Source organism: Embiotoca jacksoni, unplaced genomic scaffold (genome assembly GCF_022577435.1).
Source record: "Embiotoca jacksoni isolate LCO1_2020_lvr unplaced genomic scaffold, fEmbJac1.0.p SCAF_28, whole genome shotgun sequence".
NCBI classification, from domain to species: domain Eukaryota; kingdom Metazoa; phylum Chordata; class Actinopteri; family Embiotocidae; genus Embiotoca; species Embiotoca jacksoni.
Window position 1 is genome coordinate 5,233,881 of NW_027185379.1, and position 128,790 is coordinate 5,362,670.

Sequence of the window (128,790 nt, forward strand, 5' to 3'; positions counted from 1 at the left end):
AGCTGTTGATGAACTTTGGGATATAATTTTACAAAAAAACAAACAAAAAAAAAAGAGTCTGCATTATCTCCTAATTGTCTTATTATTTAAACAAGTGGTCTCCAATATCTTTGCCTTGCAACCATCCAATATCCAAGGAAAAAAAATAAAATTGAGAAAAGTCAGATTTAAACTTGTGTACAATAACTTTTGATGTTTATTCATTACTACCCCATTAATATCATGACCGCATACAATTATCTGCACCTCAAATAGCTACAACAAAACTTTTCCTCTTACAGTATTTTGACCTCAGTTTGTGGCTGTAGTTTCACCAAATTGGTGTGACACATAAAACAGAGAAAAGTATGCATCAGACTCCTTTGATATTAAATCCTTTTTTTTTTTATTCATGGTATCACTCAACAATCCAAAATACAGGGCTCCTAAAAAAAAACCAGCCATCAGTTTAATACCATGTATATTTTACATGAATGTGGTCATGGTCAAATGAAATTACTGTATGTTTGTCTAAAAAAATCTCTAGTTATACACTCTGCAGTATATCTATACTTTCCTAACCTCTGTCTTTGTTTATTTTTGAAAAGACACTGTGGTAGGGGCGCTATAGCACAGGTCGGACACATCTAAACTCCGTCCGTGTCTGTTTGGACTTTCTTGGCATCGGCTGAATTAAAAAAAATGAAATGTACTTATTGTTAGGTTTTTAAATGTCACCCATCAGCATTCATGATTTATGGCATCGTTAGGAAATGAGCACTAATGGTCGACGACTGTGTGGTCTATTTCTTTTTCGGTGTATCCAAAGGAAACGCACACAGGTCTTTATCTGCTTCGACGTAATTTAAAAAGAGATCAAACGAGCAAGCAACTACTTGTGCTTGTGCTTCTGCCTGCTCATCATGAATGCTTTCTCGCGGTTCATGATGAGCGACTGTTAGATGGCAGGAAGATCCAGCTTCACCTCCACTTGAGTCAAATACACATATTTTATAAAAACCACAGAAGTACCGTAAATGATCCTGCACTGTTTTTTTTGCTCCCATTTCAAATTGGTCGTGGACAACATTGTGTTTAATGCACCAGTTCTCACACAGTCCCGTGTCTCCTCAGCCTCGAATGGCTTCATAAGAACGGAGGGAGGAGTGTACTGTGTCTACACAGACTATTCAGATCTGTCCATGTTCAGGGTCAGAAAATCCCAACTGGAGAAAACCGATCGAGATTTAATGTTCCATAAAAAAAAATAAAAAACCACTGCTCCCGTGCAAATATTAAACATGGCAACAAATAGCAAACTCGTGTGCTTTGACAATAGGTAGAAATGCTTGTTTCCCAAATTCATATTTTTTGATGGACAAAATACAGTTTGACATTCTTGGGAATTCAATAATTGCATTCGTGCCGACAGCTAAAAGGAGGTGATATCTACAGCAAACATCTTACTGCTCTGTCCAACAATAACAAAATCCCCATCGCAGCACCTCCACAGCTCCGTCGCTCATTAACGTGTCCTAGAAAAATGAACGGTAGATTCGGTTGCTTCTGAACACAGCTGGCCAGCTGTTTTCTTTCTGCAGACTAATGTAGGATAACTGCTGCTGCCCTTATATTCATCTTACTAGTCTAAGAGTGTCTTTTTGTTTAATTTTCAGCAAGGAAGCAAATAAAAGTATTTCCCAAGATGTCAACATAGTTCAGCATCATGCAAGCAATCATTTTTTTTTTAGGGTTAAATGACAAGTTCATTACCACTACTCGTGTGTCTGTAAGCTAAATATGAGGCTAGCTAAAAAAAAACACAGCGTATCGAGCACTAAACATTGAAAACGGGGATCACACCAACCTGGTTTTATCCAAAGTTAACATAATCGATCCTACCAGCTCCTCTAAATTCTCATATTTAGCTGATAGACACGAGAGAGTTATTAGTACTTCCATTTAATTATCAGCAAGGACAGATGTATTTTAAAAACAACAATCTATTGACGATACAACTTTAATATTAAAGAAATAGTTTGACATTTTGGGAGTTTCCTGAAAAGATGATTACCTGGTAATGATTTTCATTCCCAAATATACAGCTGGCTGGTACCGATTAGCTCAGCTAGCGGAAAAAATTTAGAAACGGGTGTAAACACTTAACAATTTAAAAAAAAAAATCTGTACAAAAGGGAAGTGTAAAGAAGTTGTGATTTTACAGGAGTATTTTTCAAAATGCCTGTTGGACAAAGCCAGGTTAGCTCGTTCCCTGTTTTTAGCACTTATGCTAAGCTAGGCTAACCAGCTGTTGTCTGTAGCTTCATATTTACTGTACATACACGAGTGATATCAATCTTCTCAACAAACTCTCGACAAAAAAAAGACATAAAGCGTATTTCCCAACATGTTGATCCATTAATTTAACCACGCTAACTGTAGTAAAATCTTGAGAACTTTCTCCAGCTTTATTAAACAACATAACGTGACTGCGCGGGACTTTTCCCAGTGAAAAGTTAGATTTCTGACTTTGAAACATTTGTGGAAAAAGCAGCACCTGAAAAAGGCCTCACGCTGTCCCACCAAAACTCTTTATTTTGGGGAGTTTTCTCTTTGGCAGTGAGACGCAATCAGGCAACCTGTCGTCACAAGGAATGATATCAGTTATAAAAAGACAATACGCGTCAACTCCCACCCTAAAATAGAAAACATAGGATAGATCGGTAAACCTTCCTTGCTCAATCAGTGAGAAACTTTTTGCTGTCGTTATGCATCCCGTTCTGTCCCGCGTAGCTTTGTCTCCAGGGGAAGAAGTCAGCACGCAGCAAGCGGTAGAAATAAATCAGGATCATAATATTCATCACCATCATACTGAAGAGAAGGTATCCGCCGTGGTCCATCCAGGAGTAGTTGTGGAAGATGTAAGAGGTGATGTAGAAGTGGGCGCCCAAACGAAACGCGATGTAGGTGAAGAGGTTGGCGAACTTGTTGATTTTGAACATGGAGGAGGACTGAACGCCAGCCAGCTTCATCATCAGCCTCAGGTGGAGGGTAACACTGTTGACCTCCACAAAGAGGGCGATTACAGCGCCGGCCACATACAGCTGAGTGTAGAGGGCGTACAGGAAATTCCAAATCACCTAGGAGGGCGAGACAGACACAGAGACAGGTTGGAGGTGTTTTCACCGTCATCCCCTGTGTCCTGTGTCCTGTGTCCTGTGTTCTTTGTCTCTATTTTAATTTGGTTTGATTTTAGTGTTTGCGCTGGGACTTTACCAAAGGTGGAGTCAGATATTCTCATCCAACACACTTTTTGTCAAATTTAGCTAAAATATCCTCACGTTTCAGCTACAGTCTGAAACATGCAACTCAGACCAAGATACGCAACGCTGTTCTTGGCAATCAGCAACACGGGGCGCTCCTGCTCGTGCACAGAATAGGAAGAAGCTACAACCCCGTTTCCAAAAAAAACGCTGGGACGCTGTGCAAAATGTAAATAAAAACAAAATGCAATGATTTGTAAATGATTGAAAATAGACCAAAGACAACATATCAAATGTTAAAATAGAGAATTTTTTGTTTTGTTTTATGAAAAAAATATGCTTATCTTGAATTTGATGCCAGCAATAAGTCTCAAAAAAATACTCGTGCATTTCTGTATTCAATCTATGTATATCTATTGTTGTCAGACTGACTGGAAAAACAGGATTTTTCCAACCTTAAGGCAACTTTCAGGGGAAAAGGAAGGATGTTTAAAGGGTTAACAGTGGACAATAACTTTTTCTTCGTCTGTTTCCCCCCCCCCCCCACACACCTTGACATTCACCTCCTTGTGTTGATTGGCCGAGCTTCACATAGTGACTCACATCTTAGCCGAGCCAGAAATGCAAACTTAATCAAGGTAAAAAGAAAGCATGAACACAGACATGCCGTCTTACCAGTACATGATGGATTAAGAATTCCCACGATCCTCTTGCGTGTCCCGTCAGGATAATATCACCTGCATCGTGCACAAAGTAGCCTGGGAGGAAAAGAAATACAAAACACTGTTTTTGCAACTGGTATGTGTCCTGTAGGGTACAAACTAATATTAGTTTAAAATACTAGGGATTTTTGCAATTTTTTTTGGAAAGTTATATTAATACTTTGATGACCAACTTAATCAGTAAGTTAATGCTAATGTTACAGCTACTAAGCTAAGTGCCTGACCCACCAATGGGGAAAGGCAACTAGCCGTTTCTTATAATTTTTTTTGTTTACATAAAAAAAAAAAAACAGCGAGTGCCAATGTTGTCTAGATTGTGGCGGCTGGGTTACATGAAGTTCAAGGGATGTTTGCTCACATTTAGGCGGGAGGAAGGCACCTCGATGCGTTCACCACCCAGCCACTGTTGCACAGACTTTGGTTACTAAAGACATCACCGGCGTAAGATGACAGCGTCCATTTCCGTCATATTTCGGCTTAACTTTTGTACAGTGGGATGTAGTGGTGACTATTTCAACAGCGTATGATTTCTTTCTGTCACTATTAAGTGTTCACATGGTGCAGCTCTAAATTTTTTCCATTCGTTGAGGTCGTAACAAACCTTACTGTAATCAGCACACATCTGTTAGCCAGCTCCTTCGCACACTGCTGACCAACATAAATCAAACAATCTGCATGTAATATTTCCTGAGGCGATGAAGTTAAACTGGTGTTGTAAGTCAGACAAGTGTGACGTGACAAATCAGAAAAATGTGTTGTTTCTAGCCACAGTAAATGGGCCATTTTAATGTTTACCCTAGCTCCTCCACACAAATGGTTGTAAAATCCAGTAATAAAATCATTAACACTTTAAGAAAGAACAAGTGAATAAAAATAATCTCTTTGTTCCCGTCACTAAGAGCTTAGTTTTGTTCAAAGTAGCTTCGAATCCACGGGTGAGTTTTTATAAAAAGATCTGCAAACATTTACTTTTTGTTTTCTCATATTTGCATCAGTCGGGTGTTACCCCATGACTATTCAAACAATACTTAATTGCTTTGTTTATTTTCTGTTTTGCATGAACTACCTCTAACTATTTGAAGAATGTACCAAAAACATTTCCCTTCTACAACCTTAGAACAGGGCAACTTGACTTCAGTAGCAAGTAAGTCCAATAGGAAATCACAGGCTTGTGGGCCACACAGAATACTTACAGTATGAAGCTCTTACAGTAAAATGCTAATATATAGATTAGTACATTGAATAAACTACTCGCAGTTATTCATTTTTTTCACTCTAGTATCATTGTACTCGATCCTTGACAGCAGCCAGTATGAGGGTGAATCAAAAAGCTCAGAGACTACTCCTGTTGCACGTGAATGGTGAATAGCACCAGGACGTGCACGGAGCAGGGGAACGCTATAACGTTCATGAATAATTATTCCAAGTTACGTAGCATGATCATCATCAGCACCTGAGTTACGTGTGTTTTTGTGAGTACCGGCCCAGGTGCGCCTTCTATTTTTTAACGTGTCTGAAACTTGAGCAGAGAGCGCACATCAAAATTTGTGACAAATTGTTGGGGAACAGAAGGAAGTCGCAGGGAGCCAAATCTGATGAGTAGGAGGCTGGAGAGTGACGATGGTGTTCTTGAGGGTGAGAAACGTGTTTCCAGCGTGCTGTAAGCAGGCATTTTGTCATGTGAGAGAACCAAAGTGCCATTGTACCACAGTTCAGATCATTTGCCCTGAATGTTTTCCATCAGACGCCTCAGAACGTCACAGTAGAACTCGGTTCTGCTGAACTTTGACAGTCTGACCCTGGGAGGCGAATTCATGGTGTGCAACCCTGCGAATGTCAAAGAATACCCCACATGGTTGCACTCCTGACCTGATGCACTTTTTCTGGTTTTGGACAGTTAGGTTCTGCCCCCCTTAAATGCAAATGCTACTTAAAATAGCTCTTCAGTCTCATTGCTGCATTTCACGGATCCCGTTGGCAGATTTCATGAGTTTGACATAAACTTTGTTGTGCGCCATTTGGTCCAGTCCATGGCAAAATCATAGGCATGCCGGGCCAGTGCTCATAAATGCGCATAATTTAGTCGCTTTAGTTACTTGCTTGCTTGCCTGTCAGCCCAGAGTGCAGCGTCAAGCTTGACTGAGCGAATGGCAGGTGAATAATCCTGCTGCAGTCCATCACAGCACACGCTTTCTCTAACACACGTGGAATCCCTCTAATCCTCCCCGTCCATACGCTTTCCTGTCTCCAAAGATGCACCCTCCTTTTTACTTTCATCCTTATATGTCTGTGGTTCAGTCTGATTTGCAGGCAGCCTCTTGTGGGCCATAGACAAATACTAAAATTGCCATATCAGGCATGCGGGCCGCCAGTTAATTAGGTCTGCTTTAGGTTTTTCCAGAGACATGAATAATCAGCGTTTGTTGAACTGACAGCTGATTTAAATGTCTCTCCTCATCATTATATTCAGAGGACGCCAACTAAACAAGTCTCAACATTACCACAGCTATTAAACTGTGCCGGCCTCATTCAGCGGGAAGTATTCCACTGACTAAAGAGTCCTTTTGTATCTCGTTATTACTGTCACACTGTGGCTAGTGAGACACACAGCCAGCCCCTGTGTTAAAGAACATGACTTCCAGTATGTGTGGCCTCAGTAGACCTGATAGCTGTTTACAGTTGTTATGGCAGATCTCCTCAGATTTGTGTCCTCATAGTAACACAAAGACGCACATAAGAGGAGACCACATATAGTAGAGTTCAACCAGACCATGGTTCCCATGGTGATTGAGAGGAGCCGCCCATTCGTCTGTTCTGAGAATCAGGTGGGAGGGGAGGATCTTTTTGTCATTTCTCCAGCAACTGGAAAAGTGGCTGTTTTACACCCCCAAGATAATAGGAGGAGGAGGTTCAGTCGAATTAAACAGCGGAAGAAACCATGTTTGTCAACCAAAACCTCTCCCACGTTTCTCACTCATGCAGTAAACTGGCGCAACAACGACTAATCAGTGAATATAATGAAAATTTGAATTACTTTGATAATCTAATAATTGAATACGGTTATTATGCTTTTAAACAAAAATGCAAAAATATTTACTAGTTTTAGCTTCTTGAATGTGTTGTTTTGCTTTTCCTTTGATATATTTAAATGAATGTGGAAATTTACCGACATTTTATATAAAAATAACAATTATTTATCAAGAAAATACAGAAACTGGCAGGTTAAATGAGATTGAAAACAACATAGCAAACATCAAATCCACTTGTGAGACAAATTTACAAAAATGTAAACTTCTATGTGAACCAAAACCCAACACTTCAGTTGTTTTCTTTTCCATCATGCGTTTACTGACCTGTGGAGACGCAGACGAGCAGGTAGGACAGAGGGGTGTGGAACGAGTGGATGTTGCGCAACGTCTCTGGCCAAACCACCACACTGGAGAGGGACACATGTTATGGATAGATGGCTCTGTATTCGCCTCACTCAGACATACATGGGCTCACACCTGGAGAGAAAATCCTGACTAAGCAAAGACATTAATAGCAGCTTTTATAACTTTTTTTTTTTTTTTAACCTCACCAACATATATCAGTACTTGGTTTAATTTTGATGCAATTTAATATCTAGATTATTTGTCTGTACATCTAAAAAAAATATTATTTGTACTATTTTTCTGCTTTTGTTGCTGTTTGGTCAAATGGGCCTTGTATGTGACTTGTAAAGCAGCCTACTAAAACGTCTTATTGTTTTAAAAGCCAAAACTTTCATCTTTCTCCTCAACAGGAGCTCTGAATGTTTTCTAATGTCGACTGACACATATTTAATGCAACAACAGCAAAGACAAAGAGTGCAGACGGCTTCAGAGTTTCACCTCGGTCCCACTTAATGTTAAACAGATAAGTCATGAGCACGGTCCCGCCCCGAAAAACATAGTTTCCCCAACTGCTTTCACAAGAGTTAAACGAACAGGTTTTTCCAGCTGATGTAGCTGCAGACTCTCGCCTCAGTGACCAAGACTGCTATGCCAGGTGGTAAAGAATTGTTTCCCTGTAAACTTCGGAGTTGTATATGGATTCAGCGGCACAAACACGAGAGCTTTGTGTGGTTCATGCTTGTCCAGCGGCATTTTCCTCCCCCACTTCAAAATGCCATTGTCTCCCCCGTCCCCCACCCTGTCTGAACATGCCCTTCTTCTCCTGGCTGCCACAGGCCGTTACTGCCGCACACACACATCATGCGGACTGTGAATAGACAATGGTGTCCCAGTGTGCATGGACGGGGACAGAGAGATGGACATTCAGATGTTTGCGTTGGATGGAGACTTACCAGGTCAGGGCCCAAGCTCCCGTCAGCAGGGAATGCACGAGAGACACCGAGAGGTTCCTCCACTTCCAGGAGCGGAAATCATCATGCTTCACTACTTTTGGCACGGGCAGCCTTTGTAGCAATTGGTGGGCCACCCTGAAAAGGAGGGAAAACACCAGCACTGATGGGCCTGGGTGACTCTTCAGCACAGGAACCAGGGCCTCCATCATCCCCCACCCCGGAGCTCTCTCTGCCTCTGGGTTCTTGTGGGTCCTGTGCCCCTCGTTCACGCCCGTCAGCGCTTCCTCGGCCCGGTGATGGACTGATGTGCTCGGTATGTGATGGACGTGTTCTCCAAGCCAAGGGTCTGCAGAGAGAGGTGACGCTGCTGAAGCTGATTGTCTTAACTTTTTTTTTTTTTTTTTTTTTTTTTTTTTTTTAAATCTCCTGCTGACCGTCTGACGCTGAAGCCTTTTTCTTCTCCCGTTTTTTAGCGTCCTGAGCCTGAAGAGGGGAGTTTGGAGGGGATTCCCGTCACAGCTCCTTCCAGTGAGACGTTGTTTATCTTCGCGCAGCGCTTCGGACGTTATGTGCGCCGCTCTCAGCCCGCCTGTCTGTGCAGAGTGACGGGGGCGTGCTGGCGAGGGAGCGAGATGGGAGGTGCCGCTGCGCCCTTAAACCTCTGAAACAAGGAGGGGCAGAGCCTACGTGCGATCATGGAACAAAATCACAGTTGCTGAAAATCGATTTGGGGGTAAGTTATAGGCCTAGAAATTGGTCACAGCAGCAAAGGAGCGTCTTGAGTACAGATTCCTTGATATGTAACTCGGTGTGTGTGTAACAGCCTCTGCATTTGTTTTATGAATAATAACAGTAAAACAGGTTTGTCTTTAGTGATTATCCTATAACCAAAGCAATACGTGTTTAACTAGAAGGTGGCATAGGACAAATATTAATAATCTGTTGAACACAAATATGATAAATCTTCACTTCAGCCAAATGCCACAAAGTTAAAATACTCCCTCATAAACATAAGTTTAAGTCATGTTACGTTACGTTGTGTTGACGACAAATCTCCAGCTGTAAAAAAAAATGGTTGTAAACATGATTTAGCCAATTAGTAAATTGGAAAACTATTTTTCTTTGATTTCTATGTGATTCTGAGAACACAAATCTATCTCTAATAAAAGAGGGGAATCACTCAGGGTAAGGCTCTTACATTTGTTTTGCACTTGTAGTGTCCCACCTGGGTCCATTTTAGGCTTTCTTTTGTTTTCTATTTGCAGGCTATTGCTGATCCCAGTTCAAAAACACAGTTTAAATTCCTGCTTAAAGAAACTCCAGAACATCAGAAGCAGCTCTGACAGCCACAGCAGAGTAACCTGGTTCTTAAATATTCTGTTCATTTTCTCAATTAATATATATATATGTATATTTAATTCATTCGTAGGCTACATGAGTTATATCATTAACACGAATTACTCACGTGACCACATGCATTTATTTCTGGGCAAATAAAGCTCACCTGGAGGTGAAAAGTAGAATTAGCAGCATCAACTTCAATACATCTCACTATTGAGAGGCCGTGTGTGAATTGGCAGCAGTGTCCACAATATGAGCTGTTATTGTAAATATACAGATGTGATTGATTATATGACCAAACACATCTTTGACGTCATTGCGGCGTGTAATTCCTGTACGTTAAACAGGAATGTCCGCCCATACGTTTTTTCGTAAACACAGCGTAGCTCTGCTTCCCCACAGCTGGCCTCTCAGCAGTGGGCTGTGGGAAAAGGAAGCGAGCAGCAGCAGCTAAGACCCTTCACACTAACACACATTAACCCCCCTGAAATATGAACCCACACATGAGGAGTTTACCTTTGTTTCCCTATGAAGAGCTTTTCAGTTCACTCACAGCTGAAGTATTTGAATGATCAACTTTACATTTCTTTCCATCTTAGTCTTTATTTGTAGATATGTCCTATGCAATCAAATATCCTTCGCTTATATGTTCCTTTCTCTTTTTTATGCGCTATAACTAAAACCAGATATTTTCCTAAATGAACATGTATACAGCTGAAATTTAGCTCCTCGGTAACTTTTATAACATCTGTGTTTGGTCATACAGTATATCAGCTCATTATTTCATATGTTGAATTAATCCTGCAGCACTGGTTATGATCATGGACATGTCAAAACCTTCTTTACCTGTTTTTTCTGTTTCCTTTCAGCTCTGTTCTGTCTCTGCTGTCAAATTAAGGAAAGTATTGCTTAAAAAGAAGCTAATAAAACATGACTCTGCCCCCCAGTCTTCAGAAAAACAACATCATACAAAGCATACCAGGATACAGTATGAAAACAAACCATGAGATGGCAGCAAAACATCATGAGTGGAACAAAAATCTCACACTAACAGGATCTGTTTATCAGCACAGAGGCTCACAGTTCTTCATTAGAATCCCTGGGGGGGTCCTCCCTCCAAAAACAACCTCCAGGCAGACCCACCTCTCTCTGGGGGAAGTGGTTGTTGAGACGTCCTAGAAAATTCATCGTCATTAATAAAGCTGCAGTGGCTTTCAATAATTGATTCCAAAAAAATCACAGCTTTCCAGTGAAATGAGTAATCTGTGATGTTCGATCAATCAAACACTCCCTTTACTGCAAATGTATGAATTCTCAAAACAAGATGAATCATATAATTATTGTGCTTAATTATCCACACAGAACAGGCTCCATGTGACAAAACCCCCTACAGCCAGAGTAATGTAACTGCATACCTCGTCTTCTGGTTCCTTGTCAGCTCACTGTTATTTTTATATAGTGACAGATTGAAAGCCTTTTGCTCTTGTACATAATTTTTGTAATCTAAGGAACCTGTATTTCTTCACAGCTTGATTATTTTTTAATAGAAATGACTTCTGACATCAGATAAAAAGGTTTCACACAGGAGCCGCTGCTTCTGTTGAGGTCTTGAGAAGGTCTCACAGTATCATGCGATCTGTTTGAGATGGAAATCTTTGTGTCTGGCTCAGAGCTGAACCAGTATTGATCTCGGGAGGGATTTTTCTTTCATCCCCTCAGGGCTCTTGAGAGACTGCTCCTGTGGAGACTCTGTGAGCAGCCAATAGAGAGAAAATCTAGAGGTTAATTGATTTCCAGCGAGTCCATCGTAAATGGCCAGACAGAAATAGGCCTGTCTTGATCGGGGAGAGATTCAGTTTCGCTGTCGGGCAAGAAAATGGTACTGAAGGTTCTGGAAAAGTGGGTTCATGGTAATTTATACAATACTTTATTGATTTTCTAATGTCCATACTGAGTTTATGATGTTTTATCTGTGCAGGGGCTGTAGTGAAAATTCTAACCATTGTTCAGGGAAACAAGAGGACGTATAGCCTTTGAAACAGTCAAGCTGAGGAAAAAGTGTCCATTCATTTCAAAATATCTTGGTCTGCACATCCTTTTGCTTTAATGATAGCAGAACTGGAGCTGCATGGACTCCACTGGTTTGTTCAAACCTGATAACCCATGTTATCTCCGCATTATCTAACAATAATCCAAAGAGCTTGTTCTGATTTCTTAGTGTTCAAATGTCAGTAGGCTTTTTCACAGGAGATACTTTGACTTCCATGGAGGTCCATGAACTTCTTAGTCCTTACTTCACTTCAGCCCTTACCTGTCTCAGTGTCACGTGTAAAAAGAGCTCTCTGAAAGATAAAGCTGTGCTCTGTCATAAAACAACTTCTCTCCCCCACGACTTCCTGTGGTGTCTTGAGTAATCTCCAGAGATGAATGGCAGATAAAGGTCCTCAGGCGCAGGTTCAGTTCATACCTGGGCTTTTAGCCTCAGTTTCACTGTCGTGCGCGGTGCATTCCTGGACGCTGAGTGTCAGATCTGGTGCTGACAGAGGGCTAAATATGTCACTGAGCTGGTCTGAGGAGTGACATATACACTGCAAGGCTCCTTTAGGTGCTTCTTTGTTGAGATATTATATCCCTGAGGAAGAGCAAAGTATTGTTTGTCAGACCAGCTAATCACCTATCTTCTCTCCACCTCGGTTCATTTAAAAAACTTAAAATTGTAGGGAAAGGTTCAATTACATCCAGATGATTGTTTGTGGTGAGATATTTCAGATTGACGATGAGTGGAGGTATGTACTTCAGCACAACACAGAGCAGGCTTTGTCACAGCACAAGGCATTTATTACCCCCATCATGGTGGCAGAGAGGGGGGGGGGGGTAGTGCTCATGCAGCCCCCTTCCTGCTTATCTCAGACAAGGGGAAGGAGCTTTATAATCACCAGGTGTCTGGATGTAAGACTGTAAATCCAATCTCAAGACGCTGCACTAATCACATCTGTCTCAGTAGTTCTCTCTCAACTTTTCAGTCTCCATTTCACTTTTTACTTCAGTTCACTGGTTTTCTGGCACAACAGCACCCTCGGATATTTCACAGGAGACATTTTTGACATGTCATCTCACAGACATAGTGAAACCGATGCAGTAATTTGGTTTATAACCTAAAATTGAGTCACTTTTCAGAAAGAAGGCCACTTTGGTTGAATGTGAATACAAAATAGCAGACTTCAAACCTGACTGAAACAGAAACACTGAAACAGCAGAAATTACAAAATTAAGCGAAAATAAAGCCAGATACTCACTTTTGTTCATTGCTGATGTCTTTGATAATGTTATCAAAGACTTTAGACTCAAAATGACTGACTTTACAAATATTACATTTACAGATGCAAAAATATTGTGATTTACAAGTCAGGCCATTACAACTAAATGAAGAGAACACAGTGTTCTTTCAGGAAATGCAGTCTCACAAGATTCCCATCATTTTTCATATTCTGTATTATAAAAAGTGCAATATTGACTCAACATACAGTATTATTTGTGCAATATTGCAACTATGAAACATTTTTGTATATTTCATACTTTACTAATATTGCATTTATTTATAATGCAAGATGCACACAATTTTACATGTTGTTTTTTTTAAAATGTATTCTTCCATATTGTTGATATATATTGTAGCAGAAATGTTTTCCCTTCGGGTTTCAATGATTTTTCTTTTTCTTTAAAAAAAAAAAAAAATTTTTGTCTGTTTTGTCCCTCGTTGTTTGCCGTACTGCTGGGACGGGTTGCCTGGAGACGGCGGAAACGTTTGGGCGCAGCAGCGATGGAGAAGTATGAGAAAATCAAAGTTGTTGGAAGAGGCGCTTTCGGGTAAATTCTGGGTTTGCTTACACTTTTTAAATTGTTTGGTTTCACAGCCATCTATCTGTTTGAAAATACGGCGCAGTCAGGAGTGAACTAAAATAACCCAAACTCCGGTAATCCTTCGTTTTTGTCCTCTAAATGTAACGGGACGCGTCTAACGAGCAGAAGAAGAAGACATGTCTGGTATTAAAAAAAAAAACACGTTAAAAGCATCCTGAGGCGACTTAAGTGATAAAATCTTAAGGTCAGGGCCGCTTATGGTTTTCCAGTTTCCAAACAAACCGTGTATTTTACAGTTTGTGTGTTACATTTTTAGCTTAGCTAATATTAATGAAATACTGTTATTTAATTTAAGAACATATTTTAAAAGAGTGTAATGTCATTGTATGAATTTGTCAAGAATTCAAAACTTACCGGTTCCAACTGATCAGCTCAGTGGTGGAAGAAGAACTGAGATTTACTTTACATTTACTGCATGAAGTAAAAAATAAATAAATAAAAATGACCTAAAATGTATGTAAAAGTACTGTTAAATATAGTAAAAGTCCTCATCGACAAAAGAACGGTTTCATATTTTGTATTATTGAACAGTGGAGGTTTTCAGATCCAAAACATGTCTTTACAAGTTATAATCCTGTTTTTCTTTTCTTCACGCCATCTCCTCCTCAAACCAGACGCAGTGCTTGACTGTCAGTATCACAGTTCGTGGCAAAGTGCTTTAAAGCGTTACATCACTACATCTAAAATGCCACCAAACCATCTTCGTTTTCTTTATTCGAGACAACGTCTCATTTTTTCTTCACTTTCCTCGCCTGTCAGGATCGTCCACCTGTGCCGCAGGCGCAGCGACGGGGCCTTCGTCATCCTGAAGGAGATCCCCGTGGAGCAGATGTCCCGAGACGAACGTCTGTCAGCCCAGAACGAATGCCAGGTGCTGAAACTGCTCAACCACCCAAATATCATAGAGTACTACGAGAACTTCCTGGAAGACAAGGCCTTGATGATAGCGATGGAATATGCGCCAGGTAGGCTCCCTGTAATATCTCATTGCATAATCCGCTTCTGTTCATTTTACAGCAATTAACTTTTCCCATGGTTTAGTGCTGTAGGGCTCCACAGCTTTTCCAGTTCCATGCGAGGCCTCATAAGAACATTTGATATCTAAATGTATGCAGCTTCTGACTCACATTCAGCACCTTGAAATCATCAGACTACATGTTTTTTTTGCGGTTCATATTTTCAGGTTCAACGCTCCTAAAGCTCTGAACTGTCTTCCTACATTACAGTTTCTCATCCTTTGTTTCGACTGAGTTGTGTCACTTGCAGTTGGAAATGCTCCAAATTACTACCAGTGATATATTGATCATGGTTTTATGTACGTACATGTATCTCATGATCAAACCTCATATCCTTTGGTGTTTTTATTCCTTTTCTTTCCTCGTAACTTCATTTTATTCACTTGTAATTTGCCATTTTATGTTGTTATCATCATCCTACTATTGTTGTAGAAGTCTGTTCGAGTTATTTTATCTTCCTTTTTATTTTTGTTGTTGTCTGTGATTTAATGTTCTTTGTAGCTAAGATAAATTAAAGTTTAGCAACAAATGGACACTACTGTTAAAATAATGGACGTTTTTGTATCACAAGCCCCGCTTTGTTAAAAATGGTTTCCTGACATTATTAGTTTCAGTTTAAGTTCAGACCTTGAAGCAGTAAATATTAGCTTATTATTCGCTTGGGATCCAAAAAGTCTGAGCCTCTCTCCTTTATTACAACAGATAAAAAGATAAACTAGATGACTATTTTATGGATTTCAATCCCCCCTCGTGTTGATATTAAGAATTTACTTGTGCAGCGACAGCACCCGCTGTGTTCCTTAAACCTGTTGAATCCATCATTGGCTTTGATATCATTATCATGCAGCTATCTATTTATGAACAGAAATCATCTTTACTTCTTATTCTCTGTTTTGTTTGTGCAGGTGGAACCCTGGCGGACTACATACAGAAGCGCTGTAACTCGCTGCTGGACGAGGACACCATCCTTCACTTCTTTGTACAGATCCTGCTCGCTCTGTACCACGTGCACAACAAACTGATCCTGCACCGGGACCTCAAGACGCAGAATATTCTCCTCGACAAGCACCAGATGATCGTCAAAATCGGCGACTTCGGCATTTCCAAAATCCTCGTCAGCAAGAGCAAAGCGTACACGGTGAGCAGACTGGCCTTTGTTTTGGAACTGTAAATATTCAACAACATACATAACCTGATATATCAGATCATAACATGTGCTATAATGAATGAATTGCTCCTTTCTTCAACTGTGCAGGTGGTTGGAACCCCTTGCTACATCTCGCCCGAGCTGTGCGAAGGAAAGCCGTACAACCAGAAGAGTGACATCTGGGCTTTGGGCTGTGTGCTGTATGAGCTGGCGAGCCTCAAGAGAGCCTTCGAGGCTGCTGTACTAAAAAGCATTTTCCTTACACTAAACTGTTTTATTTTGTATGTGTTAGTGTGTTAGTTTTTCATTATTCATACTGAATACATTATACATCTCTTGCAAGTGTACAAAGGCAGTGAGACCATCCTAACAACTCCACTATGCACATCACAGGAGATTCTTTCAGTTTTGTCAGAATATTTCACGAGAAGACCCCGGGTTGTTAAATATTAAAGAATGACGCAGATTGCTAGATCTTTTGATTTTCACACGAATCAACAATTCATCCAAGTCTTTTTTGTTACACTCAAATCTATCTTCACGACCAGTTTCAAGGCGGTTTACTAATGTGAAAACCTTACTCCTTTGGACGGGATTCATCACATCTACTGTTTAATACATTTTAGAGTTTTTCTCTTAATTTTGCTTGCAGAATCTACCCGCCCTCGTTCTGAAGATCATGAGCGGTACCTTCGCTCCGATCTCAGACCGGTACAGCCCAGAACTCCGACAGCTCATCCTTAACATGCTCAATCTGGATCCATCCAAACGGCCTCAGCTCAATGAAATTATGGCTCTTCCTATATGCATCAGGCCCCTGCTTAATCTCTACACGGATATAGGCAATGTAAAAATGCGCAGGTGGGGCCCTAATACACAATTAATGACAAAACAGATTTGTTATAGATCGTTTTTAAATCGATTTGTGATAAAAAATGTATTTGAGTTTTTTCTTCACCTGTATTCTACACAAAAATCTCAACTGACTATTTTCCAGGATCGAGAAACCTCTGTCTACTGTGCAAACTGGTCCTCAAGGTAGAGGAAGGGTTCTTACCAGCAGATCCAGAGGTGACACACACAGTATGAATATTTGACAACAGATCCAGCTGCACAGCACTGACCATAGTTCTAGAATTATAAAACTGGTTGTTGTTTCTCGGGCTGAAACAGATGGATCAGTCGGTTTGGGATCTGGAAAGTTGCATTCCCTCCCGCTGTCCTCGGTGTATACGTGGGGAAGTGGCATCTCGACGCCTCTCCGCCTGCCAATGCTCAACACTGAAGTGCTTCAGGTGTCTCTGGGCCGCACTCAGAAGATGGGAGTCACCAAGTCAGGCCGTCTGATCACATGGGAGGTCTGTGTAAATCCTTACATTTTGATAATTTCCTGAATTAATGCATCATAAAGGAAAAATCCTCCCCGTAACACTGATCGACAGTCGTGGAGCAGCTTTGATCTGCTCTGCACTCCATGGGCCTCGTTGATGTTTCCATTGGTAACAATGCAGATACAGCTGAGGGATTTTTAATGTCACGGTGCTTCTGCAACACCCACAAGGCTGCATATTTTGTAGCTCGTGAAAACAACATTGTTAAATTTAACATTTGACTTGTGGATTCAAAGAGCTGCATTACAGATAAAAGTGTAGTGTTGAAGAGACATAAATAGCAGGAGTTGCTTCAGTAGTTTATGGTGCGAACGGCCACCGCTAATTTAATGAGAGCAACATGTTTTTGTCCATTTTCTAAATTCTAGCAAAAATGTATAAAATGACTGAATACGGCAGACCGGTAAAAAATGGAAACTTAATGATAAAATAACACCTCGACAGGACTGCAAATCACAGCTTGATGTGGTCCAACGGTGCATCAGACGGGGTATTTTTCATTTAACATGATGGTTTCCAGGAAAGAGTTGCACTCACTCTGTCGCCCCCATTAAGAGACTCTCTGCTGACCTCAGTCTAATAATCAGTTATTGTGACAGGCTCCGTCAGTGGGGTCCGGAGAGGCCAGTCTTCCCGGTGTGGTGGAACAGATGCAGCCTCAGTTCATTTCTCGCTTCCTCGAGGGTCAGTCCGGAGTCACCATCAAGTCCGTGTCCTGCGGCGATCTCTTTACCACCTGCATGACAGGTTGGTGAGCTGTCACGGCAAGTCGGTCTACTAAGGAGCTTTCTGTAAAAGAAAATCGGTGTTTATTCTCTGCTTTTAGTCCCCACTTACTGCAAAACATGGCTGCAAAGCACTGAGGCAGCATTTGAGCGTACATATGAAAGTGCGGACACAGACAGTTCTTTTTCCTGATAGGGGGAAGCCACTTAAATAAAACACTCCATGCTTGCTTTGCAGTTTGAAAGTGCTGTATTTACTGAGCTTCAAACTGTGATGTGAGTATTTTAGGAGGCTGTAGTCAGTCCGTCCAGCATTGCAAAGCAGATAACGCAGGATTAAAGACCCTTCCTCTCAGCTCAGTGGCCTCGCTTTCATCACCTTTCACTGTAGTGATGCAGATTAGCGTTTCATAGAGGGGGATTAGAGGCTTTCTGTTGGTCTACATAAGAATACACCTACACTCATCAACTACGAGTACCGTTAATCCCCTCTTTTTATTTTCAATTTGCAGACAGGGGCATTATCATGACGTTTGGAAGTGGGAGCAACGGCTGTCTGGGACATGGTAACTTCAATGATGTAACGCAGGTACGCGTTCACAAGAGTACATTTGTATGTCAAACTGTGCTGCAAATTTATCAGATAAACCTCACCGTAACTAATGTAACAGTTAATGGCGTGTCCAATGTTTTGTTCACCTTCTTTATATCAGTGAGGGTAGACTAGATATTAGAAACAGAGAGGGGATGACATAATTGAAGGGAACCAGGGATGTTGTAGTTTTATATTTTCCACTAGGCTGCCGTGCCCTTGCAGGTCTTGATCAAAATCTGTAATTACTTTAATGAGATTTATTTCTCTGTTTTTGTTCTCAGCCCAAGATCGTGGAGGCACTTCTCGGCTATGAGCTGGTTCAGGTGTCCTGCGGTGCTTCCCACGTCCTGGCTGTGACCAATGAAAGAGAAGTGTTTGCATGGGGAAGAGGAGACAACGGTATAGTAAATTAAATGTTTTCGAAAACTCACTCGGGCTGTCGCTTCTCTTCTTTTAGGTGTTTGTCTATGTGTCGCTGATTTATGGCAGCAGCTCACGGCGTGATTGTTGTGTGTCTGTCTGGAAGGTCGCCTCGGGCTCGGCACTCAGGACACCCTCAACTGTCCACAGCAGGCGTGTTTACCTGAGGAATTTGAGGCCCAGAGGGTGGAGTGTGGAGTGGACTGCTCCATGATTATCAGCACCCAGTGCAGCATTGTGGCATGTGGAAGCAACAGGTAATTACAGACATGAGTCGATGACGAGCAGTGAAACAGACCTTATTCCACATTTAATGAGGAGACTTTGCCACTGTGTGTTTTCCACTGAGGATGACGGCTTCAGTCATGTGCGTGGGCTTGTGATAGATTAAAGGTTCAGATAGGTACCTTACCTTACAACCTGTGAGATGGCATTCTCCTAACATGACAGTCACTTTGGTCGCACTCGGTCTGTCTCTCACAGCAGACTTAGATCTGTGTGAAAGTATGCGGGGGTTAGAACAGTGATGTTAAAGTTTGGCATTGAAAATAAGATTTGGCATTAAAAAAAAAAACCTGAAACAGAAAATGGACTCACTGGCATTGACAAAAGAGAAGAGGTTTGATCAGATCTACATCCTCTCTGAAAGACAAACAAAGTGTTTGTTATTTTCATTTGAACTAAATTGTTTTTATTTTTCAGGGAAAGTGTTTTTCAATGCCGATGCTTCTTTCAGTGCCAATACATCTTTTTTTCAATGCAAGTGTTTCAATGCGAAGTCTTGTTTTTAAAGCCAAACTTTAATGACACTGTTCTAGCCCCATACATGTGGAAGTAACAGCAGTAAATACAGATGTTCAGGTCTGAGAGGAAAAAGCACACCTGTGTCTTAAAGATATGGAAGCAGAAATAGAATCTTGTGACAAACTTAAATGTATGTATGTTTACAGAGAGATTTAAAAGATTTGGATGAAAGCTGTAATACTGTGTCTGTTTGGATGTTGTTGTTTTTTTGTTGTTGTTTCAGGTTCAACAAGCTTGGCCTGGATAAGATTTCAGCTGGAGAGGAACCAAATCCTGTTAGTCAAGTGGAAGAAGTTAATTCTTACGCTCCGGTCCAATCAGCTCCACTCAACAGTGAGAAGATTGTTCACATTGACATCGGGACGGCCCATTCTGTCGCTGTCACAGGTGAAGCAATTCACATTATTATTCTGTAAAATCACACTTTTGAAGCAGACTCATTTGTACCCATACGTCACTTTCTGAATGCCTCCATAATGGTGTGTTAAGTTTTGCGCTGACAAAATTTGCCATATAAGTGGGCAAAAAAATCTTGCACAATGTCCATCACCTGTACTCACTTTATTAGGTGTGTTTAGTCCTCAAATCTTCATCAGGCAACATCTTTGTCGCAAGGTTTTTATGTTACTAACACTTTATGGTGTGCAACAACATTCTCTTATCAGAACCAGGCTTATTATGTTTCATATTTATTTGTGAAGGCACACGTAGGCAACATAAACCACAACATTCATAGCTTCAGCTAATTTGAAATTCCTTTCCTTACATGGGCCTTAAAAATACATAAAACAACTCGCAAAACAAGAGGCAGTAAATATATCAAACAAAGCAATACATGTGTGCCTTCAAAACACAGGACTCAAGAAGAAAATACAGACGGAAAGATACAAGGAAAAAATTCATAGAGAAACACCATAAAACAAGAGGACCAGATCACTTATGACTGACCCCTCTTCAAAAGTTGTTTTAGTTTGAGTTTAAAATGATACAAATCAAGATCTAATTTGAGTTTTGTAAGAAAATAATTCCACATTTTGATCCCCCGAAAAGAAAAAGGTGTTCGTCCAAATGAGGATTTACGTGAGGGCACTTGATAATTCCCATTGGATGCTCCACGTGTCACTGAGCCCGAAGCTCTGAGTGAAACCACAAGGTCACTGAGCACCTGGGGGAGCCTGATTATATAAGCGTTTCCAGATGAGATTATGATGAGCAAATTTGATCAAATGATCAAAACTTAATATGTTTATATAATGAGGCTGCTCGTGCTAAAAAAAAACCGGTCAAATAAACTGCGTTTTAAAACTGAAACAGCGAGCGCCACCGCTTGTGTAGTTCTCATACATGGACTTGGTTTGTGTCTCCCACGTTGTCGTTGTCCAGAAAGGGGTCAGTGTTTCACCTTCGGCAGCAACCAGCACGGTCAGATGGGCTGCAGTTCCCGTCGCAGCAGCCGCGTGCCGTACATGGTGCCGGGCCTTCAGGGTATCACCATGGCTGCCTGCGGCGACGCCTTCACTTTAGCTATTGGATCTGGTGAGTAAAAGGGAATTACGACACATCTTGATCCTCTCTGATTTTAAAGGCCTCATACACTCGCACAGGTGTGATCACATAATTCTGGCTGCTGAGGTTTCTGCTGAAGTTGAAGATTGGCTGGTGGGCATGTGAGTCTCTTGACTTAAAGGAAATAATAAGAAGGAAAAAAATTCTACGCACACACAGACATAGACGCACACACACAAACACACACACACGCACACACACACACGTTAAGCTGCAGTCAGAACAAAATCTTGACAAGAAATACATGAACAGTTACACGTTATAGTTTTTTGAATAATTGTTCAGCTAAAAACAAGTAAAGATTATAAACAATGAACTTTCCCTGAATAAGGTGTGAATAACCCCTTCTCTCTTATAGCGTCTCAACATTGGAGTGCGTTTTCATTTCACGTGTCAAATTGTGGTCAGCTTGACCAACTCTGTGAAGCAAAGGCAGTCGTAGGTGATTCTTCCCATTTCACTCATAAAGGAATTAAAGGCAAAATAAAAGAAGTCTGATCAGCAGATGAGGTGGACTCACCATAGGAGTAAAGGGTCTGTTTTGTCATTAAAAACGGGTAATGCTTGAAAACAGGGACTCTTTCTTGTTGGTGTATGGAAGAAAATGCAGAAACTGAACAGTAGGCAGATTACAAATATTTCATACATGAGCCGTATTGTGTTTCAATCATACCTGGAGGACAAATGATAAGCACACTAGAAGTGGATGATGTGAGTTTAGCGCCTCCGGATTACAATATATATATATTAGAGGTGTCTCATTCAGAAACAGTCGTAGCTGTGAGCAACCCGCAGAAATGTAACTACAACTGAAAAACAGTCTGTGCAGATTTATTTCATGTCAAGCTTAAAGTTGGCAACCCCACATGGACCGTATGGTACTCTTCAGAAAATGCGTAGCAGTAACATTAACTCTACGGGGGCTTCAGATAATGGGATAAATGTTCAAATCCATTGGTGTGGTCCTTTAAATATGCATGTCAGCAGACAGGTGGCAGAAGTGCGTGTACCGTCCGTAAGCGTGTGTGTTTTTTTGTTCATAAAGCTAACGGTGGTAAAATGTTATATTGTGCCAGTGATTGGCTCCCTGGGGAGAAGCCAGCAGTGTCAGCTCTGCCTGTAGGTTTCCTTTGTTGAAGACGGGCTTTGTTCGGCTCTGACTTCCTACAGATGGACCCATTATGATGCCACAGCGGGAGAGACGGAGCTGTCAAGTTAGAGCTTTGCGTGGATTAATTCGTCCTGGGGGTCTCGCTCTGAATTCGGTGACCAGCTCCTTCTTGTCCTGTGTTCCGCAGAAGGGGAGGTGTACACGTGGGGAAAGGGCGCCCGCGGCCGCCTCGGAAGAAAAGAGGAGGATTCTGGGATACCGAGGGCAGTGCAGCTCGACGAGAGCCACCCGTTCGCGGTGACATCGGTGGCTTGTTGTCATGGCAACACTCTGCTGGCAGTGAAACGTAATACTTCGCTCATTACCCTCTGTTAACAAACACTGTTGGATGTTGGGATGTGGTGAAATCTAACTGATCCCCAGATTAAAAGACGATGAGCCTCTTCTGATAACGTCGGCAAAAATTCACATAGCATGTGTACAATATGTCAGAGGACTCATTTGTGAGTTTGGAGGCTCAGCAGCAGCCAAAAACATGAAGTATTTACATCTTTAGACATCACAGGTGGTTTGTTTGCATGAAGAAACTAGTTCCTTTTAGCTACACTGAAGCAGAATGTTACTGCCTGCACTCCGAAAGTCATATTTCAGTTCAGCTTTCATACAAACCTGAATGATGTGTACACGGAGCTCTGACTGAGAGGAACCAAAAATATCTGAGCAAACAGCTTCTAATGAAAACTAAAAAACGGCAGAGGTGGGATTACACTGGAAATTTAAAATAGCTGCAGAATTAAAGAAGATTAAACTGCATCACAATTTAATAAGTAACCGAGATGTTGGTAATCCTTGCCACTGGCCGCAGGGCTGCTTTTTAAATGTTTCCTCTGACCTGAACCGTGTGACAATTACTCTACATGGAGACCAACCCCAGTGTGAGAAAAAAATAACACTTACATGAGCACTTAAGTGAGCATGTTTGGTTTTTATATAATTAGTATAGAAGGAGACGGTGTCATCGTCCCACCTCAACCCCCCGAGACAGACATGAAATATTTTACAAATGGAACAGTTGTCGCATCTCATCTCACTGTGCAGATAGAGAGACAAAAAAACAACAACCTCACATCCCATATCAGTCAGCAAGCTTGTAAACATGCATGTAAAAATGCAGGTTTAACTTTTAAGAGAAAAAGTGTTGTGTTCAGTTTGGATGCACACAGAGCGTTTTGGTGAGAAACACTGAATGTAAACAGAAACTTTGTTCACAAAAAAAACAAAAACCAGAGCATCTTAAAAAGCAAAGCAGCATTTAAACAGTCACCGAGGAGCCAAAATCTTCACCACACCTGTTTGAAGAATGAAAACCTATTTTCATTCACAAGACAATAAATGAAAAAAATAAACATGACGGTTAAAACGCGCGTCAGATGTAACCGTCGGGACGGTTGTTCAAAACACACGCACATCTTTCTTGTTTGATTGGTGAGACCAAAAACCTATTTGTGATTTTATGATACCAAAGATGCACAATGCTTTTAAACTCGCCTTTAAAATTCAGTTTGATTTCATCAGACAAAGCACAATGTTTTTATTGGAAAATAGAAAACGAAAAGATTGGAACCTCTTTTTGCCGTTCGTTTGCCTTCATCAGGTAGCTTCAGTGTGAATACAGACAAGATCATCTGTCCAGTTGCAGTATGCGGTGTCCATCAGCCCTCTAACAGTGCAGCAGCTGTAACTGTGCAGGCAATTGACTGGTAGTAAAGCCTGTGTTGATATTTAATTACCCATCAGACTCTATCGGCCTCATTATTGATGCATTGTTTTATCGGCCAACAACAGTTTGTACAACAGAGGAGTGTTGTGCTGAGGGTGAGATTAACTGGTTGACTAATCTGTTGAGTCATCATTTTGTCCAATACATTTCAGGAAATAGTGAGCGTTTCAAGTCGATGTGGAATCTTTAGATTCCTTCTCTCCAAAACCGAAAGGTGCTCAGTTTACTGTCACGTACTGTATCAACAGGAAAAGATGGAAGCGGTAAAACGGTGGCCAGCTAATCGATTCCTCCACCCCTAATTTCATCTCTGCTGACGTCTCCCTCTTGTGCGTTATCTGTTCTTGTTTCAGCTTTGCTCGAGGAGCCCATCCCGAGATGATTTCATCCTGAAAAAGAACCCCTCAGCCTCCATCGTGAAGCCCGGCGGTGGCCTGAGGAGGACGACTGCTTCCTCTCAGAGAAAGAGAAAGATGTCCTTTCATGCTGCAGCTGCAGCCTCAGATTCTCTCTTCTTCTCTATCTGGTCTCTATTTTTCTGTCAGGAACGTTTGCCTCATTCGATGGCTTGTTGACATGGAGCAAAAAGGTCACGACCTGTCTGTGGCAGCAGGTGTATCTCGCAACAGGTTGCTCAAAGGAATGTTGCAACACTGATACTGAAGCTGGATTACCGGAAGTCATTAGGCGGCTCTCATGCGGTGAGCTATTGTCTCTCGTCTCATGTGCAACGTCCGCACGATAAACCATGAAAGATCTGTAAACGTCAAACTGGTTTGAGCCCTCTTAGGCAAACTGGTGAATGAGACGAAAAGAATGAAGCCACTTGAGCCTTCATCAGTCAAGCGAAGTGAACACATTCATCTTGATCACATTGTCAGTGTTCACTTCATGCATCTTGGATTAGTCATCCAATGCAGCAGGGTTCAAACCAGATAACGACGGGCCGGTAAAGGTCAAACTGGGTCTGTAATCACTCCTTAATGAACCGACTCTCTGCTCTCAGTATAATAATAGACACTCTGCAGTGAGCACATTGTCATCATGCTGCTTTATTACTGATGGTTGTAGAACACAGTGCACATGCAGTCGACAGCTCTGCTTGGTAGGAATCTTTGATGGACTGAACAGCATTTGATTCTAATAATAAACTTTATTTTTACATGAAATTCAGCTCCATGTGCTTCACAGGGGAAGGTTGAAACAAAGTCATCAATAATAAAGAAAAAAAAAACATCCTTGGAGAGAAACATGAATGTTTTATAGAAGTAGAAAGACGAATTATCAAATAAAAACACTAGCGATTCAAAGATCAGTTTGATTATCATAAACATACGTCTTGAGCTGTTTCTTGTTACTCTTCTAATTTGCAGTGGGAGTGTCTTTCAAACCTTTGGTGCATAAAAAACAGAAGGCTGCTTCACACTGAAATAAATATAGTGCATTAAACGGGGAGTGATCTCAGACACAGCCTTTGTATTTTTAATAAGATTCCTGTAGTAACTCACTGAAATGTGTTTTAAATTACATGACCAAAGACAAAAACTGTCAAAGCGTCCGGGAGAGAGGAAGAAGTACTCAGATCTTTTATTTAGCACCTTCAAGTTCTCAGCTGTGTTATGAAAAAAGTAAAAGATCTCCATTTATATTTATACTAAAGTAAAATATATCCATGATATATTTAAAGTGCCTTCTACACAGGATGAGGAATCCTTGATTATGTTATTCAGTATAAAATCTCTGCATGGGACTGATTTGAAGTCCTCATTATTAAGAATAAATGCACAGATCATCATGTGTTAGGTCTGTTTTATCATCTCTGCGTGTAAATGCATTATGCTGCTGCTGCCAAATAAATGTAGTAAAGAAAACATTTCCCTCTGAAATGTGGAAAAGTGGAGGACAATTACAAAGTACAAAAATGGAAATAAGGCTTGTGTCAAGTACAAGTACCAAGAAAAAAACATTTTCCACCACTGAAAGAATAAAATATTTTAAGTATTAGTGTATTTTTTATATTTATATTTAATTACTTCCAATAACATGACATTTTCTTGTGTTTAAGCTTTTATTATTACAAAAAACACTCAAAAAGATAGATTGGTTTTGACATGTGCAGTAAAATAAACATACAAACAGGCAGTTTGTGAGAAACCCTGAGCTAAACCTCAATAAAGAGAGAAAATGTTATCCGTTTTGCGAAAAAAAAATTAAATATACAAGTTAAATAATGTGTCAAATGTTTATCATGATCATAAAATGAAACTAGTTATCTGTCATCTTCTCAGTGATCTGAAAATGACTAACTGCCCATCTCAGTTACAGTCTGATCATTTCTTTATCCCCCTTCATCCTCACATTATTATGTCATTTCTTCTCTAACATTATCCGATTTTTAGCAGCTGGTGTCATTATTGTAAGTTATTAACAATCGTCAAGAGATGTTTCATTAATATGCATTTTAATTTCAGAGGTGTCATTTCAGACAGCGTTTCTGGAGTGGGGACATGGCTCTGCTTCCATTGTTGTCCTGTGCGATGATGTAATGATGATGTAATCCGGTGGCAATACAGCAGGTGAAAAATGATCCAGATGTGTGCACATGCGCTTTATTGCCACCGTTTGAAACGACGTCCAGTTGTTTAAAATTTGTTTTCGTGTATAACAGTGTGAGACAGGTTTTATTTATTTTACTGTGTAAATGCAGCATTTGAACATGAAACACTGAGAATAATGTGGATATCCGTGTGTTGCTCCACCACCAGAGGGCATCTGTCACCTCTGACTGCACTGAGGGTTTCTCTATTAGATCCATTTCTATTTATTTGACTTCAATCTTTTCAACAAAACCCTTCCTCGCCCGTGCATTCACTAGAAGGGACTTATATATATATATATATATATATATATATATATATATATATATATGTTTAATATTTCTTATTCCACCCCACTTCATGTGCACGTGTAAAGGACTTTTAGATGGCAAATAAATAGTACAAATCAAAAGTGGGCCACGCAAAAACAACGTGTCTCATTAGAGGCCACTGCATCCGGACAAAAGCCCAATTAAAGATCTATAAATGGAGATCAGAGAGATAAAATGGTGTGAACAGAGCGCTTCAGCTTCTTGACTCCTCCTGTGTGGAGGAGGAGGAGAAGGAGGAGGAGGAGGAGGCGGGACTCGGTGCACCTAAACAGACGGAGGGTTTTGCATTGTGCTCAGTGTGTCAGTCCTGCATCACCGGAGGAGCCACGGAGCGGCCGCTGCCGGAAGAAAATAAACCGTGCGGAAGGAGGATCGTGTGTGCAGCCTCTCCTGGACTGTGCAGCCTCTTTGTTGGCATCGGTGGCCGGAAGAGCTGCGGAGGACTCGCCTCCTGGAAAAAAAAATTAATAAAATAAAAGCCCGATCGGTCGGTGGCGGAAGGGACGTGATATGAACCCCTCACCTGCTTAAACGACAGCCCAGTTCGCAGGGGTGGGTGGGGGGAGGGCACCGAGAGGACATCTGTACCTTTAACCTGCATCCGAAGGCCCGAGAGAAGCGACAGAGCCCGCAGCCATGCCCGGGTTTGATTACAAGTTTTTGGAAAAGCCAAAGAGACGGTTCCAGTGTCCGCTCTGCAGCAAGGCGATGCGGGAGCCGGTCCAAGTGTCCACCTGTGGACACCGCTTCTGTGACACCTGTCTGCAAGAATTTCTAAGGTACGGTGTGTGTGTGTGTGTGTGTGTGTGTGTGTGCGCGCGCGCGTGTGTGTGTGTGTGCGCGCAGAGATCCAGCTCTCTGCCGGCGATACCGGACACTACAGCCCTGCCTGCTCCAGTTTCGGTCGAGCAACAGTAAACAGAGGATGTGTAGGTGTGTCCTCCTCACCTTTCCTCAGCAGGGCTGTGCATTCATTTGAGTCGCTGCTGCACAGAGCAACAGCAACATGTGAGGCCTGGTAAACAGTGCCTCATTTAAACCCCCTCCCTTCAGCTTCAGGTGTGTTTTCTTCCTCCATGTGCTGTCGTTGGCCACAAAGGTATCCTCTCATTGGTGCAAATTACGATTTAGTGTATGCTTATTGCAGCCTGTGTGTTTTTATTCGTGCACTGTGCAGGTTAGAGTGAGTATCTTTGATGTTGTGGTGATAGTGTCCTGCAGAGGGACCCTACTGCCCCCCATCCCTCCCTCCCTCCCCCATCCCTTCTCTCCCTCCCTCCCATCCTGTCTGCCTTTCTGCCTTTCTGCCCTGGGGTGGCTGAGTCTGCAGGGTCATGTGTGTGTGTGTGTGTGTGTGTGTGTGTGTGTGTGTGTGTGTGTGTGCGCGCGCGCGCGCGTGCGCTTGTGCAATGAGGAGTCTGCTTGAGTCCAGGATTAGACAGAGTCCTTTTATTGGTATCAGCCAGAGAGGGGGCCTTTCACTCAGAGGTCAGCAGTAGGACAGACCTCCTCACCTCCTAATCTGCTCAACATTGAATTCTGTGTTCGTACAAAGACGGTCTTTCTTTTATTGTTTTAAAGATGACACTAATTATCACACACCACTCAGAGGATGTCAAATCTCTGACAAAGTACCTGCAGATCACACACCTGCACCGGGAGCTTCTCCTCCAGGCTGCTACCTGCAGATCACCTTGTGAACTTCTGTAGACAGAGCACATGTGAGTGCTGATTCATGTCTTTGTGTGATGTTCATGTGCAGTAAATCACTCTGTTCTCTGTGGACTGAAGAGCTTCTCTCAGCCTGTGAGGAGGTGGATGTTCTCATATCTGCATTCGTATTTTGATGTTGCCTTCTAAAATACGCATTTATTTCGTTTTAAAGAAAGTTTTCTTCACATTGAGGCCAGATTGAGAAAATCAGGTTGTGTGCTTTTTAAACTTGTGGCTGCAAATAATGATTATTTTTATTAATCAATTATTTGTTTGGTCTATTCAAATGTCAGAAAATGGTCAAAACTATCACCAAGTGTTTCCTAGAGATAAAAGTGCAGCCTAAATGTCTTGTTTGTCTCCCAACAGTCCACAACCAAAATATTTTCAGTTTAATATCATGAACGACTAAATGAAAAATAAAAAAATTCACATTTAAGAAAACGGAATTAGAGAATTTTTACAGGTTTGCAATTAGTTCAGAAAGGACTCAACATATTCCAGCTGCTCTTTTCATTTAGTTTGATTTAAATTTTCTAGCTTCGTCTCAAAAGCCTGTTTAATCAGTGTTTATCCTGATTTCTTCAAAGCAGTACATATTTCTGTGTGATTTGTAACAGTTAGTAATGACTTTACTGTGACTTTATTGTGGAAGTTGTTTACTTGGCTGCTGTTCTGTGTCCCACACTGAGCAGAATACATTGGGGTTTTAGCCTGAAAAACTCCAAACTCACCAGAAAAAAACAACACAAATTTGAGAAGAAACTTTGAGTTGAGGAAAGCTTTTATTAAAGGGAAACTCTCAATTTTCAGGTTGGACATTATTTCCCCATGATTTTGGGTCTAAGTGACCAATGGGGGCAACAACTTTAGAAACCGGTCCAGTATTGAATGAGAGCGCTTCAACTGGGAGCTGCAATACAAACTGCAATGTAATACTTTGGGGTGATTTCCCCGTCAGTGCACATCCACTAAAACTGCTCGGGATTCATAATACAATGGTCTGATGACATTAAGGAAACGATTACCACTGGACCAGTTTAAAAATGGTTTTCCCCATCAGTCACTTAAAACCAAAATAATTGTAAAATAACGTGAAAAATGCTGAAGTTCCTCTATCCTCCTATTTCTGACATTTGTGGGCCAAATAATCCAGCGAAAATAATCAATAGTTGCATCTCTCAGCTATGTAGAAATAAAAACTGCATTCATAAGTTGTGAATGAAAGTGGATCTATGGCAAGATAACCGGAGAACGACAAAACATGCACTTGTTTTTGTGGCAAACAAAGAAGTCGACTGGCTGCAGTTTGTAAAGGCTCAGAGCCCTTCAATATAGTTACCTGTCAAGTTTTTATTATCAAATTTCAGTTTTATGAGACATAAAAATGATGCGGTTTCTTGGTTTGTCACCTTTTTTTTTAATAGAAACCTCAGTTTGACCGATGTGCTGTTTTATTTCAGTTGGAAAATCTGTCTATTAAACTGAAACCAGAGCTGAAGAAGATCTTGAAATATCTTCAGTTTTACTTGATGAAACATGACAACAGCCTGAGGGAAACTTAAACACACTGTAACCTCTTTGAAACTTGGCTCTCAGGAAGGAGGAAGATCTTCTTTAATGCTTCTTTTCTTGGTGTCCTGGACTTGGTGTCAGAAAAAGTCTGGTGTTTGTCGGCAGAGAGGTGGACTGATGCTGTGAATACATGATGAACGGTTTGTCGTGAGTTCCTGGTCTGCAGTGGTTTGAGTCATCAGGAAGCCTCCTCTGGTTCACTAAACAGCAGCAAATTGCATCTGGTTGAAAAGCAGAAACTGCGGTGAACAAAGAGAGCGAGGGAGGAACTGTGTTCCACGATGATCAATAAGTTTGGCCCGACGCTTTGTTTGCCTCGTCCCCCCCGCCTCCGTGTTCCTCCTCCAGTTTACGCTCTTTCTTTTTTTTTTTTTTATGACTCCCACGGATTAAATTTAACTAAAGTTTCTCAACTTATAAAAGTTTTTATTTGAGTAACTTTGTTCTTGTGTGTCGTCGGGATGTCAGCCGATGTGATGGTTGGTCCACGTCTCTTTTACATGCCCTGAAGAAACCTGGATCAGACCGTGTTGTTCTTCAGCTGCTCTCTGATGATTCACCCTGTAGTTTAATGATTTACAGGTCAGTTATTGGCAGCTAATAACAACAGCAACATTCAGGTTGTGAAAACTCATTACATTTTGTGACAAGTTATCAACCCCTACAAATCTTTATTAATGATTTATCAACATCTATAACTGCAGACTACACGATTAAAACATTAATAAATGACTTATTAACATTTTTAACTCTAAACTACAGTATTTAAACCATTTATTAAGGCCTTATTAACATGCATAGACACAGACCACATAGTTTAAACCATTTATTAATGACCTATTAACATCTATAACTGCAGATTACATGATTAAAACTGATTATTCATGAATTATAACCCATAACTGCAGACATAAGCACTGAATGATTGAATAACAGTTAAAACTGTGAGCCAGTTTCCTCCCCCTGACAACTTACCAGTTGTTCTTACATATGCAGCCTTAATAAGTGAAATATTAACTTGTAATAAGGTCCTGTTATGATCCTTTCATACAAAGATTGAGACTGACATTTCAGAAAGGCTCTCAATAAGCAACATTCAGATTTAGTGAAAGCTCTGTTCATCTCGGCTTGTTTCTTTAAACCAGACTTCCTGCTGCGCTTCGCAGGTAGAACAAACCCGAAATAAAGCTTCCTCCTTCCAGCAGCTCGTCCGAACGCCGACGTTCACAAACAGTCGGCGGGCTGCGTCCTCGCCTCTCTAATTAACAAAGTGTGCCAGCCGAGGCCGTCCAGCGTGTGCATCTTTTGTGAGCAGAGTTCAAGTTTATTGAGGCTGACAGACAGTAGTTAGCTAATGCTTTGCCCATTGTGCAACTGGGTTGATCCTTTCCCCTGTAATTATTGGAGGCTGTGTGACATCCAGTCCCGGCCTGCCAGCCCAGTCTGCCCACTTTCACACCGACGACTCTGCCGCCACCGCCGCCGCCACCGCCGCTCTGTCGCAACAAGCCGCGCACGAATGCAACTGCATGGCTTTGCTGCAGAGTTAATCATCACCGAACCTTATTGGTCACAACTTACTTGAACTCGCACCATCTAGCATTTATAAGAAACCCGGCGTGTGCGGCACGGCCGTAAACATGTTTAGATTACTGTTTTGTAACATTATATTCAGTGAAAGGTCCTCTAAGCATCAAAAAGTGAGATATTAAATGACAATAACAATAAAAGATATATTATACAAACCCTGAATGATAATGTAAACATTTTCTCCGGTGATGACACGTTTTACTATGTTGCTATTTGTTTATAAACAAGCCTCCTATTATCAGCGCACTAATAAACAAATTAGTAAACTTATATTTGTTGTTATGGTGTGTTACAAACAACGTGTCATAGTTTATACGCTGCCTATAGATGCTAAACACGGGGATTTGAAGCATCTTGAAAAGGTTTTCACTTCAAAGGGCGACGCAATAAACAGAAACGTCCCCGAGAGGCAGTCGAGGAAACGTGAATCGTTGCTGCTTCATCGTGTCCGAGCGCCTCTGGTAGCACGCCATGCTAACGGGCCGCGTTTCCGCCGCGGGAGGAATGTGTAAATGCAGCAGCAGTCCCGGAGGCTGCGGGGTAGAGACGTCCCGGCCCTGCAGCTTTTAACGTTATCTGCAATCAAGTACGAGTCACGTGCTCGGGCAGCTCCGAGCGCGCTGACCGGGGCAGGCCTTTTGTTTCAGCCGCGCTGCCTCTCTAATTAAAGAGAATCAACACTCCGGAGCTTCCGGGCCTCACGGCTCATCGGCGCCGGGTCTCCCGAGCCGCCGTTATGCTTCGCAATGTGACAGCGGCGCCTCTGTGGGAACGATGCAGTGCCGCGCCACGGCCTTGACAGGGGTGTAATCGGTTTGTTCGGCTGGGGAGCTTCTTCCCGCGCGGCCGTATATTCCAACTGCTGACTTGCCCGGAGTCACCAGGAGTTCCAAAGTGGGCTAATGTGAGAATCTTTTTTTCACGGCTCGATTATTCACTGTCCGAAAGCCAGGGGAGTGTTTGTTCGTAAGGGGCGGTGATTCATTTTAACGCTGACACGTCGTCTGTGGGCGGCGCAGCGTTTTCTCTCCTCGGTGATGGAGGTGATACTCACTTTTTCTGCCTCGCTCTCCCACGCTTTCGCGGTCTGGATGCCCCGATGCGTAGTCGGCGGCGCTATAAGAACTACAGCCCAACACCTCGTTCTTCTTTTGTGTCTGTCTCATTTCACTGTGCGGGCAGTTCAGTGGAAGAAACCTGATTAGTTATTCAGTGTTTGGAAGGCGTCATTGGATTCATAAAAGCATCTTTGTTTGATTAACAACTTAAACTCTCACTCGATTCGCAAAACTGTTGGTTATTTACTGTCTGACGGTCGACTAATAGATAAAAGAATTGCTTGTTTCGTCACTGCAGTAAGCAGATCTTACGCTGCTTTGTAATCAGCCACTTCTGGGTTACCAGGTTGTGTAAAATCCCCCTTGGCCGGTGTCTCATCTTTCAATTCCTCTGCAGGTTTTCCAGAAGATAAGCCACTCAGAGGTTTCACAGGAAATGCGCTTATTTACTTTCTTGCTGAGAGTCAGATGAGAAAATTGACACCACACTCATGTCTGTATGCTAAACGTGAAGCCACGGCTTTCAGACAGTTAGCTTAGCTTAGCATAAAGACTGGAAACAGGGATAAACAACGAGCCACAAAATCTGCCGACCAACATCTTTAAAGCTCAGCAACATATTGTATTTCTAAATTTAAAACATTAAAGCACCAATTTGTGGTTTTCCTGAGATCATTTCTTGGCTGTGTGCTTCCTGGAGTCTCATAGTGATGAGATCTAATTTGTTAGTGAGCTGGAGTCTCCCCCCCAACCCCCCACCCCACCCCACCCCACCCCCGTGTCCAGTATTTGTGCTAAGCTAAGCTAACCAGCTGCTAGAAGCAATTGATGCTGTCATCTAACTTCCTAGGAGAAAGCAAATTTCCTCAATTGTTTACTTGTTGTGGAAAACCTGTAAAGAGTTAGAAATAGATGGGACTCATTAGGAAGTGGTACCAAGACCCTGAGCAGCAGATGGGATCTGAGATACGTTTGGCTTGTTTAGCTCATGATAATCTTCATTAGCGAGACGTGTCCCCTTGAACTACGTGTTGAATCCACTCCTGTGCTTTGTGCATGCAGCCGTGCAGAGGGACGCATAGAGAGCCACTCGGGCCGCCGCGGTGGGGCGTTTCTTTAAAAGCCTAAATGGAGCCGTGTTGCATTAGTGCTCAATGTTGTGTGTAAGTCTGCCACTTGAGGCAGCTGGGCCTTTTGTGTCTCAGTGGGTATCTGTATCTGAATGGGAGCAGAGCCACGGATGGCTGATGAATGACTGTGACGGGGCTGAGGGACGGGAATGGCCATGAACACACAGAGACATTCACAGTCCCCCGCAGGTGTCCGAGGGCTGCAGCGCAGGCATCCTGGGTCCAGATCCGGAGAGTTCGGGGGGCTCTTCGGCGCCCCGTCCTTCTCCGACGACAACGCCGGTCAGTGAACTGCACACAGAGAGACGTTGTGTTTTGCTGAGTGAAGGCCCCCCGGGCCTCTGGTCTGTGAAGGCCTCTCAGAGCTGCGCACTGAGGCCGCTGTCAGCCGATGCACTCGGGGTGACAGAGCTGGAAGCGGCCCAGTAAATTTGAACACATCAATGCATAGAAGGAACAGCTCCCCAGGAGAAGAAAGACACGTGCAGAGGAAAGAAACGCTGCTGGATACAGCAGCATTTGTCTAGGAAAACAAAACAGCCGGCGCTCTGTACGCCGCCTTAACACACCTGTAACGTCAAGAGACATCAAGCCGCTCACTCTTCCTGTTCAAATGTTCCTGAACTTTACACATCAGCACAATCCTGAACTTTGAAACTAATGAATGTAAAGTCACTGATCTTCAAAGGTTAACGTGGATAATGTTTACTTCCAAGATTGTAGAAACAGTTCAGTTGCTGCAAGAAGGTGGAAAAACTCATGTGGTTTGGTTCAGTTAAGGCTTTACAAACTCCCGTTTCAACTACCGAAAGGTTTTATTCATATTCTGAATTTTTCAAGATGTCAACAACTAGCGAGGAAATGACCATCTAATTATTTTAACATTTTCAGGTAATTTATTTTATACAGAAAAAGTCCTAAACACAAAAAACATTCAGATTACAATAAGAGAAAAGTAGCACATTTTCACATTTTTGTTGCTCAACTAGTCGTTTCACCTCGGTGTCATTTCAACTTGGATGCACATGAGCTGAAAATCAATCAAACAAACAGGAAACAACGTCAAATCGCAGTGTTTCACGTGTGAAAGGAAATGAATGTTGACGATACGAAGACAGCAATTATCCATTTTTAAACAGGAGCGCATGAAAAAATGAACCAAAGCTGCAGTTTTGACCTGCAGCCCACTTTAAAATCATACAGCAGACAAGTTCTCACAGGCAGTCAAATGATTTTGTTTTTCTCTGACTTTACCGCAGGCTAAATGTGACTTTTGTTTACATGCCCCAATTCTTCTGTATACAAACTTTACCCGGCATGGTTCAAAGGAGGGAAAACAGACGGAGAGCAGCTGAATGACCATCATAAAAGAGAAAAGCCGCTTGTAGAAGAAACTTTATTTCATCCACTTCCTCGCGTTCTCTAAGCAGTAAGAGCAGAGAAGACCGTTCAGAGTCTGTCACCCCAGAGACCGACAGATTGATGTCAGCCGGCCTGTTTCCGGATCGTCTCGTGAGAAGAAGCTGCGAGGGTTTGGAGATGCAGCTGTGATGATGACATCGCTGAGAGAAAGCGCCCTGACCCTTTCACACAGCTACAGAGGCCCTCCGACTCGGAAACAAATGTCATAACGAGACCCGTGTCGTGACAGCTGCTCACGTGGATGAAAAGAAACAAGAGAGGGATGAAAATCAGAAAGATGGAGGGCCTCTTCAAACACTCATTTTATGTTGTGTAGCTTCTTGTCGTGATGTCACATCTCTCAACATGCATTAAGTTTGTTACCAACAGCTCATTCAGACGTACATAACTCCTCCATTTGATCTGATTCACAGGCAGACGTGAGAGTTCAGCCAGGAACGCATCTGAAATGAAATTGTACAGGTCTTTAGTTGACTTGCCCGTGAACCTCGACCGTCTGAACCCAAGTAGTGATGTTTCACTGCTGATTGTGGTGTGTGAATGTTCAGATGAAGGCAATTTGTGGTTTAGAGATAGTGACTCAACACCTGAATGACACGCAGAGAAGGACCTCAAATTACTGCTTGTTTGACTTCATATGACATAAAGTGCATCAGTGTGTGTATAAAATATGTGTTTATGGTGATGGGGACAAATTGTGGCATTTTGGAAGTACAGATTTGGTTGTAAGTTTAGATTAAGGTCTTCAGGTGATGATTTTAAGCTCGACTGAAAGGAAAGACAGTTTATAACCTCTTGGTTTTTATATTTGTAGCTTCAATTGCCTTTTATTTTGGTTATAATAATGTTGTAGTAATTTATTCTTTCCTGAAGTACCATGAAAAACAAACAAAATACTTTCAAGCACAAAGAAACAAACGTGTGATGCACAAAACAAACTTCATTATTGTGAATATATTAGAAAAACAACGTAATAATGAGTTAAACTCGCAAAGGATGCATTTTAATTTCATCAAAAAGAAAAAGTTTGGGAAAATCATCATAATACTTAAAAAAAAAAAAAAAAAAAAAAAAAAAAAAGGAAATCGCACGTCTTGACTTCCAGTGTTGTCATGGCAACGTGCACACAGCAGTCTCATCAGCCTCAGCTACATCGGATTTGTGACTGAGATGTGGAAACAAGGCTACGGCGCTAAAAAGGATTTTAACAGGCCAAAAAAAGCAATTATTCCCAAGTAAAATCGGAGATGGATTTTGGGTGGTCTGCAGAAAATGATTTTGATGTTGTGGCGTCTGTTGCTGCAGCTCAATTATGTGACTAGATCTTGTGACTCGGATTAAGGCACAAGATTATAAAATCCGCAAAATGACTCTCTTATGTCAGTCAACACAGTAACATAAAGTTTAGCCAACGTTAGCCACTACGAGTTCATGTTCATGCACCATTTTCCTGCTTTTCTTCTTGCTGACAGGAAACCATGACTTGGCCTTTATTATAAGCCACAGAAATGACGACAAAAACTGAAAATAGGATGATCCATTTTCCTAAAAATGCGTTAGCCCGACTGTCCTGCTGCTGGTTGCTAATTAAAATCCCTGAACGGAACCACAGCTCTGACTGTCTGAGCAGAGGCAGCCCTACAAGAGCCCGTTACAGACATGCTTCGACTTGCCTTCCTCTATAAGAGCTCTTTTTTAAAAAAAATAATTCCCGCAGCATTTTGTGCCAAACAAAGACGGAAAACATCCCAGCTATGCGGGGAGGCACCTTGCCCCTCACCCAGCGAGCATGCTGGGGCCGAGCCGCTCGGCCCGGCCCTGCTGCTGGACCGCGGCCAGCTGGCCCAGATCTGAAAGGCATGACTAGTGCGTACACGTGCCTGGGTATGCATGCTATGCGAGGCGGCCCAGATAGAGGTGCGTTTATCATAACGCATTCGTGCTCTGTGCCTGTTCCCACTGTTCCCTCGTAGTCGTGGTGTTAAAGACTGATTTTGGGGTTCAGCAGTAGTGTGACTACATCTGCTCTCTATTCCACTAATTCCCCCCCCCCCCCTCTCACTCCCCCTCCCTCCCATCCCGTCCCCCTCCCTCCCTTGTACAGTGTGTTTGCCTTGTGCACAGGTCAGTGAACTGACAGAGTGCACCGTGTGCATGCAGCAAACTCCCACACAAATTATTCCAGCTGGACGATTTCTGATTTGATGAAACATGTGAACAGTGCAGTCAGACAAACAGGGTCAATTAACGAGTCATTTCCTCGTTTTAGCTTCTGCATTGTGAGGTTTTCTGGTTTGTCATTTTTGGACTGTTTTACTATTTTCTGACCAAAATGATGTGAACTGCAAAGATTAATAAAAAAAATTTAATGAGTGCATCGACTGATAATTAATCAGCAACGATTTTGTTGTTGGAATAATCAAATGTTAGTTTTTTCAAGATCCTCAAATGTGAGAATCTCTGACATTTCCTTTGTATTTTTGGGCAGTGTGTCGGACAAAAAAAAGCTTTTTTTAGGACGTCACCTCAGACTCTAGAGAATAATAACGGGCATTATTTGCTTCTTTACAGCTCAAATTACTAATTGGTTAATTGACAAAGTGACTGACAGATGAATTAACATAATACAAGTTACTGATAGTTGCAGTTTAAGAGCCGAATGCAGAAATTGTTCTGAGAAAGGATTTAGGTGATGCAGCAGTTTATTCCTCTTAAATCTGAGTCACACTGATGACTGTAATTGAAGTGATGTGTTGTCGTTATTCATGTAGGGAGTGAAGCTCACGCATACTTTTAGGAAACTCGTCTGCCATCCAGCACGGAGTGAGAAAAGTCCTCTTTTTTTTTTTTAAATTCTGTACCTCTTTAGCACCCGTGTTGACTCAGAGCTCCTCGTTTGTACGAGGGAGTTGTGTATCACTGCGGTGGTTTCTGAGCTGACAGGAAGGCATGTGAGGAATCTGTGTGCGGGGTCTGAAAGCACAGCAGCTGGGAGCGGAGAGCGCGGGGAAGCGGGCGTCTCGCTGCCGAGGCACCTGTCCTCAGTGAAAGGCTCCTCTGTGGAGCCCAACAGGTGTCGGCAGAGCAGTTAAGCTCTTCACTTGAAGCCAACACACTCTGAATTATTGTCATTGATCCGCCGGGGCCTCCGTCAATGTTAAGGTCAGCGCCCAGTTGCCCCTCAGCCTTTCCGCCCGCCTTTTTCTTTTCTTTTTTTTTTTATCCAGTGATGAAGGCTTCCTTCCTGCCAAGTCTCCTCCGTCTTCCTCTCATCAGCTGGTCCGTTGACTGCGGTGGTCCTTTAACCCAACAGCTCAATGAATCCCTTGTGTGGCTCCTCAGGATCTCGCTCGCAGCTCATTTTCAGATATGTCATCGCAGCCTTAGTGCTCCGAGCCGCCTTCCTCTTCCCCCCTGCCGACCCCATGAAAGGGCAGCGCAGGAAATCGCTCCGTCAAGTGCACCTCCAGATGATTCTGGATGAAGGGGTGTTTGTTTTCTAGACTTTCTCAGCTTAACAGTGGTGGGAGGGAGGGGAAGAGGCTCCTCATTTGGCAACTAATGATTATTTTAAGTGTTTTCAAAGGCAACTGGACTTTTTGGGAGTTTCTGAAAGACGTTTCAGCTAAAACCCATAAAACGTCTGGGAAGACTACTGAAACAGGAAGTGTCTTTGAGAACATAAAAACAAAAATAAAAATCCAGTTGCCTTTGGATTTCACTCAGATTCACCTGAATCACTTTGAATCTTCAATCTGCTCATAACTTTCTTGATTAATTGATTGATGGAGACAAATCACAGCAGCCCATCGAAAGCACAGGGTCCCGACTGGTCATGGAATCTCTGGAATACCGTGGAATTATAAACAGTCTACTCCAGACATGGAAAATCAGGAGATTCGATTTGATGTAATATCATGGAGTTTTGTTTGTACATTTATCAAAATGAAATATTTCCCATTTAAGTATTTTTCTATATAGTGTTATTCAACTTGTTTCCTGAGTGGTTCAGTTCAAATGTGCTTTCTTCTGTAGTTTCTAATGAAGGCAAACATGCAGGAAAATAAACATTTCCAGAGCTTTGGCAACAAGACGAAGACTTAAAAAAAAAAAAAAAAGTCAGATGTAAAGTTTGTAAGACTACTAGTTGATCTATTAAAATATGTACCAGGGAGTTTTTTTTTGTCTAAGCAGATAAAAATAACTTTTTACGTTTTTTTTGCTTAAAATAATTAATGATAAGCACAAAGACGACTGAAATTCCACGACCTGTACCGAACAGAAAAACGGGGAGAAAGTCAGGGAATTTCACATTTGAGTGGGAATCCTGGGAACACCTCTGCTTTTTTAGCCAACTTGTTGCAAAATGAAACGCAGTCAACCAGTTGTCATACTGCAGCAGTGCAGCTTATAATTTAGCTGACAAAAAAAATATCTCAACAAAAAAAGAAGATGACTGGGTGACATCTCTTATCTGTTGCTAATTCTTCCATATTTCTTGAATCCTTTTTCTCTCCTCCTGATCCTTTATGCACCGATTGAAAAATCTTGTCATTTATCTCATTGTTGCTCCCGGCAACAGAGGCAGGTCGAAGACTTCATGCTACACGAACAATGCAGCCGAGGCACTTTGAGACAAAGGAGGCGATTTGACGTCGGCACCCCGCCTCGCCGAACAAAGAAACTGCATCCACAAAGCAGAGAAGTGGACGAATGCAGGAGGCAGAGCTCGTTGCCGGTTCGCAGTCACTCACAGGAGGGCGTATGTGTTGTTTCGGAGCTGATCTACATGTAGTCATCACAGACTGAGACCGATAAGGGAACTCAGGAGCCACATCACATCAGGGGTGTGATTACAGCCGCTGATAAAAGGTGCGGTGAGCAGGGATTGTTTAATTCTTGTGAATGAGTCCATGTATCTGTGTGTGTTCAATGTCAGCTGCACACACACACCTACAAAGCCCTCACCTTCCCAGTTACCATGGACACAAAAGCACAGGGCCTAAAATTGTCACTGTACACCTCAGAGGCCTGAATCAGCTTACTGACAAATCAGGGAAAGAAGCTTTTCTGCTCACATTTCAATGGGAATTTAAATGAGCCAGAAACAGACATTAACATTATGTAACGCTGTTTTCTTCTCGGATAGCTGCGGGGAAAGTGAGCCATCAGGTTTTGAAGGTGAAAGTTAAGCCGAGGCTGAGAGGGAAAAGTTTTTTTTTCTTTTTCTTTTGCCCGAGAGAAACACGAGATGCTCACGACACATCAGACTCACTGCGGCGCCTCCCGCTCTCTGCTTCTGTGATAACGGTGAATCACAGCGAGGCAGGTCACACACTCTGACGGGGGAAAATCCAAATCGCTATCATGTCTGTAGTCTGCATCGTCTTCAGTTCGCTGTGAGCTCAGAGCCTCTGCGGCAAACTTCATGCTATCCAAAATACAAATGTGCTTATTGATTCCTCAGCATTTAGTCAGTGAAGTGGAGACATTGTGTCTCCTCATAAAAGCTGCTTTATGTTTGAATGATCCCTTTTTAGGAATGAACTCCGCCGTCTCTGGCTAATTACTGGATGTTCACATTTTCCAAAGGTGTGGGATCGGATCAAAATAACTTCTTCACACAGCAAAGCTGATAATGGTTTACCCACACCTGCTATCTCGCTCGTACATAGCAGGTCAGCTTGAGAGGTGTGTGTGTGTGTGTGTGTGTGTGTGTGTGTGTGTGTGTGTGTGTGTGTGTGTGCGCGCGTGTGTGGGTGTGTGTGTGTGTGTGTGTCTGTCTTTGTACATGTTGAGTATCTACGAAGGACAGGAAGGAAAAGACAGCTGCAGCAGCTCTCTCTGGTGTTATCAGCGATCGCAGGGCATCAAGTTGAGCTGCACAGAGGAGATAATACTGGATGATCTTTTTCTTTATGCAAGTCAGCGCTCTGTTCCACATTAAGTGTAACTGGCAAAAGAAAATGCAAGTTGATGCACGTTTCCAACCTCTGCTTTCATGTAAACACGAGAGTGCATCAAAGTTTACACACTTATTAAATCACGAGAAGGGGGAGCAACGAGGTTTTTGTAAAGCACATAATAGTGAATGTGCATAAATAGTAGTATTAGATGCACATGAAGAAAAAAAAATTAAAGGAGGACATTTGTTTTAAGATTTTCGACAATAAAGTGGAAATGTCGACAGACAGACACATGTTGGAAATGAAGTCAAAATGTTGAGAATAAAGTCAAAATGGTGAGTAGCAAAGGAAGCGTGTTGGGACCTCTGTTGTGGTGATGCCTGTTCCTTAGACGTCACGCTTACCTGAGCTCCACACCCTGTTTTATTATTTATTGCATACAACATATCCTCTGTATATTGCACGCAATGTGGCCACTTCCTCCAAGTGTGTGGTTTCTCCTTCTGAACAGACGCAAGTTTCGGCCCAATCTATTCAAAGTCCTAACACTGATTACTGAACTGTGTTCATGCGCGGAAAGAGACATCATTTCCTTGTTACTAAAACTGATTCTGAAGTACATTTGCATGAGTTCGTCTACATCTTATAGGATCATATGCGCAAAGCAAGTAGTTTGATATATTCTCAAAAGTAAAAAAAAAAAAAAAAAAATGAAACTTTAATTTGGAAGTATAATTTCAACTTCATTCTGGACATTTTGATGGAAACGGACATACGCATAATGAATCATAATTTAAACCCATGTTTTACTATCTACCAAGCCTGAATCACGTAAAACAGCTGCATTGTTGTTGTGATTGCCGGTTGTTGCGTTTCATTTCCTCTTCCGGTGCGCAGAGTGAACAGTTGCAGGTCAATTAAACGATCCGTTGTCCCCGAGTTGCTGCTGGTCGGAGGGATTAGCCACGCTTGCCCACCTGTGCCGTCGCTTGCAGGAGACTGGATTGCAGAATTTAAACGAAATAATCTGCTCGTTGATCATTTGTGTGTTCGTTCCAGTCTGGCTGCGGACACCGCGTTGTTGTTTTTTTTCCCCTCTCATTTCATTTACAGTTCACTTTGCTCCACATAATTTCAAAGGAGCGTCGGCCAGCGTGCAGTGAAAGAATAGTTTTAATTGAAGGGTGATGAGAGCTGTGTTTCTCCAAGGCTCTCTCCTTCGGGGTGGTGTGGCGGGGGTGGGGGAGTGAGGGGGTGGGGGTGGGGGGTGTCTGTGTGCATTAAAAAGTGCTTTGTCTGTTGTGGGCTTTGGCACTGAGCGTCGACTCCATAAAGCAGCGAACTCTCATGAATCGCTATAAAACGTTATTTATGATTAGAGCGTGCGAATCAGCAGCTCGTCCTCCCTTCCTCTGCTGCCATGAGTTCATGTGGCTGTAGGTGCTAAGTAGTGAAACTTTAGCTCTAAGTGGCTGCTGATTGATGTCGTGCCTCTGGTGGCCAAACGTGGAGTAAATTCTCTTTAAAGCTAAACTGTCCCTCTTGGCTTCTTGTCTGGGTGAAACTGATCTTGGCGGTTGTCAAACTCATAAAACAAAACCCACCGGAGAGAGAAAGGAGGTTGTTACGCAGGAATAATGTGCTGTTAGGGCCGGCGGTCAACTCACTAGCATATTCCTCTTCAGTCTTCCACAGGAGTTCAGATTTAAAAAAAAAAAAAATTGGAAAATACATTTTGATGCTTAATTCATGCTGAAATCCACACCGCTTCATTTAGGCAAAGGCTTTAATTATCTCACTCTGTGCTGACCTCATCATGTCGTCTTAATTGGTTAAAGAAGCATGAAACCTCTGTATGTAACATCCATTTTTTATTTGAATGGTTTTTAAACACAAATGCCTTGTGGGATTTAATCTGTGTTACTGTGAGGGAGGAAAGCAGAGACGCTCCATTAACTCTCGGTCCAGTCGTGGCTGATGGAGGGTTTCTTATTTCAGGATTGCACCTCCCCTCTCGACGCTGGGGCAGGAACTGTCCTGGCATTTAAATCTCGAGTTAATCCACTATTTATGTGAAGGGCTGATTTCACATCTCGTATCCTAACTAATCAGAGAAAGTGTGTTCAAAGTGAAATGTTTTTTGATGCAGAAATATGCTTATCTGCGGATTTAGTGAGCATTAACCTCGTAACCTCGCTGTCAACCATCTGTCAGATATTCTGACCATCAGCAATATGTGAGCTCAGTCAGACGTTCGTAAGAAGATCTGAAATCGTTTCTGAAACTTACAGAAATAAGTCGCAGAGAGAAGATTGATCCCACTTTGGCTTAATATGAAGCAAACGTTACAGCGAGCGGCTCGTTTTACAGGAAGCAGGCTTGGCTCTGTGCAGTGACTTTTGTGTGGATTAAACAAACAAGATATAAAGTGGTTAATTAGAGAGCTTTAGCTGTGTTTGGAAACAAAACTAGCCAAGCTGTTGTCTCCCTGTTTTCAGCCTTTCAGTCTCTTGCTTCAGCCACATTTAACAGACACGTGTAAAATATTGAACTATTTATTTACATGTGAAGCCACACCAGGTGCTGGTTTGTTTAATTAGCATTACAAAAAGTCATGATATCATAAATCATAAAAGAAAAAAAGGAAAGTTGAATTTCTTTCCTAATTCATTTTTAGACAAATTTAAAAAAACTGAAGTCTCGTATACACATTTTTTGACGTGCCCACAAATCCAATCAATATTTGGAAAAAATGTGGCTCCACATGCTGTACATATTGAACTATTTACATTTTTACAGTCTCTCCCTCTGTACTCTCCGTCCTGCCTCCTCTGACCTCCAGCCTGCAGTTCAGTTAAAAATGCAATGATTTTTTTTTTTGACAGGTCGGACGATTCATTCGAGGCTTCACGTTTGCACCGAGAAGCAGAACATTTTTTTTTACAAAATTTGAATCATGCAGTTCTAAGCTGAGATTTGATTATGTTCTCTGACTGAAGTGTTTGGTGCACATGATTAATTCCAGGACTATCGAAAATGTGAAAATGTGTTGGTAATTTGTATTTTTACAGTTTACAGCGATGATAAAAGGAGTGATATTTATTTGCCTACAAGCATGTTTCCCAAAATGTCAAACTTCGTGGTTATGAAAATTGTGCATATTTAGAACTGAAAGGTCACAGTGTGTGTTTCTGAGTAACACACATTATTATTGCAGAGTTCATATACTGATTGAAAATGCACAGCATCCCTTCTCTCTTATTTTGACAGACAGCTTGTACAATAGCTCGAAGCACGCTGCAGCTTCCACACTTAATCTGCATTCGTGCTGCGATTTCATGCTGTGCTTGATGATTGTGAATCCAATAGATGATTTATTAATGGTGTTTGAAGGAAAAATTAGGCGACTCTGTCTGGTACTGTCTCTCCAACGCCATATGCATACAGTTGGCAGGCTGCTCCCCTTTCAATAGGCCAGGCAATGCCTTGGCAATCTGGAAGCCCTCCTGTCCAACGCGGGCGTTTCACGAGATGAGTGTGGTAGCGCCGCGGCTCCTCCAACGAAGGCGCTGAAGAACGCTCTTTTAAGCAGGAATCTGCCCTTCAAGACTGAGCTAAACTTAGCCACGCCATCTGCGATTAAAGCAGCTAAATTTCACACGTGTCTGGAGAAATTTGTAGAATGTAATTGCTTCCATTTGTTGCTGGATAACAGTTTCATCTCTATGGTCTTTCGCAGCATGTGAATCTTCACAAATGTGTGACAGTGGGCAGTAAAGTGGAGAGTGAGGTGTTTGGCACCTACTGCACCCTCGACGGCAGCTTTTAGCACCTCTTCACAGATCAGTAGGTCCTTCTCACGTGTTTAAGCTCAGGACTTTTCATTTGATATACAGATGCAGTCCTCCACCCACCCCGCCCCTCCACAAACCACCTTCAACCAGATCAAACGTAAAGCGTCTCCTTTCAGGCTCTCCTTTCCTTTCATGTACGCAGTGCGGGCCCTCGTTTGTGTGGGCATGCCTCCGTTGTGGTGGTCTTTTTCTTTCTTTTCCTTTTTTTTTTCTTTTCTTTTTTTTTTTGCTGTGCGCTGCGTGGGTGAGGGTGACTGCACTCACATGCATGAGCTCAGCTCCCGGTGCAATTGATGGGATTTCTCCCAACCCCCCCACCCTGCACCACCATCAGCAGTAGTTAATGAAAGTGGATTGATTTTCCTGTACTTCTTGCAAACGGTGTATAATCTGGGGGATGAAATTGAACAGGAAAACAAAAGATCCTACAGCAATCTATTATATTTTTTTTGCTTTATATGTTGGATTGCCTGCCAGGCCTTGTATAAAAACAACCCGTGCAAGTCTGAAACTGCATCACTGAGACTGAAGTTTATGGGATTTTGAGCATTTTAGAGGAGTAGCTAAGCATCAGGAAATATTGGCTTCCTCATCAGGACTTAGATGAGAAGATTTACACCACTCATGCCTGTACCATAAATTGAAGGCAAAAGCCAGCAACTGTTTAGCTTAGCACAAAGATCATGGAGGTAACAGAGGGGGGAAATCGCTTGTCTGGCTTTGTGTGAAGCCAGCAAACCACCAAGTCTCACTTATTTAAATGACATGTCTATTTTGTTTTATCCATACAAACATTTAGGTGTAAACACCACCGAATAAAAAGTTTAGGAGGGTTTTCTGACATGCTTGTTGTTTCCAGTCCTTGAGCTCAGCTAAGCTAACCAGTTGCAACAGAAAATAAATAAGTATTGATATGTTCCTTTTGAAAAGAACGCAAACGTATGTTTCCCAAAAGGTCAAACTATATCTTTAATCTCATAATATCCCAGGTAGCCAGTGTTAATATCTGTAGTTCGCAAAACACCTCCAAATCTCATAAAATTAAAATGATGATAATGTCTATTTTGTTTCTTTGGTACACAAATTGACATTTTATTTCATTTTATGCAGGCAAACTGTTCCCAGTCTTAAACTAAGCTAAGCTAAAAGCCGCTACAGACGAAAGAGATGTAGCCTATTAATCTTCTCATCTAACTCTTGTCAAGAAATGTGATATGTGCGTGCGGTTCCCAAAGCTCATCATATCACAGGTGGGAGTTAAAACGTAGACCTCAAGTCCTAAAGCTACAGCCCGTAGCACAAAGACTGTAAACGGGGGGAACAGCTGACGTGGCTCAGTTTAAAGTTAACAAGATTCAACCAGCACCTCGAAAACTCATCAGTTAATATGTAAAAGCATTGTATGTTTAGTTTAATTGTACAGAGAGCGTCATATTTACCACAGCGTTTAACTGTCTCCGATTTAGTTATATCTCAGGTATGAGTCAGGAGGAAGTTTGTGATGGCTATAAATCTATAAAGTCAGCAGAAACAAAGTGGAGGCGTTGGATTAGTATTTCCTGTTCTAACCCTGCCCTCCATGTCGAAGCCCGATCGCACTGATGGGTGGGAGACAGTGCAAAGAGATTATAACTACTTGTGAGCGCCGTCTCCCCTTCCTCACACACACTTAAAGATGGATTATAGCATCACACAAGCTTTTCTTCAGCCTGCAGATGGCTGCTCCTCCTCCTCCCTCTGACCCTCCATATTCATCCAGTCATCCTTCCTTCCTTCCTCTTGCTTGCTTTCTGTAGCCAGCTTGGCCTCCGGCAGGTGGCTTTTCCTTCACGGTTTGCTATCACGGCCGTGCGTTTAAGCTGCGCCTCTGGCAACATGATGAGTAATGCTCATCTAATTGCACACAAATTCAAACGAACTGTCAGATTTCACCACTCGAGCTTCTCTGTGCTACTTTTACAATCAAGCAACTGAATATTTCTGTCCGGAAGATGTAGGTGTGTTTTCAAAAGAAGAGCATAAACCAAATATTTAAAACATAACGTATAGTTATTCTGTTAATTTATTATGTATAAATGCAGGCTTATCAATGGAATTGCACAATATTAATAGGCACATTACAATATTCATTGTAAAATATGTTCATCAAAAGTTCAACTATTTACAGTTTTAGTTGATCTGTTTGTTATTTGTCTTTTTAGGAAAAAAACAACAATAACAGCCTTGAATGTAATTTGTTGTTATTTCTGTAGATAATTCAGAGTAAACGTGCAGATTGTCATTGGCAACACAATATGTGTGCAGGAAAAAGGTATTTGACGTATGTTCCATCCTACATGTCCACATGTGTTTACATGGTCAATTTTTTTCCAGTGTTTTGAATAATGGCTTTGGTAGCACCCACAATTATTTTAAAGAGAAGCATCCTGTGCCATAAGATTATCTTTTTTGCCCAGATACAAAGCAAAAAATAAGCAATCTCTTGCGATACTGAAGAAATTTAAAGGACAACACCAGAAAATATTGTGTTGTTTTTGGATTAGAAGTCAAATAAGCTGGGGCAGTAAATTTTATTTTTTTATCTGTTGCCTTTGCTGCTGCAAAGCTGACATTTAAGGAAAACAAACTGAGATTTTGTTAACCTTTGGACGCTTTATAGCTGTGTGAACTCGCTCAGATGGTTTGTGCTCACAAATGTCAGCACGGTGAGGTGAGCTGCACGGAGAAATGAATATCATTACATAAGCGATGACGGCATGAGCAGGGATGGCCTCAGATGTCTTGGTCTTCAGTGTTTCTGTGGTCAGAAAATTATCTCTGCGTAGGCACGAAACTAAATCCCAGTGGCATCAAAAAGTACTGTCTTTTGTTCAGATTTTTGTCGGTGCTGCCGGTGTAGCTCATAGTAAAACCATCCTTTTAAATGTTTTTTTCTATCTTGGTCCACATTTGGTCTCAGTGAGTGTGTTACATGGGGCGCAGGAGATGAAGCCAGGGAAGGAGGCCAGACATCCACCCACACATACTCTTTCTCCCGTAGTAGTGCCTTTCTTCCACTTGCATCATTTTTCCTGGTTTGGCAAAGCAACACAACAGAAATAGTCTTTTTCTGGATAAGGAAGCATGAAATTCGAGAGCTTAAACTACAACAAAAGTTTAATTTACATGAATATGAATCACTAAAAATGGATTAATTTTCCGCCTGTCTTTTTCGGGTTGTCTGATGCTGAGTCAGATGTAATTTATTTCTCCCTTGCTGATGACCATGACCTGCAAACTGTCAGCCATTGTTACTTCATATGAAACAACTGCCAGTGGCTGTTAGTGACCTGCAGAGGAAGTCGGATAAGATTTTACAGGTGTCATATTTTAGACGAGCGTGCACTTCATGCTCCCACCAAACACAACAAACAGGCTCCTGTCAAAAAACCTACTGTAAAAAAATAAGGTCATGTTTGCACCAAACTAGAATTAACAGCCTTTTAAGAATCTAGTCCGAATCTTCTTGGCTTTTTACGATGATACACCACGATAAAGAAACTCTATTTAACTGAAATTTACTGACTGTCTGATGACTCCTCCAAAGTACTGAAACACTAAATTTCACTGGACTAATATTCATCAGATGACTCCTGTGTTTGGTGAAAAATGGTCAGTGATTAAAGATAAAATGTGTACTTCACAAAGTAAGGAGAGAGCGGATGGGGACATGATTAAACACACATATAACGTCTGTAAAATCCACAGAAGGTCAGAGGACATAACAGTGTTATGAAGTAGAAAAGAGGATGCTTTTCTGAGGATTAAAGTATCCACTGCTTAACGGCACAATAATATGTGATACAGAAATAAGACTCTGATCCTGCAAGACATCTGGCTCGCGTCTGTTTACAGGGAAAGTTTCTAAAGGTATCCGGGCCTGGTTATGATAGTAAGAGGATGACATCTATAGCAACCACTTCCAGTTATGTATTATTTCACCACTTCAACAACTAACCATAATATTCTCAATCTGCTGTTTGTGTCAGATGTTAGAACTGCAAAAACCAGGGAAGAATCTATTGATTATCTTTAGAGATGATTAATCTGCTGACTGTCGTCTTCATCTGTCGTTTAGTAACGTGGCAGAGTATAATCTCCAGAAAACCACAGCTGTGGACAGCTTATATTGTAGGCATTATATCCCACACAAGCAGCTGTCACAGCATCATGCTGTGTGGACGTCCCACACACGGCGCCTGAAGAGGAGCTGTCCATCCACCTGTGGACGGGTGTGTCATCACCTTCTGTGAAAGTAGGAGCTGCTCCTCCTTTTTCAGACAAATGAGAGGGCTGCAGAGAGCTTGGCTGAAAGCCACATGAGGCGTGGGTGGAGTCTATCAGGTTTCACAGGTGGAAAAAAAACCAGCTCCACCGCCGTCACTCCAGTTTAGTCAGGTGACACAGTGTGAGTACAGCTCGTCATGAGGGCGAGAGGCAGGACGTATCTATAGGGGCCGCTAGCAAAGCTTTACAACTTTGGGCTGCCACAATCACAATACTAATTCTAACTTTGAAGTCTGTGGTGTGAAGAAAAATGTCGACATAAGCTTTAAATATGCTTTATTTTTAAGTGCGCATTTGTCCCTATTGTCCCAAATTGCTGCTACAGCAGAAATTATGCCTGTAAGTTCCTCCTCAAAACTAAATTGTGGTTTGTGGTCAGACGGCTTCAGAGAGAGCTGCAAAAACATTCAAATAAACGGTTAAATCTTTGGAAAAAAACATTTAGCTTTCTCTGAGAAGTTTCCATAATTCAAGTGGTAGTCAATGTCATAATTTACGCCGACTTCTTCTACACTCAATGCCAGTTTATGTAGAAATATACAATACATACTTCAACATTGAGTATTAGCACAGATTACATAACACCTCATGAAGTATTAAAATAATACTGTAGGGTGGAATTGGGACACTGGGTCTAAATCTCTTCACATAGTTACGTTCAGTCAGCATTTATACCTTTAAGTTTGACATCACTTAGTTAAGTCAAGTGTGAAAGTGAGCCTGTCGTGGACAGTCAGCCCATCGTGGAGGGACTTCTATGTGAGCTGTGTAATAGGATAGTTGGTCAAACTATGGTGTTGTCCACCACTACATACTCATATAAAGACTACTGGCTCTCAGAGGGTGTCCAAATCTGCCAAACAGCCACTCTAAAGCTCATTAGCTAATGTTATAGCTCACATTTAAGCAGACTAATTAATAAAGAACAAAGTCATGGAAGAAAGAAGAAATGTAGAAATACATCTTATTAATTATTCTGTATATAATTGTTTGTATTAATCAATATAAAGTTTGGTCTGTGAAACACCGTGATACTAAAAAAAAAAAAAAATCCAGTAACTGCTTTTTTGGGGGGGCTTACTTTAAGCTAAATACTAATATCAGCTCATTTTCTCATGATAATAATGCTAATATGCTAATGTCGACCATGTTTGCCAGATTAGTTTAGCATTGACGTGTGTAGAGCCACAGCATACTAACATGCGTCATGTTTAGCAGGCATGGTTCACATTTTGACTTGATTGCAAGTAAGCATGGTCAGTAGTGTGGCCAAAAAAAAGCAAACATTCACTGAGCCCAACTTTTCAAATGGATTTTAATCATTTAAACAGTATATTTAGGATCATTGTGTTTGACTGGGGTCTTGGGAATCTGTAAGAGTTCAATAAAAGCAACCTCGTGATAGATGAACCATTCCTTAACTCGCAGAAAATCCTGTAAATGCCAGTGAGGAACTTTCTACAGCTCAAAATAACTGCCTTTTTTTTGTCCAAACAATGGTTCAAAACGTAAAAATATAAAAATGTAAACTCGTAATGCAAATCAAGGAAAAGCAGCCGCTGAATGCATCAGTCAGTTTAGCTGGAGTGTAACCATAAGATAGCACTGTAAAACTCTGTTGAACAGTCACACACTTTATAACGTCTCTTGAATCTGCACCCATTATTGTTCCAAATGGAAGGCTAAGATCAAGGAATTTTTTACTTCTCACTCACATAAACCCAAAACCAGATGGATTTGGGGGATTATAGTAACTGTATATTAGATAAAACAAAAGTCCTGTTTTCTCCCAACTTCCTGCGGGGAAACGGAGAGAGTTTGGTTTCAGCCCTGAGACCCAAAGCCTTCACAAAGGGCCCTGGTGGAATTGAAGGTTTTGTTTGTGTATATAAAGTTAAGCCTGGTCATAACTTGAAAAGACAAAAGCGTTTAGCACGAGGATGAATGTAATTGTCAGTGACTCCAGGGTGGGGATGGGCGGGGAGGGTTCAGTCGAGGCTCCCGATGCTCTCAGAGTCAACGACAGATGTCGGTTTAGATTGTAGGTGTGCCACAGACTTGAACTTTCCCAAGCTCTCATGCTTTTGATTGAGTTTGTTCAGTGCTTCTCGACAGCCCGGCCCGCCACTACGACAAACACAGAGGGGTTTGTTTAGGAGTCTCTGTTAGTCAACACAGAGCAGGTTTCAAGGTTACTCGGCAGCCCTGGTTTGTGAGGCCGGCTGTCACCAACATGTCCACTCTCTCTCTCTCTCTCTCTCTCTCTCTCTCTCTCTCTCTGTGTGGCCTGCAGGCCGGTCGCTGTCGCCTAAAAAAAAAAAAAAAAAAAAAAACACCCCTCCGCTCTGCGAGATTAAACCCGAGGGATTTGTACTTCTCACCGTCTGCCCGTCAGGAGTTGTGATCAGAGTGACGAAGCATGTTGTGACGGCTGTCCTCCTGGTATCGGCTGGCTGAATGGACGGCTGTTTAATCTGTGCCTGAGAAGAAGATTTGAGGACAGGGAAGAGAGAGGGCAATTAGAGTGGGGGAGGGATTGAGGGAGTGCGGGTCCGAGGCGGTGATGCGTCAGACTGGGGGTGAGGGGTGGGATGGGGTGGGGTGGGGGTGCGTTTCACCTGCAGAGGGGAGGAATGTGTTTTCTGCACGCTAACGCAATGGGATCATGTGTGGTGGTGGATTTAAACACGAGCATCTTTGCAGCTGAGCAGGCGAACAGACAGAAGGAGGAGATGAAATTTTAATGAGGTGATTGTATTATACTGTATGTGGTCCGGTGTTAAGCTGCTCCCCTGTGACGTCCCGACACGACACTGAAACGTGGTTCAGTATCTCACCCTGGTTGTTTATGGACTCTTCAGAGAGCCGTTACACACAAACATTCGTTTTAAAAGAGGTGTGTGAGGTGCAAGTCCCCACTCGCAGGGATGTACACAAACAAGCTTTCCTTTTGGGCTTTTTTTGTAACCGCAGCAGTGACTACGTTAGGGTTGTAGCCAACAATGAATTCCTATTGATATTATGTGTACAATAGGGCTGTCATGACATCAGATTTTCACAATTGGAACATTTCAAAAAAAGATCAAGATAAATATGCTGTAATAGCCTGTAACGTGCACAATGTGGGACGGTGGTACAGCTTGTATGGCATCTACCTATAACGAACTTAAAGACCTCTGTTGCATAACAGGTGAATCTATTTGACTGATCTTCCAAATTTGGAGATAAACATATCTCCTATATAACATTCGGTTTATAAAATAAAATAGCAGCAGTAAGAAAATAATCAATCAGTTAGTATATTCCAATAAAATGAATTGGAAACCATGTCTAGTCAATCAGTCATTTATTTCGCCAAACAGCAAAACAAATTTCCGTTGTAGTCTACGGCCTTGGCAGCAGATCGTGATGGTTAACTTTAAGCTAAATGCTAACAGGCTCACAACGACTGTGAGATTAGAGATTAGAGTCCCACCAGCAGCTCTATCGGGGTTTACTTTGTGCTTTTGTTTTTTTGTTGTAATGTTGTAACGGCACCAGCATGTTCATGTGCTCATAATGATAGTAGCAATATGCTGATGTTTAGTATAATGTTGAACATTTTTGCCTAAATGTAGAGCCTGAGCATGGTAACTTTGCTCATTTAGAGCTCTCATTAGTGTAGCTAAAAATAAAGAAACACTTACTGGACCCAGCTTTTTAAATAATGAATATTTTACTGCATATCTTAATGATTGAAAAGTGAATATCTACGTTGGATTTTTTTTTTTTTTCCGACTGGGATCCCGGAGTCTGTCAGAGCATTTTTACACTTTTTAGATAAAATATTTAACAAAACAAAAAAAACACAGCAATAAATCGGTAATGCATTGGTCTCTTTTAGAAAGTCTTCCCTTGTTGAAATTGTTGGGCCGAGAAGATGGATGGAATCGAAGCGGAGCTGCGTTACGCGTCGGCTCTACCTTTCACTGCTAATGTGCTGTCACAAAGCGTCAGCGAGGACGACTCGCGAACGGCCGAGAGAGTCGAGCGGTATTATCACAAGTGGGGCCCGAACACATGAATGTATGGCTGCGGGAGCTTCTCTGCGACCGGGAGAGGAATTATCCTGACAGTCTGTGACTAGGCTCTTTTCGCCTGTCTGCCTCTCTGTGTGTCAGATGCGGGGCCCGAGCTGGACGGGGCCTCTGGCTGTCCCCGTGCCCGAGCCTGCAGACCCCCTGTGCAGAGCGGAGATACTGTCGCTTCCCATCTCCTCTTGCTTTACGTTTGTGGGACCGATGTCTCGGTGATGACGATGAGCACTGTAAATGATGTCCCCACCACGCGAGATGCTGACTCGGCTCGCCCAGCCTCTAATCGATTGACCCCGTTTTACTGTTCATTGTGGCTTGTTAATTGGTCTCCAGCTCGCTGCTGACACAGTGACCCTAATGGAGGAGAATTACTGCTGTCTCGTCATGCATTAACCCCCCCCCCCCTCCACCCCCTCCCGTTTCATTAACCCTCCCTGGCTCTCAGGCCTAACCTCTGCTCCCATCCCCCTCTCAGCTCACTGTGTGCAGCTGGGTAGACGGGGTGAATTTGCACATGCACTCCCGTCCTGTCACATGTCCCTGTGCCTCCGGGAGATGCAGTCAGGTGACATTGAGAACCAAATTAAAGCACTAAAAGACATAAGGACTTACTGTTTGTGCGCTGTTGTCCCTTAATTAGTTTAAACATGATTTAGGCATAGTGGGGGGTCATGAGAGGCATCTTTTCACAGGGGGTCAGATCAAGCCTCAGGGCTATGACTTCTGAACAAAACACCCTCCAGTCTGATGAGAGCATGTGTGATCCAGACACAGCAGGGAGGCTCCAGACGATCGTAACACGGCTGACGTCTCCGGAGATAAGCCACTGATTGCCTTTTTCTGTGGGTTTTTTAAAAAAAAAATTTATAAGTGTGTGTCTGGATGCGTTTGTGTGCAGCTGGGAGCCTCGATGTTGTGCAGCAGCTCACCTCAAGTGGCTGCTGCCTCCATTGTTTACAAGTGTGAATATTTCATGACGACGTCAGGGTTGGGACGTCGGGAGAAGGCTGCCCTAACGAGCTGTGGCACTCGCTCATCTGGCCCCTAAAATGGGCTGCTGATGGCGCCACAAAAACTGCAAGGGGGGGAGCCTGCAGTAAAACAAGAGTTCACGTTTTATTTTGGGTTTAACCACTACAGGGGAAAAGTGTGTAAAAGAATAAAAACTTGCACTGGCAGATCAGCAAATCGTCTTTTCCCTGAGGAAGAGCCTCGAGCATGGAGGCGGTGTTTGCTCTGCTTTATTCTGAGGAAAATAGAAGCCTGTTGAAACAAGCACCTTGTTATCTAGGCTGCGATACGAGGGCAAGAAAATTAACCACTCTACGCTTTGAACCTGACTTCAGCTCGTAGTTTTATCCGCTGCAGTAATATAAATCTGTGCAGACGTATCCTCTGAGGATAAAAGAGCCCAATGTCAGTTAAAGTGGCTCACGGATCTGACTCCGTCGTGCACGCGAGTGCGTGTTTGTACGTCATACAGCGTGATGAGTCAGACAACTTCTCAGATTAAGAGAGAGTTTGAAGAGACAGTTTAAAACTCAGGGCATCGCAGCGCTGCTCGCACAGACTGTCAGAGAAGAGCCTTTTAGACGGGGTTGAAAGTCCGAGTCGGTCATCTCGCTCAGTGGGATCTAAAAATGCCTCATTGTTCTTGTTGAGATGCTTCTAAACTTGTTTGTCCTGTGACTCAAAATAATAACAAAACTCTTCTGTTTTTTTTTTTTTTGTTGCAGTGAGGGCGTCTTCAAGTGTCCAGAGGATCAGCTGCCATTAGACTATGCCAAGGTATGACTGTCACTCCGAAACAGCACAGTGTGATCCACTCCTGATCCCAGACCGAAGGCCAATGTGACAACGGAGTAAACAATTACAAGATTAAATGTCTGCAATCATGGCAGCGACTCTTTTTTTCAGCTTAATGCTAACTTTCCCAATGCTAAAATACTAACAGTGACAATGCTCACAGGTCATGTTTTCCATATTAGCCATCTTTAAATTAGCTCATTTAAACCCACGTCCTGAGCTTTGTAACCTGCTCATAATGGCTATGCTAATGTGATGATGTTTAGCAGGTATAATGTCAAATTTGGCTGTATCATATTCGCATGCTTATTTTAATCAGATTTTATATTAATCGTAATCACCATCTTTGTGTAGCATTTTATCACACTGACACTTGCTAATTATCATCAAACTAAAAGTACAGCTGCGAATGTAAAAATGCTAAAATAGTTAAAAGACCTGAAAAAATTTAGAAGTAAAACACAAAATAAAACAGTAAGCCAGTGAGAAGCATTCAAAATATAACATTGTTAAAAATTAAAGAAGTTGACATACAGGTGCTGCAAAATGGAAATAAACTGGTCCAACCAGGTCTAAAAGAAGAGGAGGATGTAAGATGCTAATGATGAATTTGAATTTCTAATGTTACAATAAAAACTGAACATTTGTTGCAGTGAATGTCCGGAAAACATAAAGGCAGAAATCCTTATCTCAACCCATAGTTAAAGGTTGTGTTTTATTTTATTACAGAGGATAATGTATGAAATCCACTGTGTTTTTTTCACCCCATCAATAAATCTCTCCCTGTCCAGAAGAAGAAAGAAACTTCAAATGACCTATAAATGCAGTTAATCAGATTGTGCTCTGGGGGGGGGGGGGGGGGGGGGGGGGGTAATGACTAACTGTACTCAGAGTCAGAGGATGTCTCTCTCGTGTGTTATCCCCATCGCAAAGTGAGAGACTGCAAGACAAAGATAAGGGAAGGGAAAGGATTGTCATCTTCTGCGCAGCTTTTGGAGTTTAAAAGGCTCCCGTGCAGTTTGTAGCATTAGCGTTAATTAGTCATTAAAACACCAACAACACAACCAGTGGGCCGTCTTCACAAATTCATGCAAGAGCACCTGAACCTTGTCCAAACCCACCAAAAAAAAAAAATCATATTTTAGATTCAAGGAGGAAAAGGTGGCACTCTATAAAAGCTTGTGTTTGAGTGCAAACATCAGCAATGTAATGAAGCTGATACTCTCAGACTGCGAGCTGCAGCAGGATCAGCGGGGCAGCAGTGCAGGTCTGCATGCTGTGCCGAGAGCGACGAAGGCGCCTGCAATAGCAGGGACTCCCCCGGGGGAAGGATGTGCTCGTGGCACACCTGTCAGACGTTGTTATTTACCAAGACTCTACAGGCTCCCAGTTGCCGGCAAATTACCCCACCCTGGTGGTCTCCTGTCAGGGTTATTGTAACGTTCGCTGCACACTGTCCCTCGAAAACGTGCACAAACACCACCTGGCTCCCGCGGAACAACGGCGTCGCAGTCATTAAAGGATTGCACTGCTCCTGCTGTAGTAGTAGTGTGAGGCCAACAATTGCTGCAGCAGATAGAATAAACCCCCAAGTTGGCGCTCACAAGAGCTTAACCCCCCCCTCATCTGCCTGGGACTAAGTTATTAAAAGGTCATTATTGCCGTCTCCCTGCTGATTCTAAGACTGGAACAATGCGAGAGTGTTTCAGTTTGCTTTAGAGGATTTTTTTTTTTCCTCTTTGTTTCTCCTTGGAGAATGTGATTATGGCAGCAAAATACTGTCTGCTCCATCTGTAGAAGTGGAGTGCAGCACTTATAAATCTGTGCTTCAGAGCACATTTAACAGACATACTTTATTATACATATTTAGTCTTGCAGGGGCTTCTCTCTCATCACAGAGCAGCTACAAGCAGTGAGGGAGATAAGTCGAATGTTTTATTGTAGTTGATTTTCCAAATACATTTTTAACTCAACTGCGATGGCTTGCCATGTTTGAGTGCAGAGGCACGCGAGAGCAGTCGGGCTGTTACTGAGCTGTTATTTGTTCAAGGGCTATTGTGACATTTTGAGGAAGTGGCTTTTCTTGTTTGACCAGTGCTGTGGTCGTGTGACGGCGTGGGGGATGGAGATGGCAGAGCAGAGCAGTAAATCCTCAGGCCAGCGTACTGTAGGGAAGGATTTGGGGTGTTGGGCAGAAAACGGACTCATCCTTATCGCTCAGTGACCGAGGATGAATAAATCTTTTCCTCTGCTTCGTGCCCGTCTCTCTCCGTCTTTCTCAAATGTCCTATAAACCCGTGAACTTGCTCATTATCACTGCAGTGGCTGGCTCGAGTCACAGTGCTCCAGTTTGATGAGGGTTTCCTCCTGTAGCTCAACATTTACTCCTTTTGAAAAATAAGCTTATTTGCTTTTCTTTCAATACCGGCCTCCACTCTGTGTGACTGGGAGCAGCTAATAAAACAACTGCCTTATTTATGTTTGTATTTGGTTAAACGTGGTTAAACCGGCGCCAGTGCTCGGTCTAAACGAGTATCCGAACATCAAAAATTGTGTCTCTATAAGGAATTAAAACTGGATTTATAGATACTGATGTTCAAACATCTTTTTATTAACTTCCCCAAAGAAAGACGGAGAATTTAATCACTTTATGAGGTACATACGGTCTCTACTAAAACAAAAATATGAAAATACTTTCTTAAAATGAGACAGTCAGAAAAAGAGCAGCAGAGAAATGGGGAAAAAAATAGCTAATTTGGAAAAATAAACAAATAAAATTCCCTCTGAAAGCCCATCTGACCTTTTGTTTTACTGTCTGCGGCTCACTGTGGTTCTTTTGAACTTAACTATTTAATCTCCTAAAACAGCTGGCCCTGAAGTTTTTAGCAAATTTTACTCAAACAGGAAATGGAGAATTTGTTGGGGACTTTTTTTTAGCTGCGGATTGGTACATATTTTGCACTGTAGGGAGTACTTGCAGCAGCCGGACAGCGTAGGTGGGATTGACTCAAAATAGCTACAGTGGCCATATTTGTTGTAGTGAAGGATCATGTGACTCAGTGTAATTAGGTGACTTTTTGATGTGTTTTTAATAGTTTTAAGGATAAATGAAGGTTTATGGTACTGAGGAAGAAGCTGATGATTTGGTGTTATATTATTTATGTGCTGCAGTTCCTCAATAGGGGGCTTGTAACATGGAGGATTGTGGTTTAGTTGTACGAAAGTAGTTTGTTAATGCCGACAGCTTTCATTGCTGTCAAAAGAGCCTTTTCCGCTAAACCAATGGATTTATTTGGTCTGTTTAATGACATGTAGATTTAATCCTTAAGTTTATCTGCATAATCAAAATCACCTATCGAGTCAGATGTGAGACACACTTTTGCTGGATCAGAGTAATATGTTCCAGTTTTCAGCTGCCACTCTCGGTGTCTCCGGATCTGCTCCGCTGACCTCACCCTGCTTGTCATCTTCAGATCTACCCGGACCCGGAGCTGGAGCAGCAGATCCTGGCGCTGCCCATCCGCTGCATCCACAGCGAGGAGGGCTGTCGCTGGACCGGCCAGATGAAGCAGCTGCAGGTGAGGAGCTTCTCTCTTTCCCTTCATCTCGTTTCTGCCTCCTCCTCCTCCTCCTCCTCTTCCTCCTCTTCCTCCTCCTCTCGTATCCTGACCTGGCTCAGCGACATTTGGGTGAGTCTGATGACGTGTCGCCGTGTCTCCCTCAGGGCCACTTCTCCACCTGCGCCTTCAATGTGATACCCTGCCCCAACCGCTGCTCGGTCAAGCTGACGCGCCGCGACTTGCCCGACCACCTGCAGCACGACTGCCCCAAGCGCAAGGTCAAGTGTGAGTTCTGTGGCAGCGAGTTCACCGGTGAAGCCTACGAGGTAAGCACCTTTTTTCTTCCTTGTTACAACCCAGAGGGTGGATGTAAACTAACCCGCAGTGACGACACTCAATTTCCGTGCCTGTATGAAATGGGTCTTTGTGAAAAGGAGCAAGCAAAACGAATGCACACGTGACATGTCAGCACATTCAGAGTGTTGAAATAACACGCGTGTTGGCAGAAGGAACTAAACTTGACTGTGTCTTTCATACTAAAAGTGTTTTCCTCAGTGAGCCTTCCTCAGTAACACCTCAGTCATTCCTGCCAGCCTGCCCCTCCTCTGTTTACTCTGCTGCACACAGCTACAGGGGCTTTAACTCACCTTTTCCCTTACCCAGTATATGTTATGTATATGTCATTCGTAAGGATTCGATCTTCTACGGGATTTCCCTTAACTTCCTGGAGGCCTTATGTGCTCAGTGGTTACAGTGGGTTTGTTGAGTTGCTAAAAACATTTTCACTTAATTTTGGACTAGTATCCAAACAGTGTATTCCATAAAAAAAATACTAATCACAAAACATAGGTAAAACAAAGCTTCCTCCTCCAATAGTGAGCGCTCAAAATAGCTTTTTCCTGTTGGACACTGTTGTAGTCCTTGTTCAAATTTGCCCACCCAAGTCCGTGTTTTGTCAAACCCATATTGTATCAGGATGGATTTTTTTCAAAGTCTAGATGATAAAAAAAAAAAAACCTCATGAATTGCAATTTTTGGAAAAACAAAACGAAACAAAATTTGTTGTAGGTGGTCTAAACTGCGATCCCAATCAGATTTCTGTAGTCAAGAAGTTCTGCTTGCTCATATTGGAATTCTTGCGACACACAATGACGACGTCATTTTTTTTTAGTAACAGAGTGAGCAGAGTTTATGCCACCGCTAGCAGAGCTATCAGAAAATGTAGATTTTGGCACGATGAAGGACGACGAGAACAACAACAGTCCGTGGACAGATACCGAAATAAATTGTCTGCTGGCCCTTTGCTTTCACGTTGGAAAGCCACGTCACCAGCGTAGCTATGCGTACAACGTTACCACAGCAACCCATGCGGATAGGTTGGTGATGTCTGGACACACCAAATCCAATCCGCTCACTTCCAATCAACAGTGCAGACAGTCTGTCCTAAAGATCTAATTTAGGAAACAAGTCATACTTGCCTGCAGTCTGGTTAGTTTGTTGTTGGCTGCTGTACCTACTCATTTTATGTTTATGGTGCATTCATTTGAACTGAAACTAAACTGAGGTTGTGTGAAATAATTTAGGCCAAAAAAAAACATAAACCATTATACTAATGATTTAGTATAATTTTAAGAGGTTTGACATCATTCGCTTTAGATAAACCTTTAGATATGATCAGTGAACATCTTGGAATGAGATGTATCTTCCAGATGAGATGCAGATGTGTTCTTTTCGGCTTTTTATTTAAAATATGGTTTTGATCATAGAAACATACCTATTTGTAGCTTGAACTGGCTTCATAATCCTGCTCTGAGGTGTAACCGTGTGTTTTCTTTCTGTCCCAGAACCACCAGGGCGTGTGTCCTCAGGAGAGCGTTTACTGTGAGAACAAGTGCGGGGCGAGGATGATGCGTCGTCTGCTGTCCCAACACAGCATGGCCGAGTGTCCCAAACGCACACAGCCCTGCAAGTACTGCGGCAAGGAGTTCGTCTTTGACACCATCCAGGTCCGTTTCATACAAAGTTCACGACCATACGCTCTTAGTTTCCGCAAATCTCTACTTTTATATTTCTCACGATGAAGTGCAGACGTAGTTTCTGTCCTGTCAGCATCACTGCGCCTGTCGTTTATCCTTCGTGTGACTCGGACAGTTTCGGGCCTCAGTAGAGCGAGATGACGCGTAGAAAACCTACTGTAGCTTGTGTCCATTCGTGGTGTCTCGGTCTTGCGGCAGCTGGATGTTTGTGCGAGCTGCGGCACCTGCCGTTGCACACATCTGGCCAGAGGCTGAGGAGTCAGTGTCGCTCTTCCACATTTTTAGCCCAAAATGGAATGAACGCATCTTTGCAACAAGAGTTGGAGACACACTTTTTCAGATGTTTTTGGCAGACAAATACTGAATATTTACTGTTTAGTTGGTTATATTTAAGGTGTCTGTCATTTTTGTCACCATTTAGTCAGTAAAAAGGTCAATATTTTGAATTTCAGATAATAATTTCAGCAAATATGCCAACGAAATGCTGTTTTCAAACCCTTTATATTATTTTAATTCGAATACTTTTGAGTTTTGGATTGTCAATGAAGCAAAATAGATGTGAAAACACAACTTTCATAATTTTAACACTTTTATTAAATTTTCAGTCATTTTTATAAATTAAATGGTTATTTGATTATTAAAGAAAAAAAATCAATCAATAATCGTTTTGTCTGGAAAACATCAGAAGTTGATAGAAGTGCCCGTCACAATTTCCCAGACCCCCGGGAGATCTTTTCAAACAGCCTCACTCGTTCAGTCAGTTGTCTACAACCCGAGGATTTTAAACTTGCTATTATATAAGAAAAGAAAAGGCAACAAATCCTTTCATTTAAGAAGCAAGAATCATAAAAATGACTTATTTTCTGTGGCTTCAGGATACATGGCTGTATGTCTTTGATATTTTGTTCCGCTCTATTTCTGCTGCCTCATTTTTAAACCCACATGTATGTTTTTGAACTTTCAAGGACATCTTTTTCTTGTACGGCCATTAATTTGCGACCCCGCTGTGCCGCCTTTGTTCCCATCGCTCTCGCTGTCCTCTGCAGAACCACCAGTATCACTGCCCTCGCTTCCCTGTCCAGTGCCCGAACCAGTGCGGCACACCCAACATCGCCCGCGAGGACCTGGCCAACCACGTGAAGGACAACTGCGGCAGCGCGCTCATCCTCTGCCCCTTCAAAGACGCCGGCTGCAAACACAGAGTAAGGCTGACCTGCATCACTTAACCTCTCTGCCTCTGAAGGAATTTCCCTGTTAACACCACTATTGATATAAGCTAATTGTTCGCCAAGCTTGTTCTTCTTTGTTGTTCACGTGCTTTTTTCTTTTTTTTTTTTGTGATATTTTCTTCTTGTCCTTGGCCACTTGGTTCAAAGTAAAGATTTTCCTCTTTTCAAACATATAGCGCTGAGCCCGTAGGCTCTATTTTAATGAGTGGAGCACTTCCTCACTCTGACAGCACATTTCTGTCTATTTTTAAAACTCGCATCAATTTGTGGAAATGCGGACGCGGTCGAGGAAGAGCAACAGATGAGCATTAAACTCAGTGTTGTTGGCTCGGTGCTCTATTGAGACTTGCAAAGCATCTGGAGAGCTTGATGTGTAATATTTACAGATGGCCTGATGGGAAGCAAAAACATGTTTTTACATCAGCAGACTGATGATTCATTTCAATGTTTATCATTTTGTTATTGATTTTAGGTGGTTGTATGAGCTGAAAACACTGATAGACATAGGTTTGAGTGTCTCGTACAAAAAAAACTGAGGAGTACGGTAGAAAGAGCTTTTCCGATTTTTTTTGTGTCTTTCATCTGAACAGCCTCTTTCTTTTACAATGTACGAACACATGAACTATTGTGCACCATTAATATCATTTCTCAATTTTATCCGAAACACAACGCAAAGACAGACTTCACACTCATCTCGGCCTCTTTCTCATTATATTCACAACCTCCAGTTTCTAAAGAATTTCTATTTAGACTTAGTGTTTTCTTTTTTTGAAGGTGGGTTGACTAATCTTTTTGGGTTGATTCATGGTCAAATTAAAGGTTTTGTGTATTTCATTGGCAGCTAAATGAAGTAATAACGATAGTAGAAAACGATTAAACACGAAAATGAAGCAATAAAGACGACCAACACCTGCTTCTGTAGGCACCAACAAGCCATCTGGTGTTAATCCAAATACAGAATGCAGAGACATAAACAGATTAAACTTTGTGTTACTACATAGCTGTAAAACTCTGTATGTATAACACATCCCCCTGCTACCTCTCTGCAGTGCCCCAAACTGGCTATCGGTCGTCACCTGGAAGACACCACTAAGTCCCACCTGACTATGATGTGCAACCTGGTGGGTCGCCAGCGGCAGGAGATCCTGGAGCTGCGGAGGGAGATGGAGGAGCTGTCTGTCAGCCACGACGGCGTACTCATCTGGAAACTCAGCGACTACTCCCGCAAACTCCAGGAGGCCAAACTCCGAAGCAACCACGAGTTCTTCAGCCCGCCCTTCTACACCCACCGCTACGGCTACAAGCTGCAGGTGTCGGCCTTCCTGAATGGCAACGGCAGCGGCGAGGGCTCCCACCTCTCCGTCTACATCCGCGTGCTGCCCGGAGAATACGACAACCTGCTGGAGTGGCCCTTCTCCTACAAGGTGACCTTCTCCATCCTGGACCAGAGCGACCCGTCGCTCTCCAAACCCCAGCACATCACGGAGACCTTCAACCCCGACCCCAACTGGAAGAACTTCCAGAAACCCAGCAGCAGCCGCAACTCGCTGGACGAGAGCACCCTGGGCTTCGGTTACCCCAAGTTCATCTCGCACGAGGAGATCAAGAAGAGGAACTACATTCGAGACAACTGCATCTTTATCAAGGCTTCTATAGAGATTCCCCAGAAGATAATGGCCTAAGATCCGACCTTTGTTTTCTGTTAATGAAGGAGAAAGATGGGGTAAAGACTGGAATAGATACTTAACCTTGACAAATTCTACACACTTACCCTTTAGATACTTTCTGCCCTTACAGCCTCTTCACCACAGAGCTTGTAGTGAGTCTGTCTGGCGTGCGCGCTGATTGGAGGACCTGGATATATCACAAGAGGAGAAAGTGTTTGGTCTGCAGAGCCAACACTCTCTGGTGTTTCTTTATGTTCATTTTTTTTCTATCGGTTTGTTGACCTTTTATCACAGTCTACAACAAAAAGCCTTGGAAATCAAACAGTGCCTAGAGAGTTTATCTTAAGTTATACTTTTGTTGTTGTTTCCGCAGTACAGATGTTAAAGATTATGGAAAAAGATATAAAAATAAGGGTAATGGGCATCACTAAGCTGCTGCACTTGGAGTAGGAAGAGAGAGAGTTAGAAGCTGTTAAAGAGACGTCTCATTTTATCCGGGCGGATCTAAAGAAGAGAGAGCTCAGCAGAATCAAGCTCAAGCCCAACTGCCTTTTGTTTACATGCTCATACAGTTTACTGATCCCTCAACAAACACACAGGCCCCGGTAAGAACTCCCTGTGAGGTTCGTGTACACACAAACAAATCAGTGTTTTCAGGTGAGAAACTTGCAGCTCAAATATTGGTCATGTTTTAATGGAACAGTTTGATTTGTGAAGAATATATAAACGAGAAGATCGATACCAGCAAAAACTACAACTTGTTGGCTTAGCGTAGCATTCAAAACTGGTAATGGCTCCGTTGAAGGGAATCAAAATCCATCTACCAGTAGACCTCCCACAATTATTTTGACTTAATAGCCTGTTTGCAAATATTTAGGCCGACTGCAATCATTTTGCATAATCGTTACAATCATTTCCATTCATCTGTATAAAAACAGCCGGGTGACACTAACAGAAACGTCACATTTCTGTCACGAGTTTTCCACCTTTTCAGGTTTGACTGGTGCTCTGTTCATGATGTAATATCATTGTACCTCCTTCTTCTGCTCTGGTTTCATGACACTAGTGGAAAATTAGCACCACCAGCTGTTCATCTCAAGGCGCCTAACTTCTAATATTCAATCGACCCACATTTCGATGAGTATCTGTTGATATTATGGATTTAGTTGCAAAGTGAAACACCGCAAGTCTACTTTGGGAACATTTTGGTTTAAAGCCAAATGAAAAAGGCGTGGCGATAACTTGAAGGAGCCTGTGGGTCGGATTTTAAGCAAAAAGGTGGCGAGCAAAGTAAAACAGAAGATTTATTTCTATAGCAATTATTAACTAAAATTTCTTATTTTTGGCAGCTCTACCTACCAGTAAAGGTCATTGATTAAATCAATACAACAACCTTTAGACAGAGCCTGGCTGGCTCTTTCTGACGGTTTCCTGTCTTTAACCTAAGTTAAGCTAAGCTAACAGCAGTAACTTTAAGTGTAACAGAAATACACGAGAGTCGTATCAATCTTCTCATCTCACTCCCAACAACTTTTACCTTTAAAGCCATGCGATTAAAAACAGTTAAGCTAAACCAAGGCTGCTTTAAAAAATAAAATGGTACTACATAGTTCGCAGTGCCCCTACGAGGCTTCACGTCCATTGGGAAGTCCACCAATAAGGAAAAAACTAAGTACCTTCTGTCGGTCTTTGGATGAGCAGAGCAGACAAAGAGGTCAGTTGTCAGAGTACTCGTGCATCTAATAGTGAAGGAAAAGCCATGTGGCCTTTTTATATACAGTTATGTCTTCGCATGAGGGTTTTCGGGGTGAGCAGGGCAACATAAACACATGCATGCTTCATGTGCGACCACCTGGATCACTTTTTTTGTACTGTAACCTGTATTCTTGAAATCCTCTTCCGTTGATGGCTGTTTCGTCTCTTTTTCTTTGGACCATTTGAAAGTTGACAAATTGTCATAAAGAATAGTTGTTGTTTTTTTTTAATGTTTTTTTGTTTTGTTTTACGTTTTTATATACAGAAAATGTGAACACTGTCAGTTATATAACCCATAAAGACAATGAATATTTGGCTGTGAAGTGTGTTGTATTAAGTAGCCGGGGCATGGCTGGCGTTTGGAGGCTGTTTGGAAAGGTGGCTAATGACATGGTCTGTGCACATATGTGGGTGTCTCGAGACTCCATGCACCTTGTTTGTTACCATGGCCACCGTCTATCTTCAGTTCGACACGATAATGAGGAGCAGCCCTGCGCTATACACCTGTCTCCATCGCAGCACTATCAGAAGAGTGGAGGACTTTGACGATACGGTTCACTCATGACTTATGTGAATACTAATGTAAAAATGCAGAGGCACATTCTGTCTTTTTATTACTTTACATGGAAAAAAAAAATGCTGATTTCTTGTCATAATACCAGCTGATATTTTACAGTGATTTAAAGCAGTGAGAAGATACAACTTTTTGTAAGATTCTGTATTTTTAAAAGTACTTTGCTGTTTTATACAAACACTTTTCGTTGGAGAGTCGGGGTTGACTTTGGGAATTTTTCATACCTTCTCGTCTCTTGGACATTTGGATAATTTGTTTGTCCGTGTGGTTTGAGCCTCACATATTCTGTCTGTATTATTTCCTCTTAAAAGTATTTATTTTAAGGAGCCGTCATGTGAGTTTGCACCGATGGCGCAGATGTTTTAATATGTTGATTGATGAGTGCTTGTCAATTTCTTAACTGAAATAAAATACCATATATTATAGTTATTTTACACGTTTGCATTTTGTGCTGTATGAAAGAAAGAGAAACTGTCCATCCTTTTTATTCACTGTATTAAATCTGACAAAATTGATATCTTTTACGAGTCTTTTTGAGGTTGTTTTGCAGCGAAAGCAGTTGTTGCCAATGCTGGAGATCAATTATTTTCTGGTATTGAATCAGACTAAATATTTGAAGGGATGTGCGCACAACTGCATTTGTGTAGCAGCCAATAAGAACACCCTCTCTCTGAAATGACCCATGATTTGCTTTAAGTCTCCAGCATGCCCTCGGGGCAGTTGCTCTCTCACATCACTTGAATTATAATATACTGAAAGGTTATTATGACTCCTAAAAGAAAAAAAAGAAAAAAACACCCCAGCTTTAACGCAGATGGAGAATTATTCATTTTGGATCAAGGAAGCTGTTTTCCTGAATCAGCCGCTCATTAGCCAAACACCACTGAATTATTGATTAAATATATTATTGATATTAAGGATTAATGATACTAAAAGGCTATAGTGATCATCTTAACATTCACTTATAGTAAAACTCTCCGTCCTGTTTTCTCTGCTCATTAATATTGAAAAATGGCTGGGTGTCGTTCAAAAATGTTCATGAACGCTACTTCTTTTATTCCAATTTTATAAGAACCCAAAATAAACTTGAATTACACACCACACAATAACTTTTTTGTTTTCATTGATTTTATAGATAGGGGATGCATTGCAGATTTTTTTTTTTTTTTTTTTTGCAGCTACAATTAACAGATGTTCCCTAAACGCTTCACAGGCAAGCCATGGCAAGACACTACGATGCTAGACGCTATAATTTACCAGTAGTCCTTAAATGCCTCACAGAGAAGCTATCATCAGACTGTCAACCTTACCGATGGTCCCTAAACGCCTCACATGCTGTCAGTACACGCTGGCTAGCCAGCTATGCACCACTGACTGTAGATAAAGGCTCTGCACAGGGAAATCTCCAGTAACTGCAGCGCACGCAACTCAGACAGATATGTCGACAAAAATGTCCAAATGTAAGCAAAGATTTACTCACAGAATTTCAGACCAAGTGATTTTATCCACGTGGAGGGGATGTTGTTTTTGTTCCTCATACACCAGCTGAAGTTTGTTTACTCCGTGTTTTCGGTCATTTCAACAAGTAGTTAAATGGTTCCTTTTGTGCCAATTTTAATTGTGCTTATTGTTGTTATTTCCTTCTCATTTGTGCTGTGGTCTGCAAAGTTAATGCAGCTTATTGTGTTTTATTCATCCCCATGATTATTTTCATTCTAAATTTCACATAAGCCTTTTAGCAGGAAGTGAAGGCATTTCTGTTTTACTTGACAGGCCGGGTGTTGTGTTATGATCAGGCGTCTGCACTTTATTTTGAAAATTGTCCGGTTTCTGACTTCCTGCCCAGCTGATCTGCTCTAGGTTGATGCAGCTTCAATAAAAAAATAGTCTAGGCCTGTATTTTGAGCAGAGTGGAGCAGAGAGCCTCCTCTGGTACGATGATGAAAGACACTTTGGCACGTCTGGTGGAATCACAAATATTGTCGAGACTGGCCACTATCAGCTCCGGTCACTGTGTTGTGGCTGGAGCCCGACACTGCTGGTCCCAGTGTTATCCAGAATTTAGTAAATTTAGAAAATGTTTTGCTTATTAAAACAAAAACGTGTTTGTGTATATAAAGCCCAGGTGTAAAAATGTGGTACCATGAGCAGGGCATTTTTCAATTGTAGATATTGTTAAAGCAATCCGGTTGGTACCTAATTAATAATCAGTTTTCTTGTCAAATGTGCCAAATTTATTTTTAGTTTTACTTCTAGAAGAGCAAACATGACTGAAATAATCCAAATAGAGCCACTCCTTCTATTCTGGATAAGATTTATATCCCCTCACCCACTCAGCGATCTATGTCAGAGGTCATTGTGCTTTCACTGCTGCTTTTCTTTAAGTCTCCACTGTTACTCTGCTGGAAAAGAGGGAATTGAAGCAGTGGAGGAAAGGGGGCAGAGGAAGTGAGGCAGACAGCCGCCCTGCTTTGAAGCCCTGCCAGGGGTTTGCATTAACTTGCAGTTTGGATGATGCTCCGTGCAGCAGGATTTAGGGAAAAGTAAAACGAGCTTCAAACGTCACTGACAGGTCCCTCGGGAGGACGGTCCTGCATCGCACATACAGTAGAGTAGCATTAGGTGGTCAAAGTCCTCAGGAAACCTATAATCTGAACTCTCTCTGTGCACATTATTCTCTCTTATAAATGAAAACAACATCTGTTTCAGCATGACTTTTCTTTGCCTCTGTACTCTTTGAGGATCCAGCCAGTATCCTTAAAAAAAACACTTCTAAACTGAACATATTTTTCATTCAGGATAGCTGTTTTTAACTAAGAGAGGTTATTCATTTTGGCGTGGGGTCAGCGCCTCAATAGTACAGAGAGTCGATAGATAGAAGGTTATGAGATTTAGAAGCCGTACGACAGTCTCAGAGTTTCCTGGCCTGGTGTGCACGACCAGCAGCCCCGTGCTGCTTTGGGGTGAAGCAGAATCAAAATAGTAGCAGCTAATTACATGTTAGCGAGCTGCATGTTTCCCATGCAGAGCAGAGTCACGTGCAGCTCGGTGGACAGCGCTGCCCTTTGGCGCCGCTCTCGTTCAAATGACCCTGCGCTCACTTGGTAATTATTTTCAGGTGCTGTCACGTTTTCATACACACTGTGTACATCTGAGCGTCGGTGCTGCTCAGTGAGCTCAGCTAACCTTCAGCCGACGCGTGTTGAAAGTCAGATGGCAGCTGGATTACAGTGGGAGGAGGAGGAGGTGGTGGTGGTGGTGAGCCCGACCCATGAGGCCCGTAAAAAAATAAGACATGAAAGAGGAGCTGCAGTTTATGAAGCGGTGCCAGGCTGCCGTGCCCCGTCCTGAAGTGAAACCATCGGTGCTGAACTGAATCAGGGAGGTACCAAACATCATCTGACCAGAAGCTCTCTGCTTGAGCAGGAAAATTCATTCCTGTCAGTCTGACAAAAACACAATTGATAAGGTGAGGAAGACTGTTAATTGTACTTTTAAAACAACAACAACAAAAACCCTACAAAGTACTCAGTTACGTAGAAGAGTTTGGCAAATGTAACACTAGTGAAAATATATTGAACCTTTTTTAATGTAATCTGGAACCTCACAAACTAATATTGTTGATTAATAATATGCTCCTTGGCTTTGGAAGTCGGCTAATTAGCTCGTTAGCAGCTTACCTTAGCAGACAAACACATTGTTTCATCTACTTACAAGTTTCGTTTTAATTTTTTTTTATTTGACAAGCCCCAATGCATTCCTAAATAATATTACAGAGCTAAATCATTTTTTTATAGATTTGTATTAATCAACGGTTATTGATTCATACCTGAAAGATGTTGAGAATTAGAAAAACCTCGTCAACTAATCTGATCTTCCTGCATGTTCTTACTTTCATTATCAATTCAAATCAATAAAACCTTCTGTTAATCAGTCAGCTCCTCTTCACCCATCCCTCAGTGACTCATTGATATAACACCGCTTAATTATAACAAAGTCTAACATGAAAATGGTGCATAACTGTGACATGAGACAAGTACAAACTAACACATCGTGTACATGAAACCCTTAAAAATATCTGAAACACTCAGGTGAAACCTGAACCATGTACGAGTCATCTGATTTAATGAGCGGCCGCCTCGATGCTCTCAATGTGCATCTACTGCTGCAGCACATATTTTTATGTGCGGATTAGTGTCGAAATCAAATTAATATCTTATAAGACTTGAGAAATAGGATTTTTTTTTTTGGTTTTTTTTTTTTGTTAAAAATCCTATCAAAGTGTTCCCAACTATCTCCTGGCTCACAAGTCTAAATGACACAAGCTTAAAGGTCACAACTGTTTATTATGATGTTGTCTGACCTCACTGATTATATGACCGGCTAGATTATTAATTATGTAATATTTATAATGCATTCCCTCTGATGTACATCAACCCAGCGAGTGGTTGATAGATTTCATCTCTCTTTTTTTTTTTTTTAAAGCTGCTCGGGTAAGACCAGAAGCAGTGAACCGGGTTGAAAGGTCAGCCAGACCCACCATGGCTGCTCTCAGCATTACACTGTTGCCAGGTCTGGATCAATTACTGGCCTGGAGCCCCGAAAAGTCACACAGAAGCCCTGAGGGGGAGGAACGTGGAGGCGTTCATGGGTTGAACAGTCACCTACGCATGTCAGTGAGATCTCTGATTGATGATGGTAAACGTGCTGCACATATAGTGTACAGCTGTGTTCACCACAATCTGGGAAAAATGTCATTTTATTTGTTACGTTTGTCCATTTAACACAAATTGTTAAACTGATAAGAAACACTTTTTCCCCCCTTTTTTTGCTGAGACATTTGACACAATTTCAACATGTTGCTTTGAGATAACACTTTTTTTTTTTTTTTTGCAACATCAAGTTGCAGGATATTGACAATGAACAAGATCAGCCTGTGCAGTAGAAAAATTGTAAAGTAGAGTAAAGGTTTTAGTAGATCAGGAATCCTCCAGAGGTTCACACGCTGCTGGGATGATTTGTCATCATGAATGTTGACTCGTGTAAGCGGCGGTCGCTGTTGAGCCTTTTCAGGTTCACCGCCTCAAAACACAAACCTCCTTCATGGCCGAGCATGAAAGTGGAAGGTGCTTATTAAAATGCCAAATACTGGAAGAGAGTTTTGTTCTCGGAACCAAACAGACCAAAACAAATGGCTTAAAAATATTCGCAGGCTAGTAATCTCCAGCACTGGTGTTTCTGACTGACTGACTGGCACTAGGGACAATGCAAAAGGTTTGACCTTTGACCTGCGTGAGTGTGCCATTCTTGCACAAGTTTTTTTTCTTGCATTGTTTTCTTTAACTTATTATCTTAAATGCAAAAATACAGATGGACATCAGGGCTTAAACATCAGGCTCATGATAAAAAAAAAAAAAAGTAGTAATTTTACATTTAAATATACATTTTACAAAATTGCAAGCTCCCGCAAATATTGCGGCGATTGCTTAAATTTGCATCAACTATTACGATCTCAAGATCGTGACTTCCTGGAGGGACTTGTTGTAAATACAACAAACGCTCTAAAAACATTGTACATGTCCTCCACCAGTAGGTAAACCCTTATGGTAGTGAACACAGTGGAGCATTTAGCAGCTAAAGAGACAGATTTGTTTCTCAGGAGCTGGTAGAGACCAAAGCAGAGCTAAAAGAAATAAACCTACAGTCGTTAGGTGGTCAGAAATTACAAAGTTGGCCCAAACAACTTAAAAGACGATAATATATCAATGTTGTGTTCATATTTCATTTCCGCTATTCCAAAAAAAAAAAAACATGAATCTAGTTTGAACAATCATGGAAGTTTGAATTGTTCACAATCGCATTGTTGTCTGGACCTACATTTCCCCCCAAAGCAGATAGATATACAGTATATCCCTCAGGACGTAACTCCGACTGTTCAACACTACCCTAAAATAACGTTGCACTGTATTTTATTTTAATTTTATATCATTTAATTTCATAGCACCTGACACTTCCCATTCATCCTAAACTGTATTTATATATTTTACGACATTATATTTGTTTTTGTGTATATAGTTTGTGTGTGTGTGTGTGTATTTATTCATTGCTCTTATTTATTTTTCTAAAATAATTATTCTTATCTATCTTATTTATGTATAAGTATTGATAAAAAAAAAAAAATTCTTATTGTGTGCACCTTCCTGTGTTTCTATGCTGCTGTGATGACTAAATTTTCCCGCTGTGGGATTAATAAAGTCTAAATCTACATGAAAACGTATAGCAGATCTTTATGATGTCATTGGTTTTTTTTTAATTGTAAAAATAGCATTAAATTAACACAGCTTCTCTCAATAATTATCCTCAAAGGGCTTCTTTCTTTAGAAAACGCAAAAAAAAAAAGTACAAAAGTAATATGATGTTGATTAGATTATTATAAAATAAAAACAACACTCTCTCTGGTGTGTTTCCCATCTGGTGAGAGGAGCTGCTTTTATTTGTTTCCTTTTTGGTATGTCAGTCATATTTGTTAGTTGTATTGGTGTCATTTGTTTTTTCCACTGTCCCTTTGTTAGTGAAGCAAAGTCATTTAACTCTTAAATATTGAAACACACCTGTGGTTATTAGATTTCCCCAGAAATTCAACCAAATTGTTCCTCAACCAGAATTAGCTTAATCTTGGCTTTAACTGTTGCCACCCCAGAATCCTCTCACTACTAAACACACTGGTGTTGTGCTTTTGGAAACAAATCTCGTAGGCCCGAAGGCCTGCAGATAATCTTAACTCCAGCCTTCAGCTTCTAAGTAATGCCTTTCTGTGGTTTCCCTGCAACCTGTAATCTGGCCGTATGGTAAAAGGCCACATGGCATATACATGAGCAGAGCAAAAGACGTTAAGATCCTCGAGTCCAGACCGAAATAAAAATGTTTCGGTATGTGGCCTATTTTTATCTCCAACTTTCTGGAGTTCAACTGCACATTTTTCTCGAGATAACTAGCAGGTATCGTCTTATGAAGTTATTTTTGAACACGATGAGGCTGCCCTCTTCCATCCATCCATCCATCCATTCATCCTAAACCTCTTACCCCACAGATGAGGCATTAGTCTGATAAGGTATTTAAACTCATGCATAGTAGCTCTAATAACAGAGGTGTCGGCAGTCTATTTAAGGGTGTGCATGCGTTCATTTTCAGTACATGTTCATGTGAGTATTTGTACTGTACATTCATTTTCCGTATTGGCGGTGACATTTGCTGTGTTTTAAGTATTTAACTTGAGTCACTTCATTTTTAACGACATGCTGACATAACAGCAAAGCAGTTGGTGTTTATATTTATTTAATTTAGCAGGAAGAAAAAAATTGCTTTATCACAAAAACTAACAAGAAAAATGAATGACAAATTACACAAAGTTAAATATTGCATTGGCACATAAAGACCTAAAAATGGACTATTATTCCAAATATAAAGGAAAAGACGCAACAAATATCTTAAAATACATTCACAGTTTGGCTTTTGTTTTTCTTAATTTGTGTTTTTAATTCCTAAAAATATATTTGTTTAAATGACACATTATTTATTGAACCTGATGCATTCAAGGAATCAAAAACGTTGCAGTAGTTTTACTTCAAATCGCTGAACAAACTTTGCTTTTGTGGAAAACTTTGTCTTCTACTAGGCTATATCATTTACTATATATTTATTATATGGTCTAAAAAATATACTGGTGGATTCTTGAAACTTGATGGAGTTGTAAAATTCAACAGTGTGTTTTCTTCTGTTTTACATAATATCACCTAAGATCAAAGTTTTTACTTCTAAATACCTGTAGTTGGGTAAACAACTGAAATGTATTGTGAACACCATCCCTACACATAATGAAGCATTCAAAATAAAAATATAAAAGGTACTAAACTCCATATATTATCTTTCATAATACCATAAACCTGTGTCTGTGTCTTTGTCGGGAGACCGTCATCACTACAACTACGACTCGGGCTAATTGTAGTTCACGTTTGTTTATGATTTCCTGAGTCGTCGAGGACGACGGTCAAAAGTTGTCGATCACTGTGATGCTACCGGTCCTGTGCTGTACATTGTATGGCACACTACATAGTGGACGAGTGGCTAATCTGAGTGGATTTTGTTAACTCTATTGAACAATATGTTGTAAACAAGTGGAAAATCCCAACGCAGCATGAACCTGAAATACTCTCCTGTTATTTCAGAGGCGCCTGTGCTGCTTTCCCACCAGCCTGCTCACCTCATCATCACCTCCTCCTCACTCATCTGCTCCCACTCTCTCTCCTCATACGCTCCCCTCAATGCTTTTACCTGCAGCTTACATTCACTCCTTTTTTGCCTCAGTGTGTTTGACGCAGCTTTCCAGCCTGAATGTCGACCTGCCCAAACCTTCATGGCTGTTTTCGTTCTGTCTGGTTTGTACCTTTTGTTGAAACGGCCCGTGCGTCGTGATGTGAGTTTCCATGCAATGAGATAAAAGTAGTGACGAATACGGTGACAAAAACGTCAACGATTATGTTGAAAATACTGTGCGTTACACTCGTAAGGTAGTATATTCTTAAACACATCAGTAGTGTAACGACGACTGGATTTTTAAATTGTGTTATACAGCGTTTGTAAGTTTCAAGAGTTTTAAATGGCACAGATGTGAATAAATGGCAACATCTGCCGAGAAAAATACTGTGAAACATCTGCAGCTATAACATCAGTATCATTTTTTGAATAGTTAAAAAGCAAACCTGATACAAATACAATGATACTTATTTCATAGCACCTTCTTTTTTATGTTTAATTTGGAAAAAAAAAATCATGTTTTCTTGTAAATACCACAAATATACTGTTTATATATATATATATATATATATATATACATATATATATATTTTTTCTTTTTCAAATTTAGACAGTGCTGGGCAAAAGGCAAGTACGCATCTACATTTCATCCAACCAGCAGTGATGGTTTTATAGAGCAGCGCCCTGTAGTAGCGATGTCACACTCCTGTCAAGCCCAGTTTAATCCTATTACAACCACTTCCATCATCACCAAGATATCTAGATTAAATTTCCTGTGTCAACAGCGATTATACTGGGAGGCCAATGTGATTGCCGAAGCATCCAGATGGGCACATACAACTGGAAGTGATCAGTAATAGCATAAGTATAGATTACATGGTTCACCACTGGCTTGGGCTGCCGCCCCGTCCTCCAGCAGACGCCGTTCAGTTATCTATTTGGAGAAGTAAATCAAATCCATGAGACTCCTCACGGAAAGACAAGTTTTTTTTTTTTTTTTTTTTTTTTTTTTTTGTCCTTCTCATGAGAAGAAGAGAAACTCAGAAATAGCGAGAAAATCTTGACCAGCCAACATTGTCCTGTAAACATGGCTTTCTAGCCTCTCTGAGCACCCGTGGCACCACAGTCGTTTTAAAGACGTGGAGGGGTAAACACTCTGTGACGAGCAGGTCTCTCTGCTGGGAGCCTGCGTGTTGAGGATGTGTGTTCAGCGAAGGGGTTACTCAAACAAGTCTGATTTGTCTTTTGACCCAGCTGCGTTGAAACACACGGCTCCACCCACACTTATCTTCAGCTGTGTTCCCACATCTGTGCTGTGGCTCGAATATCTGCACGAGCATCTGCTGCCGGCCGAGGACGCAGCCCTGCTCAGGCTCTCGGATCGTCTCGCGTCTCACTCATTCGGTGTCTCCACCCTGAACCTCGGAGACAACCTCACCTCCCGATGAGAAGAAATCACGCTTGAGCTCCGGGTTTGTTTGTTTTTGTTTTTTTGGGGGGTTGAAAAGCAGGATACAGTCTGTCTCACACACACACACACACACACACACACACACACACACCTACACCTCCCCGGCTACAATAGAGTTGACCTCGTCCTGAGCTGCAGGAAAGGCCTGTTTCAGGGCACCGGTGGGTGATATTTTGGCCGTCTGATGGAGACAGAGAGGACGGTGTGAGGACTGTCCGTGAGCAGTGTGGTTGCCACAGGGAACATGCTCTGTTCCACCAAGCCGTCCTCTGATTGGCCACAGCCGCGACTGAGGGAAGGAGATTCTGCCAATTGGAAACAATTGATGTTTTGTTGCCGGGCCAAGCTGTCCTGACACAAAACTGAATTTTATTGGGAATGACATTGTTCCTCTGGTTTGAAGAGGTGGCGCTTTTTTTTAATAAATATGACCATTTTTGCAGTTGTTTAAACTAAAATAACATAAAGCGACACACTATCCAGTTTTTTGATATTTCACTATCATTAAATATACATTGAAAAGAAATACAGAAGGGCCCCTCGAAAAAAGCTTTCACTTCCTCTGTTAAATCACTATTTTACATGATTTTCTGTAGAAAACAATCTAAAAATAAGTTTCTATTAATCCTCATAATTATGCCTGAAGTAATGAATTAACCTGTTGTGCTCTTATTTACGCGGCGTATAGGGCTAAACTTCAGTTAATGAAACTTTCTGCATGGAAAACATAAATAATATCATCATACATGTTTGTTCTTTGTTCACATTAATTCTTGCCATTTTTAAAAAACTTTTATGACGGTCAGTGCGGAAAGAGAGGCGTATGACGCGCAACAAAGGTCTGGCAGTCAAACCGAGGACATAAATGAATCAGTTATTCACTGAATTAAAACACAATTGTAAAGAATATATTCAGTGACCATCTATATTTATCCACCAAATCCAATGAAAAGACCCCAAACCAACAATGAATTGACCAAACTAACATTTATTGTCTGTGTTGTCCACAGTCTAATGATCCTTCATTACAATAGTCTATTTAGAAACAGCTCCACAGAATAATGGCAATCACTTCAACGTCTTGAAAAAACTGTTTTAAGTTCATTGCAGGTTTTAATCGTTTAAAAGGATTTCTTGACAATAAAAAAAACATACAGCAAGTAACCAAAGTTACATTTTAACTCCGCCGTCTTTAGACTATTTGATAAAAATGTTATCCTCACAAACAAAAGGTGACCTCTTTCTTCGGTACCAACAACAGGAGTAGTCTCATTCAATCATACCTGAAGCCGCCCACTGTTTACCATCAGCAAAAACATCTCTCGTCTAATAAATCTTATGTAGAAGACGTATTATTTATTATGGCTGTTAACCCCGTTAGACGCCTACCCTAAAAACAATTTAATTGTACTAATAAATCAGTTAAAGGGTACAAATGACGTTTTGAAAACATTCTGCTTTTTCTGTCTTCACTCCTGAAGCTCTTAAAGGCAGGAAGGGAGTGCCAGCAATTGATAGTCAAATTATTGAAATGTTAAGAGTTGTTTTTTCAGTTCACTTTCCAGTCTGGTGTTTCTAGTGGCAAAATAAAAATGACTGCATCCACTTTGAAGAGACCCCTAGCTGAACTGCTGATGTCTACAAACAGAAACCTAATTTCTGATCTTTGAAGGCTTCCTGACAAATAACAAAAATATAGTTCTGCTGTGCACAAAATTTGGCCATCATGAAACCCATAAGATAAGCAGCTAATGTACAGAGATGCTGATCTGACCATTTCTTTATTAAAATTACAGATTTCTGGTCAAATCAGCTGAATATGTCAAACAAAACCCGCTTTCTATTTCAAGTTTGTAATATGTAAGATACAGGTTGTTTTTTTACACGCTTTATTAAAAATCTCAGCAGTTCATACAAACAGATCCTCCCTGTTTTTAATAAAGTCCCGTCCCTCTGTGATTTCAGGCTGTTTGAAGCTGTGGGACATCAAGTTTGTGCAAATAATGAAAAACAATAAGTTTCGTATTCTCTGGAGGTTCCTGTTTCTTCTAAGTATTCTTACGTTTTATTACACCCTTATTAAGTGAATTGGGCGGAAAAACATATTAAGCAGAGATTTTTATTTCTTTGCTTGTAAGACTGTTAAGTTCATCATAATGGCCCTATGGATGTAAACATTAAAGCTTTGTTGCTTCTGTTCTCATTTACTGAATCATATTACCGAGAGGACAAATTACAAACATCAAAGCAAATGCGAATCTTCTCCTTTAGCATGTCATTAATCCCTAAAACTTTTCTTCTTCTTTTTTTGCTGGCATGAACACGATTTCTCCATTTGTTAGTTAAGAGCAATCTGGTGCTATTTTCACAACTGCCTGTAAAAAGTCAGGCGTGCAGTACTGCAAGGTGGCAGCAAGTCCCAACGTCATTCATTAGTCGTGCATCTCAAACAGCCAGACTGTGATTGTCAGCTGCATGGGTAATTAAATAGGCCTAAGCAATTGGCTCTAATTGCATTACTCTTTTGGACCATGACAACGACTGTCAGGCTGAAATTTGCCCCCTCAGCAATGCTAATTGCGTATGTAAATCAGCAATGGTTGGCCTCTAACAAGAGGGGAGAGGTAATGTGATAAAGGCATCCGTCCACTGTGGTTGATTTACAGCAGGCCTGGCAGGCGTCCGCTGGTGGAGCCTGAAGCAGAAAGCAGGAATCTGCTTAAGTTGGCTTCATAACAGCAAACATCACTGTAACAATCAAATGAGATGAGTTCACTGACTCTGTTCTGGGGACTTCTTAGTTACAATGGTACTATCTGATAGCTAATTTGGAACAAAGTACTAGTACTTTACCTGATGAGGATGAGGAAACTTCAGATAATCTTAAAAGTAAATTTATCCTGAGGAAAAGAGGAATGTTTGAATACACGGGATACATGACTTCATTTACTTGCAACACAGATTACCAGAAGTTTCCATTTATTTGCCAAATTTTAAACAAGACTTGGTAAATACCTAATATATGTTTTGTAAATGTATAAAACGCTTGAAGGCTTTTACTTTGAAATGAGGGCTTTTTATTTGAAACGGTTACAGGAAGTCACCTTTTGGCCGACCAATGGTGACTTAACCACTCAGTCATGTGACATGAGGCTGACCAATAGTGTAACTTTGCTCACTCATTGACGGACGTTTGCGTTTATAGGACTGACCCCGCTGTTGCAAACCAACCAAAAATTATTTTATGAGGGGAAATCATAAAGTTCTGGGACAATTTCTGGACTTGACCTGAGAGCGCACATCAAATTTTGGGTCAAACTTGGGAAATCAACCCTTGAAATGCTTCAGAAAATCTACAACAAAGCAGAAATGAGCCGGTCAACGTGTTTCCAGCGACATTCGTATTTCATGAGGGATAAAACGTTACTTTCCAAGAGTGAAGAAGGCGCGCCAGGGCAGGAGCAACCAGGTCGGTTTTAACACTGAGTTGTAGTGTGACGTTTGGGGGCATCTCAGCTATAAATAACCTAAACTGTGCTGCAATGGTTCTACAACATAACAAAGCTGGAGAGTTTCTCACCCACAACAACACAACTGTCGTCCGGTGACTTCAGTGCTCCGTTCTTCGCCATTTATTTTTGCACATAAATCTCTAAAGTCTAGAAGGACAGTGTACATATACAGTATATTTTTATAGAGAATTCCTATACTCCTGTTTTTTTTTATTTTCATATTTACTCCGGCATGTTATCTGCACACACACACAAAGGACGGTGCAGGCGGATTAAACCACCAGCAAAGCTTCCGGTTGCTTTGTATTATTTTTATTATTTATTATTATTTATTATTATTTGGGAAATCATAAAGTTCTGGGACAATTTCTGGACTTGACCTGAGAGCGCACATCAAATTTTGGGTCAAACTTGGGAAATCAACCCTTGAAATGCTTCAGAAAATCTACAACAAAGCAGAAATGAGCCGGTCAACGTGTTTCCAGCGACATTCGTATTTCATGAGGGATAAAACGTTACTTTCCAAGAGTGAAGAAGGCGCGCCAGGGCAGGAGCAACCAGGTCGGTTTTAACACTGAGTTGTAGTGTGACGTTTGGGGGCATCTCAGCTATAAATAACCTAAACTGTGCTGCAATGGTTCTACAACATAACAAAGCTGGAGAGTTTCTCACCCACAACAACACAACTGTCCCTCCCCACCACCCATATTTGCCGGATTTGGCTACGACTCCTTTCTGCACCCCAAAATTAAACACAAACTTTAACGTGTGCTCTCGGTTCAAGTTTCAGGTCCATAGTGAAATTACAAATGCGCCTCTATTAGTGGTTTTCAAAAAATAAGAACTCATGTAACTCAGGTGCAGAGGTTGATTAAGCAACGTAACTTAGAATACTTACGAAGGTCATAGCTCCGCGGTTCAAGTCAGTCACGACGCTGCGCTCCACAACAGGGATTGTTTTTGAACTTTTTGATCCACCCTCGTATTGATAAGGATGTGAGACACAAAGCTTAAAATGTCCTGCATGTCTTATTCATGGTGAAATTGTTGTTACATTTAATTGCAATATTTAAGAAATTATGAGAGAAAATTTTTATGTTATAAATTCTCCTTATATCTTCATGCTAAACATTGTCTGCATACTTTTTACTTTTGGTCTCGCAGAGCAACACATTGTTCACTGCTGAACGACGGATTCCCACGAAAGTGCCTGACTACAGTTTTAGGGTAATATCAACATATTCCCCCACAAAAAAGGAATAATCTGCCAATTGTGCGCCTTTTCCACCAATGTAATTACCCAGCTGTATTTGGCATGTATTTTTTTTCATTCAGCTGGGTAAATCAGCAATAATCACAACTCTGAGCATGACAGAGACGTTTCAGTCGGCCAATCAAGACAATACTTTTGGATCCCACAAACCAAGAAAAATGTACCTCAGATCCCTCTCTCAGCGCGAGTCTTAATCAGAAACAGGCAGATCAGGTCCCACGTGTGCAAGACTGGATTAGAAAAGCTGTGAACAATTAACGTGCACGAGGGTCTCGCCTTACCTTGCTTATGTTAATTTCTCAGGATTAATTTGAGAAGCTTTTAAGGGCACTTCAGTTGGAGGGATTTTTTTTGAAGTAGAGTGACTCTTCTGCCTGCTTTGTTGAGCCAAGTGAAAATTGTTCCCAGCATTAATGAAAACATACATCGAGTGTACTTCGGACCTTCTGTTTGCATAAATGATGAGGGAGAAACAGTCTCTTCGGTGGCACAGCGCAGCAGCGTTTTGGGACAAGAATGAGTGTGTGTTTCTGTGTGTGTCTTTGTGGTGTTGGCTCGGAGCTGAGCTGGCGCCGTGTTTGGCCCCATGGCTGCGGCTCCAGATGTGCTCTGTCTCTCTCTGTGAAGGACTGAGCAACACAACCGGAGGAGGAGGAGGAAACTCCGCAGCAGGGAGGAGGGTTCACTGCAGGGAACTGAAACATAACCTCGTCCTCCTCCTCCGCCCAGTCGTCCTCAGTGCTGCCTCCACCACCTTGTGACATAAGTCATTCTGAGACGTCGGAGCTTTAAGGGACTGTATTAAAGTTATTTGGCTTTAATGCCTGACTTTTAAAAAGATAATGAGCTTCACAAATGTTTTCTTAAGACTTTCTGACTGAAAATAAAATGTCCAACATGTCTAAAAAAAAAAAAAAAATACAGTTTTAACTGGAACAACTAGAAGAGGTAAAGAACATTATAGTGAATCAATAATGTAACTGACAATCTACACTCTACAAATAAGAATAAACACCAAACATACCAACAAACAACAAAACCAACATAGCATCGTAGTAGCGCCTTGGCTGTCTGCTGCTGGGTTCATATTAGCGTTGTCTTCATAAACATTTATGCATGCTGATGGTGGCATTTAGATCTAAACACCACTTTATCTAAATACAACAGCACAGTCTTGTTTTAAAATGTCAAGTTTTTGTCTTTGTTCATAATGAAGGCAAATTGAACAGAGACAAGGGTTATGATCTCACCCCATTTACAATGCCCTATGATCAGATTAACAAAGCTTCACACTGTATTCACATGATGAAACCTGATAAAGTTAAAAGGTCAGGAAAAGCTTTACAACAATAACTCCTATCAAATAAACTTTCAACTTGAACCACCTAAAATGTACTTTATTAACCTTACGTGTACATTGTATTCTAAATAGAAATTTAAAAAAAAATTTAAGTTAGAGAAAAGAAAACGAGTTGCTTAAAAACTGAGTTTCTGAGTGTGGTTTGTTTGAGCAATGAAATGTTCCTAAACTCAAATATGAGACATCACCCTTTTCAAAATGAATCCCGCTCACTTCAAAACTCTTAAAAAAGCAACAAAAAAGAACAGCACAAACAAAATGAAAATTTAATTGATTAGATAAACAAAACTGCTTTAACTTAGGCAGAAAATGTTGTTTGTTTATGAACTAGTCGATCATAGTAAGAAACTAATTGAACAAAGAGCTTTTAAACATGTAATCTAGTGACACCTGGACTCTAGTCCCGGTGGTCTCTGAGCTTTGAGCCTATTGTTGCCTGCATGCTGCTCCAGACCGAGCTGCAGGTCTTGGGTTGGGGGATCGCTGAATACGGTCAAAAAGCAGCGCTGCGTTGTATTGATGGGTCACAGGGGACTTCTCCATCACCTAAAAGTCCGTCTTGCCTCCACTCTCAGTCACTGTGTTGGGTTTCAAGCACCTGGAGTGGATTAACTGGCGTATATGTGGCCCTTCTCTGGGGAGACGTCCACCACACCCTTACTAAGCGGTGACCTGTCTGTTAGGAGGTCCTGCTTTGTTTTCTCTGTAAACACTATGTACATTTAAGACCTGTTGTTGCAGGACTGTGACCGTTCACTGCAGCCGAGGTCGCTGTTGTAAAGCAGGCTGAGGAATGTTGCTGGAATTTGGCACCCATTGTAGAGAAGAAGGCGGATTTCATTACCATAGCGGCTGATATGATGAGGTTTGCTTTCTCAAGGTTTATCCATTCGAGGGACGTATATTTACTGAGCATTAAAGCATTATCATCTTCTAAAACGTTGTGGCAAACTTTTTGGCAAACAAGTCCTTATTTACACATCCAGCAGAGCGACTTTAGCTTTTATTTAGAGTCGTGTTTCTGGCCCAAGTCTAATATTTACTTCAATATTTACTCTACATGAGGTGCTAACTCGTGTCACATTTATGTCCGCAGACTCAAACTCAAAACAATGGACTTTCACGTGCTTTTATACATACTACAGTCGGAGTATGTGTACGTAAAAGACATTTCACACATGCATGATAGAAAACATGACGGGGACCTCCTGACAGCAAGATGAGGAGCAGCTTTGTTTATTATGTTTGGCTGGGTAACAGGAAAAAGTCAAAGAGAAAACTTTGTGTGCAACTGTTTTATAAGAGTAAGAGAGGAAGTCTTTCATAAGAATCATTAGTTGGTCAAAAGAAAGTCATATGAATAAAAGTATTTGGATCCTTTACAGTTAGCCATATAGTACCTCTACATATGTCACACGTCATGTTTCCTGGTTCCTAATATGTGCACTTTTACGAGGCTGTGCTTTCAACCGGATGGTAATGGCTGATGCTGCAGAGAAAAATAGATTCATAATAAATCTGATTATTCTGTCAGGAATTGTGTTAAAGCCTCTGGAGCAGATTCCTTGAATAGTAAACAGTTGAAAAGGTTTATAAAATGTTTAATCTGGAAGGATAGACTGCCAGAAGTCATGACATTAAAAACATATTGAAAGGTCGGGGATCTTTTATTGCATGGCCTGGAAATCCTTTATTTTACATCCATTAACGTCTTCATTGTGTTTTTTTAGGCTTGGTGATATGTTGAGTGTCTTTTATACACCATGCATGTTGTTCTGTTTGGGTTAGTTTTGATGTGATATGTATATTTATTTTGTGGGTTTGGCATTTAAATAGAAGAATCAACAAACAAAAACAACATACATAGACATGTGCATGAAACAAGTGTCCAGTTTGATTTTCTGGCATGTGTAATTGTGGGCCAGAAAACCAAAGGAAATTCATGATTACCTGCTGCTATGAGCCACCCCTATCACGTTACACATTATACTAATTTTACCCATTGTTAATATAACTACAATATAAAGTCTCTCAGTTGTGTCTTCAACCTGGCTCCACCAGACTATTGCTCACACTTTTAGTTTTCTAGACTGTGATTATAGTTTGGAGACCCTGTTCGCATTAAAGTTTGTTCAGCCACTCTGACGGGCAGTCCTTTAACCAATCGACTCTGAAGTCTGATTGTTTAAAGGAGGCTCAAAATTAACCCGAGATATACCCCTGTTATAATGCAACGACTGGAAACAATTCTCTATGGAGCGTCACTAAACCCATGTGTTCATGCAGTTAATTTGAGTCTGGTAACAACAGGCTGGTATTGCCTCCCCAACCAGTTAGGCTGCAATGTACATCCATGCTTGTTCAGACTCAAGGTGTTCCTGAGATATTGCACTCATGAGAATGGGATGGACGTGATCAGTTCATCTTTGAGTGCAAGGGAACGATTGTGCTAAATTTGAAAAAAAATTCCCTTAAGGCATTCTTGAGATATTGTGTTACAACAGTGGGACAATGTAAGGTCACTGTGACCTAAACCTATCACCTTTGACCCCAAATTGTAATCAGTTCATCCTTGTGACTAAATGAAAATTTATACCAAATATGAAGAAAGTCCCTAAAGGCATTCTTGAGATATTGCAGCCAGAAAAAGAAACAGGATGCCTCCGGACTCAGCTGACATAAAAACAATGTTTCTTCAAACATGCAAATCTTTTTTTTTTATATATATATATATATATTTAACTCTAAAATTCCTCCACATTAAGATTTGTTGTATGAATCTATCGTTCACAGTCACTTTAGTGCTATCCAACTCCTTTTAAAAGAGTGAAGTTTTACATTGTACATGAGGTCTTAGTCTTCCAGAGAAACCCATTGTAGGGTTAGTCCTCCTGGACTTTGTGTGTTTGGCTCAAGGACTCTTCAGAAATCCTGTGAGGCTTCATTCAGCCTGTGTGTACGTTGCAAACTAACCTCAAGGTTCATCCTTAAGTTTGGACTGCAGTCAACACTCTGGCTTTGTTAATTTTCTGCAGTGACTGCAGCGTCCTTTGTGTCTCTGTCAAAGCTACTCGGCATGATTCACACATTCCACTCATGTAGACGACAGACTTTCACAGGCGGGGAAAAGTAAAACATTAAACCATGTTCAACACTTTGCATCATGGGCCACCAATGATAAACTACTAAAACTATTTACTGGCACAGCTTTTCCCTGATTAGAGAAGTCTTGGCTGTGATCCCAGAGGCTGAATACAATGGAGCTGAAACTGCAAGGTGCTCTCCTACTTTTTATCACCAAGTTTTGAAGTCAAATTGGATTAAAAATTAAAAAAGGGTCCCATGAAACTCCCATGAAGGAGGTGGGAGGTGATGAAGCTGTTGGCAAGTGTGTCCTTAGACAGGACTGTAACGCTGGGTGTCCAGTTTCAAGCTGCTCTCAGGCTGCCATTAAACACACAAGTTTTTACCTGTTTGGGTTGAAATCAGTCAACTGTGGCGTTAGCAAACATTTCAAGCGGTCAATTCACCGAAATTATACAAAGACACAAACAAACAATCTTCTCAGTTACATGTGGCCTTAATGGAAATAGTGTAAGATGAGATTTATTAACGTGGCTGTAATGCTTTACTATTTCCTTACTTAGCCAGCAGTTATAGTGATTAGTAGTAGTAGTAGTAGTAGTACTTATTTATTTATTTATTTATTTTTCAAACTTTTGAAATGAGGACAATTCATCTGAACAGAGGGAAGAACCTAAAATGAGATTTATTTTTATGTGGATTTATTTTGTTGGTCTTTAGTTTCTTAGAATTTATGCAGTGCACCTTAACGGGAGTGTTAATGGGATTAGGCGGCGTGATATGGTATAAAGTGATGAGGTCATGTATTGGCATTTTGGCATTTGTGTTTAAAATTCTTTTCAGTCTAAATTCTGTTGGCGAAGATGGATATCAAAAAGATGCCGAGTTACACAGAGGAAGCTGTTCCCATGATCTTTTCTTAACTCACGGCCCAAAACTAGCCGTCTCAAGTAACCGTTTAGTTTACAGGGATTGCTGCGACTTACCAGAGTTACGATAGTGTTGGCCTTGGAGAAACTTGGGCCTTGTTTGTGTTGACGAGTTTGATAAGAAGATTGATCAGATTGATACCTCACTCGTGTCTGTACGAGGGTAAATGTGAAGCGGCCATTTAGCCTAGCATAAGGAAACAAGGGGGAAACAGCAAGTCTGGCTCTTTTCAACGGTGACAAGTCTTGATTTTATGAGGAAAAAAACAGTGTAAAAACTTAGTGCACTGTAAAGGTGCTGAGACTTTTGATACTTTGGGACAGAGCTCGGCTAGCTGTTTCCCACGTTTCCAGTCTTTAAGCTAAGCTAAATCAGAGAGTGCACATCAGATTTTGTGTCAATATTGGCAACAGAGGCCCTTGAAAAGCTTCAGAAAATCTACGGCAACGTAGCAATGAAAAGGGGCAAGGTATTTTGGGGGGCATTCACGTTTCAAGAGGGGCAGAACGTCAGTGTCCATGACTGAAAAAGTCGCAATTTGCGGGCTTGTGCTCTGTGAATTCATCCCCCAGGATCAGACGGTCAACACCGAGTTCAACTGGGACGTTCTGAGGCGTGTGAGAGAAAACATTCGGCCCAAACGTCCTGAAGTGTGACGTGATGGCACTTAGGTTCTCCAACATGAGAACATACCCGCTCACAGCACGTTGAAAATGCACAAGTTTCTTACCAACAACAACACAATTGTCACTCCTTAACCCTCGTACTCGCCTGATTGGGCTTCCTGCAACATCTATCTGTTCCCCAGAATGAAGTTCAAGCTGAAGGGTCGCTGTTTTGACACTGTGGAGGAGATCCATCACGAACCACAGATGGTGCTTGTCTAAGTTACATAATAGGACTTCCAGGGAGCGTTTCAAAGATGGCATGTCGAACAGATTTAAATCAGGTTCTGTTTTTGGTTGTTCGAGGCGCTGTCCAACACACAGACACGAGAGTGGCTTTAGTCTTTTCATCTAATACTTGGCAAGAAAACAAAGATTAGGTTGTATTTCCCAAAAGTTTTCCTTTAAAAACTGGATACTGAAACGATCCTCATAATCAAAATTAAGTTTTACCCGATAATTAATTTTTTTTTTTTTTTACAAAAAGACAAAAGAGATGGACAAAACTAAAACTAAAAACAAGGAAATGTATTTGTGACAAAAGTGTTGTTATAGAAAAAGAGCTGTGTGTGTGTGTGTGTATATATATACTGGTACAGTTATACATATATATAACTGTACCAGTTTTTACATTCTGATCATTTTATTATAAAACTGTCACATTTAACCTCACGCTGCATACATAAAAACAGACACGGTTCAGAAAATAGATAGCGATGTGTTATTTCTGTCTCCGAGGTGGTACAGTATGTAACGGTGTCAATCCCCCCCGAAGACAACGTCAGCACCGATGTTTTGCGTCTCCATCATGTTCTTTAAACATGCAGCCAGGCTCTGTTGTGATAAAATTAGTGCTGTCTTATCAAGTCATATACGTCTGTAACAGTGTGCCACTGACAGGATGTACATGTGAAGAAGGGCACAGTTAATACTGGCTGATGGGGATCTGACAAAGTGACAGATATCTTTAGTCTGGAAGCACGAAGATGAGCTCATTCACTTCTCAAATTTATTCTTCTGTGACAGTAAATCTTGAAAAATATATTCATCCCAAGTATTACTGAAAGAAAACTGTTTCGTGTTAACTCTGCTCTCCACCTCTGTTGTAGAGATTTGGGGAAATGAGTCGCAAAAAACAGCAGACAAGAAGCGCAAGCTTTCTGTAGCTTTCCGAAAATTTTATTTTAAATTAAATCCAAATTTATTTCCAGTCTGACTGAAAGTAAAAACCGAAATCAGTGGCTATTTTGCAAACTGCATCAGGGATTTAAATCTGGGAGAACTTGCTGATTGATCTCATCACCCTGCTTGTTCATCCACACATGCCGGTTTGTTTACATGTGTGAAGCTGACTTTCTGGAAGCTCAACAGCTGAATGTGATGGCTTCCATGGCTTACCCTGTTGACTAGTATAAAGAGAATAGCAGGTCTCAGTTTGATGGTTGCCTATATTTTTCCAAATTGAAGTTCACAGATGAGGAACAAGATGAGACTCTGAAGAAGCATGAGAGTATTTAAAAACAAAAGGGTTTTTTTTCTAGACTAAGAAGAAGCATCTGCCCTTAAAGCCCTTAAAGTACACCAGCCCTTAATTGAATTTAATGGTAAATAAAAAGCAGTTGTTAGTCAATCATTAGACAATTTTTTTTTATTATGATTTCCCACCCTAAAAGCAGGCTAAGCTTTATTTAGTTTAGTTTCACTTATAAAAGATATAAACTGTGGATGTGTGAAATAATAAAAACTTCACCTAAACTGAAACTGTGTACAGAAATAATACAAGTTTCAATCTCTTGTGAGAACCACAGATTGAAACAATGCATTCACTGTCCTCCGAGAGAGAGAGAAGAAAGAACTCCTCTAACAGATACTTTACTTGTCTTAAAACCACGAGGGAAAAAAACATCCTCTGCAACTCAAACAGGAAATCTACTGTACATCTCTCTAAACTAATGAGAGACTACCTGCTCTCAGCCGCTGCAAACCGGCGAATCATACGTCAAAAGGAGTTGAGAAATTAGGGTGATAACATCATAATGGCCCGGAGTGGGTATGAATCTGTCGGCCGAGCCTTTAGAGGCAGCTGAGGATGAAGGAGCGAAGGTCGGAGGGTCGTGAACGGTCTTCGTGAGTTTGTGGTGGCAGATGAAATAAAGATAGATGGCAGGGAGAAGAAGGTGACTCACTCCTTGAGCCTGTGAGTCAATCCATCTCTGGTCACACTCATCCACACAGTCATATGTGCAGGCCACGTGCACATAGTCTTATCAACCCCACACCTCTCTGCAGGAAAACCAGCTGAAGAGCAGCGATTTAAAAGCAACACTGTGAACCAGCAGCTACGTCTGAACAACAGAAACCAGGGAGGGAGGATGAGGAGTCGCAACATAAAGCCACCGGTTTGATTCCAGTTTGCAGATGGGCAGAGCCCTCTGCTAACACGCCTCACCTCCGACTGGCAGGGAGGGACGTGACCTTTGACCCCAGCTGGATTCCTATTCTTGTAATGGAGGGTTTCATCATGCTGCTGCTGCTGCTGTGATTTTGACAACATAAGGAAAAAGTCTTTCATCAGGGGGAAACAGCCATATGTCCTCCAACTCTCGCCCAGCCCAAACAGAGAAAAAACCTCACTTCTTTATCTGCTCCACTCTGGTCTGTATTGATTCTCCCTGCAGAAATTTACATCACATGTCAGATGCGGATTAGAATGACGAGGCAGCGGTCCACTGGCAGCTGAATCTGTGCTGATGAAAAAATGTCAATGCAAGATTCATACGAGCCTCGCTGTAATCTTCAGGTTAGATATTGAGATAAAACCTCGACCTCATAATCCACCCCTGCAATTTGAAATCCACTCGATTCCAGCTAATCCGGGTTAGAATGTGAAGGGCGAGGTTCATAAGATATCAAACATTACTGTCTGCTATTAGATCACTCAATACAGACAAAACAGGCTTTGTCTTTCAAGCTTGACTAATCTTTCATGATTTATCCACTTTAATTCTTTTATTTATTCAACATTTATTTATCTTTTCAACATTAAAACTGTTTTACAATAAATACAAACAATAAACAGGCCAACGCAGCTGTCACATACTACAGAGAAGTATAGACAATATTCAGTGAAGATAAACCGGTTTATATTCTCCAAAATAAAGTGCAAACCAAACCAAAATGATTTTCATTTTACGTTTGGAGATCAAAAATGAACTTCGAAATGATGCTTATGAGATAATGTTGCTGTGAAGTATTTAAAGTTTTCCAAAAAAATCAAACTGCAGACACCTACCTGAAAATTTCACAGACGACGTCAAACCTCGCTGACAGTTGTCACCCAAGTCTGCTATCTCTGAGCTTTTAGCCTTTTCTTTTGGTTTTTGGTTGTACGAAACTGTTGACTTTTATCAACATTGTTAAAATAGCCGTAGTAAGTAGTAAGGGAGTTGCTTTTTCTCCTCTGATACATCTAAGTCGAGCGTTAAAGCCTCGTCAGGAGTCGCGGCCTTTTCGTGAATAAAACATTGTGCTGTCAAAACCCAGAGGGAGTGTTACCTTGCCATCCGCAGTAGTCGAGGACCAGCTGGGTCTGTCTTCACAAGAGTCTCAAACTTTAAAGACGGGGGTAACTTTAGTTGCATCATCTCACCAACTCTAGTATTTATAACTCACCACAGTGCATCCTAAGGCTGATTTGAAACATTAGGCTTTATGAGCAGCCTCAGCACTTCTTCTCCCTGATTAACACACTGGATCAGCACTTTTATAGCACACAATAACTTTTGGCACACTTGCTTTCCCTCTTTGTTCTCGCGTACAGTTTGCCAGACGGGGTTTGTTTTGGTGGAGGTGCCGCCAGTTGCTGCTGGTGGGCCTGTAGCCTTTCCTGATGGCCTTAAACCGAATGACAGCAAATGATCGAGAGAAGTAAACAAGAGCCCAAACCAGGAGGGCTCTGTCAAGGCAGAGGTAATTCGTCACTGTCAACACATACAGGACCTGGCACTTAGACGTTGTTGGGGGGAACGACAAGAAAAGAGACCCTGAGAATAAAAGTCTGTTAAAGAAATGATTGCCATAAGACAATATTTTTTCTGGAAATTACTTTTGGAAAAAGTGGGTGTAGTATTATATTTGAGGACTAGAGAAATATTATTGCTTTTAGATAGAGACAGTCAGACTTTCAACATTTTGTGTAGCCTAGTTTAATCTGCAGCAGTTTCTGAAGGCCACATAACAAAATTTCTGAGAATACAAACAACCAATAAATATGGCTGTCAAAATGTACATTTCTCTGCATCTGCTCAAAAACAGATGCAGGCAAAGGGACGGCGTCCTATATATTCAGGAAAATGCGGTACACATTTATTTATTGTTTGTTAATGATTCACACTTGCCTTTGTTGAGGGTTGTGTGCGTTTGTTTGTTTGTTTGTGTGTGTGTGTGTGTGTGTGTGTGTGCGTGTGTGTGTGTGTGTGTGTGTGTGTGTGTGTGTGTGTGTGTGTGTGTGTGTGTGTGTGCGCATGTGCGTGTGTGCATCAGGGAATTTCGAGCTCATATTTGTGTCACAGTGTGCCGAGCAGATAAGCAGGCCGTTGAAAGATTCAGTGCATGTAGGAGGGTCGCGAGGGAAGTCCTCTGGCCCATACAGGAAGCATGTAAACCGAGCCGCTGCACAAACAGGAAGCGAGTGATGGACTGCAGGTTTTGTTACAGCGGAAAGAGGAAAAGCTTGAGAGTTCCTCAATCACTCCAGCACATGGTCGAATTGTTAGAAAGCTGTTGAGGTGTTGCAATGCAGGAAAAGGAGTTTCCATGTTTGATGCTGACGTTCTATCAACAATAAACATTTGGCTTGGTGCAGTATGAAGAAAATGAAGACAGTGATGTTCAGCAGTTCTTGGTGGTCTCTGGGTCGTGACCTCTCGTCCTGCAGCAGAGACAGGTGCTGACATATTTTCTGTCCCGCTGCATTTGCTGCAGATAGTCACCTTCAAACTGAAGCAACACTTTGAATATTTGACAGAAAGCTTTTTGCTATTATTTAGAACATTTTAGTTCAGTAGAAAACTGAAAGAATCTGCCATTAAGATTGTTGAATAATGGTGCACAATGTCGATACAAGTCAAAATTTTTGAATGAAAAGATTTTACAAAGAGTGGTGGAATATTTTTGTTTAATTGCAAACATGAAGATGTGGAAAGGTGGTCCTGACAAAGAAAACTATTTTTAGGCATTTGACCTTAACTCAAAGGTGGACAGAAACAAAGGCGTAGAAAAGGTAAGAGACTATAACACGATGCCACAGAATGAAGCATTTTGATGAAACCATGACAGTTTTAGCCATTATATCAGGTTCCTCATAATTATAAGAATACTCTTGTTGACATAAAACAAAATTGTAACAAGTGATGTTAAACCTATTCATTTAATCAGTGGCATCAACCCTCATTAATGATGTAATTTGTGCACCAAACAGCTTCCTTTCAGGTTCGAGAGTCTGTTTAATTCAGGATACAATAAGTTTTGGTTGCGGCAGGCACTCGTCTCCTGAATAGAGAGCGGGATTAGAAGACAGATGCTGTCTTTTTCACTGCCGCTGTATAAAAAGGCAGCAAGAGCTTCATGAGCTCTGTTTCAGTGGATCAACAGCTGAGCCAAACCTGCTGATGAGACAAACAGAAAGCCTGCAGGTGGCTGGAGGCTCTCGATAAGAGCGAAGCCTCAGTCCTCTCTACTGTTAAATGCATGCATTGTATTGGTACACTTTTATTTATCCCTGGACATTTATTGTATTTATGTATTTACCTTTTTGCACCGGCAGTGTGTCAAGACAAACAGATTACTGTCTGTTTCTCAGGCCTACAGGCAGACACCGGTGTGTGAGTTTTCTGTCAATGTAGCTGACGTCTTCTTTACCCTCAGTCAGTAAGTTCATAGGTCAGATTCTCCTTTTTGCTTGTCTGTCTCTGGTGTCACATTCCCCTGAAACACGTATAGTTGACTCATAAGATCAACTTACTTTCTTGCCACTTTTTTCTCCACAGCTGCAGTGGTTCAGAAATAGTTGCACCGTTCTCTGCTGACACACTGACGACAGTGAAATGCACTGACTCTGAGCCTTTGAAATCACTTTGGCTTGGATAACAAACCGCTTTTGTTATCATTACTCAAGAACTCAAAGGAAAATGAATGTTTAAATGTGAGTGCAGGGGAATATGTGGGAGTGACACAAAAGTTGGAGCCTCCTAGATTCTCATTCTTGCACAAAACTTCTCCACCCTACTCATAAATTCTTAAAGGAATGAAATTATTTCAACAGGACATTTATTTAGGAGGAGTGAAATTTAAAAAGTCAAGGATGATGGGCAAACTGTGCACAAATTAAGCATTCAGTGGCATGAATGGTCTATTATTTTTATTAATTTCTATTCAAATAGATGTTTGAAGAGAGTCCATTAATCTTTTTTTTTTTTTTTTTTTTTTTTTTTTTTTTGAGCCAGCCCCTACTGGCCCTCAGTGATATTACACTCTAAGGCACTTCTGCATTGGCTTCACTTTTCAGACCCGGAAACCCATTTTTATATACAATCTATAGTTTATATTAAACAGCCTGTAACAAATCAGCTCTTTGAGATAGTCAGGATTTAAAGAAACAAAGATCCTACTGACTACACACAGGTAAAAGAAGAGAGCCAGCATCAACTGACATCATTTTGTTGACATACCCTGTTGCCATCATTGTCCAAGGAAGGAGTATACATCAAATTATACTGCAGTGAGAGTCTGCCCACTATCCTATTACAGTGAGTGGCATAATAATGACTTTGAACATATCTGCAGTGCAGCGGAGGCTGATGCACAGCCATGCTGTCTCTGACATAGAGCAGGATATATGTGCATGCCTCTACAGTCTCCCTGTAATCAGCATCCTGGCTGCTGGAGATAAGGAACAGAGGCTCAGTGAGGCTGCTGCTGGCTGTCTGCCAGGAGACTTCAGGGCAACACCACCGTGGACACCTCTGCCAGTTCACAACCGGCCCATATTTCATTTCTGAATCAACACCACCCTAACACCTTATCTGAGTGTAGTAATTCCTAGATGTCTTCTTGTTTGAATCAACTGATCATCCAGGTCAGTAATTACCAGCAATTGACACCTTAATGACTCAGGGAAAAAATATGTTAACTTTGTATTTCTTGAGAAAAGTTGAATGGGAGTCCATGGAGCCAGAGCCTTTTTGTAACCAACCTCTAGTGTCCTTTGGTGGTATTGCAGTTTAAGGCACTTCTGCATTGGTCTCATTTTTCTGACCCGGGAGCTAAAAGTCCACTTTTATATCAGTTTATAGGAGTGAATGAAAGGTCATTAGATACATCTGTGGCAGGGACTGTAAATTTGACATGAAAGTTTAAAAACTGCTGATGTAAGTAGCGCCTTCTTTTTAGTATCCCTGTTTTGAGGTACAATTAAAAAAAAATGTAATGTGTGTTTTAAGAGCGCGAACATCTTCCACTGATTAAAAAGTTCCCTGACCTGAAGGAGACCTACGCAAGGAGTAGTTGAAAATAATCCCTTAAAAACAAAACAGAAAAAAAGTGTGTAAGTGCTACAAAAAATTTGTATGCACAAGATACAGAAGTCTTTGTGGAAATGTAACCCAGATGTATACTGAATGGCCTGCAACAGTTTTTTTTTAAACAGAAAGTATTTGGTTTAAAAAAAAAAAAAAAAAAAGCTGCTTTCAAATAATTGTGAGGAAGAACTTCAGGCCATTTTTTTAAGCTACTTGTGGCTCTGTAAAGAATCTTTGAGCAACTCTTAACACTCATCTCTCCTAATAGCTTGGACTGTAATTTACTTTTGATAACTTCCATTCTTCTCCTTTTGCTGTTTAAATCCTAACTCTTCCTGAAAAACAAAGTCCCACTCCTTCAGATCCATTTCAGCATCAGTGCTGGACAATAAATCAGATCCCAAACCCCTTAGTCAGGAAAAATACTCTCCATGTGGAAGTTGAACTACGTTGCATCAGCCAAGAGAGTGAAAAAAAATAAAAATAAACGTTTTCAACGTGCAAAGAGGGCTCTGTGTGGCTGTGTGAGCCAGGGGCAGCTCTTCAGCCAGAGCTCCATCTTTACGAGCCCACAGACACAGTTGCGCTGGAACATGTGGTTTTGATCGGCTCACGTGCAAGGCCAAGGCCAGTTAAAGCACCAGCGCACAGTGATCGCTCACTGTGCTGCAGCAATGAGAACCACATGCCAGTTTAAACCCAAATGCCCTGATCCCAGTCCCTGTTTTCCGTCATGTCCTGTCCTGTGGGAGCCCCATTCCCAAGCTTGCAAACAATGGCTCTGTATTCATTCAACTTTTTCAGGCTGTTTGGAGACCTTGGAGCCCCTCCCAAACATGTTTTCAAATTCCCCAATTTGTTCATCACTACAGAGAGTTTAAGATGTGAAGATGACACTGAGGGACTTCAGCCAGTCTGTGCTCAGAGCAAACGTTTTACTCCATAGCTGGAGAAAAACTGTGTTTGCCTCTGTGGGTATTTTCAGACTTGCGCTGCGACATCAGATACCTTGAATCCTAATCTGACAGACTCTGCAACCGGCAGCAAACATGGTATAGTCACTGTTTGTGTGATTTCTCCACCTCACACAGAGGAATAACAAATGCAGATGTGAAGACAGAATTAATCCAAAATTATTTTGGTGATTCCTATGTTCATTATTTATAAAAGATTCTTCCCTGTATGCTAAATATTGTTTAAACCTGCAGGTAATCACTTCACTTGGAGGAAGGAAAGACAAAATTATAAACACCGCCATGACATATCATCACTTTTAAGGTTAACAGCGAACTTTTCAGTGAACTTAAAGCAGTCATAAAGCAACATCACTGATCTTTTGGATTTGTGTTTCTGCTCCCCTGGCTAATGCAAGTCTAATATTAAGCCTCTTTTTGCTCTGTTTTTGGTCTATACCAACTCCTGAGGGAAATATCTGCTTCTTTAGCTGCTCACCAGCTAGTTGCTAACTGTGCATGTCTATAGTTTGTGAAATGCAAAGACAACAGTTTTTCCACAAGTCATTATGGTGTCATTCACTAAACTCCTTCCTTCTGATCATTGTTCTTTTGGTCTTTTTGAAAATAATTCCACCATCAATTAGATATTAGGCCTGGTTTGGTTTGATTGACATTCCTGGGGTGCAGTCAGGTTTCTGATATAAGTGGGCGGGGCTTAGTGTTATCAGGTTCCCAATCAGATCGAGTCTGATTTACGGCTCTCTCCTGCAGCTCATCCAAATATGGTCACTTCTGCCTCCAAAACACCGGAGTTACCACCAATGTAGATCCCAAACTGTACAGATAAACCAATCATATTACATGGATGTTGTTGAAAAGTGCGTAGAATGATGTATCTGGAATATTTCTAGTTGATGCAACGGTAAAGTCACAAAATACAAGAGTGGTTTTGGATATCTACTCTGTTACAGCTTCAGTGACGAGCTGCAATAAGCTCCCAGATAGCATGGAAGAAGAGAATTTCTTCAACCCTGGAAATAAGTGAGAACTGGTTGTTAATTGGTTAAAAAGAATTGGTTGCGAGCCTAAAAACATACACAAATGCTGTAATAAAGTGGTGTTTAAGCATGTTTTCTCTTTTTGATAAAGCTAAAAAAAAATCTGATTCTCCTTTAGTGTTGTTTAGTTTATTTCCAAAAGATTCTTGCTACTTTCAGTCACTGATCTTGCCTGACTCAGACCATCTTCCCCCGACTGTCCCGCTGGGATGTACTTGTAAATTTGCTCCATTTGCTCTGAGCCAGGCCTGTGATGCCTCCAAGGTGGCAACACCATGTCATCTGTGTCACTCTGCTGTTTGGTGTCGTTACACTGCATCCACTAACCACGAGCAGGCTGTTAAAAGCACACTTTGTGAACTATCAACTGGGGGAAAAACCATCAAATTCCCCCACCCAACAGCTGGTTAATCCCCTCCACGGATCTGGTCCCACAGAAAACTGACCCAAGCTGAGATTAGAGATATGAGATTCAGCTGTGTAATAGAAAGTGGCAGAGCGGACAGGTTGTAACCCTGAACTGGTGTCGACTAAGCGGCATGTGTCTTTATCTACCTCTCTCTTTGCTGTTGCCATTGCATTTCCACTCTGACCCTGACAGACACTCAGTTCTCTTCAACTCATATTCACTCCTCAAGAGCAGGTGACAACCGAAAATACTTTCACTCTGTCAACAGGCTGCATACCGCTGTGAGAGGAGAATATAGTGACGACATGACACATTTTTAGCCACCCAGTAGAAAGAGGACATTTTAGATTATTGTCCAGCTCTTCCTCCAACGAGGTCACCAGTCATGCTCTGAGGATATTATTGTTCTCGCAGAGCAGCAGGAGCTGTAGCTTCAGGGCTCAAGGCCATTTATGTTCCGGCTACAACAGTTCAGCCTTTTATAAAAAAACTTTTTACATCGTTCCCGCGTGACCCCTCACTGTTATTTCTGTCCATTCTCCGAAACGCCACCAGAGATAATGCATAATGCACGTCATCATTCTTCCCCTAGATTAAACTGAGAGGGTGGGGAGCCCTCGCTAGTGTGCCGAGACCCAGGCAGGCTGCAGGGGCTGCTGGGAGCAAGACTAAAGCAACAAACCTGTGGTGTCTCTCCAGGGCGGCGCTGGGAGAGCCCGAGTGTGGAAGCCATCAAGGCTCCGGCCGCTGATGTGTTCTGACAGTGTTGTGGTAGATCCGCTCTGCCGTAAGAGGTACATAGGAAACATGGTGGTTCACACGGGGAGCTCTTTCTCCATCCACAGCCCAGCCTCAGCAGGGTGCATTGTGTGTGTGTGTGTGTGTGTGTGTGTGTGTGTGTGTGTGTGTGTGTGTGTGTGTGTGTGTGTGTGTGTGTGTGTGTGTGTGGGGCTACATTTCCACATTTCACATCTCCTCTCTCAGCTCACCCAACATTTCCCCACTCCCACATGTACTTTCCCCCGCAGTGGTGGAGAGTGACCCATGCTCTGTAATTCAGTACACTCTTGAGCTGGTTGTGTTTTACATGAGTGTTTTCTTTTTGTTTATATTTAACTCTTACATAAAAGATTTTATGCATGTTAAATTTATGACATACAATACACTGTTGGAAATTAAAAATGAACACTATGATGGACTGGCGATATGTCCAGGGTGCACCATGCCTTTGTCCAAAGTCAGCTGAGATACATTCCAGCCCACCTGTGCCTCTGGGAGGGTTGAAGTAGGTAAAGGTTATAGATGGATGGATGATGCTAAAAATTAAACCAGCCGTGATAGCAGCTATCTGAAGCTCTACGTAAGAACACTGCTGTTTTAGAGCTAAATTCTAATATCACAATGCTTAATGTTAAGCAGGTATAATGTTTACTATGTTCACTAATCTTAGTGTAGCATGTTAACATCAGCTCATTACACAAATTACAGTTGAGACAGATGGAAATGTCATTTGATTTTCAGTAATAGCAATGCAGGAAGTAAAATTTTTACCTACTGGTGGCGCTAAATGTAAGTCACATGATCACAAAAGTTATTACATTTTGATTAAGGAAAAGTAAAAAAATATGTAAATTGTGCGGTTGAACTTTTTTTTTTCTACTCTTTTATCCTATTTATATCACAATGCCTCAGATTGTGACTTGACCCCGAGTTAAAGGAACCCATGAACCAAACTACTTAACTGTATCAGTATTTAAAGACAAGGTGTAAGATGTGAGTCCAATGAGAACAAGTTGGGAAATGAAAGAAATCTTTGAACTCGTCTGTAGCCGCTCCACATCTGTGCTTGAAGCCACATTAGCTTCTGACCACACCGTCATTGGTTGAGTGCCATTGTGGGTAATGTAGGCAGTAGGTCATAACTACAAAAATTGAATTTATTTAAAAAAGACATTACCATGGTTCTGGTTGATACTTTTGTAATTGTGAGTCTGAAGATGTTGCAGCAGCACAACATTAACTCAGCAGACGTCTTTTAAAATGCTACTGTCACACTGATGCATCAGTGTCAAGCTAATAGTGTAATAAATGCTCACACATAAAGGCAACCTTTGCTTAGAAAGAGCAGTTAGAAGGCACTTCTGTACTTTTAGTTCAGAATGCGTGTGACTGCGGGACTTACATGAAATGGAGTATTTTTACATTGTTTATACTGAAGTACTTCATCCTCAATGTTATTCTGCTCCTTATTAAATTAACCCGGCGGCTCCTCAGGCACTGTGGCCCTTTTGGACCACGTTGAAATCCAGTTTTCTGTGCTGAGGCCTAACACATGCTCTCTCTCAGGGCTTGTGCTTCGAGGAACTCCGCGTGGGAAACACTTGCATTCCACACCCCCTTGTTGACCTCCCTGAACTTTCACTGTGCCGAGTCCTCGGTGTTACCTTGGCCGAGGGGAGAGGATGTCCACCGAGCTCACAGGGAGGAGGAACAAATGTCGAGGAAACATCTCGCTCAGCAGATAATACATTTGTGGGGGAGTCATCTGTTTTTATTAATTTACACACATCTAACTAGATAATTTTAAAGAAAATCAGATCAATCTGAATCATTATTGACATAACTTAATTTCTTTATTACCTCATGGCCCGTGCTTGCATATAAATCAGGAGCATCAAGTGGTGCGTGTTAATTACACTCAAAACTTTCCACAAAGGCTAGATGAGGCTGCAACAGGAAAATGAGGTTTAACCGCTGCTCCTACGATGAGAAAATGTGATTCTTATCTAGAGATTCATCAACATATGAGCTCTCTGTTTAAAGTCACATAGTTCTGTCCTGAGTCACTTTGTACCACGTGAAGATTTCCTGCCAAAAACAGCCAGCACCCTGTGTTGATATCAGGGTCGCTTATACAGTATGTACTGTGAACCTCTCTGTGGTCTCTGTAGCATTGTAAACACAGTCATTAGTTTATGATTAACAGCAGTAAATCCAGCAGTAATCTTCATATGTTGAAAAAGTGGTAATAAAATGCAACTTCATGGAGCAAAAGGGCAAACATACCAAGGGCAATCAAAACATTCATAAACATGAGCGCAGCACAGAGACGCTCATGAAGCAGAGAAGCTATGATTTTGTGAGTAAGTTATGTGTTTGATCAAAAATAAGCAAATCATGGTCGCCGCGTCCTCTGGGCTAAACAGGAGAGGGACCATCCAGCTTGTCAGCAGCGCACAGTTCAAAAGCCAGCATCTGTGATGGTACTGTATTGGGTTAGTGCACACGGCCTGGGTAGCTTGCACATCTGCGGGTGCCACCATTAATGCTGTACAATATATAAAGGTTTTTTGAGTGAAGGCCTTGCTTATTTTAGGAGAACAATGCCTAACTGCATACTGCATGTTTTTCCAACAGCATGGCTCCATAGTAGAAGAGTCTGTGTTAAACTGACCTACTTCCAATCCATACCTGTCACCCATTGAAAACATTTGGTGCATCATGAAACAAAAAATACCACACAGGACACCCTGAACTGTACCAGGCAAGAATGGGACATTTCACTTTAAAAACTGCGGCAACTGGTCTCCTCAGGTCACTAAGCTTTACAACATGTTGTAAAAAGAGGAGGTGACGCAATACAGTAGTAAACATGTCCCTGTCCCAACTTTTTTAAAACGGGTTGCTGGAAAAAAAAAAAATCAAAATGAGCATATATTTCTCCATGGCTATAAGGCCAAATTTTGCCATGTCAAGTGACGTCAGACCGACATATTAGCGGTCTCAAAATCAGAGTTTTTACAATATATACATATATATGTTGTATATATGTATATATATATATATATGTGTATATATATATATATTTATGTTGTATATGTGTATATATATATTTATTTATATTGTATATGTGTGTATATATATTTAAATGCATTTTTCTCTGTGCAACTTTTGTTTTCTATACTTCTGCACATGTTGTTAACTTGGAGTTGTTTTCTTAAGTTGCTTGTCTTTTATCCATCTAAGTTGCGGTGCCTTGAGCCTTCAGGGCCACAATACAAAGGCTTGCTTGATCTTGTGAAAACAGAAACCATTTTAAATTGCAACCATTTAAGTGGTATCACATTTACTATGTGGATGAGGGTGTGTAGAGGATAGACCATTGTAGGCACTGTACAGACATGTTGCTTTTAATGAGTGATGAAGAAAAATCTGTTTTGTTGCACAAAAAGAGAAAGACCTTTTACTGTGAACATTGTGAGCAACTGTATGTAAATCAGCCACAGATGGGGCAGGTAGCTTAATAAATCTGAATTGAAAGCATCCTTTAGAGAGTGATTACACAATTACTGCTGACATGCCCTTCATTTTAAACTAAATAATTATTTTTCCTGGTCTACAGTATTTAGAAGTAAAGCTCTCAATGTGCAACATTATCCAGGTTTCTCCTCATGTTGTTGTTTGGCTTATTTAAGGGCTTGTGTCCATTTTACTTATTGGTTTTTCCAAAGAGGCTTAATCTTGTTTCACAACATTTCCATAACAGGAGCAGTTTAGCAGTTCTTTCTTAGCCTCCAAGGCGTGTGCCAGATGCCCTCTTTTCTTCAGCGGGGCCCTCATATTCAAATCACAACAGCTGGGAAGTGCTTTGGTAAAAGGAAAAGGAGTGGGCAGAGAATGGGGGAGTTTTTAAAGATGTAATGGGAGTGTGTGTGGGGGGGGGTTGTGTGTGTGCATTTGTTTGGCCGCTGTATAATCTGGCACACGTCTATAACAGAGAAACCCCAAGGCTCTCCGTCTTTGATCCACAGCAGTGTGAGGCCTGGAGGCTGGGGGTTTGCCTGGTCTTTCAGGTCTTTTTCTCTGGGTGTGAAGGAGCGGGCAGCGGGGGGGAGAGAGAGAGGTACTGTGGGTAGGCGGGGGTGGCATGTGGCTGAAGAGACAGCAGGTTGTCTGCCCACAGGCTGCGATGCTGCAGCAGAGGCCGTCGTAGGGGAGCACACATGTCCAATAGGACAGGGTTGACATTATTTTCTTTGTTAGTCTCCATGTGGATAATGGATTCTGCCTGCATTCACTGCCAAGATGTGATTTTATACAGTATGCTCCCACATATGCTGACCCTGGCATTTCAAATTGGCTTGCAGTGAGAATTTTGCTTAATTAGATTCATATGAAGACTACAGTGCTGTCATAACAAATTGGGCCACAGGAAACCCCAGTTTTTCAGTTTTCTGATTATTTTTTGATATTTTTACCTTTGTTTATTTTATTATCATTTGTGAGAGAAAACTTACTAAAAACACAGTATATAATTATATATATATATATATATAAAATATAATAATAATAATAATAATATAATAATGATTTTATCTATACCCTTTAGATCAAGTTCGAGGAAATCATAATGCTACAGACCGCAATCATATTTTAGGCAACAGTAGTCCAATCAGGAGAGACTTATTCAAATTAATGACTAAGGAATTTTATTGCCAAATGCACAACGGAAGAAAATGTGAGAAATGAGACCATCTTTGGCGATTAGACCCCATTGTGATGTCCTAATTTTATTTGAAGAGGGTGAGCATTGAATAGAAAACCCCCCAGGGTCTAGACACTGATGGATGACCTGGGCCTGGGCCTGGAGGTGAATAAGGTGGAGGAGGGTGATTACATGTGACTTAGAGAGAGGAGAGCAGATTTGAAGTTTGACAGGTACATCATAATTGACTGATTGAGGTTTGATAAAAAAAAAAATTGGCCAAATCTGATTGGTTTACCGGACGCATCCACAACTGATAGAAAAGAAAAAAGACAAAGTGTGAGAGATTAGATAATGAATGGATGTGAGGATAGTCTTTCTGATTGAACTTGTGCTGAGCTCCATTTTTATGGCTCCATCAGCTTTACTGTGACATCATAATGTTCTAAAAATAGACTTTTCCAGCCATTATTCAACGCCCTAACTCAGGAACAGAAAGGGAGATTGTTGGGTTGAAGATGCAGCAACATCCATATTTGAAGCATTGTTTACCCTTCATAGCTACAACTTTGTATTCTACCAGAATCAAATTTATTGGCCAAAGAAATTATTTCCCCAGTTTGGTGTGGAGGATCTTGGCCCTCCTTCACGAAGACCTCAACCCCATTCAACACATTTGAGATGACCTGGAACAGCCAGGACGAATCACCATCACGTCAGTGGCTGACATCCCTGATGGTCATAAAGAGCTGAAACGCTCTGCAAGCGAATGTCTTTGGAACAAGATGCTCAGTGATCTGAAATGGGCCTTATGTTTGGGTGTTATACATTGTTAGTTATACATTGTACATCCTTAGCGTTAAAATTCAGCCATTATGAGAGTATGCAGGGTGGAACTTGGCTTCACCCACACACCACTTACAGCAAACTGTCACACGAGAAGTTCCTCTTTTAAAGATAAATAAATCATAATGCTCACACGGGATTGTTAAACAAACTCCAGTAAGCTGGAAATTCCACTGAGGGGAAAAGTGCAACTGTCCCTTTATTATGCACAGTCTGCCGGGTGGCCACTTTGTCATTACTCATGAATCTGTGCTGCGTGGGGCTCTCATGCTGACTGAGTCTCTCCCCCAGAGGTCAAATGCTGCCCCACAGGGTCGGGAGACGGGACGCAGGGAACGCTGCAACTGAACGCACTTGTCACTGTGGATCGTCCTCACAGAGATGGCTCAGGGTAACAAGAGCAGAGGACAACACTCAGAGTTAACCCAATGTGCTATTTGATAGCCCTATATAGCTCAATATCTTTGCTTTGGGAATTGTTTAGTTTTAACAACAAAACAAAACAAAAAAATAATAATAATAATAATAATCTTACTGCATTGACAAGAATTAAATCCTAATTTGAGAGGGATTAAATTCTTCATAAATTGCAACTAAGGTAAACATTTCTTTCTCAGTTACTTTTAGTTTATTTGAAGCATGCAGCTTTGCAGTTTTATGCATCATGATTTTCAGATATTTGTTTTGCCAGATCCTCCTAATGTGCAGTCATAGGGTGCGTCCATGAGCTGCTATTTAAATCAGGGGCCAAAGCTCGATACAGGCGCTGGAAAATATCAGAAATCATGGATGTTTCTAGCATGTTATAATAGAGTGAGCTGTTTTTAAGCCATTTTCAGGGGAAAGCAATGCTTCAAGAAGAACTTTATGGAGGGCAAAAAACAGCAGGGGGTGTAATGTAGTGAGGTCCCAAATCCATCATCTGTCTTTCCACTATTCAGCCTAACACATGGTGCATATTCAAGGTCCAGGTGGTGGTGGTGGTGTGTGCTGAGAAGTAGACAAAGACTTTGCAAAGCATTCATTGTTTTTATTGAGGAAATGGTACAAGACCAACACCTTGTGGTATGATGGTGAATGACCACAGTAACTTTTTTTTCCTTGATGCATGATGGAAGTAAATGAGACACAATACAGATGCATCTTAAATAACGTGTTTTGAAATGATAGGTTGTTAGGGCATACAATAGTTTCATTAAATGTTGTTTTTAATATAAGACTGAGGCTGTTAATAAACTGCCTTCTCCTGAATGAAGGCAAAGAGAAAACTCCTTTTGCATACAGCCAGTGGGAAAAGCGCAATTAGGCGACTATTTACAGTAAATAGGTTGTTTGTGGAAAAACTGTGACTTCATTTTTCACTGACTCTTCTATAGGTACAGCAAAAACATGATTCTACTTAGGGGCTTGTGAGCTAAATACTAGTGATGTTACGAGACGTGCCGACGCTTCGAGGCGTGTGTCGAGTAACGGAGGGGGCGTGTCCTCGAAGCGCGTGTGGAGGCTTGCTTCATTTAGGGGAGGAGCCAAAAACGATGACGTCCGAAGCCTCGCTGCCCGGCTGTACCACGTGACTGCTTCGGGAAGTGGTTCAGATTTTGCCGGGAGGTTTGACAAGCAATATAAACCCCTCAGGCTCCATTCAAAATGTGGGTTGTTGGTGGAGAGTTGAGGTCAGTTGAGAGTTTGGATAGTTTGGAGAAGTTAGAGAGAGAGAGAGAGAGAGATAGTTTGGAGATTTAGGAGAGTAAGGAGAGAAGGAGGTGATAAGATGGACCCAGCTGGGAAGAGGAGGATTTCCCCTGTGGGAACACTTTGATTTAATAACTCCTAATAAGGTAAATCTAACTCTATTTCAGACACATTAGGTTTGCTTATCAAGAACTGTATGTTTCACAGTTTCTTATTTTATTCAAAAGGTGAGGTGTTTATTGTGCTCCAAGGAGTTGGGGTACAATAACAACACCTCATCCATGCTGAGGCATTACCGTGCCTTGCATGAGAATAAGGAGGAAACTGGAGCTTCACCCAGCCAAGGTAAGTCATTACAATATTACAAATGCACCATCACAATTTTTCCCTGTTCACTTTTGTTTATTGTGCAAATAAAGACAGGTAACAGACACTGTATTTATTCTCTTTTAACCAGCCACCAGAAAACAAGAGGTGGATGAAGCCCTCGTCTCCATGATAGTGAAGGACACACAGCCCTTCAGTATTGTGGATGATGTTGGATTCAGGGCATTTGTGTCCAAACTGGATCCTAATTATGTCCTCCCTACAAGGCAGGTATGTATGGGTGCATGCATGAAACAAATGAGTACTTTATTGTGTCTCACAGTTCAGCACTATATATTTTTTTCCTTTAGGCTCTGAAGGCCATGGTGGAGGCCAAGTATGAGTCAGCTAAGGCTAAAGTGGAAAAGGTGGCTGCTGTCAGCCTTACTTCTGACATGTGGACATCCACAAAACCAAAAACTGTTGAGAAACTGTTATTTCTGAATAAAAATGAATAAAATGTCCCCTGTCCTGTACATCATTGTCCAAGTTACACAAGCATATTCAGTCCCCTCTTCCTCGTTCCACAAGCACTTCCACTGTCCTCTGCCTGCTTAAGCCCATGTCATTTTCCTAAAGTGACAGAAAAACATTATTACACAACCTGCCATATCATATGACACTACCATTTTGGGAAAATTTACACACACAGAATACATTCCAAAAAAAATTTTTTATTTCGCACATATGTGATAATTTATGTACAGAAATTATTTGGTCATACATTTTTGCAATTCATTAGTCATTCCCAACAGCCATAACAGACACAAAAATTCAATGCATCACATGATGTGGTTCAGATACAGCTGCCTGTGATTATACACTTGGCCAGTAGGTGGTTTCGTGTTCACATGAAGCTTCGAGAAATGAACCCTTTGGTTGAAGTGGTTCGATGCCTCATGAGGCTTCATCTCACCATCACTACCTAAAAGGCATTGTTTTTAAAATAACACGAAAGTAGTGGAAATAGATGGAAAATACTGGACAAAATAGAAATAAAATAGAACTTGGTTGAACACAGCTGCGGGTCATTTTGACCCGAGGACAACACGAGGGGGTAACAGCCTAAATCCCTATCGGTATCGATCGATCGAACTGAGCTCGATTAGCTTTGCCTTCCCAATCAGGGTTACTTGCGAACTTTGAAAAATAGATAGAGCCAAAACATCGACTCTGGTACTAGTTTTGGGATAACGTAATTATATGGACCGTCTAGCATCTTTTACAAGTAAGTATCACCAGTATTACACGCATAAGAGGAATCACGAAAGCTTTAAAGCGAACGCCTGAATCTTTTCTGAGGATATCTTGTTGTTTAGCTGCGCTTAGCTGGCTCTGCTAACGTTAGCGTTTAGCGCTGCTGACGCGACGTGCGGTTCATGCAAACATTCAAAGATGCAACGTAACACGTCTTTTTTTTGTTGTTGTTGTTTTGATGCGTTGCTCGACAGCTTTCAGCTGTAGTGAAGGTGTAATAAAGGAAAAAAAAAACCTCTCGGCTCAAGATGCGACAGTTTGCAGGTAGCATTAGCCCAGGTAGCTTTCAGGTGATGTTTATTTTACAGCGAGAAAACATTTTTGATTTAAAGCTTGCTGTGAGTTTACTGTTGTGGCCTTGATATATATATATATATATATATATATAAATAAATGACCTGTTTTCTTTCTGAAATGATGTAGAACTCCTCACTTTTGTGAGTAAACTTTAAGCGTGACTTTAAGGAAACGTGTTGATTTCAGATGACCCCTTTGATAAGCCGCCATGCAGAGGTTGCTCATCCCACCTCACCGAGCCTTACATCAAGTGTGCAGAATGTGCACCCGCACCTTTCCTCCTGTGTCTCCAGGTAAGTAAAATGGTACCGATGTCATTAGAGCTCTTGAAACCCTTCATAGTCTGATTAAAATGTGTTTTCTTCCAGTGTTTCACCAGAGGATTTGAGTACAAGAAGCACGAGAGCGATCACAAATATGAAATCATGGTAAGTAAACGTTAAACATGATCCGCGGCTCTCCGGTGTCTTTTCACAAACGCATCCTCACTTTCCTCCTCTCACACTCCAGACGTCCGACTTCCCCGTGCTGGAGCCTGGATGGACGGCTCAGGAGGAGATGGCCCTGCTGGAGGCCGTCATGGACTGTGGGTTTGGAAACTGGTTAGTGGGTCCTCGTTTTGTTTTTGTTTTTTTAAATCAGTCTTAAACATCTTCTCAGGTGTGTTTGTGACGCGACGTGCACTTTTTTTTTTTTTTTTTAGCTTCACACTCAAGTTTCGCAGCCTCCGGGTTGAAACTCTTGAGTTTGTATCACCGCTCTGCATCGACGTGTTAACAAGCTCCTGTCATTTAGTCACAAGATCAGTTTAATTGTTTAACTTGAAAGCCAAACGTGAATGAAGCGCGTAAAGTTGTTGATGGCTTAAAAACAGTCGTTTTGTTACGAGAATTCCAGCAAGCCTGACGCCTTTTTTTTTTTTTAAAGAGAAAAATACTTTACGGGACAAATGAAAACTTAAAAGCTAAAAAAAAAAAAAAAACATCAAGAACACAAGAATTGGGAGAGTGATGTTAAAAAAAAAAAAAGTCTGTGGAAGTGATTTTAAAGATCAAAGTCCAACTTAGACCCCAAAACCTGCAAAGACACACTTATAGAAATATGTTTTAAAGAGAGATTTAAAAGTAGATAAGGAGCTCACCTGTCTGATCTTCTCAGGGAGGATGTTTCAGGGAGGGGGTCCTACTGGGAAAAGCCTGCTCGCTCTTGGTCTTCAGCCTTGAAACACTGGCTAAAGACCAGGCACATCAATCAAGTCAATTAATTCATCATAAGAACTTAAGATGAGTTCTGTGCTTTGGTCCATCTTAAAATTGGTCTTTGACCCACATGAACAGCACAAACACTGTATTTTAACAAGTCTTTACCACTCTCCCATTGGAAAGAAACGCTGTGAACCAAAACACTGTACACTTTGGACACTTTTATTGCTGTTCTGCTGGGAAAGTTTAAAAAAAATAATAATAAAAAAAAAAATGGAGATCTAAGACCTACGATGGTTCTGCATTCATGTGGTGTGGACAAGAAAAAGGGCACTTCCCTCCACAGGGTTAAGAACTGTGAACAAGTTCCTGCAATACAAAAGCTTTTCAACAAACTGGTATCCATTAATTTCCCCCTTTGGCTTCCTCAGGCAGGATGTGGCTTACCAGATGCGCACCAAAACCAAAGAGGAATGCGAGAACCACTACATGAAGAATTTCATCAATAACCCGCTCTTCTCCTCCACCCTGCTCAGCCTGCAGAAAACTAAAGACTCTCACTTTGCAGAGGGCGCTATTCCTTTTAAACGTAAGTACACACATCGTCTACCTCCTTCATTTGTTCTTGATCATTATCACAGATAAACAAATAAACCCTTAATATTAGTAGGTTTAGTAAATCTACTAATAATATTAGTAGGTTTAGTAAATCTGCTACTGATATTAAGCAGTATTCAGATTAAGTTTTAAGAAATGATGGTAGCGTTGGTTTTGAGCCTCCAGAGCATCCACAAGAGAGTCTGGCGTAAAGAAAGTAAAGTGAGATCGGACTTGAAGCCTGGAAGTTACAGGGCCGACAGTTGGGCAGAAGCAGCTGGTGTGTCAGGAAGTTGTCGCAGTTCCCAGCAGGTTAAAGGTCTTCATCTGTCGCGGCGTTTAAATGCTTCGCAAACACGTGACTGTCGGAATAATGCAGCAGTTGGCAACGGCAAGAATCAGAGACAGAATCAGTTTGTTGCATCTCTGACTATAAATCTTCATCGGAAGAAGTTTAGAGGTGGTACTCGCGAATTTGTTTCTCCTTGTACATTTTTTTTTTAAATACGATATTTTGTTTCGCATGTATTCCTGTGATGCCACAGCCACCGACGATCCCCCTCGGCCCACGTTCGACTCGGTGCTGTCTCGAGACATGGCTGGATACATGCCTGCCAGAGCAGACTTCATGGAGGTGAGGGGATGCATTTGTCCGGTGCTCCATCGTGGCCCAGTTCCAAACCGGCCCCACACACGAACACTCGCGTTCAGTGGAGGATCCGTCACATTAACTGTCCTTACTGTCCAATTACCCTGAAAAGGGACATGGTTATATAAGTCCCTCCACCAGCGGCAAGTCCCGAATGAAACGCCAAATACCTTATAGATATGAGTTCCTTGTGGTTATTTCCAGAAAATAGGTGATAAGTAGGCTCATAAAACGTGTTAATTATTTTACTTGACTGTCTGTGTTGTACAATTTTAGGGACTTTGGAAAAATCCAAGATTCTATTTACATTAAGAAAATGTTAAACAAAAAGTCAAAAAGAAATGTGACCAAAGAAGCGTAAGAGTTTTTTATTTATTCAATAAATACGTTTTTCCTCTCACAAGCTTACGATAACAGGAGTGTAACAAGTGTGTCATTGCTCGAACACCTCGGATACGTCGTTGTCAGTGCTGTATGAGAAGATATTTCATACAAATATTTATTTAATGATAGTAGTAAGGATAAACTTTTATTTGTACGTCACCTTTCATACAAGAAATGCAGCTTTACAGCAAGACAATTCCATGCGGTGCTTCACATAAAATGGATATAAAAGGACATAAAAACATGTCTGACTAATTTGAAAATACAATAAAAACAGTAAATGCATATGAACAAATAAAATTAAACACAAAATGGCACATTAATAAAATAAGATAGAGTTCAAATATAGCCTACATTTAACTACAATGTTTTTCTCATGCTGTATCCACCTCTTTCCGTTGTTTCTGTTGAAACAAGGTGAGGCCGTCTCAAAGCTACAAGGTGCATTCAAACCCTTCTACTTAATTAAGAAGGGAGGGTGTTGGTGCCGGATTGGATTTGGGCCATCTCGTGTGCCAACATCACCTGTCGCCATGAATGAATCATCAGAACCACAACTAGAGGGCTCACCATTAAATGTTTTACAAATCGTGACTCGGGCCATTCCATCGTTTCTCATGAATTGTTCATCACTGATCAGCTGCATGTGAACTGAGATCAAACCAGTAGATCATTAAAAAAAAACAAAAAACATTTTTACTTCTTATTTAGGAGTTTGACAACTATGCAGAATGGGATTTGAAAGACATCGACTTTGTGGACGACGACTCAGACATCCTACGTGGTGGGTAAAATTTTTAATGGCTTTTATTGACAACAAGACATGTACTTTATTATACATCCTTAACTGTGTTATGTCTGTTCTTCTTTCCAGCACTCAAGCTCTCAGTCGTTGATATATATCATTCAAGATTAAAGGAGAGACAAAGGAGGAAGAAGTAGGTCCTTTTTAATTCATAAAAAAAAAAAAAAATTGTTCAGCATCATGTAATGACCACAGTCGATCAGCAGGTGGCGTCATAAGCTTCTATATTGACCTTGTGGACCCTCAATTCCCACAGAACCTCTTAATGCTTTCAGGTTGCTTAAATGCATTTCACATTGAATTAAAATTTACAAAGCGCATAATTTCATCCCCCTGGCTGCACCTTGTTAATATTAATGAATTCACTATGTTAATATATTTAAAACTTAAAATATGAACTTCAACTGTTATTCCGTTAAAGCACCTAAAAAGAAACACTAGCCCTGAGAGGCTCGGACTGACACAGAGTCAGCAGCCTAATTATAATTGCATATTGAAGCCCTATTTTCCCGGGCTGTCATTAAATGCCACAGAGACGTTCAGGTGCGACTTACAAGCAGCGGGAGTTTTTGTTCAGACCCTGAGTGTTTGGGGAAATGGGAGGAAAATGCGTGCATCTCCTGGTGAACAGAGCTCATGCCAAACTGCTTGATATGTCGCCCAGTTTTAGGCTGACAGCGAGAGCATCGTCGCTGCTGGACAGTTTTGGAAAACATGTTAAAACCCATAGAATAAATGTGTTGTGCATTTCGTGCATTTGGATTTCTGAGAACGATGTCCGCACTGCTCCCTGTGTCATCTGTGTTAATGAGAGTTTATGTGACGTAACACTGTCCCACTTTAAATGTGTTAATCATCACTTCTGTTCAGTTGTTTCTGATATTTGGCCTACTCACGTGGAGTTAAATGGGGTGGACGAAATAATAGAAACACTGTCCGAACTCAATTTACCAGCATTTTAAATGATCATACAATCCAATCAGCACTTCTCTGAAAGAGCTAAACTTCATTTATTTCAGAACTGCTAGTATTGTTTAAATTAATTTGAGGTTTGTACTAAGTTCTTGGAAGCTTTCAGGGTTAGGAATATGTTTGAGTTTAAAAATCTTGATTTTCCACAAAGTCTGTTGTTTCATCGGCACAATCATTGATGTAAACGGAAAATCGCTTAATATCTATTTATTCATTGTTTAATATTTGAGTGTAAACAATCCAGTTGTCGTATTTGTTTGGCGTCTCACATAAGACGTGGAACAGGGTGGAAGCTAGATTGACCGACAGGGCATTTTTTTCCCCCCCGCTTTGCGTCATGAGGACGATCATCTGTATCAGACTGTGCACGCTCGTCCTCTGACCTTTGACCTTCTGCTTGCATGCACATTAAAGACGTAACGAACTCTTGTGCCTGCTCATCAGCTGCTACAGAACAGGTGGATTTGTCAGGCTGTCGTTATGATGACATCTGGCTAACAAAGATATCAAACGTGTCTTGGGAGAGGAGCCACAGAAAGTACTGCACAATCTGCAGAAATGGGTTATCTTACCTCCTTGAATAAACATGATCAAAACTACAATCACAATTAATATGAACATCTGGTCAAATAAATAAAGAGACAATCTACATGGACTGCTGTGGGTATAAAGATATTCCATAAACTGTATGTTTTACATTTATAGCAACATTTAAGATGGTTTTGGTTGAAGTACTGTGAAATGTGCCTGAATTCAAACGCTGCAAAAACCCGTTTAATTGACGGAGGTTTTTTTTGTTTTTTTTGTTACCTCTTGGTTGTGATACTCTGTCAGTATGCTTTCTAGAGAATTTCCTCCGCCTTCAGCCCCGTTAGCTGTCACCCAGGCGACCCCTTGCTGCAGTGCGTCCGTCACGAAATCAACTTCAATGAGCTCGTGTTCCACGAGCACGCCGGAGTGGCATGTCTGGCTGGGCAGGCGTGTGCGTGTGTGTGTGTGTTTTCCTGCTCCCTCGTCCATCCGAGCTCCTTTATTTTATCTCTTCTAACATGTTGCCTGTCAGAGAGGCTTCCAGGAACAGACATCGATCTCTGCCCCTGAACCTCAGAACGCAGAGAGCATCTGCACAGGTCTCCCAAGTTTCCCCTCAAAACGGCTTTTAGAAGGTGTAGGAAGCATTCAATTTTAATTTACAGAGGTCTTTATAATTCTCCCCGTCCAGTCATCGACAGCTACGTTGGTTTTAAAACGTGTCTTTATGTGATCAGGAGACATTATTACCACTGAATTATAGATGCTCTGACAGCGGACTGCTGAAAAGCAATTATAGAAAATGTGTTCAAATATGTCAATGTCATTTTTAGTTCTGCAGTAAATAATTATGGGCCATTAGTGGTTTCTATTTGTTATTTAAAAAGGTAATTGTAGTGATTTCAGTCAAAATTGACCTTATTGTCAAACATAAGCACCGAGCACGTTTCACTTAGCACACTTGGTTGCCACTTTATTAGGTACACCTGCCTAAAATTAGTCTTGCAATGTATCTGCAGGAAGGTTGTAATGATTTGAACTGTATGTGAGCAGACAAAATACCAGAAACACCTGTTGTCATTAAGGCTGTCACACTCATGAAATTGTAGTTGACAATCGTCATGAAAACACTTGAGTTTAATGACTGAATTGTCTTTCTCTGTTTATTTTATGCCACTATTATAATACGAGCCTAAAATTAGTTTGATACTACACCCTATGAAGAAGCTGTTGATTGTCACCGAATAGCAGAACATGAAAATAAAATGTACATTTCTGTTTGCAGTTTAAAAGGTGATGTAAACACAAATTGCACAGGACATGGCATGAATCAGAACCGAAATATACAAAGAAATGACTGACAATCACTCGTACCAACATTTCAAATATATAGTGCACTATGGTGGCGCTAATTCTCCTCTCGTGCAATGAAACAAGCCGAAGGAGAGATGACATGATTAAAAGAGCGCCAGTCAAATCTTGAACAGAGGGTGAATGGAAACTGTTCAGAAGATGATGCTAAACGATTGTGGTCAGCTCAGATAATCTGGATCATGAGATTATTTATTAATTAACAAGTTTGGTCAGATGAACAGCACCACAAACTGTAGCCTCAAACATGACTACACAGTCGATTATGTAGTGGATTTTGTTTTTAACTTCATAGACAGCCACACTAATCAGGATATTAATTTAGGAATCTACATGTTCATTTTCTTCCAGGATCATCCGAGACCATGGACTGATCAACCTGCGCAAATTCCAGAGTGAGTCCTCTCCTGAAACTCTCGCTGGCTCGGCTGTCGCAGCTCGGGGAGGCGTCTGATATCTCGCTGTCAAATCGGTGCAGAGAGTTTCTGTGTATGCCTGGAAACATCTCCGCTGCAATAACCTCCGTTAACCCCCGTGGCCCCTTGGGGGAGGGGGGGGGGCTGACGTGTGGCAACTGACGGGGATCATATTTACGGCCGAGGCTGCGAATAGTCTGTGTGCCCGGAGTGTGCCGAGGCATAATTGCGATCCCCCGATGCGATGAGCGCTGTTGCCATGATGGCTGAAACGTTGGGGGACTTCATTTATTGATCCACCTGTTAGAGGTTGGATTTCAGCGAGCTCAGTAATGTAATTCTCTGCATCTCGAGGTTTTTTTTTAATTAGACGGCGAGGGCTGCAAGTGAATGGATTTGTCCAATTAAAGCGTCTCCTTTTAAACTGCGTCAGACCACCCAGCCCACCGTTACATCCCCACATGTTGCTCTGTGAAATCGTCTGCGCTTTGGGAGTTGAAGAGTTGTGCCCTCATGTTTTATGTATGTATCCTCCAGCCTCTAGTTAGCCCCCCTCCCCTTTTCTCCCTTATCGCTCCGGTCTTTCAAGACAAAAGGGAACTCAGAGGAGCAGTAGAGCTGCAGACTGGTTGTCATGGAGACTGTCAAAGACTGTGTGTGTGTGTGTGTGTGTGTGTGTGTGTGTGTGTGTGTGTGTGTGTGTGTGCGCGTGCGCGTGTGCGTGTGTGCGTGTCACATGCAATAATGGAAGCAGTATCCGACACCGGGAGCCTCACAGTATCATGTCTCAGTGATGGCTGGAGGCAGAATGACCAGCATTGTTGTTTTAGGGCCGCAGTCCGTCTGCTAAGATTCAGGTCCAGGACGTTGGTTCAGGTCCAGGACTGTGATTCGGGTCCAGGACTGTGGTTCGGGTCCAGGACATTGATTCAGGTCCAGGACTGTGATTCGGGTCCAGGACTGTGATTCGGGTCCAGGACATTGATTCAGGTCCAGGACTGTGATTCGGGTCCAGGACATTGATTCAGGTCCAGGACTGTGATTCGGGTCCAGGACTGTGATTCAGGTCCAGGACTGTGGTTCAGGTCCAGGACATTGATTCAGGTCCAGGAATGTGGTTGAGGTCCAGGACATTGATTCAGGTCCGGGACTGTGGTTCGGGTCCAGGACTGTGATTCAGGTCTAGGACGTGTTGCTGTGTGCTGTTTGTTGTGTGCTGGTATGAAACCACACAGAGGTCCAGTGTTTATGTCTCCATGGAGACATGAATCCTCTGTGTGTCCGCTGCTTAGCTCAGAGATCTTTAATGTGTTTAGCCTGAGATGGCAGCTGTTAATTAGCGCTCACATGCTGGAGTCTGATTATGGAACTTGACACACACACACACACACACACACACACACACACACACACACACACGCACACACACACACACACACACACACAGGCTGCGACTCTTCTCACCCCAACAGCAGTTTCCCTCTCTGGCTTTGACACGTGCCTGTTACTCAGCAACACGGACGATACTTTCATACGAACACAACAAAGTTGTCAGCGTGTCTGTGCTGGTGCAGTGAGCTAAGTGTGGCAAACACATACATGTGGAGCGTGACTGAGACAAATCACAGGGACGGGTTGTTTTTTTTTTTAGGCACCAGGGATGCTGGATCTGATTTTATTGAGTTTCTCAACCAGGCTCTGAATTAATAATAAAGTAATTACAACTGAACTAAATTTAGAACTCCGGCACTAAAACGGCTTCGAGCATTGAATCTCTTGAAAAGTTTTAGTCGTTGGATGACTTGTAAAAACACAAATTAAACTGTCAGCCGTACGTTCCTCAACGGCTTTTTTACTACTATTAGACAATAACTGTTCGGGAACAAATTGACTTCATTCATCAAATATATTTGTAGAAATAATTAGCTTCATTGCAGGTGTAAGTACAGCAAAATAACAAATATTTGAATTGTCTGCTTTAGAGACAATAGACCATCAAATTTGTTATATATTATCTTTGCATTCAATCAGAACAATAATGATTTGATGAAAATCAATCTGATCGGCGACGGCTTCCTGTTTTTACCCGTAGTTTGGATTTACTGGCAGAGAAGCTGATAACAGCGCAGCTCAGGAAATATGCAGTCGTCCCTTGAAGCTGGACTAAATTTCATTGAACTTTTTTTTTTTTTTTTTAGAGATCGTCATTCTGGTTTAATGCGTCCCGATGAACATGTAACAAGTTTTATGTTCATGTGAATTTCGGGGGTTAAATGCTGGCTTGCAAATGAGGTGCAGCTGCAGTGATTGCAGCTCGATTATTTCGGTCTTCTTCTGTCAGAGGGCTTCAGGCTGCTCCTGATGTGTTGGGTGTGCAAAGACACCTGGAGTGTTGTGAGTTCAGTTGTAATCAATGGTTTGAATAAAAGGTACAGACCCACACAATCCTCAAGAGATCACATCGCAGCAGTTCATGACCAGAATAGCTGTAATAATAGATGGTAGTAATATTTACATGCCCGTAAACCCGGTGTTGACTCAGAGCTACGTGTTTACGTCTGTCCTCTGGTGGACAACTCTTCCAAACAAACCAAATGACTTCACACGGAACAAAAATCGCAGGCTGCTCGTCTGAAAGTGTCTGCAGGGGTGGATTTTTCTTTCATAATTCTGTGTTGTATTTGTTTGTATCTTGCTGCTCACTTCCTTCTCTCCTCTCTCCTCTCTCTGTTAGTGCTGGAGCGATGCTACCCAAAGGAGGTACAAGAGCTGCATGATGTCATGAGACGATTTGCTAGAGTGGTTGGACCGATCGAACACGACAAATTCATCGAAAGTCACGCATGTTAGTATTTCGAGGTTATTTTTCATCTTTGTCGGACGTTAATGTCAAACTGCCTGTTTCTCTGGGCGATATCTGGGATAACTACGTATAAACAGCTGATAAATTAGAGGGAAAAACTCACATGAAATGTCTGCGTTAGTTATAAATACTTCCTGTCGTGACTTCATAAGTTTCTGAAACTCTGCTGACCGTCACTCATAAATTTACAGGCAATTCTCATTTCACACATGACTATGTGCCAGACCATTTCCTGGCCCTGAGCAGTTGCTAGGCAACCAGCAAAAACTCAAAATAAGTTGTTGTTTGCTGCGAAGGAAGTACAGCACTTAACCCCTCGTTGAAACAGCCGATTCATGGATTTTTGTTTAGCTTTTGTCACCGCTTTCTAGTCTCTGCGTGAAGTTAAGCTAACTGTGTGCTGGCTCCGGTTTAATAATAAACATACATCGAACTTTTAGCGTTAAACTGCACCTTCACATTTGTTTGACCAGATGTTGTTCTCAGTTTGTTTGAGCTCCTCGTGAATTCGTTCGAATGGCACAAAATGCTTTTTCATCGTGCCGGAAAGGAGTGCTGAGCCGCAGCAGAAGTGTGAGAGCGACTTCAGGTGCAGATTTGCTTTTAGCTGCCTTCACGTCTTTTTCATTGCAGTAGAGTTTGAGCTGAGGAGAGAGATCCGCCGGCTGCAGGAGTACAGGAAAGCAGGAATCAAGTCTTTCTGCAGTGAGTCAAGTTCGACCTTTTTCTCCCCTCTATGCAGCAAAACTTTGTTTTCAAGTTGTATGCATAAGCAGGAAAATATGTTTCTATTCAGACTCTCTGTTTTTACTGTAGTTTAAATTGTTGTAATTATTTTCTGTAGCAGCAGGACAGTTTATCTGTCTTTGGATAATTTTTTGGAATTATAATCTTCGAGCAGCTTGTTTTTGTGTGGCACGTATAGAAAAGCTTAATTGGATATTCAATTTTTATATGCAAAAATGTGCAGATTCCTGTTTGTTAAATGTGATGACTTGATGCTTTTCTTTGGGATTTATGATGGTATGATGGTCTCTGTAGAACGTATTTGGTTGTAGTAGGGGTCCTCCCAAAGAAATGTTTCAATTAAAAATCTTATACTATTTTGAGAAATTTGAAGAAGCCAGAGCAGATAGTAAACACCCAAAAAGCATAAAGACAAAGCATGCTAAAATAAGTCCACTGGGGAACAAATGCAACCGTTAGAGCTCAGAAAAGTCCTGCAGGTAGTTTAGATGCTCTACATTCATTTATCTTAGGCGGTGCCCAAAATAGCCTGAGTGCTTGGCCTGGGCCTTATATCGGTGCATGTGAACTGGGCAAAAAAAACCAAAAAAAAAACGTTTTAAGTATTCCCTGACTTTTTCATTGACAAAATAATCTCGAACTCTCGTCGTGTCTATGTTTTTATTTTCTGTGCCGTGGTGTCAGGTGCCAAGGTGTACGAGCGGGTGAAGCGCATGCGCGAGGAAGAGCGCAGGAAGAGGACCATGCTGTGTGACGTGCTGCAGTACATCCAGGACGGCAGAGCCTGTCAGCAGTGGCTCAGCAAACAGGCCGCAATGTGAGGATCCAAACTTCCCACTCGCTTCCCCGGCATTTAATAGACGGGCTGGTGAAGTGGTGCTCTCCGGATACACTGGCCTCTGGCATCACACTCCTTTCCTGCCGAGATGAGTCGAGCAGACGTTGGTATTACAGTGCATCCGGTTCCACCTCAGTCTCTGCTGTATTTTTTTTGCCTTTTTAACGTGCCGCCGCTCTTGTTTCTGTCATCCGCGGCCCGTTCTTTGGGTGTTATCCAAGTTCTAATTATTCAATTTGAAAAAAAAAAAAAAAAAAACACAATTGGGCTCGGTGATTCATCTTTGGATAATGATGCTGGAGTGAGAACAGTGAACAAAGCCCAGAGACGCTGTGTGTAAGTGGGAGTGTGTTTGTGTGTCTAAACACAGCAGCAGAGATGATAACACTTTTCTTTCTGATTACAGAGACGCTGGCATCACTCCAGCTGTCACAACAATCACAGTGTCAGGTAGGAAGCTTCTCTCCACCTTTCCCTCTGTGCTCCGCCGTCTCTGTCGTCTTGGCATGGCCCCAGGCTCGGTCACATTAATAACAACACTCCTCTCTAAATACACTGGAAAAATACGGCCCTGCGTGCATATTTATCTTGCTGTTTTTCCCTTTTAAATTAGCTGCCTTGTCCTGACCTCCAAAGCACAAATGGGACTCACTCCCACACGGCTATATTTACGCAGTTTGCACACCGTAAATATTTGTTCCCCCCCGAGTCTCCTTTAAGCCAAGGAATTCACTGCATGTTGTCAGGCTGCTGGTATGTTATCTGAAGCGTAGACCTTTGACTTGTTCAATTTCTGTGGCACAGCAACAGGTAGGCGGAGCGCCCCTCCTCTCAACCTGACTGGACTGCCGGGAACAGAGAAGCTCAACGAGCGGGAGAAAGAGGTACAGCGATAAAGGCTCACACGGGAAGAATAAAAGGCTCAGTATGCTTGAAAGGATGTAGCTGTCTCCAGCTGCAGTCACACCATAAATGGTTATATGGCACCCTCTTCCTGGCCTTCCTGACTTCTCTTCGAAAAGCCAAATTTACTGCTTACACGCTATTAAAGTAAAGGTTTGCAAGGTGCGTCCTGCACCTTCAAGACATCTTTACCGAGCGCTCCGTCTGACGAGCACTTTGGCTGAAGCATACTGAAGCACGTATTTTTGTCTTTAGGCCTCTCTTTGTAAGTCGTGCGTTTGTTTTGTGCTCGTAGTTGTGTCAGGTGGTGCGGCTGGTGCCGGGGGCCTACCTGGAGTACAAGCAGGCCCTGCTGAACGAGTGCAGGCGGCAGGGCGGGCTGCGGCTGGCACAGGCCCGGGCGCTGATCAAGATCGACGTCAACAAAACGCGCAAAATCTACGATTTCCTCATCAAAGAAGGCTACATCACCAAGGCCTAGGAGCGCTCGATTTGACCACAGGGGAGGCTGGATTGTGGTTAGAGGTTCATTTTATTTTAATCTTGTAACGTTGTCAGCCTGTGTTTAGTAAAAGGTTCAGATTGTTGCTGTCCCTTGAGTATTTTAACATTTGTTTGGTCATATTGTGTTTTCCTATCTTAAATGGATTAGATGGTGTGTCTGTATAAGTCTCTGTCAGAGGAACAGGGCCTCATATTACAATGAGGATGTATTTATTTCTCCTGTCATATAATGTTCGTGGAAAATGATTTTGTGTACATGTTTATATTTTAACACACTTAGAATTTTATCTCAGTCCTGCTTTGAGAGAAATGTTTGGTGACCCTTTATTTTACAGGTCTTGTAGTTTCCCGTAATTCTCTTGAAATTATTGGAAATATTATAATGAAAATATCATTTTTTAAAATCCAATAATTAATCGTGTTTCTTTGGGTCAGTCCTCTACAGAGCATGCACAGATGTGTGCATGTGTACATGAAAAACATTAAGAATAAATGTCCAGTAATAACTGAATGTATATTTTAAAATGGAGATTTTCTGTTTTTTTTTATTTCAACTTGGTGTATTTCCAGATAGAGATTGTTGATGTAGTTAGAAAAATGGCCTCATGAGGCAACACATTTCTTTATTACCTTGCACTCATATCTGAAGACAAAACTTTGAAGTAATAATCTCAAAGACTTTGACGCCTGACCAGGCCAATCACTGGTGACCGGCTGTGGCTCCCTAAACTTACTGGCAGACATGACTTTATCAGCTGGCAGTACTGCTAGACCTATTGGAGCCGGATTCAGACCTCGATTCAGAGACTGCGGAAGACGACCAACCACCTCGTCAATCGCGCTTACAAAGAAATGTCACAGAGTGGTTAATAACGTTTTTAACCGCCATCATGGGCGTAACCGCGGCCTTTTTGGGACCTTTTTGGTGCCTGTTACAAACCGAACCAGCTGTGTGTCTGGCATCGTTCCCAGATTACAAAATGGTGCCCAGTCAGCGATGCATTTTCTATCATCCAACTTTTTTTGTTCCACCAGAGAAAAATGGGCGGAGCAAACGGGACAGGGTTGGAGAGTGACCCAAACCAACTGAGTAATGTTGCAATTACAGCTTGTCACCATTGGTGTCGCCAGAGAGAACAAAACGGAGCTCTTTGAGATTGCAACTTCAGAATGATTCTTGTAAGAATGTTTGAATTTGTTTTAGCCACGTTTATGGCAAATACAGCAGGCTTAATTACAAACAAACAGAAGAAATAGCTCTCTTTTGGAAACTACTTGGAAAAAATTGGGAAAATAAAGCTTTAATAAATGTTTAAGAACAACCTGCAGAGCAAAAAAACACTCAATCCGTTTTGACTTCTTACAAACAACGTGGTGAATTTGGGATCTATTGATCCTCTGTGTCAAATAGCAGCTTTAAACCCAGCAGCTTCTAATGACAAACTTCCTGTTTGATGATGCTCGTCACTCGCACAGACAGTTACAGGCGTCTCCGTCTTTCTGCCTCCATTTGTGGACGTGTGATGTGGGAAAACTGTGACGAATGTACCGCAGGCAGGGAGGAGGCCGCCGGCCCCCGAAAGGCTTATCGGAGCAGAGAGCAGCCGCCGCCGCATCAACTTCTGTTAAAGGCATGATTATAAAGGCAGATTCCACCTTTGATGATAAGAGGCAAGAAGACTGCAGAGTCTGAGCTGAAATACTGAAATGCAGGGATTGGAGCTGGATTTAAGATGCAAAGGAGATGAAATTCAGATGTTTTTACGCCTCTGTGTGTCTTATCAAATCCAAACAAACAAGAAGCAGCAGAGGGAGATTGCTCCCTTCACAGAAAGCAGTTTTTCCTCATGCCACACTTGCCGTCTTTGCTCGAGACTCGGTTCCAGTCAGTCACAACAAACCAGACTCGGGTCTCTCCTCCCTCCTTTTTATTCCCTGTTTAAAGCCGCACCTTTTGTGGAAACTCGTGTTTGTTCTGTCTGCAGTTGAAGCAGATTAACAAATGTGATCTGAATTTTCTCAAGTCATAAAAAACCCCCGCCGTGACTGAGAAGCTGTCGTCATCCGAAACGACGAAAGCGCTACGCAGATTTCCCAGGCTACAGAGGCACACAGTCACTGCATCCTGCTGATTATGTGTTGCAGCCAATTTACACATACAAGATGGAGTTTCTGCCGTCTAACTATAAAGGGAACAGAGAACACAAAGAAGTCCTGAAGCGTCAAAACTCCAGCCACATCTGTAATGTCACAACGTCATCCAGCCGTGATGCCGCTCATTGACTTGTGAACTGCTCTTTTGAAGACTAGTCTGGGATTTTGGCCGTCGCCGTTTTGGTTTCTGTGATCCAGAAGTGACCACGTATGGACGAGCTGAGGAGGAACGACGGGTCGGTCTGACTGAGAACCTGAGGATACTATGCCCCGCCCCCAGACACGCCTTCAAACATGGCTCTCTTAAGGCCTAATATTTGATTAATGATGGGATTATTTTCAGAAGGACCACCAGAACACTTGATTAGAAGAAGAGAATTTAACAAATGACACAATAATGACTTGTGGAAAATATTTATTGACTTTGCATTTCATTAGAAAAATGGACACTTTTTGAATGGAAGTCAATTGGAGACAGAAGTTTTTTGGAGCCATCCCCTAGTGGCCCTCAGTGGTATTGCTCTTTAAGACACTTCCATAGTGGTTTCACTTTTCACACCCGGAAGCTTCCTTCTTTTTTTCCGTACAGTTTGTGCCTTCATCAGGATCCTCATGCAGCAGTCACAAAAAAAAGAGAAGATTTTTTTTTTTTTCATTTCAAGGCCATAACCAGAGTTTCTGCCTCGTTGTAAAGTATGCCCCCGCCAACCAGTCAAATTGCTTTTTACATCCACGTCTGTCAAGACTTAAATAGTGTATGTAGTGAAGACCTTGAAAGAATCCTTATTTGTGTTATGTGTTTACATGCGTGGCCAGTAAAGCTGGCAGATGGTAGACTGAAAGATTTTAAAATGGACATTACTGCATAAAAGCTACGAATTCTAAAATGTGGATGCTTCACACGTCTTCAACCCAACAGGACAGAAGGTCTCTACAGTCACCGTAGTTTCAAGGTGGACCCCAAGATGAGTTTCACCAATTCAGTACCCAAACAAATGTGAAATATGGTCACAATCTCTCCTTCTGCTCCTGAGTTATGGAAAAGTTTTTTTTTGCGAGGGAGTTTTTATTTTTAATCTTTTTTACTTTTCCATATTAATGTCGTCACTTCATTTAGTCCTATTGGACATTTGAAGAAATCCCCTTCCTGCGTCCCTGAGACGTCATGTTCACAACAAGGGATGGATGTGAAGTCACAGTGATCTTGACCTTTAACCTTTGACATTCGCGCCTCCAATCTGTGGTCAGTTCATCATTCAGTCAAAGTGAAATGTTGTGGCAAGTTTGAAGAGATTTTCTCAAGGCGCTCTTGACATCGTATTCACAAGCTTCGGGCGGACAGACGGACAGCCTGAAAACATAATGCCTGAGTGTGACATCCAACAGCGATGTCACACTGTAACGCCATCATATAACACTGATGTCACAGTGTGCATGGTCAGGTGGTATTTCACCGGCCTCGTTTTGACCTGAACGTCATGAAGTCTTTGAGCCAAAATGTGTCTTTTATGTGTTTTACTAAGAAAATAACAAGAAATAAATTAGTAAAAGCCAGCAGGTCGGGGCATACTTCAAAACATTTAAAAAAAAAAAGTCATTCTATAGCATGTCGTCCAAATTGTGAAAAAAAAAAAAAAAAAATTAAAAAAAAAGTCATGACTTTTTTGTCATATTTGTTTGTCATATTTTGGACATATACTTTTGGACATATAAGTTGCCTTTTAAACGCCGCGCCGAGCAGATGTTTATCCTCCACACAGACTCCGTCCCCCGGTGAGGCCGAGCAGACTCCTCAATGCTGCGGCCCAGCACGTGTTGCAGCGCAGCCCTCTCCTCTCCGTCACCGCAAAAGTCCGTGCCGAAGTAGCAGGGGCAGCAGATGGAGCAGATGTCCGTATCAACGCTCTGCATGTGTGCAGAGACGCAGCATTTTCTCAACCCGCCCACACGCTGTCTTCTCAGGCAGACTGTCTGCCTCCTGCTCTCTGCTCGTCTCCTCGGGAAGGTAAACTGACTTCAGGAGGAAACTCTCCGAATCTAATGAGAGAGTCAGGCACGTCCTGACACTCTGAAATAAATCCCGTTTCGCAATAAACGTAGACAATCGGGGCGACAACAAGTACGCAGATATTTGACTTTTAGGTGTACAAAAGTATCAGTGTAAAAAGAATAATTCGTTTATTATTGGATTATAATAACTGATGAATCGTGTGCACATTCCTTTAATGTTCCCAGGAAAGGTGTGGCTAATATTAATTGCTTAATATACTGCTAGGCAGCTATGCTAAGCCTTGTCTTGTAATTATACACATAATACCATATGAGTAGATAAATGTAGAGGATTAAAAACTATTTCTCCGAGATGTTAAAGTATAAAATAGTAGCAGAAATAATCAAAGTACAAGTAGTTTCCAGTGCAGAAAATCAGGATCACATCAGTAAATGATGATCTACTGTCAGTTATATCTGTTTAATGATTTGAATGGTTGCTGCATTGAGAAATTGTCTCCTAATCTTCGAGCTATTTTTTTTTTTATTAGGGCAGCGAAATAGGCTACCTTTTTTATTTTTGAAAGGAGAAAAGAAAACATAATCTGCCGAGGAAAATCGATCCATTGGTTTTAGAGCTTCTCCTCTGCCGGTGTCTTATTGATTTTTTAACTTTGCTGCTATTCAGGGGAAATGGAAAAAGATGTCTCCCACATCTTTGCTCTGAGGCTCTTTAAAAGGACAAACTCCAGCTGCTCTCTCACACACACACACACACACACACACACACACACACACACACACACACACACACACACACACACACACGCGCGGATATGCTTGTTCTTCTACCCTTGTGAGGACCCTTACCTCAACCATCACATCTCATTACAGCTCTCACCAGGACTGTAACCTGAAGTCAAACGGGTCCTCGCAAAGATAGACACACACACACGCACACACCACACTCATCCTGCTTCGGCCATTATTACTAGCTCGTGATTAACACAGAGGTGAACCCATCAACAGAAGAGGTTACCGTGGCGACCAGGATTGTGGCACGCCGGAGTCTGACAGAGGGAGGAGGAGCAGGAGGGCAGCTCTGTGCAGGCACACACACACACACACACACACACACACACACACACACACACACATTCGCTCTGCCGGGCAGAGGAGTCGTGACTAACCAGAGCTCACCCCCACCCAACCCTCCACCCGTCTGTGTGTGTGTATGTGTGTGTGTATGTGTGTGTGCCTCCCCTCGCCGTCACGGAGGAACCAAGCACCATAGATGTGAGCCATTCAGCCTTCAGCAAGATAATATTATTGGGACAAGATGAGATGCCACCGCCATCGTACGGAGGGAAACACAGTGTGTGTGTGTGTGTGTGTGTGTGTGTGTGTGTGTGTGTGTGTGTGTGTGTGTGTGAGATGCTGGATTCAAGTCCCCGATGTGAGAGCCACACTCATCAGACTGACAGGCTTCACACTGCGCCCGGCCGCCTCCCTACTCTCACATGTTGCCGCAGCAAACACTCAGATCCCATGTCTGCTTCCCACCGTCACAGCTGGAGCGACGGGGGCGCCTGTCGGATCAGCAGCAACTTTATTTAGACCAAACACACACACACACACACACACACACACACACACACACACACACACACACGCATCTCCACCACCGCTGACCACAAAACATTTTCCATTCTCCTCATCTTACCCCCCGCCCCCTCCCTCACCCACACCCGCCACCCCCCACCCATCCGGTCACACATCAGCACAGACAGAAATAAACATCTCTAGTGTTACGAGCCGGCTGGGATCATCTCTAAACATTTACACACTTTAGTTGACTTTCTCAGGAATGATAATCGTTCCTCGACTTATTTGCAGACGACACTCTGATAATGTGCCGAAGCTTTGACGGCACGCTCGTCCACGATGCGAAGATGCAGCTTGAGGGAGACGGAGCAGCCTGATCGCTCTGCGTTGGCATGTTTTTCTGCCTCAGCTCTCACACCTGCACTGTGAAAGGTGCTCGCTGTCATCGCCAGCTCTCCCCCCCCCCCCCCCGATGATTTTGAGCCTCATAATTCAGCATTCAGACGGACAGATCCGCGTCGGCTCTCAGAGAGTGTAAATAAGTAGCCATCACTGAAGAGCACAGGTTACTGAGCGTCCACACGTTTGAGGGATGTGTGCAGGATTTTACCGTCAAATTGCCATGGCAGCCTCTGCACCGTGGAGCCCATCCGTTATCCGGTGTCACAGGCGGTCAGGGTTAATCAATGTCACTTTCTGCTCCTTCACAGCAGACAGCTCCTTCACAACGTGGCTGCAGGTGCTTGTTATTACGGCGATGGTGTCATTGTACATTTTCAGCCTCCGTGGCAGACTGTAGGAGTCATATTTAAACGGCAGCGTCTTCCCAGAATGCCTCTGACTCATCTGACATTTCAGTCTGGACCCCGGGTCCCTGCAGCTTTATCTCTCCATCTCCATCCATCTCTTCGCTTCTCACTGTTCTAACTCAAGGTGACCGCTATCGTTCCTCTCCTACTTTCATTCTCAGACGTTTTTGTGTCACATTCAAACATTGATCAGGGGAATTTCAATCCACGCGAGCTCTTATCTCCCCTTCGCACTTATCCTGTCCAAAAGACGCATTTCAAGTGCAGGGTCAGAAATCGGTGTCAGTCCGTCTCTTTTCTCCTCATAATACAGAAACACCTCCGTACCGTTTTATTTTCTCGTCGCTTCTGCCCCTGTTTGTTTCCACTTGATTGAATTTGGAATGTAATTAGGAGCGACTGAAGGAGGGGCCACGGGTTTTTGGGGAGCATAATATCTCCCACGGGAGCCCTTTGAAATAGGATTGACTTTGACGTCTAATTGTGGCTTTGCCCACAGATATATTCACGGTGGGCTGCACGGATAGTCCTGCAGATGCGGCTGCAGTCCTGAAGGTCTTGGCCACACATACACAAAGCCGTTCCTTCCAGACAGAGCATAATGAGATTTGAAATAACAGACCCTAAAGAACAGCCGGTATGTTTGTTTTCCATGTACGCCTCTAGCCCACCCCATGCCGAGGCAACATTTAAATTGGTAATGTGTGCGAGCCAGCGGCATGCTGAAGTGGAAACATATTGCCTGAGCCGCTGTGCAGCGGAGTCCTACATTGTTTATTGCATCTCCGGCTCTGGAGTTTGCTCTGCGGGTTTTATAAGTTCAAGACCTGCAACATGATCACACAGGTCTCTGCAGGCATTCAGATAAACAGCTCATTCTGTATGCTGCATGTGAAGCCGCGACAGGTGCTCCTCCTGTACGGTGCAGCTGTCCGTATACTACAAGGTGCAAAGTTGGAACCGTTAAGACTCTCCTAGCAAATATAACTCAGCAGCATCGCAGGGGGTCAAATTGCCTGCTGCAGGTTGTAACACGTGGTCTAACTTGAACAATTAGATATATTTCCATATACAATAGTTTGGTTGGTGCCACTACAATTGTTGTTGTTTTTTCTGTAGTCTCAGTTCATGATTTCTGAAGTCCATTTAAAGTTGATGTTCCTGTGATCTCTGAGAAGCAGCATTACAAACATTTCACTCAGGATTTGTAGAAGCCATTGAAATTGAATTTCAGTCGGGCTTTGATGATTTCTCCGGCAGACAAGAGTTTTGTTTGTTCTGTATTTGCATCTGTGTGGTAGTTTCCTGCCTTGTGCAGTGGGGAGGTGCTCCATCCTCCCACCGCCTCTGTGTGAGCAGTGATTGATGCCAGAGACGGAGAAGCGCTGGAGACACAACTGCGGGTGAATTTTGAAAGTTGAAAAGCACGTGATTAGGAATCAGATCACGCAATAACATGGGAGTCACCTTTAGCTGGTGCAACGACGACGACTGCTTTTACTGAATGTCACACTGTGTGTGTGCGTCGAATATAATCCTGGTTTGTGAACTCTGTGAGACCGTGCAGCATCAGTTTGTGGCACGTCACATTGTGCAACGAACGGTTGGTGAATTTTAGCACTGAGGTGTAAGAGAGCAGATTCACCTGTCGGACTCTTACATTTAAAAAAAAATAAAACAATAAGAGCTGCGGCCGCAGTGCCGACATGTCTGTGCATCAGAGAGCCACAAGAGAGGAGGAGGAGGAGGAGGGAGCGTGTGGAGCCGGAGGTGGCGACAGAAAGTGAATTTTTAGTTTTGTATTCTCATTTCATAGCTAACTGGTTGGTTTGGGACATTTTGAGTCAAAGGTCGGCCTCGTTGAGCTGTGCTGCTTCCTGCCACCTCCAGCTGCTGCCTGAAAATAAGCCAAATAAGTAGAAGGAGGAGTAAGCCATGCTTTTAAAATGAAACAAGTTAGAAATCAACACAATATGACCTGAACCAGTGTTCAGAGTTCTTCTGATAAAGATGGCTAAAAAGACACAAACTAAGCCAGAACAGGTGTCTGCAGCCACTTTTTTAACTCTGTTAAAGAACTTGTTGATTGAAAGAATACAAAACAAATTGTAACTTAATTGTGGGTTTATTGCTCCATAACAGAATGCAGGTCGACTTTTGAGCACTGAGCGTGTTTTTGTTGTGTCAGGGATATTTTGTGGGCTTTTCGTATGAATGTAATCTGCTGCTTAACCTTTTCGAATTGCATATTGTTTCTTTGCAGCTCATCTCTGCAGATTTATGAAATCATATTAAATGCATCCAGCTGGTTCTAATCATCTGTCAGGAAACAAATAGTTAGCTGAAGGAAAGATGATTTCAAATCTGCAGAAATGTTACTTTGCTATGACTTTCTTTTATTTCTGTTGCACTTATATATCTGTCTGGTCTGGATTTTATGGGAACTTCCTACCAAACTTTTGTGCTCGGGCCTCTTTCCAACAATCCTGTCGCCGGGTCTGGTTTGTAGATGCGGGTCGGAGCAGCAGTCACACCGCAAGAATATGATCAGAAACTTCTGACACTGTCGCTGCAGGCCGTCTTTGG

At 41.8% G+C, this 128,790-nt stretch overlaps 4 protein-coding genes across 5 annotated transcripts; 3 read left to right on the top strand and 1 right to left on the bottom strand.

Moving 5' to 3' along the window:
- Positions 1–368: 368 nt before the first annotated feature.
- tlcd1 (TLC domain containing 1) lies at positions 369–8,500 on the bottom strand. Its single transcript, XM_069161328.1, has 4 exons — positions 8,292–8,500; positions 7,318–7,400; positions 3,918–4,000; positions 369–3,119 (listed from the first exon to the last, which is right to left on the bottom strand). Exons 1-4 carry the CDS (start codon positions 8,498–8,500, stop codon positions 2,718–2,720), a joined length of 777 nt encoding a protein of 258 aa, XP_069017429.1. The 3' UTR covers positions 369–2,717.
- Positions 8,501–8,887: 387 nt separating this feature from the next.
- On the top strand, positions 8,888–25,561 carry nek8 (NIMA-related kinase 8). Of its 2 annotated transcripts, XM_069161326.1 has the most exons (17): positions 8,888–9,024; positions 9,557–9,647; positions 10,502–13,499; positions 14,313–14,518; positions 15,475–15,707; positions 15,825–15,956; positions 16,369–16,577; positions 16,714–16,787; positions 16,890–17,074; positions 17,707–17,854; positions 18,345–18,421; positions 18,709–18,826; positions 18,954–19,104; positions 19,875–20,038; positions 21,035–21,187; positions 22,516–22,674; positions 24,462–25,561. In XM_069161326.1, the coding sequence occupies exons 3-17, from the start codon at positions 13,453–13,455 to the stop codon at positions 24,488–24,490; spliced, it is 2,085 nt and encodes a 694-aa protein (XP_069017427.1). In that variant the 5' UTR covers positions 8,888–9,024; positions 9,557–9,647; positions 10,502–13,452; the 3' UTR covers positions 24,491–25,561. The 2 variants fall into 2 exon arrangements, with proteins under 2 accessions (XP_069017427.1, XP_069017425.1); XM_069161324.1 differs by lacking the exon at positions 9,557–9,647.
- Positions 25,562–27,291: 1,730 nt separating this feature from the next.
- Positions 27,292–66,829, top strand: traf4a (tnf receptor-associated factor 4a). Its single transcript, XM_069161336.1, has 7 exons — positions 27,292–27,816; positions 55,424–55,475; positions 58,967–59,071; positions 59,218–59,379; positions 60,898–61,059; positions 62,136–62,291; positions 63,368–66,829. Exons 1-7 carry the CDS (start codon positions 27,674–27,676, stop codon positions 63,998–64,000), a joined length of 1,413 nt encoding a protein of 470 aa, XP_069017437.1. The 5' UTR covers positions 27,292–27,673; the 3' UTR covers positions 64,001–66,829.
- A 39,408-nt stretch (positions 66,830–106,237) lies between these two features.
- Positions 106,238–123,425, top strand: tada2a (transcriptional adaptor 2A). The gene is made up of 15 exons (XM_069161339.1): positions 106,238–106,539; positions 107,052–107,158; positions 107,234–107,293; positions 107,376–107,467; positions 108,499–108,656; positions 109,210–109,298; positions 110,409–110,481; positions 110,572–110,635; positions 113,728–113,771; positions 116,527–116,637; positions 117,289–117,360; positions 118,087–118,219; positions 118,647–118,690; positions 119,045–119,124; positions 119,439–123,425. Exons 1-15 carry the CDS (start codon positions 106,515–106,517, stop codon positions 119,622–119,624), a joined length of 1,338 nt encoding a protein of 445 aa, XP_069017440.1. The 5' UTR covers positions 106,238–106,514; the 3' UTR covers positions 119,625–123,425.
- The last annotated feature ends 5,365 nt before the right edge of the window (positions 123,426–128,790 follow it).

Bases quoted from the DNA above. Each gene is read 5' to 3' on its own strand.
- tlcd1 (XM_069161328.1), bottom strand. From the start codon at position 8,500: ATGATGGAGGCCCTGGTTCCTGTGCTGAAGAGTCACCCAGGCCCATCA. The intron at 7,401-8,291 runs GTAAGTCTCCAT...GTCCCTCTCCAG, and splicing joins GGAGCTTGGGCCCTGACCTG to TGTGGTGGTTTGGCCAGAGA. The intron at 4,001-7,317 runs GTCAGTAAACGC...TTTTCCTCCCAG, and splicing joins GCTCGTCTGCGTCTCCACAG to GCTACTTTGTGCACGATGCA.
- nek8 (XM_069161326.1), top strand. From the start codon at position 13,453: ATGGAGAAGTATGAGAAAATCAAAGTTGTTGGAAGAGGCGCTTTCGG. The intron at 18,422-18,708 runs GTACGCGTTCAC...TTTTGTTCTCAG, and splicing joins ACTTCAATGATGTAACGCAG to CCCAAGATCGTGGAGGCACT. The intron at 22,675-24,461 runs GTAATACTTCGC...TTCTTGTTTCAG, and splicing joins CACTCTGCTGGCAGTGAAAC to CTTTGCTCGAGGAGCCCATC.
- traf4a (XM_069161336.1), top strand. From the start codon at position 27,674: ATGCCCGGGTTTGATTACAAGTTTTTGGAAAAGCCAAAGAGACGGTTC. The intron at 59,380-60,897 runs GTAAGCACCTTT...TTTCTGTCCCAG, and splicing joins TCACCGGTGAAGCCTACGAG to AACCACCAGGGCGTGTGTCC. The intron at 61,060-62,135 runs GTCCGTTTCATA...TGTCCTCTGCAG, and splicing joins TCGTCTTTGACACCATCCAG to AACCACCAGTATCACTGCCC.
- tada2a (XM_069161339.1), top strand. From the start codon at position 106,515: ATGGACCGTCTAGCATCTTTTACAA. The intron at 107,159-107,233 runs GTAAGTAAAATG...GTTTTCTTCCAG, and splicing joins CTTTCCTCCTGTGTCTCCAG to TGTTTCACCAGAGGATTTGA. The intron at 107,294-107,375 runs GTAAGTAAACGT...CTCACACTCCAG, and splicing joins ATCACAAATATGAAATCATG to ACGTCCGACTTCCCCGTGCT.